Source organism: Nomascus leucogenys, chromosome 17 (assembly GCF_006542625.1).
Source record: "Nomascus leucogenys isolate Asia chromosome 17, Asia_NLE_v1, whole genome shotgun sequence".
In the NCBI taxonomy this organism is placed as follows: domain Eukaryota; kingdom Metazoa; phylum Chordata; class Mammalia; order Primates; family Hylobatidae; genus Nomascus; species Nomascus leucogenys.
The window spans coordinates 87,248,647-87,392,825 of NC_044397.1; the positions used below are offsets into that span (position 1 = coordinate 87,248,647).

Below are 144,179 nucleotides of genomic sequence, written 5' to 3' on the forward strand. Positions count from 1 at the left end.
TTTCCTGGCCCATTTTTCAAGGTCTCAGATTTAGCCTCATACTGTTAGCATCTAGTATATCAGCCTTTCAGCCATCTCCTGACCGCTCCACAGTCACTCCCCGCTAACTCCTTGAAGATTGTATCTCCTTGCTTTATTCCCTTTCAGTAACACTCTTGTCATCATGGGAGGCGTGTAGACTTCAGGAATTCCTGTCTATTCAATATTTTCTCTCGAGGACGCAGGGAGAGGGAAGGACCACTCTCAGGGCCACAGTCCATATTCCTCACCAGGCGCTCGGGTCTATGGGACTCATTCCTCGTGGGTATTGCGGGAAGTGTAGTCAAAGAGCACCGCGGAGTCCCACGCTTCCCGCTGGAGGGTGATACTACTGAAAGTCTCCTTTGGCATTCAAGGAAGTGTAGCGCAGGAGATCTGCTGAATGACGAGCAAGTAGGCTCAGGACGGCGTATCCGGGGAATTCTGGGAAATGTAGTTCACACGCTGAGCCCGGTAGGGGCACTTCCGCTCCCGGGGGGTGAGGTTGCTGCAGTGCTTTCGGTGGTACTTTGGTGTCAGTCCTGTGTCTTGTCTATCCTTCTAAACGTGTCCCCTTACGATGCTGGCTCGCAACCACCTGGAAGTTGACTAAGGGGAGAAGGAGTCTCGTTGGAAAACGGAGGTTTGGAGGGACAACGGCCGCTCTTTTCTTTCTTGTCAGCGGAGCCTTCTTGGTCTTGGGGCTGTCCTCGCGTCCCCGGGGATGAGGCTGGGGGTTGGGATTTGGTCGGGACGCGTCTCGCCTGGTTTGAGGGTTTCTGGGGGCTCTCAGCTCGCTCAGTCCTCCTCCCTCCATCCCACCTGTGAGGCTACTTTCTCACAGTTTAGGGTTGGGATGTTATTAATCTCCCTGTACCTCCCACTGCTGTTCTTTAAAATGGGGACTTTAGGACCATCCTAATGAAATCGTTTTGAAAACTGGAAGAGGTAACACAAATGAAAGCCTTAAAGCAGTCCCTCCCTTAGTGACTGGTAGTCTCTTCTTAGTGTTATTTTCCCACTAAGCCTGTCAGGTCCGCGGGTGGGGTCAGAGCTCCAGCTACAGGGACCCCCGTCCTTGTCTCTGATTCCTGCAGGACGCTGGGTGATCCCGGACGCTTCTGACCTCTTTTTAGGAAGGCGAGGGTTGTTTCCACTTCCACGAAGGGAGAGGAACATTTAACTTTTATGCGGGACGGCAACGCGGTCAGGGTGTTTCACAGCTTTCTCCTTCCCCAGCCTGATTCTCAAAAAGAGCTGCAGGGAGGGACTTCTTGGCTACTGAGGGCAAAGCTCTACGAGAGTGGTCCTTGGCTTTTTTTCGTTCACAGAGATGCTCACCCCAACCAAGAGTGTAGATGTGTCCTCAGGCATGGGTGTTGATAATAATTAAGCCTCAGTTGGTAACTTTATCCCAAGGGCTTTATACAAATAATCACATTTTCGCCACACCGTGGCTCTGTGGAGAGGTACTACTTTTTTCCGTTTTAAAGATGAGTGAGATACAAAGGAGCAGGAGTTATCTGAGAATAGTCACCTAAGTAGTAAGAGGTGGAGCTGCGGTTGAAACCTGGGCATTAGAGGTCAGAGCCTTAGTTGATAATCTTTTGGATACATTCTCATTGAGGCAGAGGAACTAGCGGGAATCTGGTGGGGAAAGCAAGCTAGGACTTGATTGAAGGGACCTTGAGAGCAAGGCTCATGGGCTTGGACTGTTCTGGGACTTTATCAACTATTTCATTCATTAGAACTATTTCATTTATTACAAATATTTCACTTGTTATGCAATGGTATCATTGTGGAGCGTTCAGAAATTGGAGAGATACGAGTAGTACAAGTTTATAATTACCCAGGAATCCGCATATAAAGATAGTAACTGTTAAACTTCGAGTGCATTTTTTTTTTTGAGACGGAGTCTCGCTGTGTTGCCCAGGCTGGAGTGCAGTGGCACGATCTCAGCTCACTGCTAGCTCCGCCTCCCGGGTTCATGCTATTCTCCGGCCTCAGCCTCCTGAGTAGCCGGGACTACAGGCGCCCACCCCCAAGCCCGGCTAATTTTTTTGTATTTTTAGTAGAGATGGGGTTTCACCGTGTTAGCCAGGATGGTATCGATCTCCTGACCTCATGATCCACCCGCCTCGGCCTCCCAAAGTGCTGGGATTACAGGCATGAGCCACCACATCCGGTGCATTTCTTTTTGGTCTTTCTTTTGGTATATTTGCATATTTATTTATAAATATTTAAACAAAATTTTATAACTTAAAAAATGTGTTTTCCCTTTGTGTTTAACTATGGAAATTTGGAAACACTGCCAAGAGGGAAATAACTAGTGAACTGCCATGTTATATCATGCTCATGCTAATTTATCTCATTGTTATCTCATTTTTTTTTTGTAAATGTTTCCTAATATTGGCCGGGCACGGTGGCTCACGCCTGTAATCCCAGCACTTTGGGAGGCCGAGGTGGGCGGATCACCTGAGGTCAGGAGTTTGAGACCAGCCTGACCATCATGGAGAAACCCCATTTCTACTAAAAATACAAAATTAGCCAGGCATGGTCGTGCATGCCTGTAATCCCAGCTACTCAGGAGGCCGAGGCAGGAGAATCGCTTGAACCTGGGAGGTGGAGGTTGTGTTGAGCCAAGATTGTGCCATTACACTCCAGCCTGGGCCACAAGAGCGAAACTGCAGCCTCTGCCTCCCGGTCTCAAAAAAAAAAACAAAAAAAGTTTTTAACATTTTATTTTCATATCATTTGAAAGCTATAGAAAAATTGCAAAAATAGTGTTAGAAGTTCTCATATACTCTTTACCCAAATTTGCCAAATGTTTACATTTTTCCTGTTTGCTTTGTTGTTGCTGATCACCCAGATACCACCATGAACATACCTGTAGCCAGGGACAGTTGCTTGTAGCTTTCTGCAGCCAAGAAGCCCACATTTCAAGATAATTGTGCAGTGTCTTGGTAAGAGGTGTTTAGGAAGGGCTGGTTACAGGGTTTCACATAACATGCTAGATACTATTAGATATTATACTGTCTAGGCGTGGTGGCTCATGTCTGTAATCTTAGCACTTTGGGAGGCCGAGGCAGGTGGATCACTTGAGGCCAGGAGTTCAAGACCAGCCTGGCCAACATGGAGAAACCCCATCTCTACTAAAAATACAAAAATTAGCCGATTTGTCCACCGTGAAGTTACTTTTTTAAAATTTGAGGTGGCGTGTGCCTGTAATCCCAGCTATTAGGGAAGCTGACACATGAGAATCATTTGAACCCAGGAGGCAGAGGCTGCAGTGAGCTGAGATGGCGCCCCTGCACTCTGGTCTGGATAACAGAACGAGACTCTGTCTCAAAAAAATAATTAAATATTATATTAAATAATATTGTTATCTATTACATATCAGATAGAGCTGTTAAAAAGTTACTAATAGTAGTTATAGTGTTGTTTATTAGATGGTGTTGGATACCATATTACATAACATTGTTATCTAATCTGCAGCTTCCATATTTAAATTTGTTCAGTTTTTTATTTTGGTCCTTATAACTATCCCTTGCCCCACTTTTAACCTGTAACCCCATTCAAAGTCCAATTTTATGCATTGTCTTTATTGTCACATTTCTATACTTTTCTTTAATCCAGAAGGATTCCACAGCCTTTGTCTTTTATATGCATGGTTTTTTGAAGAGTATAGGCAAGTTATTTTATAGAAAGACATTCATTTGGGGTTTATCTGATAAATTTCATGTTTAGGTTTAGATTATGCATTGTTGGTAGGGATACCATAGTAGTGGTGAGGTGTCCTTTTCATTGCAACATAACAGTGTCCAAATGATGCTGGTTTGTCCCTTCACTGGTGATCTCAGTTTTGTTCACTTGGCCAAGACAAAGTCTTTCAGATTTGTCCACTGTGAAGTTACTTTTTTTAAATTTTGAAAATTATAATAAAGTTTCTTATGGGGAGATATGTTATTAGTGGACATTCTACCATAAAGATGAGTTTCCATTTCTCCCCCATTTATTCATTCCTTCATTCAACTATAAACTATTGATATGGACTCAGAATTCAGTCTTACTGATTTCAATGACATGTAGATTAACAATTAATTTTTCCAATTCTATCAAGATGTATTTCACATATATCTTTCACCCATTTCAGGCATGGAACTCAATGATTTTTAGGAATTTTGTGAAGTGGAATAACCATGATCATGATTCAGTTTAGATCATTTTCATCTCCCAGTTGTGCCCATTTATAGTTAAACCTCATTCTCACCTCAAATATGAAGCAACCACTAATCTACTTTCTCTACTATACATTCTGAACATTTCATATAAATGCGATCATACAGTCCATGGGTTTTTGTGACTGGCTTCTTTCATTTAACATAATGTTTCCAGGGTTCATGCATGTTGTAGCATGAGTCAATATTTCATTTCTTTAAATTTCCAAGTAAGATTTCATTGTATGGATAGGCGACAATTTGTCCATTTACCCATAGGAAGGCATTTTGGTTGTGTGCAATTTTGGGTTATTATGAATAATGCCGCTGTGAACATTCAAGTGCTAATTCACAACACATGTTCGTATTGTTGGGTGGCATCCCTGACCACCCCTTCATGTCTTTTTTTTGCCTTCCATGGCACGTTCCAGGCACAATTCTGTCTTCTCTTGAACTGCATAACTGAGAACTCTGCAAATTCCCCAAAGGAGGAGGAAAAATGACCATGTTCAGGGTGAGTAAGTCTGGTCTCTTTTGCTGTTCAAATTCTGTTTTGCTACTTAAGATTGTCACGTGTTTTTCTCAGTCTTGGGAAGACCCAAGGAGAACAACAGTTATTTGTGCACCTGTTGTGTGCCAGGTGCTTCCTTGTTTCTTTTGTGTTGAATTTGCGTTTGGATTTGATTTTGTTTACTTTTACCATTATTTATGTTACCAGTAGAAATTTAGTGGGAAGGAACAATTCTTCTGTTTCACTACATCTTTTCTCACTAACTAGACATTTTTATTTTCTCATGCTATTCCTCATGTATATTTAGAACTGTATTTGTATTGATACTTATCTAATTTAAATTGTGTTCTTTTTGTTTAATATTATGTAATGTTCATTATTTATGGTGCATCATGTTCCCATTGAATTGATGCTCCTTTTTTTTTTTTTCCTCGAGACAGAGTCTTGCTCTGTCGCCCAGACTGGAGTGTGGTGGCACAATCTTGGCTCACTGCAACCTCTGCCTCCCGAGTTCAAGCGATTCTCCTGCCTCAGCCTCTCGAGTAGCTAGGATTACAGGCGCCCACCATCGCACTTGGCTAATATTTGTATTTTTAGTAGAGACGGGGTTTCACCATGTTGGCCAGGCTGATCTCGAACTCCTGCCCTCAAGTGATCTGCCTGCCTCAGCCTCCCAAAGTGCTAGGATTACAGGTGTGAGCCACCGCACCCACCGATGTTTCAACTACTTTATACTCACAGGCACTAGGAGCTCAATTTTGAAAGGGTACTTTTGACATGTGCCATGTTGGCTGTTTTGTTGATAAAATATCCATATGTGGCACAGCACAGCAGGCTGTAACTGTGGCTTCACACAAGAATTTCTGGAGATTTTCACATAGGAAGAGCTAGCTTTTGTTTTCCCCATGCTTAAGTCATGCATTGTGTATATTTTATTTACTGGTCTTTTCTTATTCCTTTATGTATTAAGGAGTTTGACCAAATTGATAGGTAACTTTAGTTTCAAATGTGCATGATATCAGAAGATTCTCTAGTCACTGTGTTCTGTTCCTTTGTTTGTTCCTCAGAACAGCTGAATGATGCAATTCTCAGCCTCATCTTCCTCTTAAATATGTGAAATATGAGAAACCTGCTGAGGTTCAGAGAGGAAACCCAGGGTCGGCATGTTAGCTATTTTGCTAAATTGAAAGAGAGAGAGAAGAAGAAAGAGGATTCTCCATTGAAGGACCTGTGCCTTCTGGTATGGGTGTCTGGAGTGTCCTCTTGAGTGATGACAACCACTGGTGACATAGCTCACCCCTGACCCCTCCTTGGGGGACCTCTTCTCTTCCTGTTGTGCCACCTCCTCAGGTGCATCTAGTATTCCAGGAACCAAAGGACAGTGATTGCTATACTCATTATAGAAAATCTTTAAATTCCTAATGGCAAAGATGGCTTACAGAGTGTTACCAGGAAATATAAGAGTCTAAGGTGAAAATATTTACCACTTTGATATCTAAAAAAGACACACTCCAAAATAAGAATCTTATGTACAGAATGGAGAAAAAAAATTCAAAGGAATATGAATAAAGGGCATTAATATGTTAATTGGTAAATTTTAGTTTAGAAATAGAAATGGCCAAAACATATTTGAAAAGGTGATAGTATTATTTATAGTCGAATACATGGGATTAATAAGGTGAATTCTCTCTAATGAGATTATCAAAATCACAGGAAATTTGATAATCTGCCCTTGGCTATTTTAAGAAAAACCAGGGTAATGTATCCCCTTGAAAGATTTTGGAGTTTGATAAAAAATTGAGATCTGACATATATGATCACAATTTTCAACATTCTTATTTTTTGACACTTTAATTTTCATTTGAAATTATTTTATTTTAGTTTATTCTTATTCTTTAGAGACAGAGTTTTGCTCTGTTGCCCAGGATAGAGTACAGTGATGTAAGTGTAGCCCACTGCAGCCTTGAACCCCTGGGGTCCAGATCTTCCTGCCCCAGCCTCCCAAGTAGCTGGGCCTACAGGCACGAACCACCATGCCTGGCTAGTTTTTAAAATTTATAAAGATTGTGTCTTCCTGTGTTGCCTAGGCTAGTCTTGAACCCTTGAATTCAAGCAATGCCCCCACCTTAGCCTCTTAAAGCACTGGGATTACAGGTGTGAATCACAGCACCTGGTGTGAAATTATTAAATTAAATTAAATTAATTATTTTATTTTATTTCTTTTTTGAAACAGAGTCTTGCTCTGTTGCCCAGGCTGGAGTGCAGTGGCGCAATCTTGGCTCACTGCAACCTCCGCCTCCTGGGTTCATATGATTCTTCTGTCTCAGCCTCCCAAGTGTCTGGGATTATAGTCACATGCCACCATGCCCGGCTAATTTTTGTATATTTTGTAGAGACAGAGTTTTGCTATGTTGCCAAGGCTGGTCTCGAACTCCAGAGCTCAAATGATTTGCTTGTCTCGGCCTCCAAAAGTGCTGGGATTACAGGCATGAGCTGCCATCCCTGGCCAAAATTATTTTCAGTGATCAGTCGGGAGAGTAAGGTCCACATAACACGATTTTCTTTGCAGGATTGGTATTAATGAAAACTACATAAAATTAAATATTTATTATTTACAATAAAGATAGATCATCAGTTCCCTGTAATAGTTTGCAGACATGAAATGAAATAGATAACTATAATGAAAGTTATAAAAAAAAATCCAAAGAAATACGAATAAAGGACATTACCAGCCGGGTGTGGTGGCGCATGCCTATATTCCCAGCACATTTTGGGGCCGAGGTGGGCAGATCACCTGAGGTCGGGAGTTCGAGATCAGACTGACAACATGGAGAAACCCCATCTCAGCTGGGCACTGTGGCTCATGCCTGTAATCCCAGCACTTTGGGAGGCTGAGGTGGGCGGATCACGAGGTCAGGAGATCGAGACCATCCTGGCTAACACGGTGAAACCCCGTCTCTACTAAAAATACAAAAAATTAGGCATGGTGGTGGGCACCTGTAGTCCCAGCTACTCGGGAGGCTGAGGCAGGAGAATGGTGTGAACCCGGGAGGCGGAGCTGGTAGTGAGCCCAGATCATGCCACTGCACTCCAGCCTGGGGACAGAGCAAGACTCCGTCTCAAAAATAAAACAAAAAACAACAACAAAAAAAGAGAAACCCCATCTCTACTAAAAATACAAAACTAGCTGGGCATGGTGGAGCATGCCTGTAATCCCAGCTACTCAGCAGGCTGGGGCAGGAGCATTGCTTGAACCGGGGAGGCAGAGGTTGCCGTGAGCTGTTTGCACCATTGCACTCCAGCCTGTGCAACAGGAGCGAAACTCTGTCTCAAAAAAAAGAAAAAAGGTAATAAAATTAACTAATGTTAATTAAATACCTAGTCTGTGCCACAGACTTTCCCCATTTATGTTCTCTTGTTTATTCCTGGAAAAAACTGATGTGACAGTCTTTATACAGAAAGGAAACGAATGCATGTAGGCAAACTTATCCAAGGTCACGTAGATGGGAAGGCAAAAGCACAGAGCCTTGGGATTGAGACTTGTGAGTGAGCACACACACTCAGTGTGATCATAGGCACACTGGCTCCAGATTATGACATTCAGTGCTGCAATTAATATATGTAGTTTGTGTCTTGAATACAGAGGACCCACTCCATAGCTGTCCCACACAGGTCACTGTAAACTTGTTAGTTTGGCAGATATTAAAAAAAAAAATGGGCTGGGTGTGGTGGCTCATGCCTGTAATCCCAGCACTTTGGGAGGCCAAGGCGGGCAAATCGCCTGAGGTTGGGAGTTCGTGACCAGCCTGGCCAACATGGTGAAACCTTGTCTCTACTAAAAATACAAAAATTAGCCGGGTATTGTGGCAGGTGCCTGTAATCCCAGCTATTCAGGAGGCTGAGGCAGGAGAATTGCTTGAATCCAGGAGGCGGAGGTTGCAGTGAGCTGAAATGGCGCCACTGCACTCCAGCCTGGGAGACAGAGTGAGACTCTGTCTCAAAAAAAAAAAAAAAAAAAGAGAAAAGAAAGAAAGACAGACAGAAAGAAAGAAAGAAAGATTCCATCCAGGGTTCAAGTACGAGAACCCTGGGCATTATCAAACAAAGTTGGGACTGAATTGCTAAATGTTGCTGGAGCAACTGGCAAGATTCACGTATGTGCAGCCCAGGATGCTGCATTTAGAGTCCTAGAGGGTTACTCACAAGGAGACTTAATAAGTGCACAAAGTAAACCTATAGGACTTTTTCCGTCATTGCACTTCTGGTGGAGCTCTGGAAAATCAGTGTGTGTCATTGCGAGGATACAGACTGAATGGGGAAGTCTGTAAGTTGACCTACATCTCTCAAGATCCACAGCGATTTCTCACCCATCCCCTTCACCTGCTCATTGCCACCCTTCTCCCAGGAATCACTGGTCATGAGATTGAGATTGCATACATTTGATGTTGTAGGAGGCAGTGACCTTCAAGGATGTGGCTGTGGTCTTCACCAAGGAGGAGCTGGGGCTGCTAGACCTTTCCCAGAGGAAGCTGTACCGAGATGTCATGCTGGAGAACTTCAGAAACCTGCTATCAGTGGGTGAGCACCGGCACCCTCTGTAATGGAACATCAGGCCCCAGGAATGGCTTTGTATCCTAGGGTGTTTGTGTTAGTTTGTTCTTATGCTGCTATGAAGGAATACCCAAGACTGGGTAATTTATAAAGAAAAGACGTTTCATTTACTCACAGTTCTGCATGGCTAGGAAGGCCTCAGGAAACTTACAGTCACGGTGGAAAGCCAATGGGAAGAAAGGCACCTTTTTCACAGTGCAGCAGGAAGAAGTGCCGAGCAAAGGGGGAAAGGCCCCTTATAAAACCATCAGATAGGCCAGGCGCGGTGGCTCACGCTTGTAATCCCAGCACTTTGGGAGGCCGAGGCGGGCGGATCACGAGGTCAGGAGATCGAGACCACGGTGAAACCCCGCCTCTACTAAAAATACAAAAAATTAGCTGGGTGTGGTGGTGGGCGCCTGTAGTCCCAGCTACTCGGAGAGGCTGAGGCAGGAGAATGGCGTGAACCCGGGAGGCTGAGCTTGCAGTGAGCAGAGATTGCGCCACTGCACTCCAGCCTGGGCGACAGAGCGAGACTCCGTCTCAAAAACAAACAAACAAACAAACAAACAAAACCATCAGATAGGGCCGGGTGCAGTGGCTCACGCCTGTAATCCCAGCGCTTTGGGAGGCCAAGGCGGGCGGATCCCGAGGTCGGGAGATCGAGACCATCCCTGCTAACACGGTGAAACCCCGTCTCTACTAAAAATACAAAAAATTAGCCCGGCGTGGTGGCGGGCGTCTGTAGTCCCAGCCACTCGGGAGGCTGAGGCAGGAAAATGGCGTGAACCCGGGAGGTGGAGCTTGCAGTGAGCCGAGCTTACAGTGAGCCGAGATCCCGCCGCTGCACTCCAGCCTGCACTCCAGCCTGGGTGATAGAGCGAGACTCCGTCTCAAAGAAAATAAAAATAAAATAAAACCATCAGATCTCATGAGGACTCATCCACTATCACGAGAACAGCCTGGAGGAAACTGCCCCCATGATTTAATTACCTCCCACCAGGTCCCTCTTAGGACATGTGGGGATTATGGGAACTACCATTCAAGATGAGATTTGGGGACACCGCCAAACCATATCAGCGTTCAAGTTCGAGTGTGCAGTGAGAACCTAAATTTCACCTAAGCTGTATTGGGATTAAGCATGTGACTTTGTTCATAGGGCATCAACCTTCCCACCGAGATACTTTTCACTTCCGAAGAGAAGAAAAGTTTTGGATCATGGAGACAGCAACCCAAACAGAAGGGAATTCAGGTAAGAACCAAGCAACCATGCATCCTTGTATGCGACCCTTCCATCTGTTTTACTACTGTCCATTGCCCAACTCCATTGCCCTGGTGTAAATGGCCAAACCTGTTTCCTGCATTCTTACCTCCTTCCTGCTTGTTGTCCTGCTCCCCCAACCCCTCTTCCCACCCTGACATCTGTTTTCCTCATAGCAGCCAAAGTGATCCTTAGGGAATGTAAGTCAGATTGCCATTCCTCAGCTTAAAAGCCTTTATGGCTTCTTATTTGTATTAATGTTACAACTGCTTTAAGTGCCTTTTAGAGACCCTTGATCTGCTCTTCATCCCCCACTGCCTCTCTGACTACATCTCCATTTTCCAGCCGTGTTGTACTCCCTGCTGTTTCTCCATCCTGCCAAGGACACTGTATTGCCTGTTGCTGTCACCCAGTGACCATACACTTAGCAGATTAAACAACAAACAATTATCTTTCTGTTCGTCAGACCTGAAGTCTGACACATCTCACTGGACAAAAATCAGGGTGTCCCTAGGGCTTTGTTCCTGTCTAGATGTTCTTGTGGAGAAGCCTTCACTTTAGTTTACAAATCCCTAGGCACTGTCCACACTCCTTGGCTCTTGTCTCCCTTCCTCCATCTTCAAAAGCAGCTACATTGCATCTCTAACCATTCTTCCATAGTCATGCTGCCACCCTTCTTAAGCCTCTGTTTTCCACCTTTTGGGTCCCTTGCGATTGGATTGGTCACTCCTGTATAATCTAGAATGACCTTCCTACTCTCTCTTTAGCTGACTAGTGACCTTAATTGCATCTGCAGCCTTAATATCTCTTGCTGTATAACATACCAGGTTCCTAGGTCCTGGGAATTAGATGTGGACATCTTTCAAGGACCATTGTTCTGTCTACTACAGAATCTTCTGTCTTAGAGTTTATACATGCTCTTCTTTCTGATTGGAATACTCTTTCACCTCAAAACCTTCTGACCCTTCCTTTATTTTGGTCTCTGTTCAGTTTTAATATCATGAGAAAGGCCTTCTCTGACCACTCTATTTAAAATACCAGCCGGGCGTGGTGGCTCACGCCCGTAATCCCAGCACTTTGGGAGGCTGAGGCAGGCAGATAGCATGAGGCCAGGAGTTTGAGACCAGCCTGGCCAGCATGGCAAAACCCTGACTCTACTAAAAATACAAAAATTAGCTGGGTGTGTTAGCACAGTCCTGTAATCCCAGCTACTCGGGTGGCTGAGGCACAAGAATCACTTGAACCCCGGAGGCAGAGGTTGTAGTGAGCTGGGATTGTGCCACTACACTCTAGCCTGGGTGACAGAGTGAGACTCTGTCTCAAAAAATAAATAAAGAAATTATATGTATATATAAATAGAATAGAATACCATCCTATCTTTACCCTTCTGGTGTTGTGTTATACTATGTCTTATATATTTCTATTTAGCTGTCATCTCTACCCACTGGAATAGAATGTCTTTAGAGGAGGACTTTTAGCTGTTCAATTTTTATTTTAAGATTCGGGGGGTACATGTGCAGGTTTGTTACCTGGGTATATTGTGTGATGCTGAGGTTTGCATTGCAAATGATCCTGTCACCCAGGTACTGAGCACAGTACCCGATAGTGGTGGCGGGATAACCCTCAGGTTTCAAGGCTATGTGTACTGGTGTTAGAGGTAGTGGTGATAGGCTGGGTGGGCCAGTCCTGAGGCCCCCACATGGTGTGTGCAGGTGAGTGTTAGCGGTGATGGTGGCAGCAGGCTTGTAGGACCTGTCCTCAGGTCACTAGGAGGAGTACACAGATGCCAGTGGTGGTGATCAGGGCAGGGAAATCCTTAGGCCTCTGGACAGCATGCTTGGGCACCTGTGGCAAGGTTCTGGGTCTGTTGTAAAGCTCCCTCCATGGTACATGCTCACACCTGGGGCAACCAACATGGCAGGGTGATCTCAACAGCCCCAAGTGGTATGCTTAGGTAGTGGAGGAATGACTCCAGGCCAGGTGAGCCTGTCCTCAGGCCTTTCAGTGGTGCAGGCAGATGTAGGCTGTGGTGGAAGAGGCGGCATGATCCCTAGGTCCCCAGATGGAATGCTCCAGCACTGGCAGCACACAAGCTGGGTCTTTGTCAGGTCTCCTGTTTGTGCACACATGTGCCTGAGGCAACACAGGGTAGAGCAATCCCCAGGTCCCTCTGTGTCATGCTCTGGCACTGAGATGGGCAGTACCAAGTGAAGTGGGCTTGTCCTGTGCATGGGCACAGGTTGTGGTGGGCAGTGCAAGGGACTCCCCATGCCTTTAGGAGGTGTGCTTGGGTGGCAGTGGCAGAGTGTGCAGAGAACCTTTCCTCAGAATGAGAACACATGTAAGTGTACAGTGGCCCTGCTGCTGGGGGTGAGGTAGCATTGCCGTTAGAGGCAGCAGCCCCAGACTGGCAGCTTTCAAGCTCTGGTGAGTGCACACACTTTGGGTCCCTTTGTACTGTACTTGGGGCAGCCTCCCTGGTGTGCTGCATGGCCCACTCCCCAGAATATGGGACACTATGTGGCCTAGATTGCTGGGGACTCTGCCATACTGCTGGGTCTAACAGTCACTGCACTATTGCAACCCTCCAGGTGGATGTGGGGGCATGTCGATGGGGCTCCAGGGATTTGGAGATGCAAAGGCTGTTGGGCACCAGGGCAAGATGCTGTCTGGTGGGGGTGAGGCTCTCAAAATAGTGCTGTGCCATAGCTGCTTGAGTCTCGGGAAGTGTGAGGGTCCCATCGTGAGCACCCTCTCTGAGTGCCATCGCATGGACTCCAGGCAGCCCCCTATGCTAGTCTCAGGGCCCACAGGGGTCAAGGGCCTCTCTCATGGTTGATTGCTGGAGTCCACAGCAGAAATGTAAACCACTAGGACTCTCTTATTTACCCTTTCCCAGCACTGAGGAGCCTTTCCGGGCTTTCAGGTGATCACGGCCAGAAGGGCTACCTCCCTTCGCTCTTCTTTTGTGCTTCGGGTGTTTCCTGTCACTTCTCTGCTCAATTCCAGTGATCCCTCTTAGATGCTATTTGATGTATGGTTATCTATTTGCTTTTTAAATTTTTTATTAATAAAATATACAGAATACTTCATGAATTTGCATATCGGCCTTGCACAGGGGCTGATCATTCCAGTTTTACCATATGTGCTGCTGAAGTGAGCACTACTCATTATTTTGGCTCTTTGTGGAGGAGGCAAGCTCTGGGTGTCTTTAGTCAGGCATCTTGACGTCTTCCTACCCTTAACGTTCCTTCTGATTCATCATATATATAATTTAGTAGTTATATAATATACCATGCAAGATTTTAGACTAACTAGGAAATTGGTAGAAATAGTAACACGTTAACTGTATTATATTAATATTTTAAATTAAGTCTTTCATTTCTACCACGTATGAGACATTATGTGGTTCAAAATTGGTTTCGTGACAACAAGAGACCGTGGTGCACTTGGAAGACACAAACTGTACCTTCCTCGTATTCAGTAAAGTTTCAGGCCATGTCCTAAGTGAAATCCTGAAAACACTGAACAAAGGTTTCACTTACCCACATCTCTTAATTCTGTGTCCTTATAGGAGGCAAGATCCAAACTGAGTTGGAGTCTGTTCCAGCAACAGGACCACATGAAGAGTGGTCTTGCCAGCAAATCTGGGAACAAACTGCAAGTGAGTTAACTAGACCTCAAGACTCCATAAGTAGCTCTCAGTTCTCCACACAAGGTGATGTCCCCTCCCAGGTTGACGCAGGACTATCTATAATTCACATAGGAGAGACACCTTCTGAGGATGGGAAGTGTAAAAAATTCTTCAGTGATGTCTCCATCCTTGATCTTCATCAACAGTTACACTCAGGAAAGATATCCCATACATGTAATGAGTACAGGAAGAGATTCTGTTATAGCTCAGCTCTTTGTATTCATCAGAAAGTTCACATGGGAGAGAAACTCTATAAGTGTGACGTGTGTAGTAAGGAATTTAGTCAGAACTCACAACTGCAAACTCATCAGAGAATCCACACTGGAGAGAAACCATTCAAATGTGAGCAGTGTGGGAAAAGTTTCAGCCGTAGATCAGGAATGTATGTTCATTGCAAATTACACACAGGAGTGAAACCTCATATTTGTGAGGAATGTGGGAAGGCCTTCATTCACAATTCCCAGCTTCGGGAACATCAAAGAATCCATACTGGGGAGAAGCCATTCAAATGTTACATATGTGGTAAGAGCTTCCATAGTAGATCAAATCTTAATAGGCATTCCATGGTCCACATGCGAGAGAAATCATTTAGATGTGATACCTGTAGTTATAGCTTTGGTCAGAGACCAGCACTTAATAGTCATTGCATGGACCACACAGGAGAGAAACTATACAAATGTGAAGAATGTGGAAGGAGCTTCACTTGTAGGCAAGATCTTTGTAAGCATCAGATGGACCATACAGGAGACAAACCATATAATTGTAACGTATGTGGGAAGGGCTTCAGGTGGTCCTCCTGTCTTTCAAGACATCAGCGGGTCCACAATGGAGAAACAACATTCAAGTGCGACGGATGTGGGAAGAGATTTTATATGAATTCACAGGGCCATTCACATCAGAGAGCCTACAGAGAAGAAGAACTGTATAAATGTCAGAAGTGTGGGAAGGGCTACATTAGTAAGTTTAATCTTGACTTGCATCAGAGGGTCCACACGGGAGAGAGACCTTATAATTGTAAGGAATGTGGAAAGAGCTTCAGGTGGGCCTCAGGTATTTTGAGACATAAGAGACTCCATACTGGAGAAAAACCATTCAAATGTGAAGAGTGTGGGAAGAGGTTTACTGAGAATTCAAAACTTCGTTTCCATCAAAGAATTCACACTGGAGAAAAGCCTTACAAATGTGAGGAGTGTGGAAAGGGATTCAGATGGGCCTCAACTCATCTAACCCATCTAAGACTCCACAGCAGAGAAAAACTATTCCAATGTGAGGATTGTGGGAAGAGCAGTGAGTACAGTTCATGCCTTCAAGACCAACAAAGAGACCACAGTGGAGAAAAAACATCCAAATGTGAGGACTGTGGGAAGCGCTACAAGAGGCGCTTGAATCTAGATATGATTTTATCATTATTTTTAAATGATACATAATTATTGTCCATATTTATGGGTTACAGCATATTTCAATATATATATACAATGTATAATGATCAAATCAGTGTTATTAGCATATCCATCACCTTTATCATTTATTTGTGTTGATCGTTTATCATTTCTTTGTGTTTTGAACCTTCAAAAACTGCTGTTCTAGTTATTTGAAAATAAGTTATTATTAATTATAGTCACCTTTAGTGCTGTGGAACACTAGAACTTGTTCCTTTCATCTTATTGTACTTTCGTATCTGTTAACCAATATTTCATCATCCACCCTCCCTCCTACTTTTCTCTTCTAGTAATTGCTATGCCACGCTGCTTCTGCTTTTTTTTTTTTTTTTTTTTTTTTTTTTTTTTTTTTTTGAGAACAGAGTCTTCCAGGCTTGAGTGTAGTCGCACGATCCTGACTCACTGCAGCCTCCACCTCCTGGGTTCAAGCGATTCTCCTGCCTAAACCTCCTGAGTAGCAGGGATTACAGGCATGCGCCACCACACCCGGCTAATTTTTGTACTTTTTTTTTTTTTTTGAGACGGAGTATCCCTGTCACCCAGTCTGGAGTGCAATGGCCTGATCTCGGCTCACTGCAACCTCTGCCTCCTGGGTTCAAACGATTCTCCCTGCCTCAGCCTACCGAGTAGCTGGGACTATAGGCGACCGCCACCACACCCGACTAATTGTTGTATTTTTAGTAGAGATGGGTTTTTGCCATATTGGCCAACCTGGACTTGAACTCCTGACTTCAGGTGATCCGCCCACCTCGCCCTCCCAAAGTGCTGGGATTACAGGCATGAGCCACCATGCCCACCATGCCTAAAAATTTTTGTATTTTTACTAGAGTTGGGGTTTCACCACATTGGCCAGGCTAGCCTTGAACTCCCAACCTCAAATGGTCCACCTGCCTTGGCCTCCCAAAGTGCTGGGATTACAGGCATGAGCCACCGTGCCCAGCCAATGCTATGCTGCTTCTGTGATGTCAACTTTTTAGGTTCCACATATGTGTGAGAACATGTGGTATTTATCTTTCTGGGCCTGAATTTACATCACTCAACATCATGTTCTCCAAAGCTTATCTTTATCTTGCCATAAATGACAGAATTTTATTATTTTTTATGGTTAAATAGTGTACCTTTATGTATGTATGCCACATTTTCTTTACCATTTTCTGTTGATGAACACTTAGATTGGTTCCATATGTTAGCTATTGCAAATAGTACTATAATAAATATAGGAGTGCACATAGGAGTTCAACACACTGATTTCCTTTCCTTTGGATATACAGCTAGTAGTGGGATTGCTGGATCACTTGAATGTTGATATGCATAAGAGGATCTACACTGGAAAAGAACCGTGGAAGTGTGGAGATTGTGGTACATGCTTCAGTCAGGGCTCACATCTTCAAATTCAGTGTCTGTTCTGTAGAGAAACCTTAATAATGTCATATATGTGACAGCAAAGAGTTATAAGGTATGAATATGTTAATTTTAGTAGATGCTTCCGAAAAGTATTTCAAACTGGTTGTACCACTATAAACTCTGACCATTATTAGGCAAGAATTGGCTTTTTTTTTTTTTTTTCTTTTGAGACAGTCTTGCTGTGTCACCCAGACTGGCATGCAGTGGAATGATCACGGCTCCCTGCAGCCTTGACCTCCCAGGCTCAAGAAATCCTTCTGTCTCAGCCCCTCAAAAGCTGGGACTATAGGCATGCAACAACACGCCTGGCTAAATTTTTGTTGTAGAGATGGGGTCACACTATGTTGCCCAAATTGGTCTCAAACTCCTGGGCTCAAGCGATTCTCCTTCCTCAGCCTCCCAAAGTGCTGGGATTACAGGCCTGAGCCATGCGCCCAGCATTTTGTTTTGTTTTGTTTTTGAGATGGGGTCTCTCGGTGTTGCCCAGGCTGGATTGCTTATTCACAGATGCAGTTACAGTACCCTATAGCCTCGAACTCCTGAGCCTAAGTGATCCTCTTGCTTCAACCCCCTGAGAAGCTGGAACTACAGGCATGGACCACCACCCCTGACTGATCTTCTTTAGCTTCTATCAACAAAATAGTACACTGTTTCCACAAACTTGGGAAGGCTAGTATTTTTTTGGGGGAAAATCACTAAACAACAAAGAAAATCTGATGAATTGGACAGCATAAAAATATTGGCATAAAGATGAACATAATATAAGCAGGAATATTTAAAGCACATACTTTTTATAGAGTGTCTCCCCTGTAATGTCTCTGGTTAAATGAAAGGATTTCAAATGTGAAGACAACCCTAACCATACTCATTACCTGTAAAAGATGTAGCATTGTCATGGACCCCTTAATAAACGTGAAGACTTTAATCCATCTGAAGGTGCATCACATTTCTGAAGTTTCCAACCCTGACAAGGTGATGGGCTTACGGATGAAAACTCATGAATGGGAAAAACTCAGCTATCGCTAAAGCCCAATATATTTTATTAAAGATATTGGGGCTGTCTCCTAAATCTAGTTAGTGATGAATTTCAAGTCTAGAGCCATCACTGAATCCTTGTCCACATTCATTACACATAGGTTTTCTGAGAAAATTGTCTGCTGGTTATGACAGGTCTTCTCCAGTGCCAAAGTGAGTATAATAACCTTACTTTTGGCCAGGCACGGTGGCTCATGCCTGTAATCCCAGCACTTTGGGAGGCTGAGGCAGAAGGATCACCTGAATCTAGGAGTTCGAGACCAGCTTTTTACAGAGTATCTCCCCAATAATGTCTCTGGTTAAATGAAAGATTTTCAACTGTGAAGACAACCCTAACCATACTCATATTCTAATTCCTTTCCCTTTCCATATAAATTTTAGAATAATTTTATATCTACAAAATATCTTTCTGGAATTTTGATAGTAATTATTTTAACCCTGTGTATCAATTTGGGGAGAGTGAACATTTTTGCTATATTGAGTCCCACGATCCTCAAACATACAATGTCTCTCCATTCATTTAATATTGTTGGATTTTCTTCATCAGTGTGTTGTAATTTTCATCTTACAACCCTTGTACATCTTTTGTTGAACTTCCTTCTAGGTATGAACTTTGATTTCCATGTGTTCATTGCTAGTATAATATATATAAATTAATTTTGTTATGCTGATCATGTATCCTATGATCATGCTGAATTCACTTATTGTCTAGGCATTCATGGATTGGAAGACTTGATGTTTTTATGATGACAATACTACCCAAACCAATCTACAGTTTTACTGCAATCACTATCAAAATCCAAACAGCCTTTTTTTTTTTTTGCAGAAATCAATTCATAAATTCATATGTAATTGCAATGGAAGCAAATAGACAAAAAATTTTTTTTAAAGGAACATGATGGATGGCTCCCACTTCCCCATTTTGAAACTTACTACCAAGCTATGGTAATGGAATGGAATTGAGAGTCCATAAAGAAACCCATACATCTAAAGTCACTTGATTTTCAAGAAGGATCCAAGATTGCTTAATGGAGAAAGCATAGTCTCTTCAGCAAATAATGCTGGGCAAATATATATACATATGCAACATAATGAAGTTAGATCCGCACTTCACACTATACTTAAAAATTAACTCAACATGATCAATGACCTAAATATAAGAGCTTAAGCTATACAACCCTTAGAATAAAACATAAAAGTTAATCTTCAAGACTTTTTATTTGGAATGTATTCTTAGATAAGACACCATATGCACACGCTAAAAAAAAACCCACATAAATTGGACTGGAGCAAAAAAATGCTATGCATACAGAGACATTGTCAAGAGCATGAAAACACCATACAGCATGGCTTCTAGTATCAGAATATATAAAGAACTCTTAGACCAGGTGAGGTGGCTCTCACCTATAATCCCAGCATGTTGGAAGGCTGGGATGGGTGGATCGCTTGAGCCCAAGAGTTTGAGGCTTGCCTGGGCAACATGGCGAAAATCATGTCTCTCCAAAAAAAAAAAAAAACAAAGGTAGCCAAGCATAGTGACCCATGCCTGTGGTCCCAGCTACTCGGGAGGCTGAGGCAGAAGGATCGCTTGAGCCTGGGAGGTCAAGGCTGCAGTGGGGCGTGAAGCACCATTGCACTCCAGCCTGGGCAACAAAGAGAGACTCTGTTTCTTAGAAAGAAAAGAAAGAAAGAGAGAGAGAAAGAAAGAAAGAAAAAGAAAGAAAGAGAAAGAAAGAAAGGAAAAGAAGAAAGAAAGAAAGAAAGAAAGAAAGAAAGAAAGAAAGAAAGAGAAGAAAGAAAGAAAGAAAGAACTCTTACAACTCAATAACAAGAGGAGAAACCACCCAATTTTCTAATGGGCAAAGATACAAATAGAAATTTCAGATATGCAAGCTACCAACAATCATGTGAAAAGATGCTCAACTATTTAGTCATTAGGAAAATGCAAATCAAACCAATAATGAGATACCATTTTACAACAGCTATGTTAGCTATCATCTTTAAAAATAGAAAATAGCCGATGTGGTGGCAGGCACCTGCAGTCCCAGCTACTTGGGAGGCTGAAGCAGGAGGATCGCTTGAGCCCAGGAGTTTTGAGGTGTAGTGAGCTATGCCCACTGGGTGTCCACACTAAGTCGACATCAACATGGTGATCTCCCAGGAGCAGAGGACTACCCGGTTGCCTGAGGAGAGGTAAACTGGCCCAGGGTGGAAACACAGCAGGTCAAAACTCCCATGCTGATCAGTAGTGAGATGTTGCCTGTGAATAGCCACTGCAATTCTGCCTGCACAACACAGGGAAACCCCGTTTTCAATTTATACACACACACATATACATATACATATATATTTTATACATACATATATACAAAATAAGTATTGGAGAGGATGTGGAGAAATTACTACCCTCATACACTGAAGGTGGGAATGTAAAAATGGTGCAGTTGCTGTGGAAAATTGTTTCGTGGTTCCCAACATAGAATTACCATATGAATTACTAAATTTCATATCTAGGTATATACCCAAAAGAATTGAAAGTAGGTGATGAAACAAATACTCCTACACCACTGTTTGTAGCAACACTACTGACTACAGCCAAAAGGTGGAAAGAACCCAAATGTCCCGCAGTCAATTAATGGATAAACAAATCGTGGCGCACGCCTGTAATCTCAGCACTTTGGGAGGCTGAGGTGGGCGGATCACCTGAGGTACGGAGTTCGAGACCAGCCTGACTAACCTGGTGAAACCCTGTCTCTACTAAATACAAAAAAATTAGCCGGGTGTGGTGGCGCATGGCTGTCATCCCAGCTACTTGGGAGGCTGAGGCAGGAGAATCGTTTTAACCCGGGAGGCGGAGGTTGCAGTGAGCTGAGATCGTGCCATTGCACTCTAGCCTGGGCATCAAGAGGGAAACCCCATCTCAAAACAAAACAAGACAAAGCAAACAACAACAACAAAAAACAAATCGTAGCATAAACATAAAATATTATGAAGTACTGGTATATGCTGTGATGTGGATGAACTGTAAAAGCAGTATGCTGGCCGGGCGCGGTGGCTCACGCCTGTAATCCCAGCACTTTGGGAGGCCGAGGCGGGAGGATCACGAGGTCAAGAGATCGAGACCATCCTGGCTAACACGGTGAAATCCCGTCTGTATTAAAAATACAGAAAAATTAGCTGGGCGTGGTGGCACGCGCCTGTAGTCCCAGCTACTCAGGAGGCTGAGGCGGGAGAGTTGCTTGAACCTGGGAGGTGGAGGTTGCAGTGAGCTAAGATTGTGCCACTGCAGTCCAGCCTGGCCACAAAGTGAGACTTCGTCTGAAAAAAAAAAAAAAAAGCAGTATGCTAAGTGAAAGGTGTCTCAGAAACAAAAGGTTCCATAGTGTATAATTCCATTTATATGAAATGTCCACAATAGGTAATTCCATAGGACAGAGATTAGTGTTAGACAGTGACTGCTTAGTGGGTATGGGGTCTTTGGAGTGATGAAAGTGTTTCCTAACTTTTTATTTGTACTACATATATCCTAAAATGGTGAATTTCACGTTTTGTGCATTACACCTCAATAGAGAGATGTTTTAAATAATAAAATACATTAAAATGTTTTGCATAGATAAAATAAAGAAAAAAACAAACGTTTTCGTTGAGAAAATATTTGCGAGATAAAATGTTAATATCATGAATATAAAAACAGTGCTTGAAAAGTGAGGGATAAAACCAAAAACTCAATAAGAAAGCGGGCAAAACATCTGGACAATTTACAAAAAATGTAATAATGACACCTGAAAATATGCAAGAATATGCCATTTTTACAAGAGATATAAATTAAAACTACATGCCATTTCTTACCACTGGCAAAACTTATTTGAAGAGTGTATCATCTCGCTTGTTCCCTTGCCAGTAACACTCCTGTCCTCACTAGACGCGTTTAGACTTTAGGAATTCCTTTCTATATGATATTTTCTCTTGGGCACCCAGGGAGAGGGAAGGACGACTCTCAGGGTAGAAGTCCACATTTCCCAACAGGAAATACGAGATTCGTTCCCCATGGGAAGAGTGGTCAAGGGCTTCCCAGTAGTCGTCAACACTTCCCCTTGAGGGTGATGCTGCAGGAGTACAATCCAGACGCTCAGTGGAATCGCGGTCGGTTTAACTCCGGCGGGTGGATCCCCGGGAATTCTGGGAAGTGTAGTCCAGACGCTCAGTGGAGTCGCGGTCACTTTGGCTCCGGCTGGCGGGTCCCGGGGAATTCTGGGAAGTGGAGTCCAAACACGGTGGAGTCGCGGACACTTCCGCTCGGGGACTGAGGTTGCTGCAGTTTTTCCGCGATAGTTTGGGGCAGTTCCGCGCGTTGCGGACCCTTCTGAATTTCCTGGACCTACGCATTGGATCCTCAAAGAACTGGTGATCGAATTAGGGGAAAAGGGGCCTCGTCGGAGAGTAGAGGTTTGGAGGGGCAAGGGCCGCCGTTTGCGTTCTTGTCCGTGGCACCTTCTTGGGCTTGGGTCTGTCCTCGCGTCCCGAGGGCATTGGTACTTAGTTGGGTGGCGTCTCACCTGGTTTCAGGGTTTCCGGGGCTCTGAGCTCGCCCACTCCGCCCCCTGCACCCCACGCGCGTGGCCACTTCTTCGCGATATAACGTTGGGGTGTTAATCTCCTTGGGTTTCCCGTTACTGTTCTTTAAAATGGGGACTTTAGGACCACCCTAATGGAATCGTTTTGGGAACTGGAAGAGGTAACACAAATGAGGGCCTTAAAGCAGTCCCTGTCACTTGGTGACTGGTGGTCTCTTGTTAATTTCCCACGAAGCCTGTCAGGTCCCCGGGTGGGGTCAGAGCTCCAGCTGCAGGGGCCTCGGTCCTTCTCCATGATCCCTGCAGGACGCTGGATGATCCTGGAAACCTTCTGACCTCTTTTTAGGAGAGCGAGGGTTGCGTCCACTTTCATGAAGGGAAAGGAGCATTTAACTTTTATGGGGGACGGCGACGCGGTCAGGGTGTTTCACAGCTTTCTCCTTCCCCAACCCGACCTTTCCAAAAGAGCTGCAGAGAGGGACTTCTTGGCTTCTGAGGGCAAAGCTCTACGTGAGTGGTCCTTGGCTCTTTGACCGAGATGCGCACCCCAACCGAGAATGTATAGGTTGTGTCCTCGGGCATGGGGGTCGATAATAATTAAGTCTTAATTAGTAACTTCATTCTAAGGGCATTATACAAATAAATTTACGCCACACCGTGGCTCTGTGGAGAAGTATTGCTTTTTTCTATTTTAAAAACGAAAGTGAGACACAGAGCGCATAGGCACCCGACTAGTGAGAGGTGGAGCTGGGGTTGGAACCTAAGCAGTCTGGGTCAGAGCCTGATTTGATCTTCTCTTGGGATACGTTGTCATTGAGGCAGAGGAACTAGTTGGACTTAGGTGGGGAAAGCAAGACTTAGGGGCTTGAAATTTTCTGAGTTTCTAAAAATGTCAACTATTTTGTTTCAATCATTACAAATATTTTGTACTCTTATAGAACCATGTCATTGTAGAGCATTCTGTTTTTCTTTATTAAGAACAAAATGGGCCTGGCGCGGTGGCTCATGCCTGTAATCCCAGCGCTTTGGGAGGCCTAGGCGGGCGGATCACGAGGTCAGGGGTTCGAGACCAGCCTGGCCAACATGGTGAAACCCCGTCTTTACTAAAAAAAATTACAAAAATTAGCTGGGCTTGGTGGTGGGCACCTGTAATCCCAGCTACTCAAGAGGCTGAGGCAGGAGAATCGTTTGAATATGGGAGGTGGAGGTTGCAGTGAGCCGAGATCCGCCATTGCACTCCAGCCTGGGCGACAGTGCGAGACTCCGTGTAAAAAAAAAAAAAAAAAAAAAGAACAAAATGTTTTTATTACCCACGAATCCATGATGTAAAGATAGCAACTGTTAAGCTTGTAATGTGTTTCTTTCTTTTTGTATATTTATAGGTTTATTTAGGAACATTTAAAAATTTTTATAATTTTTTTCTTAATATTTCCCCCTTATGTGTTTAACTATGGAAATTTCCAAATACTGACAAAGAGACTAAACTAGTGAATTATCATGTTATATCATACTCATTAATCTCATTATTGTTATCATTTTTCCTACGACTGTTTCCTAAAATTATAAAACTTTTTATTTTCATATCATTTGAAACCTATAGAAAAGTTGCAAAAGTAGCCTAAGAAATTCTTATTTACTCTTTACCCACGTTTGCCAAGTGTTTACATTTTTCCTGTTTGTTTTGTTGATGACCATCAGCTGAATACCACCAGAAACATACCTGTAACCGAGACAGCTGATTATAGCTTTCTGCAGCAAGGAAGCCCACGTACCAGGGGCTGTCTTGGTAAGAGGAGGTTAGGAAGAGCTAGTATATGGTTTCACATAACATATTAGATAATTTTAGATTGTATACCAGGTGTTATTTATTAAATATTAGATATCTATCCAAAGACTGCTAATAGTAGTTTATTGTATTATCTATTATACAGTGCTAGGTAACATATTACTTCATGTTATGTACTCCGTGGTTCTATATTTAAATTTGTTCTGTTTTTCACTTAAGGTTCTTACAAGTGTCCCCTACCCATCTGCCACCACCACCGGTGTTCACAGTCTAATTTTATGCTTTGCCTTTGGTTGTCACATTTCCATAATCTTTAATCTTGAAGATTCTACACCCTTTGTCTTTCTATGCTTGATATTTTTGAAGAGTATAAGCAAGTTATTTTGGAGAAAGGCATTCATTGGGAGTTGTGTCTGATGTAATTCACATGTGGGTTCAGATTATGCATTGTTGGTAGGGATACCACAGAAGTGCTGAAATGTCCTTTTCATTGCAACATAACAGGGTCCAAGTGATGTCAGCTTGTTTCTTCATTGGTGATCTCAACCTTGTCCACTTGGCCGAGATGCTGTCTTTCAGATTTCTCCACTATAAAGTTACTTAAGAAAAATCGAAAAGAATAAAGTTTCTTAGGAATAGATAACATTATTAGTGGGCATTCAGCTGTAAAATGACCTTCTCCTCCATTTATTCTTTGTTCAACTACAAATATTCTATCAATATGGCCTTAGAATTGACTCTTGTTAAGTTAAATGACGTGTACGTTAACAATTATTTTGTCCAACCTATTGTATCGTAGAACTTACTTATATCAGGTGTACATCCAGTGATAATTAGGCAGCTTGCTGAATGGAGTAACCATCACCACAGTTCGGTGATCATTGCATGCTCATATTGATCTCCTCCTGCCTACTTATGGTTAGACTTCATTCTCACTCAGATCTGAAGCAATCACTAATCAGTTTTCTCTCTGTATGCATTTTCCTACCCAGACATTTTATAGAAATGGAATCCTGCAATATGTGGTCCTTTGTAACTGCCTTCTTTCATTTCACAATAATGTTTCAAAGGTTCATGTATGCTGTAGCATGAGTCAGTACTTCATTTCTTTAAATTTCCAAATAAGATTCCATTGTATGGATAGACCATGATTTGTCTATTCATTTACCCACAGGAGGGCATTTTGGTTGTGCTGTTTTGGGTTTTTATGATTAATGCTGCTGTGAACATTCATGTGCCAATTCACAATACACATCCCTGTTGGTGGGTGGCATCCCTGGCCACCTTTTCATGTCTCTTTTTCTGCCTTTCCTGGCACTTTGCAGGCACAATTCTGCTTTCCCAGGAACTGCATCACTCAGGACTCTGCAAGTTTCCAGAAGTAAGAGGGAAAATGACCACGTTCAAGGTGGGTAGGATTTGCTTCTATTACTCTTAAAATTCCCTCTCAGTACTCAGATTGTCACAAGTTTTTCTCTGTCTTGGGAAGACTCAAGGAGAAAAACAGACATTTGGGGATCTCTTGTGTACCATGTACTTCCTTTGTTACTTTTGAGTGGATTTTGCCTTTGTTTTTACTTCTTGTTTTCTTGTATCATTTATTCTATGGAGTAGATAAGATTGTAGGAATGGATATTATTTCATTATACTACTTCTCTGCTCACACACTAGCTATTTTTAATCCTGTGATACTCTTCCTCATGTACATTCATAACTGTATTTGTATTGGTGATATTAATCTAATTCAAATTGCACTCTTTGTATTTAATATTATATAATGTTCATTTTTAATGGTTGCACCCTATTCCCATTTAATCGATGTTCTTTTTTAATTACTTTATACTCCCAGACACCAGGAACTCAGTTTTGAAAGGCTACTTTTGATGTGTGCCACGTTGGCTGTTTTGTAGATAGAGTATCCATATGTGGCACATCACGGCAGGCTCTAACTGTGGCTTCACAAAAGGATTGCTGGAAGTTTCCACACAGGAAGAGTTAGATTCTCTTTCCCCCATGCCTGAGTCATGCCTTCTGTGTCTTTTATATACTGGCCTTTCTTTATTCCTTTATATATTAAGGAATTTGACCAAAGTAATATGTAAGCTATTTTTTTTTTTTTTTTTTTTGAGACAGTTTCACTCTTGTTGCCCAGGCTGGAGTGCAATGGTGCGATCTCGGCTCACTGCAGTCTCCGCCTCCCGGGTTCAAGGGATTCTCCTGCCTCAGCCTCCCGAGTAGCTGGGATTACAGGCATGCATCACCACGCCTAATTTTGTATTTTTAGTGGAGACGGGGTTTCTCCATGTTAGTCAGGCTGGTCTCGAGCTTCTGACGTCAGGTGATCCACCTGCCTTGGCCTCCCAAAGTGCTGGGATTACAGGCGTGAGCCACCGCGCCCAGCCTAACCTAAATTTTTTGTGCATGATAGTAGAAGATTTGCCAGTCATTTGTGTTTATTTCTTCATTTACTCCTCAGAACAGCTGAATGAGGCTATTCTTATCTTCCTCTTAAACACATGAAATATGAGAAACCTGCTCAGGTTCAGACAGGAGACCAAGGGTCCAGAATATTAGCCATTTTCACCTTTTTACTCAGTTGAAAGAGAGAGAAAAAGAAAGAGAGAATTCTCCACTGAGGGGCCTGTGCCCTGTGGTGTGGGTGTCTGGAGTGTCCTGTTGAGTGATGATGTCCACAGGTGGCATTGCTCCTCCCTGGACCTACCTTGGGAGGGGTGGTGTCTTCTCTTCCTATCATGGTACCTCTTCCATGGCTCCCAGCACTTCAGGCACCCAAGGACAGCAATTACCACAGTCGTTATAGAACATTTTAAAATTCATTATGGGAAAAGATGCCTTACACAATGTTACCAGAAAATGTAATAGTCTAAGGAGAAAATATTCACCATTTGGATATCTAAAAAAAGATACAATCCAAAATAAGAATCTTATGCACAGACTAGGGAAGAAAATCCAAAGAAATACGAATAAAGGACATTACCAGGAATGTATAGAAGGAGAAAAACAGATGTCAATAAATATTTGAAAGGATGGTGGTATTCATTTATAATCAAATAAGTGAGAATAATAAAACAAAATCATGGCCAGGCCTGTGACTCACACCTATAATCCTGGCACTTTAGGAGGCTTAGGAAGGAGGATTGTTTGAAACCAGGAGCTCAAGACCATCCTGGCAAACAGCAAGACTCTATCTCTACAAAAAGAAAAAAAAGAAAAAAACAATTTCTTCCTAATCAGATTACCAAAGTAATGGGAAAATTGATAACCTGCTTTTGGCTATGTTAAGAAAAACCAGAATAATGTATCCCCTTGAAAGATTTTGAAGTTAGGTTAAAAAAAAAAAAATTGAGAAAACATGACATAATCATAATTTTAAACATTCTTATTTTCTGACATTTTGTTATTTAAAACTTACTTTAAACAGGAGAGTAAGATCTACCTGAAATGATGTTCTTTATTGGATTGGTAATCATGGAAAAGATATAAAATTAAATATTCATTATTTAGAATAACAATAGATTAGTTCAGGCCGGGCGCGGTGGCTCACGCTTATAATCCCAGCACTTTGGGAGGCCGAGGTGGGCGGATCACAAGGTCAGGAGACCGAGACCACGATGAAACCCCGTCTCTACTAAAAATACAAAAAATTAGCCGGGCGTGGTGGCGGGCGCCTGTAGTCCCAGCTACTGGGAGAGGCTGAGGCAGGAGAATGGCGTGAACCTGGGAGGCGGAACTTGCAGTGAGCCGAGATTGCGCCACTGCACTCCGGCCTGGGTGAGAGACTCTGTTTCAAAAAAAAAAAAAATAATAATAACAATAGATCAGTTCCATGGAACACTATGCAGACATGAGATAAAATCAATAACAATAATTGGCAAAAATAAAAACAGGTAATGTTTATTAAGTATTCAGTCTGTGCTACACACTTTTCCCCAGTACCATATGTATATTCCACTGTTTAATTATTTAAAAACTATATCATGTGACAATCATTATACAGAGAGGAAAGTAATACATTCAGGCCAACTTGTCCAAGGTCACATGACTGGGAAGGGACAGAGCCTTATATACATGCTCTGAGGCACGCTGGCTGCAGATCATGACATTCAATGTTGCGATTAATATATGTAGTTTTTGCCTTGAGAGTACAGAGGACTCACTACATAACTACTCACATGTGTTATCATGAACTTGTCAGTTTGGCAAATGTTAAAGAAAAACAATAATATCCAGCGTTCGAGTTTGAGAGAGGAAGACAATGGGCATTATCAAACAAAGTCAAGACTGAATTGCTAAATGTTGCTGAGGGTGATTGTCAAGATTTATCAAAACATATATATGTGTAGCCCAGGATGCCACATTTAGAGTCCTAGAGGGTTACTTACAAGGAGACTCAATGATTGCACGAAGTAAAAATACAGGAGGTCTTTTTCATCATTGCGTTTCTGGTGGAACTCAGGAAAATCAGTCATTGTCAGGATACAGACAGAATGAGTAGGAAATCTATGAGTTGACCTATGTCTCTCAAGATCCAAAACAACTTCCCACCCCTCCTCTCTGTCTGCTCAGTGCCACGCCTCTCCCAGGAATCTTTGGTGATGAGGTTGAGATTGCATATGTTTGATGCTGTAGGAGGCAATGACCTTCAAGGACGTGGCTGTGGTCTTCACTGAGGAAGAGCTGGGGCTGCTGGACCTTGCTCAGAGGAAGCTGTATCAAGATGTGATGCTGGAGAACTTCAGGAACCTGCTCTCAGTGGGTGAGGACAGGCACCCTTTGTAACAGAAAGTCAGGCCCCAGAAGTGGCTTTGTATCCTAGGGTACAAAGTTTCAAGTCTTAATTAGTGACTTGAACCCTATGGTTCAAGTTTGAGTGTGCAGGGAGAACCTAAATTTCTAGTAAATTTTACCTTGATATTACCTAGAATGTGTTGGGATTAAGCATGTAAGTTTGCCTGTTTGCAGGACATCAAGCATTCCACAGGGATACTTTCCACTTCCTAAGGGAAGAAAAGATTTGGATGATGAAGACAGCAACCCAAAGGGAAGGGAATTCAGGTAAGAATCAAGCAACTATGAATCCCCTGTATGTCTCTTCCACCTGTTTTACTTCTGTCCATGCTCAAATCCATTGCCCTGGCCTAAATGGCAAAACCTCTTTCTTGGATTATTGACAAACATCTTACACCTGGTGACCCTGCTGCCCGCCTTCCCATCCTGACATCTGTTCTCATAGCAGCCAAAGTGATCCTTAGGAAATGTAAGTCAGATTGCCATTCCTCAGCTCAAAAGCCTGTTTGGCTTATTTTTATTAAAGTTACAACCTCTTTAATTGACTTTTAGAGACCCTGTGATCTGCTCCTCATCCCCTCCCTGCCACCTCTGTAACTACATCTCCTGTCCTCTCCTTCTTGCTTTGTCTTTACCAGCCACTTTATTCTCCCTGCTGTTTCTCTGTCCTCCCAAGGACACTCTGTTGCCTTTTGCTGGTACCCAGTGACCACAGACTGAGCAGACTGAGCGACAAACATTTATTATTTCTGTGTTCTTTAGGGATGAAGTCTGATACATCTCACTGGGCAATTATCAAGTTGTCTGTAGGGCTTCATGTTTTCGGGATGCTCTTGGAGAGAAGCCTTTACTTTGGTTTATCAGTGTCTAGGCACTGTCCACACTCCTTGGCTCTTGCTTCCCTTCCTCTGTCTTCAAAGGCAGCAACTTGCATCCCCATAGTCATGCTCCCTCTGCCACTCTTCTTATGCCTTCCTCTTTCACCTTTTGGGTCCCTTGTAATTGTTTCGATCACTCCTGGATAATCCAGGATGATCTTTCTGTTCTCTGGTTAACTGACTAGCAACCTTAATTGCATCTACAACCTCTATTCCCTTGCTGTATAACAACATGATCATAGGTCCTGGGGACTGGATGTGGACATCTTTTAGGAACCATTATTCTGTCTCTACAGAAGCTTCTGTCTCAGCTCCTACTTGCTCATCTCAGTCACTGGGATACTCTGTCACCTCAAAACCTTCTGGCATCTCTTTCAGTTATTCAAGTTTCTTTTCAGTTTTAAAGTCATGAGAGAAGCCATCCCAAACCACTCTCTTTATAATTCCATTCTATTTTGATTCTTCTTGTGCTCTCTTCTACCAAGACTCATATACTTCTGTTTATCTGTCACTTCTACATGCTGGACTGTAATGTCTAAGGAATTTTAACTCTTCATGGCTGTATTTTCAGTGCCTAGAATAGTCCTGGTACATGGCAGGTTTCCAAATTTTTGTTAACCTGATATATGAGCTAATGAATGGGGTGACTTCACTGTCTCCTGGAATTGTGGAGAGAGCTAATAAGTGAAACACAAACTACGGTGAAAGAGAGATATTGCAGAACATGTTTTTTGTCTTCCAATGGCCATGTATTTAATTACAACATTCTTAGATTCCGTTATTTGATTGCATTGTGTGTTTACAGTGGAACCACATCCCATGGAAACTTCTAAGCATTCTTTTTATTACTGTACTGAGCTATATGCCTTCCACGTGACTTATCCTGGAGCTTTTCATAGGAAGCATATTCATTTCTGGAAAGAAATCATTTTTGAATGAGCATTCTGATATCTACTAGTGAGACAGCTCTTCTACAAGGGGAAAAATTTCTCCATTTTGTGATGTGTCAGATAATAACCAACTTCCCAGCTAGCTTTCCTTTGACAGATTTACCCATCTGCAGCCCATTTGCCTTTCCAACGTCTGCATGCACGTCACTGACCCCAGGTTTCTCCTTCTCCTGGATGGGGAAGAATGAGGAAGAGAGCAACACAATTCACGCAGCTGAACATTGCCTATATTTCTGGTCATCTTTGTTCAAAAATATGTATATTTCTGCATCTTCATTGTATACAGATTTAATTGTTAAAAACATAAAAGAATATAGATTTTACAACATAATTTTTTCTTTATTTTTTAGAGACCTAGTGCTCTATTTTCAACTTTATAACTTGGAAGGAATCAGGAAACCGCCCTCTCAAAATATCAACATCCTGAAAGAGACTCTCTCTTCTCCCCCAAAACCTCTTAAGTAACAGTGTGTTAAATATATCCATATTCCAGTGTGTACCATTGGGTACACATTTACCTATTACTGTTTTTCCAAGATTCAACCTTGGAAGTTAACTTTCCATTTGACTGACTTAATTTAGGACTTGGTAATATCCTGACCAAAGTTTTCAACATTTTTATGAGTGTGAGTCATAGTAAGAAACACATCTTTCACCATAACCAGGACAAACATTTTTCATGCATGTAGATGTCTATGGGTTACTTCAGTAGGCATTTCATGAAATGATACCTTTCTTGCTTGTCATGAAGATGTGATCATTTCTTTTCTAGTTCTTTTTTTCTAAATGCTCATTAGAAGGCTTTCAATTTATTTTACATCTCACTTTCTGTCTATATTCTTCCATTTGGAAATAAGTATAAAGGAGTATTTATATCATATATTTTCTGCCCTCTTTTTTCTTCCTTTTTGTTTTTTTGAGACAGGGTCTCACTCTGTCACCCATGCTGGAGAGCATTGGCATGATCTCAGCTCACAGCAACCTCTGCCTCCTGGGTTCACATGATTCTCATACCTCAGCCTCCCACGTAGCTGGGATTATAGGCGTGCACCACCATACCTGGCTAATTTTTGCATTTTTAGTACAGACAGGGTTTCACCATGTTAATCAGGCTGGTCACCAACTCCTGGGCTCAAGTGATCTGCCCGCCTTGGCCTCTCAAAGTGCTCAGATTACAGACGTGAGCCACTGTGCCTAGCGTCTGCTCTTTTTTTTTTTTTTTAAATGAGAGTCTAATATCCCCACATGGAACCAACCAGGGCATGACCCCTCAGGCATTCTTTTTATCCCAAGTGTTCTCACCACCTTTCATTGTCTCATCAGGAGCATCACCCTTTGTATATCCCTGTCAGGTCCAACCTTTCAGATTCCCATCAAAACAGGTTGTCTGTTTCTTACCTATTTCAGTTAACCAAATTATTGTTCACAGCTACAGAAAAGTAAAATTAAAGATACATGTTATGTAAAATTCTTGTGTAGGAATATTATGAATATGTAGATATAAACACTCCTAGGCCTTTGATGTTATTGTGAAGAATTTAACTGGCTACACAGTTTAGAGCAAGAGTTTACAGAAGATCGCTCTCACTTCACAACAACTGCAAGTGTGGGGATTTCCCAAAACTACCTTCACATTCAGTAATTACCTAGAAAGATAAGCAAAACTCACTGAATGCTTTTATACTAAAAGTTACGGATATTTACAGGGTAGAGATGCACATTACCTTTCACCAAGAGAAAAATAAGAAACAGTTCTGGGAAGTACCAAATGAGGATCTTGTATTGTATTCTCCTGATAGAGTAGGATGTGTTACATTCCCAGAATTAAGGTGTGACATAGAGTACAGCGAATCAGGGAAGCTCACCTGAGCTCTGGTTTTTTTTTTTTTTTTTTGAGATGGAGTCTTGCTCTGTCGCCCAGGCTGGAGTGCAGTGGGGCGATCTCAGCTCACTGCAAGCTCTGCCTCCCGGGTTCATGCCATTCTCCTGCCTCAGCATCCTGAGTAGCTGGGACTACAGACACCCGCCACCATGCCCGGCTAATTTTTTTGTATTTTTAGTAGAGACGGGGTTTCACCGTGTTAGCCAGGATGGTCTTGATCTCCTGACCTCGTGATCCGCCCGCCTAGGCCTCCCAAAGTGCTGGGATTACCGACGTGAGCCACTGCGCCCACCGAGCCCTGGTTTTACGAGTAATTTTTGAGGCTCCATTACATAGCCATTATTTGTTGATTGATTCCCATGTGGCTAGGCAGCCTCCTGGGCCACTGATTCCATGTAACCTAAAGCCCCACCTTAAATCACATTGCTCTTTGTGACATGGGGGCACCAACCCCCAAAGGCGTGGCCAGCCACAACCCTAAATCATATTGTTTCACTTTCCAGTGACCTAGTTTTACTCTCAAGCAAACAAAGACACTCTCCTCAGGCATAAACTCCTAGTCATTACCTCTCAGATCCTGAGGAAAACATCCAGACCTCATTTTGAGTAAGGTTAATATCTTTACTTTGTAAGCATACACAATATAAACACAAATGTACCAAGTATTGATTATATTTTCTTTAAAGTTCGTTTTGATTCATATTTTATTATATACATAATTTATTAGTTTCATAATTTACCATGCAAGATTTTAGACTGATTAGGAAATTCACTAGGAAGACTAGCAGGTATAATATTTGTATCATATTAATTTTATTATTGTCTTTTATTTTTATTTTATTAAAAATTTTATTTCAGTAGTCTTTTTATTTTATTAAAATATATAGTGGTTTTTGGTTACATGGATGAATTGTCTAATGGTGAAGTCTGAGATTTTAGTGTACCCATCACCTGAGTAGTGTACATTGTACCCAACTTGTAGCTTTTTATCCCTTACCCTACCTTCCACCCTCCCCATTTTGAGTCTCCATAGTCCATTATATCACTCTGTATGCCTTTGCATACCCATAGCTTAACTCCCACTTATAAGTGAAAACACGGTATTTGGTTTTCCACTCCTGAGTTACTTCACTTAGAATAACGGCCTCCAGCTCCATCCAAGTTGCTGCAAAAGACATTATTTCATTTTTTATGGCTGAATAGTATTCCATGGTGAATATATACCGTATTTTCTTTATCCACTCATTGGTTGATGGGCACTTAGGTTGGTTCCATTATCTTTGAAATTGTGAATTGTGCTGTAATAAATAATAGGCATGCAGGTGTCCTTTTGATGTAATGACTTCTTTTCCTTTGGGTAGACAGTAGTGGGATTGCTGGATCAAATAGTAGGTCCACTTTTAGTTCTTTAGAGAATCTCCATACTGTTTTTCATAGAGGTTGTACTAATTTACATTCACACCAGCAGTGTATAAGCATTTCTTTTCACCACACCCATGTCAACATCTGTTGTTTTTCGTAAGTCTTTTATTTCTACCAAGTATTTTACATATAATACTTGGTTTAGTTTGAAATTGGCCTCATCCAAACCGAAGATTATGGTGCACTTGAAAAATACAAACTGAATGTTGTCTATACTCATGCGAGTTTCATGCCATGGCCTAAGTGAAATTTTGATAACACCGAACAAAGGCTTTACTTGTCCTCATCTTTTAATTCTGTATTCTGATAGGAGACAAGATCCAAACTGAGATGGAGACTGTTTCAGAAGCAGGAACACATCAAGAGTGGTCCTGCCAGCAAATCTGGGAAAAAATTGCAAGCGATTTAACCAGGTCTCAAGACTTGGTGATAAATAGCTCTCAGTTCTCCAAAGAAGGTGATTTCCCTTGCCAAACTGGGGAAGGACTATCTGTAATTCACACAAGACAGAAATCTTCCCAGGGCAATGGATATAAACAGTCCTTCAGTGATGTCTCCCTCTTTGATTTTCATCAACAATTACACTCAGGAGAGAAGTCTCATACATGTGATGAGTGTGGAAAAAGCTTTTGTTACATCTCAGCCCTTCGTATTCATCAGAGAGTCCACATGGGAGAGAAATGCTATAAGTGTGATGTGTGTGGTAAGGAATTCAGTCAGAGCTCACATCTGCAAACTCATCACAGAGTCCACACTGGAGAGAAACCATTCAAATGTGTGGAATGTGGGAAAGGCTTCAGTCGTAGATCAGCACTTAATGTTCATTGCAAATTACACATGGGAGAGAAACCTTATAATTGTGAGGAATGTGGGAAAGCCTTCATTCACGATTCCCAGCTTCAAGAACATCAGAGAATCCATACTGGGGAGAAGCCATTCAAATGTGATATATGTGGTAAGAGCTTCTGTGGTAGATCAAGACTTAATAGGCATTCCATGGTTCACACGGGAGAGAAACCATTCCGATGTGATACGTGTGGTAAGAGCTTTCGTCAGAGATCAGCACTTAATAGTCATCGCATGATCCACACAGGAGAGAAACCATACAAATGTGAGGAGTGTGGAAAAGGCTTTATTTGTAGGCGAGATCTTTATACGCATCACATGGTCCACACGGGAGAGAAGCCATATAATTGTAAAGAGTGTGGGAAGAGCTTCAGATGGGCCTCGTGTCTTTTAAAACATCAGCGAGTCCACAGTGGAGAAAAACCATTCAAATGTGAAGAATGTGGGAAAGGATTTTACACAAATTCACAATGCTATTCCCACCAGAGATCCCATAGTGGAGAAAAACCATACAAATGTGTGGAGTGTGGGAAAGGCTACAAAAGGAGGTTAGATCTTGACTTTCACCAGCGCGTCCATACAGGAGAGAAACTGTATAATTGTAAGGAATGTGGGAAGAGCTTCAGTCGGGCCCCATGTCTTTTGAAACATGAGAGACTCCACAGTGGAGAAAAACCATTCCAATGTGAAGAGTGTGGGAAGAGGTTTACTCAAAATTCACATCTTCATTCCCATCAGAGAGTCCACACTGGAGAAAAGCCATACAAATGTGCGAAGTGTGGAAAGGGCTACAATAGCAAGTTTAATCTTGATATGCACCAGAAGGTCCACACAGGAGAGAGACCGTACAATTGTAAAGAATGTGGGAAGAGTTTTGGCTGGGCCTCGTGTCTTTTGAAACATCAGAGACTGCACAGTGGAGAAAAACCATTCAAATGTGAAGAGTGTGGGAAAAGATTTACCCAGAATTCACAGCTTCATTCTCATCAAAGAGTGCACACTGGAGAAAAGCCATACAAATGTGATGAGTGTGGGAAGGGCTTCAGCTGGTCCTCAACTCGTCTGACCCATCAGAGACGCCACAGCAGAGAAACACCTCTCAAATGTGAGGAGCATGGGAAGAACATTGTACAGAATTCATTCTCTAAAGTGCAAGAAAAAGTTCACAGTCTAGAAAAGCCATACAAATGTGAGGACTGTGGGAAGGGCTACAACAGGTGCTTGAATCTTGATAAGCATCAGAGGGTCCACATGGGAGAGAAAACATGGAAGTGTAGGGAGTGTGATATGTGCTTTAGTCAGGCCTCAAGTCTTCAACTTCATCAGAATGTTCATATTGGAGAAAAACCTTAGTGATGTGATGGTGCAATAAAGTCTTCACTCAGTCTTCATGAATGCAATCTCATCTGAAAGTTCACAAAGGAGAGAAACATTAAAATATGAGGCACATAGTAAGCACTTCCCTTTGAGTACTTTATCTCTGAATCCATGCTGGTGATAAATTTCACCCATTCTTGGAAGAGGGAAAACATTTGTTTAAGATAACATCAGTGCTTCAGCCATAGCTCAGCATGCCCCAGTAGTCTCAGGACCACCATAATGGAGAATCCTTGTAAATGGTGTAATAAAGCTTCATTCAGAAGTTTGGTAATTACAGCTATCATTCAGGAGACAGGCCTTAGAAAGAGTAAGAGTTCATGAATTTACCAGACTCTAATGGTGGACGTGCCAAAATTGATGTCCATTAGAATGTAAGCTACATGTGTCTTTCTTTGCTGCTAAATCATCACAGCCTTAACACTGATTAGCACTTTGTATGTGTTCAGTACTTGTTTGTTAAATCAATGAAAAGATAAAACATATGTATGGGTTTGGATACAATTTTGTGTATCCAAAAAGGGAAGCCTGCAAAAAATAATTCTGGGAAACATGAGTTGAAATGCAGAGTAAACTCAGTACTGCAATCCATAGCAATATTTTGCATATTATTATTTTTTCCTTTTAAGTTTTTTTCTTGATCAGATTTATCATATTCATTGAATATTATTTTATTGCACTTGGCTCCTGGCTTCCCCCCATCATGTGTTCTGAAGTCAGATTATTTGTGGCTCTATCAAATGTTCATTGCTTGTATACAGTATAAATTGAACTATCTTTTGTAGTTTTTCTCACAGTATAGACTGAAAAGGTTTGGTTAATTTCGCAATAGCAGACCACTGCATATTTCACAATTAAGTGTTTTCAACAGTATTAAGGCAAGATTTACGGTAACACTTTTAAAGTGCCAGATGTACATTGACAGAAATTTTCTTTTTTCTTTTTTTTTTTTGAGACGGAGTCTCGCTCTGTCGCCCAGGCTGGAGTGCAGTGGCCAATCTCGGCTCACTGCAAGCTCCGCCTCCCAGGCCATTCTCCTGCCTCAGCCTCTCTGAGTAGCTGGGACTACAGGCGCCCGCCACAGCGCTCGGCTAATTTTTTGTATTTTTAGTAGAGACGAGGTTTCACTGTGGTCTCGATCTCCTGACCTCGCGATCCGCCCACCTTGGCCTCCCAAAGTGCTGGGATTACAAGCGTGAGCCACCGCGCCTGGCCTGACAGAAATTTTCTTAGTCAATCCTAGATTGATCATGATTTCTGATTTCTATGCAGGCCTTGGTATGATTGCCTTTTAATTGCTGTACAATTTCTTTTTTTTTTTTAACTTCTCTGGTATAAAATATTCTAAATTTGAAGGACAGCTTTTGTCAACCTTCTTATCCAATATTTTTCCACCAACACTATGAAACAGGAAGAGAAACTTAATGGAGTTTGGTAATTTCATCAAATATATTAATTATTGGTGGCAGGAGTAACATTTAAATCCTCCTCTTTATTGCTGGCGGTAAAAATATGTCTTTTGGAGAGCAGAACATGTCAGAATGTATAAGGTGCAACTGTTTGATATGAAAACCATAGGATAGGAAATTATGCCTATGACACTAAAACTCCAAAAAGTAGAAGACCACATTGATGATGTCACTCCATTTTAAAATGGAAAAACAAGTGTTCAAGAACAGGAATTTGTGTGAATTGCATTTATTCCTATAATAATATGAAATCAATGAGATGATGACATAGACACAATAACAAAAGGAGAAAAACAATGTGGCTTTTTTTAGCCTTCATAACCTAATCAAATAAATATCTTTGTGTCTTTTATGTTCTTTTGAGTGTTTATATACTGTGTAAATGAATATTTTTACTGATCTTTGCTGGCAATGAGTATTTGCATGCATTTTTCCATTTTATACTTCTATGCATTTTTAATTTTTTTATGCCATGATCTTTTAAACAACTAGCCCTTGTGTGAATGAAGAGTGCAAACTCACTCATCACCATGGTGGGGACACCAGTGTTCATGAAGGATCTGCCTCCATGACCAAGCACCTTCCAATAGTCCCCACCTCCAACACTGGAGGTCATATTTCAACATGAGATTTGGAGGGGATACATATTCAAACTATTGTCAGATGCTAATTCATCAGGTATACACCATAGTAATATCTTAAGTGTGTTAAGTTAAAGTGATATATTTTCTAAGGTATAGAACAAATAGGGCTTATCACCCCCCCTACAATCAAAGAAAATGTCACAATGCTTAGTGTGCCATTTTTGATACTGGATGCAACTTATTGTTTCGATTGTGCAACTCTGACTTTTATGAGTGACCCAAAAACTTTTTGACTTGTCCCAAACAAGAGAAGTTTGTGTAATATGTCTCAGCTTCCACGTAAGCTTCTCTGCCACTAAAACCCTATGATCCTGGAGGTCCAAAAGTGTTTGAAATGTCCGTTTGAAGCCTATGGCTGGACCTAATTGGAGAATCAAAATTCAGATGCTTAGTATTTTGAAGCAAATCTCTGCCATCCTCTGCATATACTTACTCTCCTCTGGAGAAGAAGCTTTTCATTTTGCTAGGGTGGGTTTGTTTTTTTTTTTTTTTTTTGAGATGAGTCTTGCTCTGTGGCCCAAGCTAGAGTGCAGTGGTGCAATCTCGGCTCACTGCAACCTCTGCCTCCCGGGTTCAAGCGATTCTCCTGCCTCAGCCTCCCGAGTAGCTAGGATTACAGGCGCCCACCACTGTGCCCAGCTGATTTTTGTATTTTTAGTAGAGATGGGGTTTCACCATCTTGGCCAGGCTGGTCTCAAACTCCTGACCTCGTGATCCACCCGCCTTGGCCTCCCAAAGTGCTAGGATTACAGGCGTGAGCCACCACGCCCGGCCACTAGGGGTCTTAAAAGGGACAGAACACTTGACCACAGACCACCAAATTAACATGTGACTTATGCTTTCCATCATGAATTGGGTGTTGACCCCTTCAACTCTTTAAGTTACATTTGCAGATTAGTATTCCATTCGGAAGTGGTATATATGAGATTGTGTTTGTGCAGGCTCTGAAGCCACAGGTAAGTGCATCTAATATTCATCTCCCTACTCTTGCTATATTATCTTCAGAATGAGTGAATATAAAGAGAAGTCATCTGAAATTATTGTGTCTCAGCAGCAGAAAGAAGTGGAATACATGGTTGGATGCTGTGGCTCATGCTTGTAATCCCAGCATTTTGGGAGGCCGAGGCGGGCGAATCACCTGAGGTTGGGAGTTTGAGACCAGCCTGACCAATATGGAGAGACCCTGTCTCTACTAAAAATACAAAATTAGCCGGGTGTGGTGGTGCATGCTTGTAATCCCAGCTATGCTGGAGGCTGAGGCAGGAGAATCGCTTGAACGCGGGAGGCGAAACTCCGTCTCAAAAAAACAAAAACAAAAACAAAAAACCTGAAAGCTGGTAATGAAACAAATAAGTGTACACGAACATCCGTAGCAATACTGCTCACTACAGCCAAAAGGTGAAAAGAAGCCAAATGTGCATCAATGTATGAATGGAGAAACAAATTGTAGTATAAACATAAAATACTACTCATCTATGAAAAGGAATGAAGTACTGATAGGTGGTATGATGTGAATCACATTAAAAATATTATGCTAAGCAAAGGGAGTTAGAAACAAAAGGTTTTATTCATTTTTATGATTTGTCCAAAATAGGTAATAGAAAAGAGACAAAGATTAATGTTTCCCCAGGAATGGGATTATGGACAACAGTAGTGATTGCTTAGTGGGCATGGGGTTTTCTTTGGGTGATGAAAATGTTTTGGAATTCAAGAGGTGGTGGTTTCACAATGAAGCAGCTACGTTGTCTGAGATTTAAACCCGGGGTTCTTCGTTAAGCGCCAGGAAAATTTAGGACACGGACACACAAGAGGAGTTTAGCAGCGGAGATTTAACAGGGAGAAGAGAAAGAGACACAGGTTCCTCTATAGAGGAAGAGGTCTCCGAGCGGAAAAGGGTTGGCTGGCAGTGAATGTGCTGAGTTTTACAGACCAGTTTGAGGAGGCAGTTTCTGATTTACATAGGGGTCATAGATTGGTTCGATCAGTTATGACATTTACATAGTGCGTGGGGAAGGCTGGTCTCCCCACTCTAATCTTCTTATGCAAATAGGCTTCCCAGTTGATTGGCCCATCTTGTCAGCTTCTTACTGTGCACGTGGCTGACAAAGAGAAGGGAGGATGGAGCCGCCATCTTGAACATGATTGGCACAACTGCTGGTATCTATGTCTGCGGCAGCTCTATTTTACAGGCTGCTGTTCCTTAGGAAGGGAAATAATTTGGGGCTGCTTTTCATTAAAAAGAAATGCCTTACCGAGGGCTCCCATACGCTATCTGCGTAAGTGATTGCTTCTTAACTCCTATATATCAACAACACTGTATTTGTACTAGATGCCATTGCCATTGAATTATGTGCCTTAAAATAACTTTGTTTTGTGAATTACACCTCAAAAATGTTTTTTAAATAATAAAACGACTACGTTAAAAACGTTTTGCATAGCAAAAAACAAGTCAAAGGAGAAAAGCTTTTTGGTTGAGCAATATTTGATACAATGTTAATATGAATATGTAAATAATACTTAATGGAGGGAAAAAGACTAAACACTCAATAGAAATGTGGGCAAACTATTTAACCAATTCACAAATACTATAATAATGGCAACGGAAAATATGCAAGGATGTTCCACTTTATTTACAAAAGAACAAATACAAATTAAAACTACATTTAGATACCATTTCTTACCATTAGATTAGCAAAACTTAACTCCTCGAAGACTCTGTCCTCTCGCTTGTTCCCTTTCCAATAACACTCCTGTTATCATTGGAGGCGTTTAGACTTCAGGAATTGCTCTCTATTCAGTATTTTCTGTCCTGAACCAGAGAGAGAGAAGGACGACTCTTAGGATAACAGTTCACATTCCCCACCAGGCAGGCGCTCGTGGCTTTGGGATTCGTTCCCAGTGGGCACCCCGGATGGCAACGCTTGCCCCTGAAGAATGAGATTTTGAGCATTTTTCCTGCAGCATTCGGAGGAGTGTAATCCAAATGCTCTGTGGAGTCGCACACACTGGCTCCAGGAGGAGGATACAAGCAATTCTGGGAATGGTAGTCCAGAAGCTCAGCGGAGTAGCGGTCAGCTTGGCTCAGGCAGGCTATTCAGGGGATTTCTGGGAAATGTAGTCCAGACGCTCAGTGGAGTCGCGGTCAATTTGGCTCCGGCAGGTGGATCCCAGGGAATTCTGGGAAGTGTAGTCCAGACGCTCGGGGGTCGTCGCAGTCAGTTTGTCTCAGGAATTCTGGGAAGTGGAGTCCAGACAGTGGAGTAGCGGGCACTTCCGCTCCGTTAATGTGAGGTTGCTGCAGTTTTGTAGTTTGTACTGACCCTGGTAGTTTGGGTCAGTTCCGCGGGACCCTTCTGAATTTCCTGGGCCTACGCATTGGATCCTCAACGAACTGGTGATCGAATTAGGGGAAAAGAAACCTCGTCGGAGAGCAAAGGTTTGGCGGGGCGGGGGCCGCTGTTTTCGTTCTCGTCAGTGGAGCCTTCTTGGGCTTGGGGCTCTGCTCGCGTCCCCGGGGTATTTGGGACTTGGTCGGGTCGCGTCTCGCCTGGTTTCAGGGTCTCCGGGACTCTGAGCTCGCCCACTCTGCCTCCCTGCACCCCACGCGCGTGGCCACTTCCTCTCAATAAAACGTTGGGATGTTACTTAATCTCCTTGGGTCTTCCGTTACTGTTCTTTAAGATGGGGAGTTTAGGACTATCCTAATAGAATCGTTTTGGGAACTGAAAGCGGTAACACAAATGACAGCCTTAAAGCAGCCCCTGTCATTTGGTGACTGGTGGTCTCTTGTTAATTTCCCACGATGCCTGTCAGGTCCCCGGGTGGGGTGAAAGCTCCAGCTGCAGGGGCACCGGCCCTTCTCCCTCATCCCTGCAGGACGCTGGGTGATCCCGGACGCCTTCTGACCTCTCTTTTAGGAAGGCGAGGGTTGCGTCCACTTCCAGGAGGGGAGAGGAGCATTTAACTTTTATGGGGCACGGCGACCACTGTCTGGGTGTTTCACAGCCTTCTCCTTACCCAGCTCGACCTTTCCAAAAGAGCTGCAGGGAGGGACTTCTTGGCTTTTGAGGGCAAAGCTCTACGTGAGTGATTCTTTGACAGAGAGGCTCACCCCAACCGGGAGTGTATAGGATGTGTCTTCGGGCATGGGTGTTGCTTTCAGTTGTCATGTTTTTCTACTCTTTAATCTTGAAAGATAGCATAGCTTTCATCTTTTTTTCTTGATATTTTATCCTTGTTATTTTTGAAGAGTATAGATGAAGTTATTTTGGTCAAAGATGTTCATTTGGAGTTTTTCTGATGTATTTCATGTTTAACTTCAAATTATGCATTTTTTGCTGGAATACCACAGAAGTGGTAAATCTCTCTCTTTTTTTTTTTCTTGAGACGGAGTTTCACTCTTGTCACCCAGGCTGTAGTGCATGGCACGATCTCAGCTCATTGCAACCTCCATCTCTCGGGTTCAAGCAATTCTCCTGCCCCAGCCTCCCAAGTAGCTGGGATTACAGGTGCCTGCCACCACACCCGGCTAATTTTTGTGTTTTTAGTAGAGACGTGGTTTCACCATGTTGGCCAGGCTGGTCTCAGACTCCTGACCTCAGGTGATTCAACCGCCTTGGCCTCCCAAAGTGCTGGGATTACAGGCATGAGCCACCGTGCCCAGCCTGAAGTGGTAAATTTCTCATTGCAACATTACAGGGGCTATATGTCAGTTTGTCACTTCATTGGTGATCTCAACTTCGTTCACTTGGCCAAAGTCATGTTTGTCAAATTTCTGCATTGTAAAGTTATTATTTTGAATTTTTTTTTTACCCCAGGAACACAGATTCAAGTTGCTCTCAATATATACTCCCTATTTTTTTAGTTAAATAAAATTTTTAAGGAGAAATACATTTATTAGTGCTCATTCTACTGTAAAGGTGAACTTCCCCTTCTTCATTTGCTTATTCATTCATTCAACTATAAATATTCTATCAGTGTAGATCCAGAATCCAGTCTTATTAAATGACATGTGGATGAACAATTACCAATGGTTTGTCCAACTTTATTGAGGTGTATTCTACATATCATAGAAACTACCCATTTCGTGTGTACACTTTAATGATTTTTAGGAACTTTGTAGAGTGGAATAAACATCACCATAATTCAGTTTAAATCATTTTCATCCCCCATTAAGACTCCTTGTGTCCACTTATAGTTAATCCTCTTTCTCACCTCAAATATGCAGAGACCACCTACCTACTTTCTCATTGTATACACTTGCCTACTCTGGAATTACATAGAAATAGGATCATGCAATATGTGGGCCTTCCTATGTGACTGGCTTCTTTCACTTAGCATGATGTTTCCAAAGTTCATGCATGTTGTAGCATGAATCAGTACTTCATTCCTTTTAATTTCCAAATAAGATTCCATTGTATGAATAGGCCACAATTTGTCTATCCATGTACGCATAGGAGGGCGTTTGTTGGTGTGCAGTTTTGGGTTACTATGAATGATGCTGTTGTGAACATTCATGTATTAATTTACAATACACATTCGTGTTGGCAAACGGCATCCCTCGCCACACTTTCATGTCTCTTTTTCTGCCTTCTCTGGTACTTTCCGGGCAGGATTCTGCTTTCCCTCAGACTGTATCACTCAGGACTCTGAATATTCCCTGAAATAGGAGGAAAGATGACCACGTTGAAGGTGAGTAGAGCTTGCCTCTCTTGCTGTTAAAATTTCTTTTATGGAGACTTGTTCTGTCGCCAAGGCTGGAGTGCAGTGGCCTGATTTTGGCTCATTGCAACCTCCGCCTCCGGAGTTCAAGTGATTCTCCTGCTTCAGCCTCCCAAGTAGCTAGGACTACAGGCATACACCACCACACCTGGCTAATTTTTGTATTTTTAGTAGAGACGGGGTTTCACCATCTTGGCCAGGCTGGTCTCAAACTCCTGACCTCAGGTGATCCGTCTGCCTTAGCCTCCCAAAATGCTGGAATTGCAGGCGTGAGCCACCGTGCCTGGCTGTATTTCTTCTCATTACTCATATTCTCACAAGTTCTTCTCAGTCTTGGGAAGACTTAGGGAGTACAACAGAGATATAGCATGGGAGAAACAGAATCTAGCTCTTCCTGTGTGAACACCTCCAATAATCCTTGTGTAAAGCAGCAGTTAAGCAGTTATAGCCTGTTGTGTTGTGCCAACCCGAGAGCCAGCGTCCACAGGTGGCACTGCTCCTCCCAGGCACCATTTCGGGGTGATCTTCTTTCTTCCTGACTTGACACCTACTCAGATGCACCCAGTGCTCCAGGCACCCAAGGACAGTGATAACCATAGTCATGATAGAAAATCTTTACTTTCAGTGTGGTAGAGGGTAGTACCTCACACAATGTTACCAGAAAATATAACAGCCTAGAGTGAAAATACTCACTACTTGTATATCTGAAAAAGATAAAATCCAAAATAAGAATCTCGTGTACAGAATAGAAAAGAAAATCCAAAGGAATGTGAATGAAGGACATCAATAGGCAAGTTTAAAAGGAGAAATTGAGATGGCCAATAAATATTTGAAAAGGTGATGGTATTATTTATAATCAAATAAGTGAGACTTAAATTCTTCCTAATATGATTACAAAAATCATGGGAAAATTGATAACCTGCTCTTGGTTATGGTAAGACAAATCAGTGTACATGTATCCTCTTGAAAGATTAGGGTTTGGTAAAAAATTGAGACTTGATATTATATGATCACAATTTTAAATATGCCTATTTATTGACATTTTAATTTTCATTTAAAATTATTTTAAATAAACAGTAGTAAAGTCTATATAAAATGTTTTTTTTTCACACGATTGGTATTAATGAGCATATATAAAATTAAAGATTATTTAGAGTAGATAAAAATAGATGATCAATTCTTTGGAATACTATGCAGACATGAAATGAGATAAAATAGATGGCAACAATGACAATAATAATAAAAAATAATTTTAAAAAGCTAGTGTTTATTAGGTATTTAGTCTGTACTGATCAACTTTCCCAATGCTCCATGTATTTCCTTGTTTAATCATTGAAAAAACTATAATATGAAAATTATTAGAGAGGGAGTAAATAGGTGAACTTGTCCAAGGTCATGTGACCAGGAAGGCACAGAGGCTTGGGATGTACTCTTAGGCACACTGTCTGCAGATCATAGATCAATGCTGCAATTAATGTATGTAGTTTATGCCTTGAGAGTACAGAGGATGTGCTGTATAGCTGTCCCACACAGGTTACCACAAGCTTTGTTGGTTTGGTAGCAGATATTAAAGAAAAATGATAACATTCAGGCTTCAAGTGTGAGAGAGAAAATGGGAATTATCAGACAAGACTGGGACTGAATTGCTAAATGTTACTGGGGCAATTGGCAAGATTCATTGAAACCTATATACATGCAGCCCAGGATGCTGCATTTAGAGTCCTACAGGGTTACCTACAAGAAGACTCAAGAAGTGCACAAAGTAAACCTACAGGAGGTCTTTTCCATCATTGCACTTCTGGTAGAACTCAAGAAAATCCGTCATTGTCAAGGATACAGACAGAATGAATAGGAAATCTATGAGCTGGCTGGGAGCAGTGGCTCATGCCTGTAATCCCAGCACTTTGGGAGGCTGTGGCGGGCGGATCACCTGAGGTCAGGAGTTTGAGACCAGCCTGGCCAATGTGGTGAAACCCCATCTCTACTAAAAATACAAAAATTAGCCAGGCATGGTGGCAGGCACCTGTAATCCCAGCTACTTGGGAGGCTGAGGCAGGACGATCACTTGAACCTGAGAATCAGAGGTTGCAGTGAGCCAAGATCATGCCACTGCACTCCAGCCCAGGCAACAGAGCAAGACTGTCTCAAAATAAGTAAATAAATAAAATAATAAAAAAGGAAGTCTGTGCGTTGACCTATGTCTCTCAAGATCCAAAACAGCTTCTCATCCCTCCCCCCTGTCTGCTCAGTGCCACCCCTCTCTCAGTACTCATTGGTCATGAGACTGAGGTTGCATATGTTTGATGCTGTAGGAGGCAGTGACCTTCAAGGACGTGGCTGTGGTCTTCACTGAGGAAGAGCTGAGGCTGCTGGACTTTGCCCAGAGGAAACTGTACCGAGAAGTGATGCTGGAGAACTTCAGGAACCTGCTCTCAGTGGGTGAGGACAGGCACCCTTTGTAAGGGAACATCAGGACCAGGAGTGGCTTTGTATCCTAGAGCGTTCAAGTTTGAGTATGCATTGGGAACCTATGCATAAGTTTCTAGTAAATTTTACTTAGTTTTTTTCTAGGATGTATTAGCACTAAGCACATGACTTTTCATGTTCACAGGGCATCAACCACTCCACAGAGATACTTTCCACTTCCTAAAGGAAGAAAAGTTTTGGATGATGGAGACAGCAACCCAAAGAGAAGGGAATTTAGGTAAGAAGCAAGCAACTCTGTGTCCTTGTGCATGACTCTCCCGTCTGTTTTACTTCTGTCTGTTGCCCAGCTCTGTCGCCCTGGTCTAAATGGCCAGACCTCTTTCCTGAATTATTACAGCTGACTTTCGGCTGGTTGCCGTGCTCCTACTTTTCCCACCCTGACATCTGTTTTCCTCATGGCAGCCAATGTGTTCCTTAGGAAATGTAAGTCAGACTGCCATTCCTTGGCTCAAAAGCCTTTCTGGCTTCTTATTTATTTATTTATTTTTTTGAGACGGAGTCTCGCTCTGTCTGTCACCCAGGCTGGAGTGCAGTGGCGCAATCTCGGCTCACTGCAAGCTCCGCCTCCCAGGTTCACGCCATTCTCCTGCCTCAGCCTCCTGAGTAGCTGGGACTACAGACACCCGTAACCACACCCGGCTAATTTTTTGTATTTTTAGTAGAGATGAGGTTTCACCATGTTAGCCAGGATGGTCTCGATCTCCTGATCTCGTGATCCGCCCGCCTTGGCCTCCCAAAGTGCTGGGATTACAGGCGTGAGCCACCGCGCCCGGCTGGCTTCTTATGTTTACTTAAGTTACCAGTGTTTTAAGTGCCTTTTAGAGACCATGTGATCTGCTCTTCATCCCCCACCACCTCTCTGACTACATCTCCTGTCCTCTCCCTTTTGCCTTGTCTTTCCAGCCACGTTGTCCTCCCTACCATTTCTCCCACCTGCCAAGGACACTGTATTGCCTGTTGTAGTAACCAATGACCACACATTTAGTTGACTAAACAACAAAAATTTATTATCTTTCTGTTCTTTAGGCCTGAAGTCTGACACATCTCACTGGACAATTACCAAGGTGTCTGTAGGTGTTTGTTTCTTTCTGGATGCTCTTGGGGAGAAGCCTTTATTTTGGTTTACCAGTCTCTAGGCACTCCTTGGCTCTTGTTTCCCTTCCTCCATCTTCAAAGGCAGCTACTTTGCATTTCTGACCCTTCTTCCATAGTCATGCTCACTCTGCCACTCTTCTTATGCCTCCGTCTCCTGCCTTTCAGGTTCGTTGTAATTGTGTTGGTTACCCCTGGATGATTAACAATGACCTCACTTTCTAGTTAGCTGATTAGTGACCTTAATTGCATCTGCAATCCCAGTCCCCCTTGCTGTGTAATATAACATGTTCATATGTCTTGGGTACTGGATGTGGACATCTTTTATGAATCATTGTTCTGTCTACTACTGAAGCTTCTGCCTCAGAGCCCTTACTTGCTTTTCTCTCTGAACTTTTTCACCTCAAAACTTTCTGGCTTCTCCTTTAAGCATATTCAAGTCTCTGTTCAGTTTTAGAGAGGCCATTTTCAACCACCCTATTTAAAATACTATTCTAGGCCAGGCGCGGTAGCTCACGCCTGTAATCCTACTACTTTCGGAGACCAAGGTGGGTGGATCACTGAGGACAGGAGTTCGAGACCAGCCTGGCCAACATGGTGAAATCCCATCTCTACTAAAAATACAGAATTTGCCAGGCGTGGTAGCGTGTGCCTGTAGTCTCAGCTACTTGGGAGGCTGAGGCAGGAGAATCGCTTGAACCCAGGAAGCCGAGGTTGCAGTGAGCCGAGATGGTGCCACCGCACTCCAGCCTTGGTTACAAAGTGAGACTTTGTCTCAAAAAAACAAAGAAAACACTGTTCTATTTTTTTCTTCTTGTGCTGTCTTGCACTGTGTCTTACATATTTCTGTTTACCTGTCACCTTTACCCCCAGGAATGTGATGTCTAAGAGGAGGAATTTTAGCTGTTTTGCTCATGGCTGTCTATTCACAGGATAGAAGGTATTGTTCTGGTACATGGCAGGTATCTAATTATTTGTTATCCTGATAAATAAATTAATGGATGAGGGGAACTTCACTGTCTCCAGGAATCATGGAGATAGATAGCTAATAAGTGATACACAAACTAGAGTGAATGAGAGCTATTGCAGAACATGTTTCTGTCTTTTGATGGCTGCCTATCTAGAACTTTCTTAGGATTCCTTGTTGGGATACTATTTTTAGGTATGTGCGGTTCACCTACATCCCATGGAAACTTCTAAGTGTTCTTTTTATGACCACACTGAGTATTATGCCTTCTCTCTGACTTGTCTTGGAGCTGTATGTTTTTATTTTTATTTTTTAAAAATTTTCCATAAGTTATTGGGGTATAGGTGATATTTGGTTACATAAGTTCTTTAGTAATTTGTGAGAATTTGGTGCACTCATCACCCGAGCAGTATACACTGCACCATATTTGTAGTCTTTTATCTCTCGCCCTCCTCCCACTCTTTCCCGCAAGTCCCCAAAGTCCATTGTCTCTTCTTTTTTTTTTTTTAAACAGACTCTCGCTCTGTTGCCCAGGCTGGAGTGCAGTGGCGCAATCTTGGCTCACTGCAGGCTCCGCCTTCTGGGTTCACGCCATTCTCCTGCCTCAGCCTCCCAAGTAGCTGGGACTACAGGTGCCTGCCACCATACCCTGCTAATTTTTTTTATATTTTTAGTAGATACGGGTTTTACCATGTTAGCCAGGATGGTCTCGATCTCCTGACCTCATGATCCGCCCGCCTCAGCCTCCCAAAGTGCTGGGATTACAGGCCATTGTGTCATTCTTATGCCTTTGTGTCCTCATAGGTTAGCTCCCACATATCAGTGAGAATATATGATATTTGGTCTTCCATTCCTGAGTTACTTCACTTACAATAATAGTCTCCAGTCTCATCCAGGTTGCTGCAAATGCTATTCATTCATTCCTTTTTATGGCTGAGTAGTATTCCATCGTATATAATACCACAGTTTCTTTATTCACTTGTTGATTGATGGGCATTTGTGTTGGTTCCACGATTTTGCAATTTTGAATTGTGCTGCTGTAAACATGCGTGTGCAAGTATCTTTTTTGTGTAATGACTTCTTTTCCTCTGGATAGATACCCAGTAGTGGGATTGCTGGATCAAATAGCAGTTCTACTTTTAGTTCTTTAAGGAATTTCCACATTGTTTTCCATAGTGGCTGTATTAATTTACATTCCCACCAGCTGTGTATAAGTGTTCCCTGAACACCACATCCATGCCAACATCTACTGTTTTTTGATTTTTGATTATGGCCATTCTTGCAGGAGTAAGGTGGTATTGCATTGTGGTTTTGATTTGCATTTCCCTGATCATTAGTGATTTTGAGCTTTTTAAAATATGTTTGTTGGCCATCTATATCTTCTTTTGAAAATTGTCTATTCATGTTCTTAGCCCACTTTTTGATGGGGTTGTTTGTTTTTTTCTTACTGATTTGTTTGAGTTTGTTGTAGATTCTGGATATTAGTCCTTTGTCAGATGTACAGGTTGTAAAGATATTCTCCCACTCTGTGGGTTGTCTGTTTATTCTGGTGACTGTTCCTTTTGCTGTGTAAAAGTGCTTTAGTTTAACTAGGTCCCAATTATTTATATTTGTTTTTATTGCATTTGTTTTCGGGTTTTTGATCATGAAATCCTTGCCTAAGCCAATGTCTAGAAGGATTTTTCCAATGTTATCTTCTAGAATTTTTATAGTTTCAGGTCTTAGATTTGAGTCCTTAATCTATCTTGAATTGATTTTTGTATAAGGTGAGGGATGAAGATCCAGTTTCATTCTCCTACATGTGGCTAGCCAATTATCCCAGCATCATTTGTTGAAAAGGGTGTCCTTTCCCCCACTTTTATGTTTTTGTTTGCTTTGTCAAAGACCAATTGGCTGTAAGGATTTGGGTTTATTTCTGGGTTCTCTATTGTGTTCCTTTGGTCTATGTGCTTATTTTTATACCAGTACCATGCTGTTTTGGTGACTGTGGTCTTATAGTATAGTTTGAAATCAGTTAGTGTGATGCCTCCAGATTTGTTCTTTTTGCTTTAGTCTTGCTTTGGCTCTGCAACCTCTTTTTTGGTTCCGTATGAATTTTAGCATTGTTTTTTCTAATTCTATGAAGAACGATGGTGATGTTTTGATAGGGATTGCATTTAATTTGTAGATTGCTTTAAGCAGTATGGTCATTTTCATAATATTGATTCCACCCATCCATGACCATGAGATGTGTTTCCATTTGTTTGTGTCATCTATGATTTCTTTCAGCAGCATTCTGTAGTTTTCCTTGTAGAGGTCTTTTGACTCCTTGGTTAGGTATATTCCTGAGTATTTTTTTTTTTGCAACTATTATAATAGGGGTTGAATTCTTGATTTGATTCTCTGCTTGGTTGCTGGTGATGTATAGAAGAGCTACTGATTTGTGTACATTAATCTTGTATCCGGAAACTTTGCTGAATTCTTTTATCAGTTCCAGGAGCTTTCTGGAGGAGTCTTTAGGATTTTCATAATGTAGACGATCATATCGTTAGCAAACAGTGACAGTTTGACTTCCTCTTTACCGATTTGGATGCCCCTTATTTCTTTCTCTTGTCTGATTGCTCTGGCTAGGACTTCCAGTACTATGTTGAGGAGTGGTGAGAGTAGATGTTCTTGTCTTGTTCTAGTTCTCAGAGGGAATGCTTTCAACTTTTCCCCATTCAGTGTTATGTTTGCTGTGGGTTTGTCATAGATGGCTTTTATTACATTGAAGTATGTCCCTTGTATGCCGATTTTGCGAGAGTTTTAATCATAAAGGGTTGCTGGATTTTGTCAAATGCTTTTTCTACATCTGTTGAGATGATCAAGTGATTTTTTGTTTTTAATTCTGTTTATGTGGTGTATCACATTTATTGACTTGGGTATATTAAACCATCCCTGCATCCCTGGCATGAAACTCACTTGATCATGATGGATTATCTTTTTGATATGTTGTTAGATTAGGTTACCTAGTATTTTGTTAAGGATTTTAGCATCAATGTTCATCAAGGATATTGGTCTGTAGTTTTCTTTTTTGATTATGTTTTTTCCTGGTTTTGGTATTAGGGTGATGCTGGTTTCCTAGAATGAATTAGGAAGGGTTCCTTCTTTCTCTATCTTGTGAAATAGTGTCAGAAGAATTGGTATCAATTCTTCTTTGAATGTCTGGTGGAATTCTGCTGGGAATCCATCTGGTCCTGGACTTTTTTTGTTTGTAATTTTTAAATTACCATTTCAGTCTCACGGCTTGTTATTGGTCTGTTCAGGGTATCTAATTCTTCCTGTTTTAAGCCAGGAGGGTTGCATTTTTCCAGGAATTTATCCACCTCTTCCAGGTTTTCTAGTTTATGTGTGTAAAGGTGTTCATAGTAGCCTAGAATGATCTTTTGTATTGCAGTGGTGTCACTTGTAATACCTCCTGTTTCATTTCTTAGTGAGGTTATTTGGATTTTCTCACGTATTTTCTTGGGTAATCTTGCTAATAGCCTATCAATTTTATTTATCTTTTCAAAGAACCAGCTTTTTTTTTCATTTATCTTTTGTATTTTTTGTTTTGTTTTGTTTTGTTTCAATTTCATTTAGTCCTGCTCTGATCTTGGTTCTTTCCTTTCTTCTGCTGGGTTTGGGTTTGGTTTGTTCTTGTTTCTCTAGTTCCTTGAGGTGTGATCTTAGAATGTAAGTTTGTGCTCTTTCAGTCTTTTTGATGTAGACATTTAGGGCTATGAACTTTCCTCTTAGCACCATCTTAGCTGTATCGCAGAGGTTTTCATAGGTTGTGTCATTATTGTCTTTCAGTTTGAATAATTTTTAAATTTCTATCTTGATTTCATTTTTGACCCAATGGTCATTCAGGAGCAGATTATTTAATTTCCATGTATTTGCATGGTTTTGAAGGTTCCTCTTGGAGTTGATTTCCAGTTTTATTCCACTGTGGTCTGAAAGAGTGCTTGATATAATTTCAATTTTCTTAAATTAATTGAGGCTCATTTTATGGCCTATCATATGGTCTGTCTTGGAGAAAGTTCCATATGCTGTTGAATAGGATGTGTATTCTGCAGTTGTTGGATGAAATGTTCTGTATATATCTGTTAAGTCTGTTTGTTGCAAGATATAGTTTAAATTCCTTGTTTCTTTGTTGACTTTCTGTCTTGATGACCTGTCTGGTGCTGTCAGTGGGGTATTGAAGTCCCCCACTATTATTGTGTTGCTGTCTACCACATTTCTTAGGTCTATTAGTAATTGTTTTATAAATTTGGGAGTTCCAGTGTTAGGTGCATATATGTTTAGGATTATGATATTTTCCTGTTGGACCAGGCCTTTTACATTATATAATGTCCCTCTTTGTCTCTTTTAACTGCTGTTGCTTTAAAGTTTGTTTTGTCTGATATCAGAATAGCTACCCCTGCTCGTTTTTGGTGTCCATTTGCATGAAATGCCTTTTCTACCCTTTTACTTTAAGTTTATATGACTCCTTACACGTTAGGTGAGTCGCCTGAAGGCAGCAGATGGTTGGTTGGTGAGCTCATATCCATTCTGCAGTTCTGTATCTTTTAAGTGGAGCATTTAGGCCATTTACATTCAATGTTAGTATTGAGATGTGAGGTGCCGTTGCCTTCATCTTGCTATTTGTTGCCTGTGTACTTTGGTTTTTGTATTTTTTGTTTTTGCTTTTTAATATGTGTTTTTGTTTTATAGGTCCTGTATGATTTATGCTTTAAAGAGGTTCTGTTTTGATGTGTTTCCAGGATTTGTTTCAAGATTTAGAGCTCCTTTTAGCAGTTCTTGTAATGGTGGCTTGGTAGTAGCAAATTCTGTCAGCATTTGTCTGAAAAAGACTGTATCTTCCGTTCATATATGATGCTTAGTTTTGGTGGACACAAAATTCTTGGCTGATAATTGTTTTGTTTAAGGAGGCTGAAGATAGGGACCCAATCTCTTCTAGCTTGTAGGGTTTCTGTTGAGGAATCTGCTGTTAATCTGATAGGTTTTCCTTTATAGGTTACCTGGCACTTCCGTCTCACAGCTCTTAAAATTCTTTCCTTCGTCTTAACTTTAGGTAACCTGATGACAATGTGCCTAGGCAATGATCTTTTTGCAATGAATTTCCAAAGTGTTCTTTGTGCTTCTTGTATTTGGATGTCTAGGTGTCTAGTAAGGCTGGGCAAGTTTTCCTCGATTATTTCCCCAAATATGTTTTCCAAGCTTTTAGAATTCTCTTCTTCCTTAGGAACACTGATTATTTTTAGGTTTGGTCATTTAATATAATCCCATACTTCTTTGAGGCTTTGCTCATATTTTCTTATTCTTTTTTCTTTGTCTTTATTGGATTGGGTTAATTGGAAGAACTTGTCTTCAAGCTCTGAATTTCTTTCTTCTACTTGTTCAATTCTATTGCCGAGACTTTCCAGAGCATTTTGCATTTCTGTGTGTCCAGTGTTTCCTGAATTTTTTATTGTTTTTTTATTTAAGCTATCTATTTCCTTGAATATTTCTCCCTTCACTTATTGTATCATTTTTTGGATTTCCTTGTGCTGGCCTTCACCTTTCTGTGGTGCCTCCCTGATTAGCTTAATAACTAACCTCCTGAATTCCTTTTCAGGTAAATCAGGGATTTCTTCTTGGTTTGGATCCATTGCTGGTGAACTAGTGTGATATTTTGGTGGATGTTAAAGTGCCTTGTTTTGTCATATTACCAGAGTTGGTTTTCTGGTTCCTTCTCATTTGGGTAGGCTCTGTCAGAGGGAAGGTCTAGGGCTGAAGGCTGTTGTTCAGATTATTTTGTCCCACAGGGTGTTCCCTTGATGTAGTACTCTCCCCCTTTTCCTATGGATGTGGCCTCCTGTGAGCCACACTGCCGTGATTGTTGTCTCTATTCTGGATCTAGCTACCCAGCAAATCTACCCAGCTCTGGGATGGTACTGGGGGCTGTCTGCACAGAGTCCTGTGATATGAACTGTCTGTGGGTCTCTCAACAATAGATATCAGCACCTGTTCCAGTGGAGGTGGCGGGGGTGTGCAATGGACTCCGTGAGGTTTCTTAGTTTTGGTGGTTTAATGCTTTATTTTTGTGCTGGTTGGTCTCCTGCCAAGAGGTGGCACTTTCCAGAGAGCATCAGCTGTAGTATGGAGAGGAGCCAGCAGTGGATGAGGCCCTAGAACTCCCAAGATTATATGCCCTTTGTCTTCAGCCACCAGGGTGGGTAGGAAAGGACCATCAGGGAGGGGGAGGGCTAGGTGTGTCTGAACTCAGACTCTCCTTGGGTGGGTCTTGCTGCGGCTGCTGTAGGGGATGTGGGTGAGGTTCCCAGGTCACTGGAGTTGTGTACCTAGGAGGATTATGGCTGCCTCTGCTGAGTCATGCAAATTGTCTGGGAAGTAGGGGAAAGCTGGCAGTCACAGGCCTCACCCAGCTCCCATGCAAACCAAAGGGCTGGTCTCACTCCCACTGTGCCCCCACTAACAGCCCTGAGTCTGTTTTCAGGCAGTGGGCAAGCTGGGCTTGAGACCTTGCCCCAGGCTACCCACCTCTCAGCTGCAAAAGAAAAGGGCTTGGGTCTTCCCCTGCCTGTGAGTCTGCACACTAGATTCACGCCCTCCCCCAGGTTCTGGCCAGGAGGCTTCTTGCCCCGTTCAAACTGTACAAAATTCAGCTGGATACTTCCTTCTCCTTGTGGAGTTCCCCACCCCCTGCTCCTCTGGCTGCCTTCCTGATGGATCCCTGTGATGCCAGGCAAGAATGGCCTGCTTAGGGACCCAACGAGGTCCCAAGGCCTTTCTGTTGCTTTGTCTACCCCTGTATCTTACTCAGCTCTCTAAATTGACTCAGCTCCAGGAAAGGTCGGAAACTTCTCCCGCAAACAGACCTTCAGTTTCTCCAGTGAGGGTGTGTGTTCAGGAGAGGAGGCTTTTTCTCACTTCCACAGCTGGGGCACCCACAGTATTTGTGGTATCTCCAGGGTCCTGCAGGAGCAGTCCACTTCCTTCAGAGGGTCTGTGGGTCTTCTCGGGATTGCTAGTTTGTTTTTGCAGTTGATCTGGAGGTAAAATTCACAATGGGAGACTCTGTATGCTGCTCTGTCCGTCGGAGTTGGAGCTGCAATCTAGTCCTGCCTTCCGTCTGCCATGATGATCTTGTCTTGGAGCTTTTTGTAGGGAGAATATTCATCTGTGGAAAGAAACCTTTTATTTTCTTTTTCTTTCTTTATTTTATTTTATTTTATTTTTTGAGACGGAGTCTCCCTCTGTCACACAGACTTGAGTGCAATGATGCCATGTCGGCTCACTGCAGCCTCCGTGTCCCAGGTTCAAGTGATTCTCCTGCCTCAGCCTCCCAAGTAGCTGGAATTACTGGTATATGCCACCTTACCCAGCTATTTTTTTTTGTATTTTTTAGTAGATACAGAGTTTCACCACATTGGCCAGGCTGGTCTCGAATACCTGACCTCAGGTGATCTACCCACCTCGGCCTCCCAAAGTGCTGGGATTGCAGGCATGAGCCACCACCCCTGGCCAAAAGAAACCTTTTCGAAGGAGGATTCTGATGTCTCCTTCTGAAACAGCTCTCCTATACAAGGGGAAAAAACTTTCAATTCTCTGATGTCTCAGAAAATAACCAGCTTGCCAGCTACCTTTCCTTCAAGAGATTTATGCATCTGCAGCCTGTTTGCCTCTTCCAACGTCTACATGCACATCACCAACCCCCGGTTTCTCTTTCCTTCTCCTAGAGAGGGAAGAATGAGGATAAGGGTGACACAAGTCACACATCTGAATGTTGCCTATATTTCTAGTCATCTTTGTTTGATAGCGTGGTATATATTTCTGCATCTGTATTTTTTACAAATTTGTTAAACATGTTAAAGAATACAGATTTTGTACAATCTTCCTTTTCTTTGTATAGAGACATGGTGCTGTATTTTGAACGGGTGAACTTTATATCCTGGAAAGAATCAGGAAGCTGCCCTCTCAAAATGTTAACATCCTGAAAGAGACTCCTCCTTCTTCCCAAAAATTTCTTATTTATAAGGGATGATGTTTTAATTATATGCATGTACTAATGTGCACCAGCAGGTACACACTTACTTACTAATGTTTCCTAAGATTCAGCCATTGAAAATTAACTTTCCATTTGATTGATTTACCTAATTCAGAATGTGGTAATATCCTGACCAAGATTTTCAATGTTTTATGACCATGAGCCATAGTAAGAAATACATCTTTCATCATCACCAGGATGAAAATATTTTGGGCATGTAGATGTGTATGAGTACCTTTAGTAGGCATTTCATATAATGGCACCTTTTCTGTTTGTCACGATGCTATGATAATTTCTATTCTGGTTCTTTTTCCTAAATGCTTTTTAGAAGGTTTCAGATTTATTTTACAGCTCACTAAGAGTCTGTAGTGTTTATTTTGAAAATGGGTATAAAGGTCTATTTCTTTACATCATATTTTTTCTACCATCTGTTTTCAGTGAGACAGTCCAATAACTTCACATGGAACCAACCAGGGCATGACCCCTTAGGCGTTCTTTTCATCCCAGGTGATCTTACCAACTTTCATTGTCTCATCAGGAGCATCCCCCTTTGTGTATTTCTGTCAGGTCCAGCCTTTCAGATTCCCATCAAAACTGAAGGTTTCTGATCCTTTTCTATTTCACGTAATCAAGTTATTGTTCATATCAGTGCAGACAAATGAGATTATACATGTTCTGCAAAAATTCTTGTGCAGGAATACTCTGAAAATGTAGACATAAATACTCCTAGGTATTTGATATTTAGTATTGTGAAGAGCTTAACCAATTACAAAGTTTAAAGTGACAGCTCACAGAAGACTGCTGTCACTCCTTACCAATGACAAATTCAATGGTTTCCCCAAATTACCTTCATGTTCTATATTCTTAAAGTTATGGGCTTTTATAGGGGAAAGATGCATATTACAATTAGGAGAAAAGTCAAGTAAGACAGAGTCCAGGGAAGTATCAAATGAGAACTTTTTATTGTACTCTCCCCATGAAATCAGGATGCCTTACATCCCCAAGATTAAGGTGTGACATTAGATGGGAGGAGAGCCTATCAGGGAAGCTTTCCTGAGCCCTGGTATTCACAGTAATCGTTGTCCGTTAATTACATTGCCATTATTGGTTGATTTCTTTCCCGTATGAGTAGTCTCAGTCTCCTGGTTGACTGATTCCACATGACCTAAAGCCTCACCATAAATCACATGGTTGGTCTTTCTCACATAGTGAGCACCACATTCTCCTCATAGGTGTGGCCACCCATAATCCTAAATCATAGTATTACACTGTCCACAGTGACTTACTAGACCTACTACCTCCAGGCAAACAAAGACACTCTCCTAAGGCATGACATTTTAAGGACCTAGAGATTGCCTCTCAGATGCTGAGGACATCACCCAGGCCTCTTTGTGACTTAGGATAATTTCTTTACTTCATAAGGATATACAATACAAACTAAAATATACAAAGTTTTGATGATGTTATGGCTTCTCCTTGAAGTTCACATTTGATTCATATCTCACTGTTTACATAATTTATTAGTTACATAACTTACCATGCAAGGTTTTATTTCTACCAAGTATTTCACATATGACACTTGGTGTGGTTCTGAATTGGTCTCATGCAAACCAGAGTCCATAGTGTACTTGGAAAACACATTGGCTGGGCACAGTGGCTCAAGCCTGTAATCCCAGCACTTTGGGAGGCCAAAATGGGAGTATCACTTGTGGCCAGGAGTTCAAGACCAGCCTTGGCAACATAGCAAGACCTTGTCTCTACAAAAAATGTAAAAATTAGCTAGTTATGGTGGTATGTGCCTGTAGTCCTAGCTACTCAGGAGGCGGAAGTGGGAGGATCACTTGAGCCCAGGAGGTCAAGGCTGCAGTGAGCCATGATCGTGTCCCTGCACTCCAGCCTGGGTAACAGAGGGACACACTCGCTTAAAAAAAGGAAAATACAGGGCTGGGCACAGTGGCTCACACCTGTAATCCTAGCACTTTGGGAGGCTGAGGAGGGCGGATCAGAAGATCAGGAGATCGAGACCATCCTGGCTAACACAGTGAAACCCCATCTCTACTAAGAATACAAAAAATTAGCTGGGCGTGGTGGCAGGCGCCTGTAGTCCCAGCTACTGAGGAGGCTGAGGCAGGACAATGGTGTGAACAACCCGGGAGGTGGAGCTTGCAGTGAGCGGAGATCACACCACTGCACTCCAGCCTGGGGGACAGAGCGAGACTCCGTCTCAAAAAAAAAAAAAAAAAGGAAAATACAATCTGAACATTCCCTGTATTTATTAAAATTTCAGGCTATGTCCTAAGTATGAAATCTTGATAACACTGAATAAAAGCTTTACTTGCCCACATCTCTTAATTTTGTGTCATTATAGGAGGCAAGATCCAAACGGAGATGGAGACTGTTCCAGAATCAGGAACACTTGAAGGGTTGTTCAGTCATCAAACCTGGGGACAAATTTCAAGTGACTTAACCAGGTTTCAAGACTCCACGGTAAACAGCTTTCAGTTCTCCAAACAAGACGATATGCCCTGCCAGGTTGATGCAGGACTATCTATAATTCACATAAGACAGAAACCTTCTGAGGGTAGGAAGTGTAAAAAGTCCTTTAGTGATGTCTCCGTCCTTGATCTTCATCAACAATTACAGTCAAGAGAGAAGTCTCATACATGTGATGAATGTGGAAAGAGTTTCTGTTATAGCTCAGCTCTTCGTATCCATCAGAGAGTTCACATGGGGGAGAAACTCTATAATTGTGATGTGTGTGGTAAGGAATTCAATCAGAGCTCACATCTGCAAATTCATCAGAGAATCCACACTGGAGAGAAACCATTCAAATGTGAGCAGTGTGGGAAAGGCTTTAGTCGTAGATCAGGACTTTATGTTCATCGTAAATTACACACAGGAGTGAAACCTCATATTTGTGAGAAATGTGGGAAGGCCTTCATTCATGATTCCCAGCTGCAGGAACATCAAAGAATCCATACTGGGGAGAAGCCATTCAAATGTGATATATGTTGTAAGAGCTTCCGTAGTAGAGCAAATCTTAATAGGCATTCCATGGTCCACATGCGAGAGAAACCATTCAGATGTGATACATGTGGTAAGAGCTTTGGTCTGAAATCAGCACTTAATAGTCATCGCATGGTCCACACAGGAGAGAAATGGTACAAATGTGAGGAATGTGGAAAATGCTTCATTTATAGGCAAGATCTTTATAAGCATCAGATAGACCACACAGGGGAGAAGCCATATAATTGTAAAGAATGTGGGAAGAGCTTCAGATGGGCCTCAGGTCTTTCAAGACATGTGCGAGTCCACAGTGGAGAGACACCATTCAAATGTGAAGAATGTGGGAAGGGATTTCATACAAATTCACAACGTTATTCTCACCAGAGAGCCCACAGTGGAGAAAAGCCATATAGATGTGAGGAGTGTGGGAAGGGCTACAAAAGGAGGTTGGATCTTGACTTTCATCAGAGGGTCCACAGAGGAGAGAAACCCTATAATTGTAAGGAATGTGGGAAGAGCTTTGGCTGGGCCTCATGTCTTTTGAATCATCAGAGAATCCACAGTGGAGAAAAACCATTTAAATGTGAAGAATGTGGGAAAAGATTTACTCAGAATTCACAACTTTATACCCATCGTAGAGTCCACAGTGGAGAAAAACCATTCAAATGTGAAGAGTGTGGGAAAAGATTTACTCAGAATTCACAACTTTATTCTCATCGCAGAGTCCACACTGGAGTAAAGCCATACAAATGTGAAGAGTGTGGGAAGGGCTTCAACAGTAAGTTTAATCTTGACATGCACCAGAGGGTCCACACTGGAGAGAGACCTTATAATTGTAAAGAATGTGGGAAGAGCTTTAGCCGGGCCTCAAGTATTTTGAATCATAAGAGACTCCATGGTGATGAAAAGCCATTCAAATGTGAAGAGTGTGGGAAGAGATTTACTGAGAATTCACAGCTTCATTCCCATCAGAGGGTTCACACTGGGGAAAAGCCATACAAATGTGAGAAGTGTGGAAAGAGCTTCAGGTGGGCCTCAACTCATCTAACCCATCAGAGACTCCACAGTAGAGAAAAACTACTTCAATGTGAGGACTGTGGGAAGAGCATTGTGCACAGTTCATGCCTTAAAGACCAACAAAGAGACCAAAGTGGAGAGCAAACATCTAAATGTGAGGACTGTGGGAAGCGCTACAAGAGGCGCCTGAATCTTGATACGCTTTTGTCATTATTTTTAAATGACACATAACTGTTGTACTCTTTTATGGGGTACAGTGTGATAGTTAATACAAGTATACAATGTGTTATGATCAAATCAGTGTAATTAACGTATCCATCACCTCAAACATTTATCATTTATTTGTGTTGGGAACCCTTAAAATTCACTGTCCTAGCTACTTGAAAATAATACGTTGTTAATTACAGTCACCTTGTAGTGGTATAAAACACTAGAACTTATTCCTCCTACTTGCCTGTATTTCTGTATTCATTAACCAACCTTTGGCTACCACCCTGCCTCCTCACCTCTAAGAACTACTATTCTACTCCCTACTTCTATGAAGTTAACTTTTTGAGCCTCCACATATGTGTGAGAACATGTGGTATGCATCTTTCTGTGCCTGGCATATATCACTTAATATAATGCCCTGTAAGGCTCATTCACTTTGCTGTGAGTGATAGAATTTTGTTGTTTTTCATGGCTAATACTCTGATGTGTATATTTGCCCCATTTTCTTTATTCATTCATCCAGTGGACGCTTAGGTTGATTACATATCTTGGCCTATTTCTTGGCTATCGTGAATGGTGCTGCAATAAACATGGGCGGTGGAGATAACACTTTAACATACTGATTTTCTTTTCTTTGGATATGTACCAAGTATCATATAATAGTATGACATGACTCAAAATTAAGGAATAAGATTGTGGAAATTGGTTTTCAAAACAAAAAATTCTCTAGTTTGAATATAGAGAAAAATTGGTGCGTGTCTTCAGCTGTCCTCATACATAATGCATGTGAGCTCGCTTTAAGCATAAGTGAAGGCGTGGAAAAATCCTGGAGATAGAAATCATGGGGTATACATGTGGATGTAAAAAATCAACAAAGATTCTTTTAAGAAAAGGTGTGTGTGGGTAGGGAACAATAGCATGACAGCAGTGGGGCCTCTAAGTCTGGAACCAGTTAGGACAAAGAGCAGGATTGAGCACCATTCCATTCACAGACACCGTGGTGGTATTTTGAGTACATTAGGTTAAAAGGCTGTCTTCAGCAAAATGTCTACTAGAGATAGTTGATTTTTATACTTAATGGTCTAGACTGTATCTTTTCAGGATGCTAGGTACTTTATGAAGAGCCGTGCTGTCTCAATTTGCATAGTGGGTTGGAGGTCCCTAAGACAATCTCTCCAGATTCTATGATTTGCTAAGAGGACTCAGAATATAGTTGTACTCATGACTATATTATAGTGACAGGATATAAATAATCAGTAAAGGGAAAAGGTTCTTGGATAATATCTGGAGGAAATCAGATATAAATTTGTAAAGATCCTTTGTGCATGGAGTAACAGGTCTCAATTCCTCCAGCATTGAATTGTGATCGTACTTGTGAAATGTCTACAATGGAAATTAATTGTCAACCCGTACCGAAGGTTCTTATTGGGACTAATCATGTAGGTACCATCCCACTGGTACATATCAAGATTCTAGACTCCAAGAAGGGGAGCAAGTGTTCAGAATAACTTGAACCATGCCTACCAGTTACAGAATGGTGGCAACCCTCTCAAACTCCGTGTTTCCTAACACCAGCTAAAGGCCAGTCTTGTTAGCAGTCCTTTCTTAAGATTTGCAGTCTCAGGCCTGTTATATTAACTTTTTGTGCACATAGTATTAGAAAACTATTGGCTGCAGTCTTCTTTTTTGTTTTGTGTGTTTTGGTTTTTAACTGTCACCAGATACCAGAATAGCTCATCTCCAAGGTAATTGTAACAGAATACTCAGCAGATTAAACAGAAAATATTTGCCTATTATAATTATTAAAAGTTTGGTAGGGTCTATGTCTGCTCTCTGGTGTGTCCTGGATCATCAGCTTGGTTACAACATGGTGTTAACATGTGGGATTGATTGTGTTTCTTGTTAATATTTCAACCACACTGAATATTAAATACCTAGTTCTGTATCTAGTACCCTGAGCTTATGTGGGGCTAATGTTCTTTGCCATTTTTTACCACAGATTTGATTTCCTTTTTCTTTTGTGGACACTGGTGAGTTCCCTAATACAACTTTGACTTGGGTATATTTTCACAATTGGTGGGGATTATTACAGATTATCATCCTTCCTCTGCGTTTGAAAAAGGAGGGAGGCTTCAAGTCAGGTTAGTTGACCTTCCTTTGTTGGTCTTATTATCCATAACATAATAAATAAATTGATGAGGATGGGCACGGTGGCTCATGCTTGTAATTCCAGCATTTAGGGAGGCTGAGGTGGAGTTTTAGACCAGCCTAGCCAACGTGGTGAAACCTCATCTCTACTAAAAATACAAAAAATACTCCAGGTGTGGTGGTGTGCGCCTACAATCCTAGCTACTCAGGAGGCTGAGGCAGGAGAATCGCTTGAGCCTAGGAGGCGGAGGTTGCAGTGAGCCAAAATCGTGCCACTGCACTCCTGCCTGGGTGATACAGCGTGTCTCCATCTCAAAAAAGTAAATGAAATAAATAAGTTTATGAGAAGTCTATTAAATTGTTACATAATCTATATAGGTAGAAGGTTTCTATTTCAAGTGAACCAAAGTGTAACTTGAATCCTCTAATGCAGACTCACAGCCCAAAAATAAATTCCAAGACATGTCCAGTTTACAAATCCACAATTCCTTTGATGGGATGGGAGGGCAGTTCTGGATAAGGATGGACCTTGCTAGATTGCAAAAAATTTACAGCACTAATTTTTTCCCCAGAGATCTCCATAAGGACCTATGGTCATGAACTTCTGTGACTGTGTACTCAAAAAGAGAAATAATCACACATTTTGGCAGTGACTGAATTCTTGTTTTCAAGTAGGATAAATCCAAAGAGACCCACACTGAGACACATTATAATCAAAAAGACAAAGGAACATCTTGAAAGCAGCAGCATGAAAGTGACTTGTCATGTACAAGAGATCCTCAATAATATCATCAGTGGCTCAAGCCTATAATCGCAGCACTTTGGGAGGCTGAAGCAGGTGGATCGCTTGAGGTCAGGAGTTTGAGACCAGCCTAGCCAACACGGTGAAACCCTGTGTCTACTAAAAATACAAAAATTAGCCAGGTGTGGTGGTGCACACCTGTAGTGCCAGCTACTCGGGAGGCTGAGGCAGGAGAATCACTTGAACCTGGGAGGCAGAGATTGCAGTGGGCCGAGATCATGCCACTGCACTCCAGCCTGGGCGACAGAGGAAGACTGTCTCAAAAAAGAAAAAAAAAAAAAAAAAAAAAAGATCATCAGTGGATTTCTCAGCAAACCTCCAAGGCCAGATGATGTATTAAAGTGCTGGAAAAAAACCTGGTATATTGAGGATTCTATATTCAGCAAAACTATACTTCCAAAATGAGAGATCAATTAATAACTTTTCAGAAAAAAAAAAGCTGAGAGAATTGCCAGTAGACAAGTTATTCAAGAATTGATAAAGGTTGGGAGGCTGAGGCAGGCAGATCATTTGAGGCCAGGAGTTTGAGACCAGCATGGCCAACATGGTGAAACTCTGTCTTTACTAAAAATATAAAAATTAACCAGGCATGTTGGTGAGCACCTGTAATCCCAGCTACACAGGAGGCTGAGGCAGGAGAATTGCTTGAACCTGGGAGGTAGAGGTTGCAGTGAGCCGAGATTGTGCCACTGCACTCCAGCCTGGGCAACACAGCGAGACTCCATCTCAAAAAAAAAAATTGATAAAGGGAATCAATCCTTCAAGTTGAAAGGATTTTAGACAATAACTTGAAATCATATGAAAATATAAAGGTCTATACTAAAGGCAATTACATGAAGCAATACAAACAACATGATAGTAACTTTAGTTTGTAATCCCAGTTATTTTCTACACGACGTAAAAAACAAATGCATAAAAATGACTACCAATCTATGTAAATAAGTACACAATATGTAAAGATGTACTATGAGATCAGTAACAGTGCGGGGAGGAAGGAGCTGTGAAGGAGTAGGGTTTTTATATCTGATTGAAGTTAAGTTGGTATCAATTTAAAAGATTGTTATAACTTTAGGATGTTACATATACTTTTGGTGACTATAAAGAAAATACCAATGAAACACGCACAAAGGAAAATAAGTGATTCAAGGCAAGGCACGGTGGCTCATGCCTGTAATCCCAGCACTTTGGGAGGCCAAGGCGGGCGGATCATGAGGTCAAGAGATCGAGACCATCCTGGCCAATATGGTGAAATCTCATCTCTACTAAAAATACAAAAAAGATTAGCTGGGCATGGTGGCACGCGCCTGTAGTCCCAGCTACTTGGGAGGCTGAGGCAGGAGAATTGCTTGAACCCGGGAGGTGGAGGTCTTGTAGTAAGCTGAGATTGTGCCACTGCACTCCAGCCTGGGCGACACAGTGAGACTCCAACTCAAAAAAAAAAAAAAAAAGTTATTCAAAATGTATCACTACAAAAAAAGAACTCAACACAAAGGACAATAGTAATGAAGGAAAAGAGAGGCAAAAACACAACAGGACATATAGAAAACAAATTTAAAATGGTAGTCCTTACCTATGTATAATTAGTTTAAGTGAAATTAATGAAACTCCCCAATAAAAAGATGTAGTTTGTCAAAATGATTGAAAGACAATATGTAATTATATGCTCTGCACATTAGAACTAATGACATGCATAGGTGAAAGGCAAATGATGGAAAAAGGTATTCCATGTAAAAAAAATAACAGCACAGGTAGCTATACTAACAGATAAATTAGATTTTAAGTCAAAAACTGTTAAATGAGACATTAAATATTGCTAAAAGGTTCATTTCACTAAGATGAAACAGTTATTTATGTACCAAATATCAGAGTTCCAAAATATAAAATGTAAATACTGACAGAATTGAAGGGAGAAATACACAACTCTCCAATAATAGTAAGAGACTCCCTACCTTTCTTTCAAATGCATAGGACACCCAGACAAAAGATAAATAAGGAAACAGATAATTTGAAGAACATTATACACCAAATCAACCTGAGAGACATTTACATAACTCTCCGCCCCCCAACAGAATACACATTTTCTCAATTGCACATGAAACATTCTTCAAGACCATATATTAGGCCACAAAACAAGTCTTGATAAATGTAAAAGTTTGACACCATAAAAATATATTTTCCAATTACAGTCTAGATCATAATAACTAGACATCAATAGCAGCATAAAAAGTGGAAAAAGCCTGAGGCGAGAGGATCACTTGAGTCTAGAAGTTTGAGACCAGCCTGAGCAACATGGTGAGACTCTGTCTCTACCACAAAAAAACAAAAAACAAACAAAAAGCCCGGGCCGAGGTGCGCAGATCACTTGAGGTCAGGAGTTCAAGACCAGCCTGGCCAACATGGTGAAACCTCGTCTCTACTAAAAATATAAAATTAGTCGGGCGTGGTGGTGCATGCCTATAATCCCAGCTACTTGGGAGGCTGAGGTAGGAGAATCTCTTGAACCTGGGAGGCAGAGGTTGCAGTGAGCCGAAATCACGTCATTGCACTCCAGCCTGGGCAACAAGAGGGAAACTCCGTCTCAAAAAAAAAAAAAAAAAGTATATATTTGCTAGTTTTGTCAGCTGAGAGGGTCAAGAATCAATAACACTAAGGTAGCAGCGATCACACCTAGCACTCAGTTCTTTGTTTCTAACTACATTTTCCACAAATAGCAACCAGAAGTCCTAGGAGAAATATCTGATCTCATGGCTAGGGTAGGGAAAATACCCAATGAACGGCCGGGCGCGGTTGCTCACGCTTGTAATCCCAGCACTTTGGGAGGCCGAAGCGGGCGGATCACGAGGTCAGGAGATCGAGACCACGGTGAAACCCTGTCTCTACTAAAAATACAAAAAAATTAGCCGGGCGTGGTGGCGGGCGCCTGTAGTCCCAGCTACTTGGAGAGGCTGAGGCAGGAGAATGGCGTGAACCCAGGAGGCGGAGCTTGCAGTGAGCCGAGATTGCGCCACTGCACTCCAGCCTGGGCGACAGAGCGAGACTCCGTCTCAAAAAAAAAAAAAAAAAAAAAAAAAAAGAAAATACCCAATGAACTTGAAAAATACCTAATGAACTTGGAACACACAGTATCAAAAAGTAAACCAGTGCACAAAGAGCTCATATCGTGATGAACAGAAGGAGCCAGAAGGCAAGAGGGGACTGCTTGAAGACGATTTTACTGGCAAAATCTGAGACAACCAGAGAATCAAAATACATAATAACAGTAGTAGGTGTGAACTCATTAATATAACAAGAATTCACAAATCCACACTGGTATAAACAAATAAATAATATAGATGGAAAGCTTTTTCTTAGAGCATAATGCCAAAAAATCAACATAGAATGAGTTGGAGTATCTCAATTTTTCACCAGATAGTAGTAACTTTTTAGGGGAAAAATAATTTTAGAGTGCAGAATTCTGGAGAGAAACACCTTAATCAACTGTTCAAGTTTAGCAGCACCAGTAATGGATAAAAACTAGTATCTGGTACGTCCTGAGATCATGCACTAAGGACAGGAATTGATCATAATCCAGAAAGACATAATCTTGAATGTTGGAATTGCTGAAGATCAAAATGTTAAAAATATAACCCTGGAAAAAATAATTTTAAATTATTTAGAAGATACTGATGGATTTACATTTCTTTCTTTTCTTCCTTTTTTTTTTTTTTTTTTTTTTTTTTTTCTGAGACAGAGTCTCGCTCTGCCACTCAGCTGGAGTGCATTTCCCTTCCTTCCTCCCTCCCTCCCTTCCATTTTTTTTTTTTTCTGAGACAGTGTCTTGTTCTGTCACCCAGATTAGAGTGCAGTGGTGTGATCTCGGTCTCCCAGGTTCAAGTGGTTCTTGTACCTCAGCCTCCTGAGTAGCTGGGATTACAGGCATATACCACCATGCCACGCCCAGCTAATTTTTTGTATTTTTAGTAGAGACAGCGTTTCACTATGTTGGCCAGGCTGGTCTCAAACTCCTGGCCTCAAGTAATCCACTGGCTTTGGCCTCCCAAAGTACTGGGTTTACAAGCATGAGCCACTGCGCCTGGCCGAGATGGAGCATCTCAATAAATTTTGTCATTTGGAAGGGCAGACTAGAGCAACAATACAGCTGTAACTAGTACAGAAATAGCAGTCAATTTTCAAAGAGGGGAATGTATGACATTGTGTGGTTAGCATACTAACCTTGTTTTTACGTGTAAACAAAATTGTGAAAAGGTCTTTTTTTGTTTATAAAATGAATCTAGAATGTGAGACTTCGTTTTTTAAAAAACAAAAATATAGATTGATAAGTGTATTAGTCCATTCCCGCATTGCTATAAAGAAATACCTGAGTCTGGGTAATTTATAAAGGGGTTTCATCGGCTCACACAGAGTCCTGCAGGCTGTAGAGGAAACATGGCAGCATCAGCTCAGCTTCTGGGGAGGCCTCAGGAAACTTACAACCATGCTGCAAGACGACTAGGGAGCCAGCACTTCACATGGCCAGAGTAGGAGGAAAAGAGCGAGGAGTGAGGTGCTACACAATTTTAAACAAGCAGATCTCATGAGAACTCTATCAGGAGAACAGCACTAGGGGGATGGTGCCCAAAACCATTAGAAACCTCCCCGATGATCCAATAGCCTCCCACCAGGCCCCAACTCCAACACTGGGGATTACATTTCAACATGAGATTTGGGTGGGGACACAGATCTAAACCATATCAATAAGCCAATGTATGTTTATGGGGAGAAAAAAATCTGGTTATCTTTTTTTTTTTTTTTTTTTTCCGAGACAGAGTCTTGCTCTGTTGCCCAGGCTGGAGTGCAGTGGCACGATCTTGGCTCACTGCAACCTCCGCCTCTCAGGTTCAAGCGATTCTCCTACCTCAGTCTCCCGAGTAGCTGGAATTACAGGCACGCACCACCATGCCCGGCTAATTTTTGTATTCTTAGTAGAGATGGGTTTTCACCATGTTCTCCTGGCTGGTCTCGAACTCTTGACCTCATGGTCCGCCCGCCTTGGCCTCCCAAAGTGCTGGGATTACAGGCGTGAGCCACCGCACCGAGCCCCTGGTTATTTTTTAAGAAAGATTTTAGATGGGTTGTTTTCTGATTTTGCTTTATTCTATTATTAATTTGAATCAACCAACGTAAGCCAGATTCCAAATTGCTAACTATAATAACGATATTTTAATCAAAAAATATAAAGGAAGAAAATAAAATATGTTCCTTCGTGTATAGGATCCTCCTTAATGCTACTGCATTAAATAAATCATAGGGATTGGGTGTCTGACATCAATGCCAAGCGCTTCACCAGTTATACTTGCTTTGAAGTATTGGGCAATTTAAGAGCTTCTCTGAAATTTGGTGTTTTTACCTCTTCAGTAGACGTAATACCATGAAAAGTGTAAATGAAAGAAGATAGCTTTTCCATGAGGACAGGGCTTCCCCACTGGCCCTCTCAAATGATGATTGTTTTTCCTGCCAAACCAGTGGTACCACAGAGTCCGGAGTAGAGGCTGGCACCTTATTTGTTCTTCATTGCCTCTCCCAAACCATTGTACTTGCTCACTCTTTAAACTTTTAGTTTTGGCCTCATATTATCAGTTTATAGTAATCAATCATCAATCATCTACTGACCCCTAAAAAGTCATTCCCCGTGTAGTCCTTGAAGATTGTATCTCCTCGCTTGTTCTCTTTCCAATAATCCTCCTGTAGTCCTGGGAGGCGTTTAGACTTCAGGAATTGCTGTCTATTCAATATTTTCGCTCAAGGACTCAGGGAGAGGGAAGGACGACTCTCAGGGTCACAGTCCACATTCCCTACCAGGCGCTCAGCGATATGGGATTCGTTCCCCATGGGCATTGCGGGAATCGTAGTCAAGGAGCACCGCGGAGTCCCAACGCTTTCCCCTGAAGGGTGAGATTCTGAACGTTTTTCCCTCAGCATTCTGAGCGTAATCCAAATGCTCGGTAGAGTCGTGGTCCTTTTGACCCACGCAGGCGGGTCCGGGGAATTCTGGGAAATGTAGTCCCGACAATCAGTGGAGTCGCGGGCACTTCCGCTCCAGGGAAGGGGGAGCGGTTGTCACGGCGCATTCCACGGTAGTTTGTTCCAGTTCCGCGACTTGCGGGCCCTTCCTAATGTCAGGGACTTAAGCTTGTGGCTCGCTAGGACTTAGTGGTCCGGTTATGGGAAAAGAAGCCTCATCGGAGAGCAGAGGTTTGGAGGGGCGAGGGCGGCGGCTTTTGTTGTGTCAGCGGAGCCTTCTTGGGCTTGGGGCTCCCTTCGTGTGCCGGGGCGGGAAGCGGGGGGCATTGGGACCTGGTTGGGTCGCGTCTCGCCTGGTTTGAGGGTTTCTGGGGCTCTGAGCTCGCCCACTCCGCCTCCCTGCACTCCAGGCGCGTAGTCACCCTTTTACAGTGCAAGGTTGGCGTGTTAATCTCCCTGGGCCTCTCCTTGCTGTTCTTTAAAATGGGGACGTTAGGACCATCTTTGTAGAATCGTTTTGGGAACTGGAATAGGTTACACAACACAAGCAGTCCCTGTCACTTGGTGAGTGGTGTTTTCTTGTTAATTTCCCACGAAACCTGTTAGGTACCCCGGTGGGGTCAGAGCTCCAGCAGCAGGGGCCCTAGCCCTTGTCTCTGATCCCTGCAGGACGCTGGACGATCGCGGACGCCTTCTGACCTCTTTTTAGGAAGGCGAGGGTTGCGTCCACTTCCACGAAGGGAGGGGAGCATTTAACTTTTCTCGGGGACAGCGACCCAGTCAGAGTGTTTCACAGCTTTCTCCTTCCCCAGCCTGAAAAAGGACTGCGCGGACTGACTTCTTGGCTACTGAAAGCAAAGCTCCACGTGAGTGTGACTTGTCATTTTTCTTTTACAGAGACTGTATCTTTGTAGCATGTGTAATAGGGCATGGGCATTTATAATAATTAAGCCTTAATTGCTAACTTCAATTCTAGGGGCTTTATACAATTAGATACGTTTAAGCCGCACCGTGACTCTGTGGAGAGGTACTGGTGATCCAGGTAGTAAGAGGTGAAGCTGGGGTTGGAACTTAGGCACTCAGGGTCAGAGCCCGAGTTGATCATCTCTTGAATAGATTCTCATTGAGGCAGAGGAACTAGCTGTACTCAGGTGGGGAAGTTAGAACTTGATTAAAGGACCTTAAGAGCAAGGCTAATTGGCTTGGAGTTTTCTCAGTTTTTAAAAACTGTCAACTATTTTGTTTCATTTATTACAAATATTTCACATTCTAATAGAACCGTATCACTGTGGAGCATTCAGAAATTACAGAAATACGAAGATACAAAAATTTTAATTACCTATGAAATCAGGATGTAAAGATAGTAATGGTTAAATTTCTAATGCATTTTGTTTTAGTGGTTCTATGTTTATATTATAAATGTTTTACAAAATTTTTATTATACATTTCTCAATGTTTTTCTATTTATCTGCTTATCCATGGAAATTTCCAAATAAAGAGATAATAAACTAGTGACCTCCCATTGTCTATCATGCTCATTCTTATTCTCATTATTATTACTCCTATGACTATTTCCCAATTAAAAAAAAACTTTAATACAGTAATTATATAATTTTAAGTCTATAGAAAAGTTGCAAAAATAGTATAAGAGGGCAGGGCACAGTGGGTCATGCCTGAGTCCTGAGTTATGGAACTGAGGCCCTCAGGGTCAGAGCCCGAGTGATCCCAGCACTTTGGGAGGCCAAGGCTGGTGGATCACTTGAGGCCAGGAGTTTGAGACCCGCCTGGCCAACATGGCAAAAGCCCCTGTCTCTACTAAAGATACAAAAATTAGCCCCTTGTGGTAGTGCGCACTTGTAGTCCCAGCTACTCTGGTGGCTGAGGCATGAGAATCGCTTGAACCCAGGAGGAGAAGGTTGCAGTGAGCCGAGATTGTACCACTGCTCTCCAGCCTGGGCAACAAGAGCAAAACTCCGTCTCAAATAAATTAAAATAAAATTAATTTTTATGAGTAGATACACTTGTTAGTGGGCATCATACTGTAAAGACCAGCATCCCCTGTTCCCGTTTGCTTATTCATTCATTCAAAAGTAAATATTCTATCAATATGGACTCAGAACTCAGTCTTGTTAAATTAAATGACATGTAGATTAGTAATTTTTTTCCAACTTATTGAGGTGTATTTTACATATCAGAATTCACCCATTTCAAGTGTACAATTCAGTACACTTTGCTGAGTGTAGTAATCATCATCATCATTTAGTTTAGATCATTTTCATCCCCCAATTGGACTCCTCTTGCCCATTTACATTTAATCCCCATTCTTATCCCAAATCCCCATCAACAAGTAACCTACTTTCTTTTTATATACATTTGTCTGTTCTGGATGTTTCATATACATGAAATCATACAATCTGTGGTTTTGTGTGCCTGGCTTCTTTCACTCAGCATAGTGTTTCCAAGGTTCATGCATGTTGTAGTACGAGTCAGTACTTCATTCCTCTGAATTTCCGAATAAGATTCCATTGTATGGATATGCCAGGATTTGTCTATCCATTTTTCCATAGGAGGGCATTTTGGCTGTGTGCAGTTTGGGATTTTTATGAATAATGCTGCTGTGAACATTCATGTGCTAATTCACAATACACATCTGTGTTGGTGGGGACATCCCTGGCCATGCTTTCATGTCTCTTTTTATGTCTTCCATAGTGTTCCAGGCACAACTCTGCCTTCTCTCAAATGGCATAACTCAGGACTCTGCAAATTCCCAGAAACAGGAAGAAGAATGACCACATTCAAGGTGAATAAGGCTTGCCTCTCTTGCTGTTAAAATTCCATCTCACTATTCACATTGTCATGTTTCCTGAGGAAGACTCAAGAACAACGGGCATATGCTAAGTGCGTCCTTCTGCCTTTTGAGTTGCTTATTTTATTATTTCAGTCGACCTTCTGTATCTGTGGGTTTCACATCTAGGGGTTTTGCATCTTTGAATTTTGCATCTGTAGATTCAACCAACCACAGATTGAAACCTGAGTCTATGTAAGACTGACCATACGTATTTTTGATTGAGTCTGTGGATGTGGAACCCATGGATGTGGAGGGCTGACTGTAGTACAAACACTATTTTAGATAAGGGACTTGAGCATCCACAAATTATGGTATCCTCAGGGGTCCTTGAACCAATTCCCCAAGCATATTGAGGGACAACTGTATTTATTTTATGGAGTAGAAAAATTAGTGGGAATGAGCAGCTCTACTTTACTTCTCTGCTTACATATTAGCTGCTTTTATTTTCTTACAGTCTTTTCCTAATGTGCATTCATAACTATATTGGTATTCATGATATATATCTCATATTTGTTATTTTTTCCTTAAGTACTAAGTAATGTTCATTTTTTGAGGTTATGCCATATTCCCATTTAATTAATGTGCCTTTTTATTTTTGACTACTTCCCACTCATGGACATTTAGGTGATTTAAGAATTTTATTGTTTTAAATAACACTGCAATGACAATTTTCCTACATAACCATTTCCTCAAAAATCAATTCTGAAAACTTTCTGCTGATTTTTTTGTCACCGCAACCTCCACTTCCTGGGTTCAAGCAGTTCTCCTGCCTCAGCCTCCCGAGTAGCTGGGATTACAGGCATGTGCCACCATACCCAGCTAATTTTGTATTTTTAGTAGAGATGGGGTGCCTCCATGTTAGTCAGGCTAGTCTCAAACTCCTAACCTCAGATGATCTGCCCGCCTTGGCCTCCCAAAGTACCGGGATTACAGGCATGAGCCACCGTGCCTGGCTGTAGATAGAATATTCTAACATGGCACAGCACAACAGGCTATAATGCTGCTTCACACAAATAATATTGTTGGAGTTTTCATATAGGAAGAGCTAGATTCTGTGTTCTCTGTGCCTCAATCATACTTCGTGTGTATTTTATTTACTAGTGTCTTAGCCTTTATAAAGTAACCAGTTTAACCAAAATAGTAGGTAATAACCTTCATTTAAAATGTCCAGTGATACGGAAGATTTGCCAGTCACTTGTGTTCTGTTACTGTATTTACTCAGAGCAGCAGAATGAGGAGGTTCCTGGTCTCTTCTTCCTCTTAAACAGGTGAAATATGAGAAACCTTCTCAGATTGGCATAGAAAGTCAGGGGTCAGAAACATTAGCCATTCCATTCAAGTGAAAGTGAGAGACAAAAGGAAACAAATATTTCTCAGTTGAATGACCCGTGGTGTGAGTGTCTGGAGTGCCCTGTTGGGTGATAACGTCCACAGGTAGTGGGGGACCTCTTGTCTTCCTAACGTGGTGGCACCTCAGATGCACTAAGATGCTCAGCACTCCGGGTGCACAAGGACGGTGATTAGCACAGTGGTTATATAAAATCTTTAAATTACTCTGTGACAATACCTTATAGAGTATTAAGAGGAAACATAACAAGTTGGGGCAAAAATATTTACCACACAGGTGCCAAAAAAGATGAAATTCATAATAAACATCGGTATTCATTTATAATCAAGTAAGTAAGAATAATAAAAAGAATTGTTCTTCCTAATTAGATTATCAAAACCATGGGAAAATTTATAACCTGCTTTTGGTCATCATGTAGAGAAACAAGTTGCTTGTATTCTCTCTCTTTTTTTTTTTTTTTTTTTGAGACAGAGTCTGGCTCTGTTGCCCAGGCTGGAGTGCAGTGGTGTGATCTTGGCTCACTGCAACCTATGCCTCCCGGGTTCAAGTGATTCTTCTGCCTCAGCCTCCCAAGTAGCTGGGACTACAGGTGTGCACCACCACACCTGGCTAATTTTTGTATTTTTAGTAGAGATGGGGTTTCACCATATTGGCCAGGCTGGTCTTGAACTCCTGACCTCGTGATCCACCTGCCTCGGCCTCCCAAAGTGCTGGGATTACAAGCATGAGCCACCGCACCCAGCCAAGTGCTTGTATTCTCTTGAAAGATTAGGGAGGCAGGAAAAAAGGAAGAAAATCTGCCATTATGTGATAATTTTTAATGTGCTTATTTTTTTGATGTTTTATTTTTTATTTGCAATTATTTAATTTAATTAATTTTTTGGGGACAGGGTCTCACTCTGTAGCCCAGACTGGAGTGCAGTGGTGTGATCATCGCTCACCACAACCTTGATTTCCTGGGTTCAAGCAATTCTCTCACCTCAGCCTCCTGAGTACCTGGGACCACAGGCACACGCCATCACATGCAGCTAATTTTTTGTAGAGACAGGGTCTCACCATGTTGCCCAGGCTGGTCTTGAACTCCTGGGCTCAAGAAGTCATCCAGTCTTGGCTTCCCAAAGTGCTGAGATTACAGGTGTGAGTGACTGTGCATGGCCTGCAATCATTTTAAACACACATGAAAGTAAGATCTGACAGGCAGGGTGACTCATGCCTGTAATCCCAGAACTTTGGGAGGCCAAGGCAGGCGGATCACCTGAGATCAGGAGTTCGCGACCAGCCTGACCAACATGGTGAAATCCCATCTTTACTAAAAATACAAAATTAGCTGAGCATGGTGGCGCATGCCTATAATCCCAGCTACTCGGGAGGCTGAGGCAGGAGAATCACTTGAACCCAGGAGGCAGAGGTTGCAGTGAGCCAAGATTGTGCCATTGCACTCCAGCCTGGGCAACAAGAGCGAAGCTCCATCTCAAAACAAAAAAAAAAGGAAAGAAAGTAAGATCTACATGAAATGATGTTCTTTGCTGGATTGGTTATAATGAGAACAATATTGAAAATTAAATATTCATTATTTAGAACAGGTAGATGCAGATCATCAGTTCCCTCGAATAATATACAGTCATGAAATGAGGTGAAATAGATGATGATGGTAATAATAAGAAATAATAGCTGATGTTTCTTAGGTACTTGGTCTGTGCCATACACTATTCCAAATGCTATATGCAGTCTCTTGTTCAACGTTTGAAAGAACTCTGTCATGTAAGAACTATCATACCGAGATGAAACTAGGTGAACCTACCCAAGGTCACACAACTTTGAAGGGTACCCTTGTGTGCACTGAGGCATGATGGCTCCAGATCATGACACTAAATGCTGCAGGTAATGCTGGTGCTGTGTGCCCTGGGTGTACAGAAGGAAAACTACATAGCAGTTTTAGATATGTTACCAAAAGCTTGTTAGTTTGGCAGACTTTAATGAAAAGGGATAGCATCCAGGGTTCCTATGTGAGAGAGGAGGAAGGTGGGTGTTATCATGTATGTTGGTTTTGACTTGCTAAATGTTTCTGGGGCAATTGGTAATATTTACCAAAAGGTGAAACCTGTATGGCTCAGGATGCATCATTTACGGTTCTAGATGGTTACTTACAAATAGACTCAGTGAAGCCACAAAGGAAATGTCAAAGGCTATTGTCACTGATGTACTTTTATTGACGCTAAGGAAAATCAAAGTGTGGCATTGGTAAGATGGAAGGAGAAGGGCTGAGAAATCTACACATTAAGTCTCTGAAAATCTGGACCAGCTTCCCCCACATACTCTCCACTTTCTCAGTGCTGTTTCTTTTCAAGAGGTTGTTAATAAGACTGAAGCGAGGTGTATTTGATGTTATAGGAGGGACTGACCTTCAAGGATGTGGCTGTGGTCTTCACTGAGGAGGAGTTGGGGCTGCTGGACCCTGTCCAGAGGAATCTGTACCGAGATGTGATGCTGGAGAACTTCAGGAACCTGCTGTCAGTGGGTGAGGACATGAGCCTTCTGACACTCAATGTCGGTCTCCTGGAGTGATTTTGTGTCTTCAGGGGTTCAACACTTTGGAGGTCTTGGAATTAGTCACCTACATTTGTAGACCTGACTTTCCTATCAGTAGTTTTTAGTGAAATAAAATGAGATAGAAATATCAGAGTTCATTAAAATAAATGGAATACATAGCAAATAAAACTGATAAATTGCATGAGTGGTGTGAGAACCTGTGGGAGGAGATTTAATGAAAATAGACGGGGGCCAGACACAGTGGCTCACACCTGTAATCCCAGCACTTTGGGAGGCTGAGGCGGGTGGATCACCTGAGGTCGGGAGTTCGAGACCAGCCTGGCCAACATGATGAAACTCCACCTTTACCAAAAAATAAAAAATACAAAAATTAACCAGGTGTGGTGGTGCATGCCTGTTATCGCACCTACTTGGGAGGCTGAGGCATGAGAATCGCTTGAACCCAGGAGGCAGAGGTTGTAGTGAGCCTAGATCACGCCACTGCACTCCAGCCTGGGTGACAGAGTGAGACTGTCTCAAAAAAAAAAAAAAAAGACATTGGTTAGAAATGTAATTTTAGTAATGAACCAAGATGTAACAATTCTTCTGTTTGAGATAACACCAAAGTTTTTTGTTTTATTTTAAAGAAAATTAATGAGTGCAGACAGAAAGGTGAGGTTGGAGTGAAAGTTTAATAAGCAAAAGAAGAAAGCTTTTTGCCAGCAGAGAGGGGGACCCAAACGGGGTTCCCCCTATGAGGCAGGGGTTTGGGGTTTTTATGGACTGGGAAGGGGAAGGAATGTGCTTAGTTTGTGGGCTGTTTTGGAGAAAGTGTGACTTACCTTTGCCCGGGACCTTGGCCTGGGACCAATCAGGTTGACGTGAAGATTTATAGAGGCCGGACTTACAGTTTGAAAAGAAGAAAGTAGAGTGCCCACTGGAACCCACTGGAGCCCACTGTACCCATGCCCCACAAAAGGAGAAGAAACTTTTTCCTGGGAGCCCGCTGACTATACAAAGGACAAAGGCATTCTTATGCCAGGCCTTGCTCCTTTATCTGAGTGAGCTGGAGGTTTGTACAAGTTTTTATCCAAATGGGCTGGAGGTTTTTCTATCTGTGCAGCTGTGGGCATGTCTCCAGGCACAACACCCTGTGCTAGTGCCCTTATTGGTGCCTGCAGCTTAAATTTTTTTTCCAGGCTGCTTTTCATGGATATAAAAATAAGGCACTGACCCATGGGTCAGGGGCTTTCCAAAGACCCTTCCCTTGCTGTCTACCTAAGGCAAGTAAACTGACTCCTTTCAGAAATAGGTTTTTATAGCACATATTTATGTATATGTGTCTGGATCTTGAAATACTGATATTCATTAGGTTTTTCTAAAAGTGTTTGAAAACACTACTTTTGATTGATTGATCAGTATACAGTAGTAATTCAAATTGCCAGTAAATTCAGTTGTATCTTTAGTGTGTTTGTTTTAAATATGTGACTTTGCATGTTCTAGGGCATCACCCCTTCAAACATGATGTATTCCCTTTAGAAAAGGAAAAAAAGCTTCATATGATGAAGACAGCAGCTCAAAGAAAAGGGAAATCAGGTAAGAATCAAGCAGCTGAGAGTCCTTCTACGTGATTGTCCATCTGTTGTACTTCTCTCCCCTGCTGTTGCTGCCATCTGGTCCAAATTGCCAAACCTCTGTCCTGTATGATTGCAACAGCCTTCGTACTGGGCACACTGCATCCACCCTTAATAGTATAAAGTATGTTCTCCTACAGGCATTCTCTATGTCACAGCTAAAGTGATCCTTTGGAAATGTTAAGTCAGATTGCCATTCCTCTGCTTAAGACCTTGTACAGGGCTGGGCACGGTGGCTCATGCCTGTAATCCCAGCACTTTGGGGGGCCAAGGCAGGAGGATCACCTGAGGTCAGGAGTTTGAGACCAGCCTGGCCAACATGGCAAAACCTTGTCTCTACTAAAAATACAAAAATTAGCCAGGTGTGGTGGCCAGCGCCTGTAGTCCCAGCTACTCAGGAAGCTTAGGCAGGAGAATCGCTTGAACCCAAGAGGCAGAGGTTGCAGTGAGCCAAGATCGCACTGCTACACTCCAGCCTGGGCAACAGAGCGACACTCCATCTAAAAAAAAAAAGACTCTGAATGGTTTCTTATTTTTCTTAAAGTTGAAGCCTCTTAAAGGAGCTTATAGAGTCCTACATGGTCTGCTGTTCATCCCCCTCTGCCTCTCTGACTACATCTCTTGTATTCTACCTCTTGCTCCATCTTTTCTAGCCACATCACCCTCCCTGCTGTTTCCCAGATCTGGTAAGGACACTGCTCGCTCTGTCGCCCATGCTGGAGTGCAGTGGTGCAATCTCAGCTCACTGCAACCTCCGCATCCCAGGTTCAAGCGATTCTCCTGCCTCAGCCTCCCAAGTAGCTGGGATTACAGGTGCCTGTAACCACGTCCAGCTGATTTTTTTTTTGTAGAGATGGGGTTTCACCATGTTGGCCAGGCTGGTCTCCTTGACCTCAAGTGATCTGCCTACCTCAGCCTCCCAAAGTGCTGGGATTACAGGCATGAACCACTGTGTCCAACCTAGACACTGTATTTCTTACTGCTGCCGTAGCATATTACCCCAAACTGAGTGGATTGAATGATAAAAATGTATTGTCTTTCAGTTTTTGGTTTGAAATCCAACATGGGTCTTACTAGGCTGAAATCAAGCTGTCAGCAGGTCCCTGTTTCTTCCTGGAGGCTCTAGGGAAGGAGAATCTGTATCCTTACCTTATCGGTGTGTAGGGGCTGCCAAATTTCATAGCTTGTGGCCCTCTTCACAGCCAGCAGCACTGCTTCTCTGATCATTCTTCTATAGTTGCATTTCCCTTTTATTCTGTCTTCATTCTTTTTCCACTTTATAAGGACCCTCTAATTGCACTGGGCCCACGTGGATAATGTAGAATTGCCTTCTATTTTTAGTTCAGCTGATTTGCAACCTTAATTACCCTTTGTCATAACCTGACATATTCTTAGGATGAGAATTAGAACATGGATTCTTTGGGGGATGATTATTCTGCCAACTACAGATACTTCTGCCTCAAAGCCCTTATTTGCCCTTGTCTTTGCCTGGAAAAACTCGCCTACAATCCTCTCGGCCCCTCTCTTACTTCATCCTGGTCTCTGCTCAGTTTTAATTTCACAGTGGAGGCCTTTTCTGACATCCTTACTGGAAATGCCGTCCTTTACTCTCTGCCCTGCCTTCTCTTGTGTCTCATAGACTTTGGTTTACTTGCTTGTCCCCTGTTTCTCCCCACTAGAATATAATCTCCAAGAGTGGAGGAATTTTTTTGTTTGTTTGTTTATTACTCTATCATCGGTGCCTAAATAGTCCTGTTACATGGCAGATATCTGTTAATATAAATATTTGTTGGCATAATGAAGGCATTAATGGATGGATGTGACCTCACTCTAGGGGTCTTGCAGCTAGGAGAGGTCATACACAAACCAGAGTGAATGAAGGGGGTTGCAGAACATTATTTGTTTTCTGATGGCTGCACATCCAGTTTCTTCTGCCTTAGGTGCCCTTCATGTGAATGTTTGTGTGTGCACTTGTACCTCATACCGTGAAAACTTACAACCATTGTGGTTGTGGCCACACTGAGTAACAAGCCTTCCCAGTGGCTTTCCTGAAGGCTTCCATCGTATGGAACACATTCATTTCTGGGAAGGAATAATTTTTGAATGAAGATTCTGATGTCTACTTCTGAGACAGCTCCCCCACACAAGAAGATAAGTATTTCCTAAGGTGTCAGATAGTAACTAGGTTGCAAACTGCTTTCTTTTCAGCAGACTGCCCATCTGAACCTCATTTGCTTGTTCCAAAGTGCCCATCCACATCACTGCCCCCAGGTTTTGCCTCCCCTGTGCCAGAGGTGGAAGATTTAAGTTTTGAATGGCAAAGTAACACAACTGAATGTTGCTTGACTCTCTGGTTCAAAAATATGCTGTGCTTTTATTTTCTACAAATGTAGTAACCATTAAGCATATATTAAAGAATATAGATGTCATACAATTTTTCCTTTATTTTTATAAAGACCTGGCTTTTATTTTCAACTAGTTGACATTATAACCTGGGAAAAATGAAGAAACTTCTTGCTCAAAATTGTCACATCATCAGAGAAACTTGTCCCCCTCAAAAAACTATTTTTGAGGGTCAGTTTGTTAAATATAATCATATATTGATCATATATATGATCATATATACATATATATATACACATATATATATACATATACATATATATATATGTGTATATATATATATATATATCAAGAGTTACATACTCTCCTATGAATATTTTTCCAAGGTGTCACAGTTGGAAATTGTTTTTCCATTTGAAGCAGTTTGCTTAATTAAGGACCAGGTAACTTCTAGAACCAAAGTTTTTGAGCTCTTTTAAGCATGAGCCATAGCAAGAAATGCATCTTTCATTGAAACTAGAACAATGAAGCAAACATTTCATGACTGTAAAGATTGACATTATGGCTTTAGTAAGCATTTCACATAAGGACCCCTTTCCTGCTGGTGGTAATACTCTGATAGTTTCTATCCTGATTCTTTTTTTCTGAATGCTTATTACAAGCTTTTAAATTTATTTCACAGCTCACTAAAGGGCTACAGTTTTTCACTTCAAAAAATGTTGTGAAAGGCCCAACTTATCTACATTGAGAACTTCAGAAGAAACCAGTGTATAGGGCTTCCTGCTTTCTTTTCATCCCAAGTGATTCTTGCCACCTTCAAATTTTCTTATTAGCCTCACCCTGGATGTACCTCTCTCTTGTACAGCTTTTCAGCTTCTCTGCAAAATTACAATTTTCTGTTCTTTTCCTATTTCAAATAACTTATTTGGAAAATATGTTTTTCTTCTAGGACTTGGCTTAAATTCTCACACAAAAACAGTCAAGCTGGGGTTCATTTATTCATTTGACATGCATTTATTGAGCATTCACTGTGACAGGCACAGTTCTGGACAATGGTTATAAAGTAGGAAAGTGTAAAATGAGTATTATGTCAAAATTAGAAAATGCTTCCCTCATTGATGCTGCATTGTGGTGGGAAGGACATACATTAAACAACCAGTAACTTAGTGTGTCCAGTGGTTAAAAGTGCTGTGAAGAACATAGACAAATTCAAGTTGCTAGAGGTGAATTGGGTGAAGACAGGATTCATTATTTTTCAATGGGTAACAAAGCAGCCCTCATTGGTGAGCTGACATTGAGCAGAGACCCACAAGAAGTGAGGAATCATCCATCTCGCTATCTGGGAAGAGCTCCTGCTTGAATATAACTCCTGCTGTGGGGGTGGCTTTCAAAGTTTATACTGTGACATCATCTTTTTCTTCTCCCTATCTCCATCTCAGTTGTGAAAGATTGGAGTCTACTTCTTTTTCACTTTTTTTTTTCTTGGAGGTCTGAATTACTGCCAGGTTATAGAATAATATATGTTATCAGTTCAACTTTCTTTCCCTTTAGTCTTCATGTAGGAAACTTGCTGACAGAAGCTAAAGTTTCACCATCTGCTTATCTGCTTATATTTTAGTCAGTATGTAGTTAGATACTTGCTCCCAGCCTGCAAGTCATGTTAACCATTCCAGTCACCTGGACATTGAAGTAACTTGCCAATAAAATGACTCAAGGCAGAGTTATATAGATACCATTTAACAAATGTCTACTGATACAAAGGAGGAGGCAGCTTTTTTTTTCTTTTTCTTTTTTTTTTTTTTTTGAGACAAAGTCTCACTCTGTCCCTCAGGCTGAAGTGCGGTGATAAAATCATGGCTCACTGCAGCTTCTAACTCCTGAGTTCAAGCGGTCCTCCATCTCAGTCTCCCAAATAGTGGGAACTATGGGTACGTGCCACCACATCTGGCCAATTTTTTTAAAAGTTTTTTTGTAGGGACAGAGTCTCGCTATGTTGCCCAGGCTGGTCTTGAACTCCTGGGCTCAAGTGATCCTCCGGCTTCAGCCTCCCAATGTGCTTGGATTACAGGTGTGAGCCACTGCACCCTGCCAAGAGGCAGCTTTTAAATGACTATTCCTGCAGGGAGGGGAATAAGTTTTTCCCCTGTAAAAATTTTCTTAGAGGTACTTAATACCACTAAACTTTTGTGGAAGAGTTCACTTAAAAAATAATTTCCAAATATTTATATCTCTTTGTACAAGATTAAACATTTTGGAATATTATTAAGGATAAACCTTTCAGAAGACATATTTTAAATCTAAGTTATATTAGAAGTGGTCAAGAGTTTAAAATAGTTGCCAGCTCATTTGATGTCTATTAACACAGAAAAATAAGATTAAGTGTATATGTTATGCAGAATATTCAAGAATATGGTTGATCCTTGAACAACATGGGGGTTAGGGACACCAACTCCCCTCACAGTAAAAAATCCAAGTATAACTTTTGACTCCCCTCTAAAACTTTACTCATGGCCTACTTCGACTGAAAGACCTACTGATAACATAGTCAATTAACACATATTTTGTATGTTATAATGTATTATATACTATATTCTTACAATAAAGGAAGAATTCTTTATTCTTACAATAAAGAGAAATTTTATTAAGAAAATTATAAGGAGGAAGAGGAGGGGTTGGTCTTGCTGTCTCAGGGATGGCAGAGATGGAAGAAAATCCATGTGTAAGTGAACACATGCAGTTCAAACCTGTGTTGTTCAAGGGTCAACTGTATTTTGAACACATAAATATAAATATTTCAGGTTATTTAATAATTTGAATATGTAACATGAACCTAAACTGCAAAATATTTGATTATTTTCTTACTTTCCCTTGAAGTTCTTGTTGATTCATATTATATACTTTTTTTTTTAACTTTTAATATTTTTAATAGAGATACACTCTTGCTTTGTTGCCCAGACTGGTCTCAAACCCCTGGCCTCAAACTATCCTTCTGCCCCAGCCTCCCAGATTGGGATATACAGGCATGGCCATGCCCGGCCTATGCTTTTTATATTTAGATGATTTACTATTTATTATTCTACACTGACTTTAAAATTAACAATTTGTATCATATTAATTTTTAAAATTAACTGACTTCTAACTTGTGTCTCACATATGAGACTTGGTATGGTCTAATGCCTGGTAGATAGCAGCCAATTGGACCACCTCTTGATTTATCTAGGCGTGGAAGTCAGAGATCATGATACACAGTGGAAAAGACCATTACACAAACTGGACCTTCTCTGGATTTGTTAAAATCCCATGCTCTCGCCTAAGTATGACATCTTAAAAACTTTTAACATCTCTGAATTCTCTGTCCTTACAGCAGACAAGATCCAAAGTGAGATGGAGACTGTTCCAGGAGCAGGACGACATGAAGAGCTTTACTGGGGGCAAATCTGGAAACAGATTGCAAGTGATTTAATCAAGTATGAAGACTCTATGATAAATATTTCTCGGTTCCCCAGACAAGGTGATTTGTCCTGCCAGGTTAGGGCAGGACTATATACAACTCACACGGGACAGAAACTTCACCAATGTGATGAGTACAAAAAATCCTTCACTGATGTCTGCAACTTTGATCCTCATCAACAGTTACACTCAGGAGAGAAGTCTAATACATGTGATGAGTGTGGAAAAAGCTTCTGTTACATCTCAGCCCTTCATATTCATCAGAGAGTCCACATGGGAGAGAAACGCTATAAGTGTGATGTGTGTGGTAAGGAATTTAGTCAGAGCTCACATCTGCAAACTCATCAGAGAGTCCACACTGTAGAGAAACCATTCAAATGTGTGGAATGTGGGAAAGGCTTCAGTCGTAGATCAACACTTACTGTACATTGCAAATTACACTCAGGAGAGAAACCTTACAATTGTGAGGAATGTGGGAGGGCCTTCCTACATGCTTCCCATCTTCAGGAACATCAGAGAATCCATACTGGGGAGAAACCATTCAAATGTGATACATGTGGTAAGAACTTCCGTCGTAGATCAGCACTTAATAATCATTGCATGGTCCACACAGGAGAGAAACCATACAAATGTGAGGACTGTGGTAAGTGTTTCACTTGTAGCTCAAACCTTCGTATCCATCAAAGGGTCCACACAGGAGAGAAACCTTACAAGTGTGAAGAATGTGGTAAGTGCTTTATTCAGCCTTCACAATTTCAGGCCCATCGGAGAATCCACACTGGAGAGAAACCATATGTATGTAAAGTGTGTGGTAAGGGTTTCATTTACAGTTCAAGTTTTCAGGCCCATCAGGGAGTCCACACTGGAGAGAAGCCATACAAATGCAATGAGTGTGGGAAGAGCTTCAGAATGAAAATTCATTATCAAGTGCATCTGGTAGTCCACACAGGGGAAAAACCCTATAAATGTGAAGTATGTGGTAAAGCCTTCCGTCAGAGTTCATATCTTAAAATCCATCTGAAAGCACATAGTGTACAGAAACCTTTTAAGTGTGAAATGTGTGGGCAGGGCTTCAATCAGAGCTCACGACTTCAGATTCACCAGCTGATCCATACGGGTGAGAAACCATACAAATGTGAAGAGTGTGGAAAGGGATTCAGTCGTAGAGCAGATCTTAAAATTCATTGTAGGATCCACACAGGGGAGAAACCATATAATTGTGAAGAGTGTGGGAAGGTCTTCAGTCAGGCCTCGCATCTTCTAACCCATCAGAGAGTTCACAGTGGGGAAAAACCATTTAAATGTGAAGAGTGTGGGAAGAGCTTCAGTCGGAGTGCACACCTTCAAGCCCATCAAAAAGTCCACACTGGAGAAAAGCCATACAAATGTGGGGAGTGTGGAAAGGGCTTCAAGTGGAGCTTGAACCTTGATATGCATCAGAGGGTGCACACAGGAGAAAAACCCTATACATGTGGGGAGTGTGGGAAGCACTTCAGTCAGGCTTCAAGTCTCCAACTTCATCAGAGTGTCCACACAGGAGAGAAACCATACAAATGTGATGTGTGTGGTAAAGTCTTCAGTCGGTCTTCACAACTACAGTATCATAGGCGAGTTCACACTGGGGAAAAACCTTACAAATGTGAGATATGTGGTAAGAGGTTCAGCTGGCGATCAAATCTTGTAAGTCATCACAAAATTCATGCTGCTGGTACATTTTATGAAAATGATGAGAATAGTAAGAACATCAGAGAGTTGTCAGAGGGAGGAAGTTCTACAAGGTGATTAAAAAAAAAAAAAACAGAACTCATGTACAACCTGAATGCTTGTAATCAGATTTCATAGGAGAGAAAAATTTTCTTTATCAACCTCCTTGAATTTATTTGATTTGTAACGCTCCACATTTCCACCTAGACTTTTTTTTTTTTTTTGAAATGGGGTCTTGCTCTGTTGCCCATGCTGGATGCAGTGGTGCAATCTCAGCTCACTGCAACCTCCACTTCCCGGGTTCAAGCGATTCTCCTGCCTCAGTGGATTACAGGTGCACACCACCACGCCTGGCTAATTTTTGTATTTTTAGTAGAGATGGAGTTTCACCATACTGGCCAGGCTGGTCTCGAACTCCTGACCTCATGTGATCCACCCACCTCGGCCTCCCAAAGTGCTGGGATTACAGGCATGAGCCACCGCCCTGGCCTCCATCTAGACTTTGAAATGATTGCCTTCTAATTACAGTAGCATTCTCTTATTTAAAATATTTGTTTTATTTAAGTCAGTGTTTAAGCAATAGCTCAACATATCCCAGTGGTCCGTGACCACACAGCTGAGAACCCTTGTTAAGTGGTACAGTAAAGCATTCTGTCAAAACTTTGACATTTATGACATGTCACCTAGGAAATAGGACTTAGAAAATGAGTTTGACCTGGGCTTTAAAAAAGTCTGCTGATGAAGGTGCCAGAATTGATGTCCATTAGACTGTAAGCTCCATGGGGGCAGGAACTTTGCTGCTGAATCTATACAACCTTAACATTGACTAGTGCTTGTAGGTGTGCTCAATACTTGTTTGTTAACTGAATCAAAAGGAGTAAATGCACAATATTTGAACATTGTATCCAAAGGAAGAAACCTGCAAAATAAAATTATTTGTGGAAACGAACATTTGTTGAAATGCAGAAAACCACTGGATACTGCAGCCTACAATATTAATATGATATTACTCTTTTACAGTTGACACCTGTCCTCTCTCTAGTCTCTTCTCTCAAATTTGGTTCTTACTGTTTGAAAGCCTGTCTAGTTTCCCAAGGGTTGTATAAAACATAAGTTGTTTTATACAAGTTTATTTTTAATTTTATTTTTGAGACAGGACCTCGCTCTGTCACCGAGGCTGGAGTGCAGTGGCATAATCATGGCTCACTGCAGCCTCATCCTCCCAGGCTCCATCCATCCGCCCATCTCTCCCTCTGAGTAGCTGAGACCACAGGCATGTGCCACCACACCCAGCTGATTTTTGTATGTTTGGTAGAGAAAGGGTTTCACCACGTTGCCCAGGCTGGTCTTGAACACCTGAGCTCAAGCAATCCAACCTCCTTGGCCTCCCAGTGTTAGAATTACAGGCATAAGCCACCACACCTGGCGAAGTTGAAGTATCTTTTGTGATTTTTCTGACAGTGCAGACTGAAAAAAATTTAATTAACCTGACAAGAGTTTACTGAATATTACACAATTGAGTTTTTAATCCATTAATGTTAAGGCAGGGGTTTACTCTAACACTTTTAAAGTGTCAGAAGTAATTGCCAATGCCAAATTTTTATCAACCTCCTTGAATTTATTTGATTTCTGACTTTCCACATTTCCATCCAGACTTTGACATGATTGCCTTCTAATAACTGTAGCATTCTCTTATTAAAACTTCTGGCTGCGTGTGGTGGCTCACGCCTGTAACCCCAGCACTTTGGGAGGCCAAGGCAGGTGGATCACCTGAGGTCAGGACTTAGAGACCAGCCTGACCAACATGGTGAAACCCCGTCTCTACTAAAAACAAAAATTAGCTAGGCATGGTGGCAGGCGCCTGTAATCCCAGCTACTCAGGAGGCTGAGGCAGGAGAATTGCTTGAACCCGGGAGGTGGAAGTTGCAGTAAGCCGAGACCGCGCCATTGCACTCCAGCCTGGGTGACAGAGCAAGACTCCATCTCAAAAAAAAAAAAAAAAAAAACTTCTGAGGCAGGGGCTCTACCATATGTTTACCCCACACCCATTAAACGAATACCAAAAACAACTTGTGGAAATTTGATAATTTTATTAAATGTATTATTTGGGCAGGATTGGCATTTACCATGCTTTTCCCTATTGCTGTCAGTAAAACGTGGGTTTAAGGAAGAGTGTTTTTCATAATTTACACTGTATATCTCTGATTTGGAAGTTATATAATTGGAATTTATGATTATGAGATTAAAATACCAAAAAGACTAACGTATCAATGATGTCAATGAATTGTTTTAAATGGAAGTGTGTGTTCCTCTATAATAATTTGACTTTTGATATTTTCATTCCTGTATTGACCTGAAGTCATTAAAATGGTGGCAGGTATCTGTAATGACAGGATAAAGAAAGAATATGGGCTTTGGAAGATCACAGACTATTGCTTTTGTAGCATAATGAAATCTATACATTTTTGTGAGTGAGTGTGTATGTACATGCATAAGATAATGTGTAAAGGATACTATTTTTAGCAATTTTCTCTTGCAATGAGCATTTTGTGGTATTTTTCCATTTTATAATTCCATAAATTACATTTTAATTTCTTATTGAACATCACTATTACCAAAGCAGTAAATTATGTACATTAGAATTTTGAAAAGTGCTATATGATAATCCCTTCAAAATATGATTGTTCTATATCATAAGATCATAAGTAATAGATTCTGGAAGCCAATTTTTTTTTCTTTTTTTTTTATACTTTAGGTTTTAGGGTACATGTGCACAATGTGCAGGTTTGTTACATATGTATCCATGTGCCATGTTGGTTTGCTGCACCCATTAACTCGTCATTTAGCATTAGGTATATCTCCTAGTGCTGTCCCTCCCCCCTCCCCCCACCCCACAACAGTCCCCGGAGTGTGATGTTCCCCTTCCTGTGTCCATGAGTTCTCATTGTTCAATTCCCACATATGAGTGAGAACATGCGGTGTTTGGTTTTTTGTCCTTGTGATAGTTTACTGAAAATGATGTTTTCCAGTTTCATCCATGTCCCTACAAAGGACATGAACTCATCATTTTTTATGGCTGCATAGTATTCCATGGTGTATATGTGCCGGAAGCCAATTTTAAAAACAAAAAAATTCTCTGAATACATGGATAAGTGGATGAATGTGAACAACTGTATCTTTGCAATTAATGCCTGCTACACTTCTTTTTTTTTTTTTTTGAGACGGAGTCTCTCTCTGTTGCCCAGGCTGGAGTGCAGTGGCGCAATCTTGGCTCACTGCAACCTCTGCCTCGCGAATTCAAATGATTCTCCTGCCTCAGCCTCTCGAGTAGCTGGGATTACAGGGGCATGCCACTACATCCAACTAAGTTTTTTTTTTTGAGACGGAATCTCACTCCGTTGCCAGGCTGGAGTGCAGTGGCGCAATCTCAGCTCACTGCAACCTCTGCCTCCCAGGTTCAAGCAATTCTCCTGCCTCAGCCTCCTGAGTAGCTGGGACTACAGGTGTGCGCCACCATGCCCAGCTAATTTTTGTATTTTCAGTAGAGACGAGGTTTCACCATGTTGGCCAGGATGGTCTCAATCTCTTGACCTTGTGATCCGCCCTCCTTGGCCTCCCAAAGTGCTGGGATTACAGGCGTGAACCACCATGCTCGGCCTAAATTTTGTGTTTTTAGTAGAGACGAGGTTTCACCATGTTGGCCAGGCTGGTCTCGAGCTCCTGACCTCAAGTGATCTGCCTACCTCGGCCTCTCAAAGTGCTGGGATTACAGGCATGATCCACGGCGCCCGGCCTTGCTTGCTACATTTTTTAAAGCATTAATCTGTAACACAGAGAGAATCCTGGAAATGAAAACAAAGTGGTATACATACGTTAGGGAGGTATGTTTAAAAAGGTTCACTGAGGAAAAATTGTGCATAAAAGAATAAAGTGCAATCCACTTACTGGATGTGGAACCAGTAAAGACAAATAGTGGGTTTGAATGCCATTCCATATTCTTTGGACATGATGGTGATATTTTCAGTGTAGTTGATTAAAGCATGGGTCCCTAACCCCTGGGCCACAGACCCTGTTAGGAACAGGGCCAGACAGCAAGAGGTGAGCAGTGGGCAAGTGAGCAAAGCTGAGTTCTGCCTTCTGTCAGATCAGTGGCATGAACCCTACTGTGAACTACGCATGTGAAAGATCTAGGTTGCAGCCAGGCACAGTGGCTCATGCTTTTAATCCCAGCACTTTGGGAGGCTGAGGTGGGTGGATCACCTGAGGTCAGGAGTTGGAAACCAGCCTGGCCAATATAGTGAAACCCCATCTGTACTAAAAATACAAAAATTAGCCAGGCATGGTGGCAGGTGCCTGTAATCCCAGCTACTTGGGAGACTGAGGCAGGAGAATCACTTGAACCCAGGAGATGGAAGTTGCAGTGAGCTGAGGTCGCGCCATTGTACTCCAGCCTGGGCAACAAGAGTGAAACTCTTTTTTTTTTTTTTTTTTTTTTAAAGGATCTAAGTTGCTCGCTCCTTTTGAGAATAAAATGATAAATGTAATGTGCTTGAATCATCCCCAAACCATCCCCATGCCCCCACCTCACCGTGTGGAAAAATATTGTCTTCTGCAAAGCTGGTCCCCTATGCCAAAAAGGTTGTGAACTGCTGGAATAAATTATATCTTAACTGGGGAGACTTTTTTCCACTATTGATTTTCTTCAGTATACCTTCACTGGATGCTGGCTACTCATTAAGGTCCATGCTACCTCAATTTACATGGTATGCTGGGGATTGATAATACCACCTTCGCATTCTTGTAATTCACTAGGAGGACTCAAGACACCCTATGTTATCATAGTCACTATGATTTATTATAGTAAAAGATACAAAGTCAGTTGAGCAACGGGAAAATGTGCATGGGATGAAGTCCAGAAGAAATCAGGTACAAGCTTCCAATAATCCTCTCCCTGCGGAATCATTCATGATGTACTGTTTTTCCAGCATTGAATTGTAACATGTGAAATGTCTACCCAGTAAGCTCAATGGAGACTTAGTGCCCTAGGCACTACATTGTGTTTTGTTTTGGAACTGGTCACACAGGCCAGCTTGGGCCAAAATTCTAGATTCTCAGAAGGAATTCAGCATAAATCACATTATACAAATAGCTGGGGCATGGTGAGCCACTCTTATCAGGGAATTGTGGAAATCCTCCTGAAATTCAAGTTCCCAGACACCAGTCAAGGGCTAACCTTGTATCTTGTGCTGCTATAACAGAATACCACAGATTAGGTAATTTATAAACAATAGAAATTTATCTGTCACAGTGCTTGAGGCTGGGAAGTCCAAGGTCAAGATGCGGGCAGGTTTAACGTCTGGTGAGGGCTGCTGCTGTCTGCTTCCAATATGGCATCTAGTTGCTGCATCCTCTGGAGGAGATAGATGCTATGTCCTCATATGGTGGAAGCGATGAAAAAGCAAGAAGGGATTAAGTTTTAACAAGGGAAAACCATCAAACTATAGCACGTTGCAAGCAGGCCTTTTAAGTATAACAGTCTCAGGCCTATGTTAACTTTTTTCTGAACAGAGGGCTTCAGAAATCCAGTACCTATATTCTTTTCTTTCTTTTTCTTTCTTTGTATCACCAGATACCACATTAGGTCATCTTCCTTCAAGGTAATTTGTAACCAAAACTAGTAGACTAAACCAAATAATTTCTTGCCCCTCCGCCCCATAACTGATAAGACTGTAGGTACAGTCTACATCTACCCTCCTCATGACCAGAGTTTTCAGGTTAGTCACAAGACAGCTGTAGAAGCTGGGAGCTATCTGGCTTTGTTTTTGGTTGGTTGTTGTTTGTTCACAGTCAAGAGGAGAGAACCGTTTCATTTGTAGTATCGTATAGTTCATGTCTCCCAAAATGCATGGCCACTCTAACTCCCATCCACACACAAGATTAATTCCTTAGCTCTTACCTAGTATGCCCAGCCCTTGTGGGATCATTCAGTTTTGCCATCTGTGGGCTTGACTTGCCTGTTCATCTTTGGGCCTTGGGATTTCCCTGTCTTAGCTTTGAGTTTAGCTACATTTTAACGCTTTAGGGGTTATTGTCACATAACATTTTTCTGTCTTTGAAAAGATCCACAATATTATGCAATGATTACCACTATGTAATCCTAGAACTCTTTCATCTGCTCCCAGAAGAAATCCCCTACCTGAGCTGGGTGTGGTGGTGCATGCCTGTAGTCTCAGCTACCCAGGGGGCTGAGGCGGGAGGATCACTTGAGCCCAAGAACTTAAAGCTGCAGTGTGCTACGATCATGCCTGTGAATAGCCACTGTACTCCATTCTGGGAAACATAACAAGACGCTGTCTCTAAAAAAGTAAGGAAAAAAAAGAAACGTACGTATTAACAGTCACTCCCCATTCCCAACTACATCTCCCCAGCCCTGGAAACAACTAATTTACTTTCTGTCTCTATGGATGTGCCTATTCTGCACATTTGATATAAATGGAATCATACCATATATGGTTTCTTGTGTCTGGCTTCTTTCATTTGGCATCATGTTGTCAGAGTTCATCTATGTTGTAACATGAATTAATATTTTGTTCATTCATATTACTAAATACTATTGCATTATATGGATAGACCACATTTTGTTTATCCACTCCTCAGCTGATGGACATTGGGTCTTATCCACTTTTTGACTATTATGACTAATGCTGCTATGAGCTTTTTTAGAACAAGTTTTTGTGTGGATATGTTTCAGTTCTCTTGGGTATTTACTTAGGAGTGAAATTGCTGGCACATAAGCCCCAGATCAGGTGCCAGCAGATTCAGTGTCTGGTGAGGTCCCGCTTTCTAAGTCATACATGGTCCTTCTGGCTGTGTCCTCACATAACTAAAGAGGCAAAAGAACTCCCTCAGGCCACTTACAAGAGAGCATTAATCCTATTCATGAGGGCATTGCCCTCTTGATCTGATCACGTCCCATAGTTTCCACCTCCTAATACCATCATCTTGGGAGTTTGGATTTAAACATATGAATTTGGTGGGGGCCATAAACACTCAGATCATAATAATACCTAAAGAGAAGTGAGGGATTCTGGAAAATGAAAACCAGCAGCTCAAGGTAGTTGGACACTTCCACGTCAGAAGGCTTGGACATTCCGGAAGTGTAGTCCAGGAGGGCGGTACTGTTCTGTTTTTCCCCCAACTCCAGCATTCTGTGATATGTAGTCCGGCACTCCGTGTAGTCGCACATAGCTCAACTGCAGTAAGGCTGTAAATGTTTCCCCTGCGGTATCCTGGGAACTGTAGGTCCAATCGTTCCAGGTAGTTCTAGGCACTTCCGGCTCGAGGAAGGCAGTGCTGTGGAATTCTGGGAAGTGTAGTCCAGGTCTTCCGGTTACTCGCAGGCGCTTCCGCCCAGGAAGACGACGTAGCAGCCATCTTTTCCCTGGCTTTGGTGATTCAGGTCAGCTTCTCAGGAACCTTTCAAACTTCCCCGAAATGCACCGGTGGTCAGCAGCTAGCGGTCTTTTGTTTGGGGAAATAAAGGAGTAGCGGCTAAGCGCGGAGGTTTTAGGGGCCAGGATGCTCTTTTGCTTTTCCCTGGGCGGAGCTTGTTTGCATTGGGGGCGTACTGGCTTGGGGCGGCTGGGATGATGCTTCGTCGGGTTTGAAGGTCTCGGGCTGTTCGCTCTCATTGTGACTCCCCCACCTAATGAGCCAGCCCTACCACTTCATACAGTATCACATTGAGCCAGTTAGTTAATCCCCGTGCCTTCGTTTGCTGTTCTGAAGGAAAATAAAAGCAATAACTTCCTCATAGAATGTTTTGAGAGAAAACGAGGTAATACAAAAAGTGTAAAACTGTCTAGCACGTGAATTACCAATACTACTGTAATTTCCCTAGAAACTCCCATTTTGTAGCGAACTTCTGTGAGTCCATGAAGCTGGATTGTCCCTGACCTCTTTTTAGGAAGGAGAGGGTTGCTTGTAACTGGTACTGGGAGATGCCACTGTGATGTATCGGGGATGGAGACACAATCTGGTTATTTCACAGCTTTTTTTCTTCCCCAGCCCCGACTTCTCAAAAAGCACTGCACAGAGGAGGAGGCAGCAGAACCCCAAGTGAGTAAGACTTGTTGTTATTCTTGTTTTATTCACATAAATCAGAGAATGTGTGGGGTCATGTATTTGGGCATGAGAAGTGATTATAATTTAGCTTTAGTTGCTAAGTTCCATTCTAAGGGGTTTATACAAATGAACACCTTTCTACTATACAGTGGCTCTGTGAAGTGATACTCTTTTTCCGAGGAGACTGAGACATAAGAACATAACTTGTTTGCTCATAGCCACCTAGCTAGTAGGAGGCAGAGCTAGCATTGGAACCGAGGCAGTCTGAGTCTGGACCTGAGTTTTCTTTGGTATATTCTGCATGAGCCATAGGCAGCTGGCTAGTATCATGTGAAAATAGGTTGGGACTTCACTGTGGGGACTTTGCTCAAGGTTTGGGCTATTCTGTGAGTTTTAAAAAATAGTGGCTGTGTGCGGTGGCTGACGCCTGTAATCCCAGCACTTTGGGAGTCTGAGGCAGGCAGATCACTTGAGGCCAGGAGTTTGAGACCAGTCAGGCCAACATGGTGAAACCCCATCTGTACTAAAAATACAAAAATTAGCCAGGCGTGGTGGCGAACACCTGTAATCCCAGGAGTTTGGGAGGCTGGAGCAGGAGAATCGCTTGAACCCAGGAGGCAAGGTTGCAGTGAGCTGAGATCATACCGCTGCACTACAGCCTCGGCAACTGAGCAAGACTCTGTCTCAAAAAAAGAAAAGAGTTTTTTTTAAAAATAGTTTTCTCAATTATTAGTTTTATTTGTTTCAAATAATATAGAGGTAACACATAATCATGGAAAACACAGAAATATATTTAAAAAATGTAAATTCCCCACGACCTTAGGGTATAAAGATAACAACTATAGTTTTAGTGCCTTTCTGTCAAGTTTTTCTTGTATATATTTCTGTTTATTAGGGGCTGTTTTGGGAGAGGAACTGAGTACAGTGCAACACTACTCAAACTGTGGTCCACAAAGCAGCAACATTGGCATCACCCAGGTAGAAAGGCTCATTCTTGAGCCCTACCCAAGACCTTATGATTTAGCATTTTTGCAGATAGGACCCAGAAATTTGCATTTCAACAAGATCCCAAGGTGATTGAGGTGCATGTTAAAGTTTGAGAAGCTCAGGAAAAGGTCTTATCTGGAAACTCAGGACTAGAAAACTGACCCTGCCAGATGTCACAGATAAAACTGAGCTGGCCATACTAGAACCCTACTCAGTCCAGTGATTTTTCTTTCCCATTAAATATTAACTGTCAAGTTTCTTTGCAAAAACCATGATATGAGTAGAAGACAGCTGTCAAGTCTAGAGTCAAAATGGAGGAACTTAGAGTCCTGAAGATCTATTTCTCCCAGGCGTTGGGGAGCAGATTCCTTGCCATCTTTTGTATTGGAGGCCTTCTGCCTGAAGTGGGAAGATCAGCTACCTAGTTATTGTTAATTAATGTTAGATATTATTGCCATAATTGTCATCATCTCATCATCGTTATTGTGATTAATGACTTTCCTAATTTCTTTTTTTTTTTTTTTGAGACAGAGTTTCACTTTTGTTGCCCAGGCTGGAGTGCAATGGCATGATCTCGGCTTGCTGCAGCCTCCGCCTCCCAGGTTCAAACGATTCTCCTGCCTCAGCCTCCCGAACAGCTGAGATTACAGGCACCCGCCACCACACCCGGCTAATTTTTTTGTATTTTTAGTAGCGATGGGGTTTCACCATGTTTGCCAGGCTGGTCTCGAACTCCTGACCTCAGGTGATCCGCCCACCTCGGCCTCCCAAAGTGTTGGGATTATGGGCATGAGCCACCGTGCCCAGCCAACTTTTTTTTAAAATACAATTTCAAACTTGTAGAAAAGCTGCAAAAATAATAGTGTAAGGAAATCTCATATGCTCTTCACCCAGATTCACCAGTTGTTACGTTTGTTTGTTTGTTATGTTGTTATGTTTTCCCTGTTTGCTCTGTTGATGACCATCAGCCATCACCAGGAACATACCTGTAACCAACGACAATTAAGTTTGTTTTAGCTTGCTGCATCCAAGGAGCCCACACATGCATGGGGTGTCTTGGTAAGAGGCAGTTAGGAGGACCCTGGTTATAGGGTTTTGGTTTATGTCAGCTGAGTTGGGGAGAGTTTTAGGCAATGGGTTTGTTCTGGATTGGATGCTGTCAAGAAGCAGTAGTAATTTGATCTGACTATTGTAATTTTTATGTTGGAGGTGGGGAAATAATGAGACTGGAGTTGTCACTGATAACAAAGTGGTCATGTTAGATGGAAGAGGCAATTATTTGGCTATTTTTGTCAATGTAGAATGTATTTCTCTCTGTGTTACAAGATGTTTTATTTTTTTCTTTTTCACCATGATCACTGAGTAGACCTGTCTCATTCTTGTTGATAAATTGAAAACAGCAGGTTCTGGCTGTTGCTGCTGTTAGTTGTCAAAGCAGTTTTGTTTTTTTTTTTGTCTTTTTGCTTTCACAACTTTGTCATATTTTGTTTTTGTCTTTTTGCTGAAGCATTTGAGAGCAAGCTAGAGATAGTGATCAAAATGAAATTAGTTACATTGATAACTTACTGTTATCTTACCCACAGTTTGTATTTAAACTTATTCCATTTTCCCATTAAAGACTTTGAAAGTAATTTCTTCCCCCAGGTGAGTTTCTAGTCTAATTGTATGCATTGCGCTTAGTTTTGGTTTCATTAGTCACCTTTAGTCTAGAATGATTCCTCAGACTTTATTTCTTTTTTGCTCTTGATATCTTTGTAGAGTATTGAGAAATTATTTGTAAAATGTTCTTATTTTTTTGTTTCCTTAATATTTATTCACAATTAAATTCAAGCTATGCATTGTCAGCAGAGATGCCATAAAAGTAGTGAGGCATCCTTCTCAGTGCATCATAGGAGTCAAATGTTGGTTTGTGGATTTGTCCCACTAGTGGTGTCAACTTTGTTTTTTTGGATAAAATGTCTGCCAGGTTACCTTTTTCCTTTTGCACTTAATACTTTGAGACTATGTAGCCATGTTATTCCTCACCAAACTTTCACCAGTTTTTAGCAGCTATTGATGATGTTCTAGTTATCTTTCATTCTACCTTTATTAGTTTATGTGTTCTACTATAGGAGCTTTCTTTTGTCACCCATTTATGTATTACACGTTCTTTTGTTTATAACAATATAGACTCAGGTTCCTCCCTTTTCCTTTTTTTTTTTTTTTTTTTTGAGACAGTCTCACTCAGTCGCCCAGGCTGGAGTGCAGTGGGGCAATCTCAGCTCAATGCAACCTCCGCCTCCTGGGTTCAAACAATTCTTGTGCCTCAGCTTCCCCGGTAGCTGGGATTACAGGTGCCTGCCACTATGTCCAACTAATTTTTGTCTTTTTAGTAAAGACAGGGTTTCATCTTGTTGGCCAGGCTTGTCTTCAACTCCTGACTGTAAGTGATCTGCTTGTCTCGGTTTCCCAAAGTGCTAGCAGGATTACAGGCGTGAGCCACTGTGCCTGGCCAGGTTCTTGCCTTTTTAATTTAAGTTAGGTACGGATTGTCAAACGGTGTTTTTTAATTGCAGTATCTTGGGTTTTATTAGTTCAGTGTTAGCAAATTATTGGAAAGACGACAAGATGTTTTTCACAGTTATAAGACACTTTCACGTGACATAGCAACAACCTGTGAACTCCAACTATCTTACAATATTCTGTTGGTGGAAATTATATTTTTAAGGATAATTTCAAACCATAGACTATCTTCTACTTACTGCAATTGCAAATAAATAAGATACCTGACTATGTTGTAAGAGCTTTCTACCTTCCAGCAATCCGATGAGGTTGGTACTGTTATTCTTTACCATTTGCAGATGACAGAAGTAAGGCAAAGAGATGTTAATAATTTCCCCAAGGTGACACTTTTAGTGAGTACCCTGTCAGGATTTTAACCCATGCATATCAATTCCAGAGCCTACTGTACTTATATTGTCTCAATTTATACCATACTCAGAATAAGAATTACTGGTGTGGAATTACAGGCACATGGGCAGTGAGGCCACTGTGTGGTTAGCCAGGTTCTGAACTACTGCTGAAAGGGGTAGATGGGTATCTGGGATCCATGTCATAATCTGCTTAAAAGCCACATAAAGCTACAGCCACCCCAAGAAGCACACACCTTTGCTAATTCCTAAAGAGCAGCCACGTGGATTAGCAACATATTTGCCCAGTTTTCATTTATTTCTCTCTTCTTTCCTAGTTCAGCTTCTTAGGACTCTGCACTTCCCCAGAAGGAAGAATTAAAAATGAATATGTTCAAGGTGAGTAGAGCTTGCCTTTCCCGTCTGTTAAAAATACCATTTTAGTACTTAGAAATGGGACCAGGTTTTTCTTTTTCAAGTAAGAGTCAAGGCATTTGACGACCTGTTGAATGTGCTAGGTGCTTATTTTGTCCCGTTTAAGTTTAGCTGGTTTTGGTTTTAGTTTTATTTCGTCATTTTTATTTTACAAATAAAGGTAGAAAAATTAATAGAAATGATGGGTGGGTGCAGTGGCTTACACCTGTAATCCCAGCACTTTGGGAGGCCGAGGCAGGGGGTGGGATCACTTGAGGTCAGGAGTTTGAGACCAGCCTGGCCAACATGGTGAAACCCTGTCTTTACTAAAGATACAAAAATTAGGCCGGGTGCAGTGGCTCACACCTGTAATCCCAGCACTTTGGGAGGCCGAGGCGGGTGGATCACGAGGTCAGGGGATCGAGACTATCCTGGCTAACATGGTGAAACCTCGTCTCTACTAAAAATACAAAAAATTAGCTGGGCATGGTTGCAGGCGCCTGTAGTCCCAGCTATTCGGGAGACTGAGGCAGGAGAATGGCCTGAACCCGGGAGGCGGAGCTTGCAGTGAGCAGAGATCGTGCCACTGCACTCCAGCCAGGGTGACAGAGCGAGATTCTGTCTCAAAAAAAAAAAAAAAAAAAAAAAAAAACAAAAATTAGCTGGGTGTAGCGGCACACACTTGTAATCCAAGCTACTCAGTTGGCTGAGGCAGGAGAATCACTTAAATTTGGAAGGCGGAGGTTGCAGTGAGCCGAGATCATGCCACTGTACTCCAGCCGGGGCAATAGAGCGAGACTCTGTCTCAAAAAAAAAAAAAAAAAAAAAATTAATAGAAATGAAAAATATCTTATTTCCATAATCTCTTCATTGTATGTACTCATAATTATATATTGGCATTCATAACATAGATATAATTTTACATTTCTTACGTTTATAATATTTATTTTTGTTGTATTTCTATCAAATTTATGTATCCAGTTTTTAAACTCTTCTCTCTATATATACAGTTAGTGTAGGATTTTTACTGTTTTAGGAACTACAGTGTTAGTTTTCTTGCATTTAACTTTTTCTGAAAAAATCAATTTTGAAAAATACTGCCTTTTAAAATCCGTAACATTAGATAGTCAGAATTGAAAAGGTATGTTTTGTGTGTGGTACTTCAGATGTTTTTTGATAGAATATTCAAATATGGCACAGTGTGTCAGGATTTAACAGCTGCTTCACCCAGAAAAAATATTAGACTTTTTTACTACAAGAGCTACATTCTGTCTTCCCTATGCCTCAGTCATACCTGTGTGTTTACTGGTCTTTTTCCCTTTGAATATTTTTTTTAGTCAAAGTAATATGTGACCTTAATTTAAAATGCCTAGTGGTAGGAAAGGATTTGCCAAGCACTTACACTCTGCTCCTGTATTGATACCTCACAGCAACTATGAAGAGGTTGTTTTGTCTCCATTTTAAACATAAATAGAAAAGGGCTTGTGAAAAATGAGGAACGTGCTCAAGTTCACATGGAAAACTAAAGATCCGGGATCAGTGTATTAATTCAAGTGAAAGACCAAGACAGGAGGACAGAGAGAAAGAGTCCTTCATTCAGAAACCTGACATGCCCTTTAGGTTTATTTCCACGTATAACACTGCTCACTTGGCTCCCACCTCAGTAGGAAGGCAGGTGCTATCAAACACTATGGGACTAAACTGGTAAACCTTTCTGGGGAAATTGGCAATGTTTTAGGTTCAGCAGGTAACAGTTCTAGGAAATTCCCTTGTAAGAGTACTCATTGAAAGCTTCCGGTAAATATACAAAGCTTTCTTTTTCACAGCAGCACTTTTGGTAAGTCAGTGTATGGCACTGGCAAGGCAGGAGAAGGGCTGGGAAATCTACAAACGGCTCAGCATCCAGAACACCTTTCCACCTGTTCTCTTCACCTTCTCAGTGTTACCCATCTTCCAGTGGACATTGGTTGTAAGATTGAGGTTGTGTTTTTGTCGTAGGAAGCAGTGACCTTCAAGGACGTGGCTGTGGCCTTCACGGAGGAGGAGTTGGGGCTGCTGGGCCCTGCCCAGAGGAAGCTGTACCGAGATGTGATGGTGGAGAACTTTAGGAACCTGCTATCAGTGGGTGAGGACAGCCTCCCTCTGGAATATCTTTGTGACCTTGGAGTTTTAAGGCTTTGTGGCCCTTGAAATGGTTTCCTGAGTGTGGGAACCTAACTTTCCTAATTTTTATGGGATGCAGAGACACTGGATGTTTCTGGTCTTTCTGAACAGAATATTTTAGGTCTTTTTCATTTGTGTTTTATAGAAGAACTATAAATGAACAGAATACTGCTATGCCTTGTCTGTTCTTTTTCATATTTTACACCTGTCCCAGTATTGAATTATAAAACCAATTTATTAAATGCCACCAGCAGATTTTAATGAAATAAAATAGGGTAGAAAATACTAGAACACCTTAGGAAGAATGGCACACACTGCAGCAAAAACTCTGGCCAATTGCTTGAGTGATGTGAGAACCAATGGGAGATTTAATGAAAACAGACATGAGTTAAAAATAGGTTATTCAAACTTGGTTTTCATAATATGTATTTACGCATGTGTGTCTGGGTCATGAAATAAATGGTGTTTCTTTACTGAGTCATGATTTAAATAAAAGTTTGAAAAACACTGCTTTCAGTGTCTTGAATGTGCAGTTGCAACTCAGATTTCCAGTGTATTTTAACTCTAATATGGTCATTTTCAACTTGTGATGTGGCATTTTCACAGGGCATCAACCCTTCAAACAAGATGTATCACCTATAGAAAGAAATGAGCAGCTTTGGATAATGACGACAGCAACCCGAAGACAGGGAAATTTAGGTAAAAACCAAACAGTTGTGAGTTCTTATAGTTAACTGTCCATCTGCTTTGCTTCTCGTTAGCCTTGTTGCCATCACCTGGTCCAAATTGCCAACTGTCTTTCCTGGATTATTGCAACACCCTTTGTACTGCTTGCCCTGCTCCCACCCCTCTCTTACATTCTGTTCAAGTGGCAAAGTGAGTTTTTGTTACCTTGTGTCAGACTGTGTTGTTGTTCTGTTCAAAAATCTCTGTGACTTATTTTACATAGAGTAAAATCCACTTAATATGGCTGACAGAGTCTTACACGGTGTGCTTTTCATCCCCCACTACCTCTCTCAATATATCTTCTATACTCTCTTTTTCTGTGAATTCCAGCCACATTGTCCTCCCTCTTGCTTTTCAGACCTATCAAGGATGCTTCTGCCTCACAGCCCTGTGTGTGTTCTTCTCTCTGCCTGAAATAATCTTTCATCTATAATCCTTCTGGTCCCTTCTTCATTCAGTTATTTGCTCAGTTTTAGTATTATAAGAAAGGCCTTGGCCGGGCACGGTGGCTTACACCTGTAATCCCAGCACTTTGCGAGGCCAAGGTGGGCAGATCATGAGGTCAGGAGATCGAGACCAACCTGGCTAACACGGTGAAACCCCGTCTCTGCTAAAAATACAAAAAATTAGCTGGGCGTGGTGGTGGGCGCCTATAGTCCCAGCTACTCGGCAGGCTGAGGCAGGAGAATGGCATGAACCCAGGAGGCAGGAGTTGCAGTGCACTGAGATCGTGCCATTGCACTCCAGCCTGGGCGATAGAGCGAGACTGTCTCAAAAAAAAAAAAAAAAAAAAGGCCTCCTTTGACCACCCTATTAAAAACACAGTCTTTCCATTTACTCTCTGTGCATTGCCTTATATTGTGTGTAAGCACTGATTATTACCTCATATATGTTTTTGTTTAGTGACTTACCACCTTTCTCTCCTCACTGGAGTGTAATCTCCAGGAGTGGAGGAATTTCATCTATTTGTTTCTGTCTCCTCAGTGCTTAGAATAGTCCTGGTATATGGCAGAGACACTATAAATATTAGTTGAATAAATGAGTTAATGGAAATCTGTCTTCCATGGAGGTAACTAATAGGTGGTGAACAAATCAGCATAAATAAGGGATATTGCAAAATATCTTTTGTCTTCCGATGAATTCCTAACATAATTCTAATTTCTCTTTGTGAGTGTGTGTGTGTGTGTGTGTGTGTGTGTGCTTGCATGTGTTTGCCTGTCTGTACAAGTTGACCCATGTCTTAGGGAACCTATAGTGTCATAGTTGTAACCAAACTGAGGAACATGCTTTCCTTATGATTTTCTTTGAGCATTTGTAGCAGAGCATATTCATTCAGGGAGGGAATATTTTACAATAAGGACTTTTATTTCTATTTCTTAGGTATTCCCCCATAGAAGGGAATAAAATTCGATTTCCTTACCCATTATATCAGGAAAGAAAAAGTAAAACTAAAAACCAGGACATGAGCATTAGCCTTTCCCTTAAAAAGTTTGCACAGTTGCATCCCATTTGCTTCTTCCAGAGTCCACATTCATAAAAAGAAATGGATCTTACATTGTTGCCTCTCAAACATTTATATTGTGTAGGCTTATATGTATGTCTTTAGAAGGCCTTTTATGTAATGACACTATTACTGCTTGTGATTATTCTGATATGATACTTTATCTGTTTTTTTTCCCTAAATATCACAAGCTATTAAATTTATTTCACAATTGACTAATAGACCATTTTGTCAATTTGGAAAACATTCTTGTTAAAGACAAACATGTCTACATCCAGAAACTTTCCATACCTTGCTTTCAAAGAGACAGCATGCTTTGCTAGACTTCCAATTTTGACTCAGGTCAAAAGCCTTAGAAGGATCCAGTGCATAGGTCTTCATGCTTTCCTTTCACCCCAAGTGATTATCAACTTTGATTTTTCTCTTCAGCAATAACTCACTTGGTGTACCCCTACCTCAGGTACAGCTTTTCAACTTTGCAGCAAAACCGTACTTTCGAGTTCTTTCTGTATTTCAGATACCTTACTTGTAAAAGCTCTTTTGCTCTATGACCTGGCTCAAATGTCAACTTGGATTTGAAGTTAGAAGAAATGTTGTAAGTCAGACAAGGATTGATACATGCATACATTCCTTGAGTGACTATTAATAACTGCCGGGCAGTAACTTCTGGGCTGTGGTTGTAAACTGTGAGCACTACGAAATGTTTTTCCTTATTGATACCATATTATGGTAGGAAAGACATGGAATAAAAAATTTAGATATTATGTCAATAGTTGTGTTTTTAAATGGGTTTCATTAGTGCATAGCAATTGGGAGCTTGGTGGACCATTTCTTGGTTTCTGTCAATATGTAAACCAGAAACTTCAAATGTGTCACAAAAGATGAGCAGAACTATCCCGAGGCTCATTAAAGTCTTTTACTCTGTCCTCAGTGTGAAATCTTAAATCTTTGAACAAAAAAATTCACTATCGCTCTGAATCCTTTGTCCTTACAGGAGAGAAAAATCAAAGTAAGTTAATTACTGTTCAAGACAGAGAATCAGAAGAAGAGCTTTCTTGTTGGCAAATCTGGCAACAAATTGCAAATGACTTAACCAGGTGTCAAGACTCCATGATCAATAATTCTCAGTTTCACAAACAAGGTGATTTCCCTTGCCAGGTAGGGGCAGAACTGTCTATTCAAATTTCTGAAGATGAGAACTATACAGGAAATAAAACAGATGGTCCCAATAATACTGGGAATCCAGAGTTTCCTATCTTGAGAACCCAGGATTCTTGGAGGAAAACATTCCTGACTGAGTCACAGAGATTGAACAGAGATCAGCAAATTTCCATAAAAAATAAATTATGTCAATGTAAGAAGGGTGTTGATCCCATCAGTTGGATATCACATCATGATGGTCATAGAGTACACAAAAGTGAAAAATCTTACAGACCCAATGATTACGAGAAAGACAACGTGAAGATTTTGACATTTGATCAGAATAGGATGATTCACACGGGACAGAAATCTTACCAGTGTAATGAGTGTAAAAAACCCTTCAGTGATCTCTCCAGCTTTGATCTTCATCAGCAGTTACAGTCAGGAGAGAAGTCTCTTACATGTGTTGAGCTTGGAGAAGGCTTCTGTTACAGCCCAGTTCTTCCTGTTCATCAGAAAGTACATGTGGGAGAAAAACTTAAGTGTGATGAGTGTGGTAAGGAATTCAGTCAGGGCGCTCATCTACAGACCCATCAGAAAGTCCACGTGATAGAGAAACCATACAAATGTAAGCAATGTGGGAAAGGTTTCAGTCGTAGATCAGCACTTAAGGTTCATTGTAAGGTCCATACGGGAGAGAAACCTTATAATTGTGAGGAGTGTGGGAGGGCCTTCAGTCAGGCCTCTCATCTTCAGGACCATCAGAGACTCCACACTGGGGAGAAGCCATTCAAATGTGATGCATGTGGTAAGAGCTTCAGTCGGAATTCACATCTTCAGTCCCATCAAAGAGTTCATACAGGAGAGAAACCATACAAATGTGAGGAGTGTGGTAAGGGCTTCATTTGTAGCTCAAATCTTTACATTCATCAGAGAGTCCACACAGGAGAAAAACCCTATAAATGTGAGGAATGTGGTAAAGGCTTTAGTCGGCCTTCAAGTCTTCAGGCCCATCAGGGAGTCCACACTGGAGAGAAGTCATACATATGTGCTGTATGTGGGAAAGGCTTTACTCTGAGTTCAAATCTTCAAGCCCATCAGAGAGTCCACACTGGAGAGAAGCCATACAAATGCAATGAGTGTGGGAAGAGCTTCAGGAGGAATTCCCATTATCAAGTTCATCTAGTGGTCCACACAGGAGAGAAACCCTATAAATGTGAGATATGTGGGAAGGGCTTCAGTCAAAGTTCATATCTTCAAATCCATCAGAAGGCCCACAGTATAGAGAAACCTTTTAAGTGTGAGGAGTGTGGGCAGGGTTTCAATCAGAGCTCACGACTTCAGATTCACCAGCTGATCCATACGGGTGAGAAACCATACAAATGTGAAGAGTGTGGCAAGGGATTTAGTCGTAGAGCAGATCTTAAAATTCACTGTAGGATCCACACAGGAGAGAAACCATATAATTGTGAGGAGTGTGGGAAGGTCTTCAGGCAGGCCTCAAATCTTTTGGCCCATCAGAGAGTCCACAGTGGAGAAAAACCATTCAAATGTGAAGAATGTGGGAAGAGTTTCGGTCGGAGTGCACATCTTCAAGCCCATCAAAAAGTCCACACTGGAGATAAGCCATACAAATGTGATGAGTGTGGGAAGGGCTTCAAGTGGAGCTTGAATCTTGACATGCATCAGAGGGTGCACACAGGAGAAAAACCATATAAATGTGGGGAGTGTGGTAAGTACTTCAGTCAGGCCTCAAGTCTTCAACTTCATCAGAGTGTCCACACAGGAGAGAAACCATACAAATGTGATGTGTGTGGTAAAGTCTTCAGTCGGTCTTCACAACTACAATCTCATCAGCGAGTTCACACTGGGGAGAAACCTTATAAATGTGAGATATGTGGTAAGAGCTTCAGTTGGCGATCAAATCTTACAATTCATCACAGAATCCATGTTGGTGATAAATCCTATAAAAATAATAGGGGTGGTAAGAACATCAGAGAACCCACACAGGAAAAAAAATCTATAAAATGATTCTTTGTGAAGACTTGTGTCATTTGAATTCTTCCAGTTATCAAGTCTCAAAGTGTTTCAGCCACAGCTCCTCATGTCCCAGTGGTCCAAAGACAACAAAACAATCTTTATGATTAACATAGCAAGGGCTTCTTTAGTTAGAACCTTGACCTTTATAAAATGTTACTTAGAAGACGGGTGTTAGAGTGAAATTTTTCTCAGGCCTTTTATAAAAGTATCATGGTGGACATGCCAAAATTAAGTGTCCACTAGAATGTTAACTCCATAAAGGCAGAGACTTTGTTCACTACTGAATCTACATAATCTTACCATTGCCATATACTTCACAGGTGCTCAATATTTGTTAATAGGAAACATTTTTGAAAATTATGTTGAGATCACCTGCAGAATATCATGAATTTGTAAACAGGAAACCTGAAAGTAGCCTTAATAAGATTAAGTCGGGAGACAATTGAAATGTAGAAAACCACTCAATACTGAACTCTCCAGTGTTAATATGGCATTGTCTTGTGATTAGATCCTGTCCTCCTTTAGCCTCACTAATCAAGTTGTGTCCTATCTTCCCAGACGTCTAGTTTTCTACTGGTTTTATACCATATAGATTCAGTTATCTTTTGTAACAGATAATTTTGTTCATCTTGTAATAACTGGACACTACATACTACACTTATTTTTTCAACACTGTTAAGGCAGGGGTTTAAGTGTCAGTTGCTAATGACAAACATTTTTTAGTAGATGTTGAATTGATCATTGTTTTTTTTCACATTTTCATTCAGGCTTTGACATGATTGCCTTCTAAGGGCTTTAGCATTACTTTAATCAGAACTTAGGTTGCAGCTATTCCAGATTTCTTTTGTCAACTTCTCTCCCCCATATTCTGAGAAAAAGGACAAAATATTTTTTAAAATTTGATAAATTTCATCAAAAATCGATTTCTGGAGCATGACTGACTTTCACCCTTTTTCCTAGTGGTGGCAGTGAAAAACATGTTTTTGGAAGAGAAGTTAATATGTATCAGAATATAGAATGTGCATCTCTTTTTTCTGGAATTCATAGAATAGGAATTTTTGATTAGGAGATTCAAGTAGAAAATGTGAGTATCACATCAGTGTTAATGAATTTTGTAAAAATAGAAATAATTTTTTATATACTACAGTAAAAAGGATCCTTGAAAATGATGACAAAATTTTATGACAGAAGAGTGTAACAGTTTAAGAACATCACAGGCCGGGTGTGATGGCTCACGTCCATAATCCCTGTACTTTGGGAGGCCGAGGTGGGTGGATCACCTAAGGTCAGGAGTTCGAGACCAACCTGGCCAACATGGTGAAACCCTGTCTCTACTAAAAATACAAAAGGTAGCTGGGCGTGGTGGTGCATGCCTGTAATTCCAGCTACTTGGGGTGCTGAGGCAGGAGAATCGCTTGAACCTGGGAGGCAGAAGTTGCAGTGAGTCAAGATGTTGCCACTGCACTGTAGCCTGGGCGATAGAGTGAGACTCAGTCTTAAAAAAAAAAAGCATACCTTAAATTCGTGTGTGTCCATGTGAGTGAATAGTGCATCTAATTGTGACAGTCTATCCTATGCCACCATAGCATCGAAGAGAATGCAGGAATTTTTTTCACATTTAACTTCTATATTTTAATTTTTTAGCTGATCATTGGTTTTATAGTAAAATACTTATTTTACAGTAACATAGTAAAACTAAAATATAATTTAAAAAATTATTAGAAGATATTAATCCCTTAACAATTAAATCTTGTATCATCATATAGCATATAAGGCCAAAATTAAAGGATGGAACTCTGGAAATTAATTATAAGAACTTGTATGGTGGTTCAAAGATATGGATGCCTTGGTGAGAGTGAATATATATTTGCAGTGAATGCATTTGAAGCTTCTTTGGTACAAATCTATGCAATCAATACAGTTTTAATGTAATTCCAGTAGTAGGAATGCTTCTTAGTTCTTGACAGACTTACTGGCTGAATGGATAGATAACTGAGGGCACTGGCTTGTCTTTTCAAGTGCTTGGTCTGATTGGAGGAAATGGCTGGGCCTTTCTAGGTACTGTATGGCAAGGAAAATCGAGCTGTGGAAAAAAGGAATAATAAAATTTGCAGAGGCCAGGTGCAGTTACTCGTGCCTGTAATCCCAGCACTTTGGATGGCTGAGGCAGGCGGATCATCTGAGGTCAGGAGTTTGAGCCCAACCTGGCCAACATGGTGAAACTCCATCATTATTAAAAAAAAAAAAAAGCTAGTCAGGTGAGGTGACGGGCGCCTGTAATTCGAGCTACTCGGGAGTCTGAGCAGAAGAATCATTTGAACCCAGGAGGCGGAGGTTGCAGTGAGCTGAGATCATGCCACTGCACTCTAGCCTGGACTCTGTCTCCAAGAAAAAAAAAAAAAAAAAAAGAAGGTAAGGGCAAATTCTGAAGATATAGAGTGGAAATACATAATTTTTGAGGTAAAATTTAATAACGATTCCCAGAGGAAAAGATGTGCGTAGGGAGAGAGCAGCATGATGCCAGTGAAAACAAACCGTGGGAAGAGGCAGTTAAGCAGGATTGAATACCATTTCTTTCTTAGGCATTTCTGTGGCATTTAAAGCTTACTTGGTTAAAGGTTTTACTCAGCAAAGGATATATCTTTGTGAGGTTTCCACAATTTTCTCTATTTGGATTAAAATTCCTGTTGTTCCTGGACTGCACCTTCACATGCTAAGTATGTAAAGTCCATGATACCTGAAGTTGTGTTAGATATCAGAAATCCTGAGTCTTCAATGTTTAGTTTGCTCTTAGATCAGGATAGCCCACCAACTCTCAGTAGTTTAGTGAGTTAAGTCAGGGGTCAAAAAACTACCCCCTGTGGGCCAAATCCAGCCCACTTCCTTAAAGGTTTATTAGAATATAGCAATGCCTATGTTTTAATGTATTATCTGTGCTTTCTTGCTGCAGTGTCAGAATGTAGTAGTTGTGACAAAAACTATGGACCACAAAATCTAAAATATGTACTTTCTGGCCCTTTACAGAAAAAAATGTACCAAGCCTTATGTTAAACCAAATGATTTGTCTCCCATAACTTAAAAAAGACCCCAGGTAGAGCAGGATTTAGACCTACTTCGGTCAGGATTCCAAAATGGTTCTTTTTGATTCTCATATCTGCCCTTCTGGTTAACCCTGGTCTTTAGGTTCAAGATGGGGCTAGCAACCAGGGAGCACCTATCTTTTCAGTCAGTGGAAGGGAGGTGCTCTTTCATTTGTAGTGTTGGGTAGTTTACTACTCACAGTGTTTGTGGCTCCTCTGGCCTTGATTCTCATCTACACTCAAGATTAGACAGCTAGTTTTGTATCCAGTTCTTTTGGCCTTTGTGAACTATTAAGTTTCAACTCAGCCAGGTGCAGTGGCTCACACCTGTAATCCCAGACCTTTGGGCGGCTGAGGTGGGAGGATCTCTTGAGCTCAGGGGTTCAAGATTAGCCTGGGCAATATAGTGAGACCCTGTCTCTCCAAAAAAAGTTTTAAAAGTTAGCTAGCCATGGAGGCACACGTGTGGTTCCAGGTACTCAGGAAGCTGAGATGGAAGGATCACTTGAGCCCAGGAGGTCAAGGCTGCAGTGAGCCATGGTCCCACCACTGCACTGCAGCCTGGTGACAGAGTGAGACCCTGTCTCAAGAAAAAAATAAGTTTCATCTCTCCCTTGCCACCATGGACCCAACTTCCCTATTTTGAGCCTCCGGGAGATTTTCATATCTTAGCTTTTAGCTTGGCTGCATATTAACATCTGGGAGAATTTGTTATATATTATCAGGATTCCTTTGTTTTTGAGAAAGGGATGCGAAGCCAAAATCAGTGGCTGAATGACAACACATTTAATTCACAACTTCTAGGGTGTCTTATGTCACAAGGCATCAATGGGAAGGAATGGAATCCTGAAAAATTTGGGAACAAATGAGCAGATTCCAACAAAGTTGAGGATTTTGCTCAATCTAGCTGAGCCTCTCTTGCCGTTAGAAGGAGTCCTTCTTCCTCTCTTTGAGGTCAGTCTCCCTTGCCTGAAAAGCCTGTGATGACCTTCCCTGAGATGGTTTCCTTGCAAAAGACTTTAGATCCTCAAGACTTGCTTCCACTACCTCTCATTTTTCTAGACCAATAATGAAACTCGGGTCCTCACAGACAACGGAAGGAGTCACCAAGTAGAAAATATGACCATGAGGAGATACATCGCCAAAATAAGAATTTTTGTAATTTATATCAATAGAAACGTGAGAAATAGATATGGTTGTAGATCTTACCGGTATTGAATCAAGTGGAAATAATGATGGATTAGGCTGGATTTGCTGATATAGGTGCAGTGAACAGTGATTCCAGGCCCACTGTTAGCTTGGGCACCTGGGAATAGTTTCAACAGTTTTCTCAGTTGTATGAAACCTGGATGCAAAAACGTTAGCCTACCCTAAAGTAAAAAAAAAGCCAGAACTTTGTAAGTATGTTAGAATTTCTCGACGTTGGCACAATGGACATTTTGGACTGGATAGCTCTGGTCTTAGGGGATGCTCTATGCATTGTAGGATGTTTAGCAGCATCCTTGGCCTCTAGCCACTAGATGCCAGTAGCGCGCGCGCGCGCGCGCACACACACACACACACACACACACACACACACCTCCGTTATAACAAGCAAAAATGTCTCCAGACACTGCCAGACATCAGTGCAGGGGTTTGGAAATTGTCCCCAACTGAGAACCAGTGTTATAGAACATATACAGAGACATAGGAATGCCAGAATGCTGGAATGGATTTATGTAGAGCCTTCCTCAACCCTTGTACTCTGGAAAGATTCAGAAGACACTCTTTGCCAAGGACTTGAGAAATTCATTGGCGAGAGGAGCATTGGCAGTTTGGGAGAGCTCTGTAGTAACTCTTCTCGGCAGACCAGGAATGAGAGAGGAAAATTATGACATTGAAATGGGCTTTAAAAAAGAATTCAGTGAGGATGATGGGATCCTGGAGCATTAGGGGTCAAGTGGAGGCACTTTATTGGTAGAGACAAAATGAGCATGTTTATCACAATGATCAGCAAAGTCAAAGGGATTATCAGAGATCTTTGCATTTGCTCATAGATTGTGGTGTCCCTCTGGCTGAAATAGACCAGAAGCCTACTGAACCCCTGCTTGATTTGAATAAGTGGAAAGACTCTGGGTCTGGTAAATCAACATGAGAGAGAATTGTGGCCTCTCAGGCAATTACATAATGTGAATGAGTTCTCATTCCCAGAACACCTTGAATGAAGTGTAGGTCAAGTCTCCTTGAGAAAGTACACTGATATGCTGCCGAAACTGACTTATACTGCCATATATAAGTCAGTTTCGGCACTTCTGCAAAGTGACTTGCAACCATATTTAATGGAGCTGTGATTAGGTAATTGGAAACAGCCTGAATATGGAGGGATTGATTACTGGTCACTAGAGCTGAATTGACATTAACTCTGAGAACCCTAAAATGTCACTGTAGCCCACCAGGTAGCAGAAGGGCTTATAGAAGACTAACAATTAATGAATGTTTTTGCTCAGGCCCATTTGTGGTGGTCTGAATGGATCCCGGAACTCATCCTCTGATTATTTCCCAAGTTTCAGAATGCAGAATTGTAACAGCTACATTCAATAGCTGGCAGAATCCTCATACTGAATATTCCCTGATCCGTGGAAAGAGGGCTATTTTTCCAAAGACAAACACTATAAATGCTTTGTATATGCCAAAAAATGATAACCTGAAAGCAAAAACACATTCATGGAGGAATTGCAGAGGTTAGTGCCACTAGCAGTATCTTGAAAGTTGCAAGCGTTATGGTTCTACCACATCCTGATTCAACCCTGGTGATCAATAGGGTGACAGATGTTGCAGCCAGATCACCTTCATGTTCATATGCTGATTCATTCACTCAATTGACCTGTGCAGAGATACTTATATCCTAGAGAAATACATGAAAATTATTTGAAACTTAATTAGAAGTTGACTTCATTTGCAGTTCCAGATGTGGTTTTATTTCTACAGCAAATCCACATGTCTGCTGGCACCTGATATAGAGAGCCACCAAACCAATATATGCCTTTTTCTCTATACCTGCCTATAAATATCATCCACAGAAGTTTAGTTTGGTAGGGCCATCAATACACTTTTAAGGTCCCAGTTCAGTTCTGTATCTACTTTCCGGTATTTGTCACAATTTACCCAGGGATTGGTAAACTATGTTTCATGGACTATATCTCCTGCAACTTGTTTTTATAAATTGTCTCATTGAAGCATAACCATAACCAGTCTTTACATATTACCCAGGAGTGCTTTTGTGCTAAAATGACAGTGTTGAGTAGTTTGGCCACAGAGATCATGTGATCTGCAATGCCTAAAATATTTATTGCCCGGCTCTTTACAGAAATAACTTTCTGGCCCCTGCTCTAGTCTGTAGATAAAATGCCAATTGTACTTTCTAAGCAGAAAGAAGCAATTACAATAGACATTTTGGTTAGAAGATGGATAATGCAAAAATTCAGGAGCTGGCCACGTTCATTAGATTTTTAGAGGACTGGCCGGGCACGGTGGCTCGTGCCTGTAATCCCAGCACTTTGGGAGGCCGAGGCAGGTGGATAATGAGGTCAGGAGTTCAAGACCAGCCTGGCCAGGATGGTGAAACCCTGTCTCTACTAAAAATACAAAAATTAGCCGGGCGTGGTTGTGGGCGCCTATAATCCCAACTGCTTGGGAGGCTGAGGCAGAGAACTGCTTGAATCTGGAAGGCGGTGGAGGTTGCAGTGAGCCGAGATCACGACACCGCACTCCAGCTTGGGTGACAGAGCGAGACCCCATTTCAAAAAAAAAGAAAAGATTTCTAAAGGACCAGTGGTATCAGATATACCAAGATACCTATTCCAAAGTGAAGAACAAATAGCTGCATATGACCCTTCTAAAACCACCAAGGAAGAGATACAATGACTAGTAGGATTCTTAGTGAGTTTTGTATGTGTATGCTTGACTTTAAAAATTTATTATGGTACAAAAACACATAACACTAAATTTACCATCTTAACCATTGTTTATCTTAACATTTTTAAGTGTACAATTCATTAGTGTAAATTGTATTCACATTATGCAACAGATCTATAGAACTTCTCATCTTACAACAGTGAAAATCTATACAAATTTGATACTGTTTCCTCCCCCTTCCTCCCAGCCCCTGGTAACTACCTTTCTAAATTTTGTTCCTATGATTTTGACTACTTTTGATACTTCATGTGAATAGAATCTTACAGTATTTGCCCTTTTGTGATTTGCTTATTTCACTTAGCATAATGTTCTCGAGGTTGATTAATGTCGTGCCATGTGACAGGATTTCCTTCTTTTTAAAGGCTGCATAATATTGCATTGTATGTGTATAGCACATTTTCTTTATCCATTCTTCTGTCAATGGACAGTTGGATTGCTTCTGCATCTTGGCTATAATGCTGTGATGAACATCTATTCCTTTGAGATGCTACTTTGAGTTCTTTTGGATATATACGCAGGAGTGGGATTGCTGGATTATCCAGTAATTCTATTTTTAATGTTTTGAGGAGCCTCCATATTATTTTGCATAATGGCTATACCATTTTACATTTCCACCAACAGTGCACAGGTCTTCCAACGTTACATCCTTGACAACACTTGTTATTTTTCTCTTCTTTTACCAGTGACCACAATAGTGGGTGTGAGGTGATATCTCATTACAGTTTTGATTTGCATTTTCTAAAAGATTAGTGATATTGAACATCTTTTCATGTACTTATTGACAATTTGTATATCTTCTCTGGACATGTTTATTTAAGAAATTTGCCCATTTTTTTCATTGGATTATTTGGGGTTCTTTTGTTATAGAGTTGTAGAAGTTTCTTACATAATCTGGATATTAACCCTTTATCAGATATATAACTTGCAATTTTCCTCCATTCTGTAGGCTACCTTTTCACTCTGTTGGTTGTTTCTTTTGATGCACAGAAGTTTTTGAGTTTGATATAATCCCATTTGTCTTTTTCATTCCATTATCTGTGCTTTTGTTGTGATAGCCAAGAAATCATTGCCAAATCTAATGTTCTGAAGGTTTTCCTTTATATTTTCTTCTAGGATTTTAACAGTTTTAGGTCTTACATTTAGGCCTTTAATCCATTTTGATTTAATTTTTGTATACGATGTGAGGTAAGGGTCTAACTTTATTCTTTTGCATGTGGATATCCAGTTTTCCCAGTACCATTTTTTGAAGAGACTGTCCTTTCCTCATTGTGTAATCTTGGCACTCTTGTCAAAATCATTTGGTTATATATGCAGGAGTTTATTTCTGGGTTCTGTGTTATATTGGTTATATGTCTATATGCCAGTACCACATCCTGTTAATTACTGCTGCTTTGAAATATGTTTTGAAATTAGGGAGTGTGGGGCCTCTGAGATTGCATACAAATTTTAGGATTTTTTTTCCTATTTCTGAAAAAAGTCATTGGGATTTTGATAGTGATTGCATTGATCTGTAAATCACTTTAGATAGCATGGAAAATTTTAACATTATTAAGTCTTCAAACCCCTGAGTACAGGATGAGTTCCCATTTATTTGTATCTTCTTAGATTTCTTCTTTTATTAATAGCAATGTTTTGTAGTTTTCAGTGTAAAAATATTTCAGTTATTTGATTAAGTTCTTTCCTGAGTATTTTACCCTTTTTGATGCTATAGTAAATGAAATTTTCTTTTCACATTGGTGATTGCTAGTATATAGAGATGCAACTGGTTTTTTAGTGCTAACTTTGTATCTTGCAACTTTGCTGAGTTATTAGTTGTAGCTTTTGTGTGTATGTGGGATCTTTCTACATATAAGACCAAGTCATCTACAAACAGAGAAAATTTTAATTCTTCTTTTCCAATTTGGATGCCTTTTTTAAAACTTTCTGATAGACTTGGCTAGAATATCCAGTACTACATTAAATAGTAGTGGTAAGTTGGGGATCCTTGCCTTGTTCCTGATCTTAGAGTAAAAGCTTTCAGTATTTCTCCATTGAGTATTATATTAACTGTGGGCTTTTCATATATGGCTTTCATTATATTTAGTAACTTTCCTTTTGATTTCTAGTTAAATGGTGTTTTTTTAAATCATGAAAGGCCCTTTATTTTGTTATGTGGTGTATTACATTGATTGATTTTTATATGTTGAATTATACCAGGTATAAATCTTGCCTGATCATGACATGTGATTCTTTTAGTGTGCTGTTAAATTAAGTTTGGTATTGTTTTGTTTAGGATTTTTGCATCAATATTTATCAGAGATATTGGTCTACAGTTTATTTTCTTGTGTGTCTTTGCTTTTGGTATCAGGTTAATGCTGACCTCATGGAGTGTTCCTTCCTCTTCAGTTCTTTGGAAGAGTTTAAGAAGAATTTGTATGTTAATTCTTCTTTAAATATTTGGTAGAATTCTGCAGTGAATCCATCAGGTCCTAGAGTTTTCTTTCCTGGGAGGCTTTTGATGACTACATCCAACGCCTCACTAGTTATACACCTGTTCAGTTGTTTTCTTAAAATTTCTTCATGATTAAGTCTTGATAGGTTGCATATTCCCAGTTTATCCATTTCTTCTAGGTTATCCAATCTGTTGGTGTATTCTTCACAGTAATCTCTCATAATTTTTTATTTCTGTGACATCAATCATAATGTCTCCTCTTTCATTTCTAATTTTAAATATTTGAGTCTGCTCTTTTTCTTAATCTAGCTAAGAAATTAATTTTAATTATTTTTAGTAATTAATTTGTCAATTGTATTAATCTTTTCAAAACAGACCCTTAGTTTCCTTTTTAAAGGTTATTTTCTTTTCTCTATTTTCTGCTCTAATCTTTACTATTTTATTCCTTCTGCTGATTTTTTTCCTATTTCCTTAAAGTATTAGGTTAGATTGTCAATTTGAGGTATTTCTTGTTTTTAAAGGTAAGTGTTTACCACTATAAACTTCCCTATTTGGATTGCTTTCACTGCATCTCATAAGTTTTGAAATGTTTTATCTCTGTTTTATTTGTCTCCTGATGTTTTCTAAATTCCTTTATGATTTATTCTTTGGCCCATTGGTTGTTTAAGCATGCATTGTTTAATTTCCACATATTTGTGGAATTTCTTGTTTTTCTTCTACTATTAATTTGTAGTTTTATTCCAGTATGGTCAGAGAAGATACTTTGTATAATTTCAGTCTTCCTAAATTTATTAAGACTTGTAGCCTAATGTGGTCTATCTTGGAGAATGTTTCATGTGCACTTGAAAAGAATGTGCATTTTGCTGTTGTTAGGTGAAGTGTTCTGTATATATCTGTTAGATCCAATTGGTCTGTAGTGTTGTTCAAGTCCTCCGTTTCCTCATTGATCTTCTGTCTGTTTCTATCCATAATTGAAAGTGGGATATTAAAGTATCCTACTATTACCGTGTTGCTGTTTATGCCCCATTCAGTTCTGTCAATGTTTTATATATTTGGGCACTCTAATGTTAGGTGCATATATATTTACATAGCCCTCTGTATCCGCAGGTTCTGCATCCACAGATTCAACTAATCTTGGATCAAAAATATTTGAAAAAAAATGGACCGTTGCATTTGTACTTAATATGTACCAACTTTTTTGGGTGATCATTCCCTAAACAATACAATATAATGACTATTTGCATGGTATTGACATTTTATTAGGAATTATAAATAGCCCAGAAATGATTTAAAGTATATGAGAGGATGTGCATAGGTTATACGCAAATATTGTGCCATTTTATGTAAAGGACTTGAGTATCCATGGATTTTGGTATCCACAGAGTGTCCTGGAACTAATCCCCTGTGAATACTGAGGAACAACTGTCATTGTTGTATCTTCCTAGTGAGTTGAACTTTTCATCATTATATGATATCCTTCTTTGTCTCTTGTGACAGTTTTTGTCTTAAGTCTATTTTGTCTGATATAAATGTCAATCTAAGCAAAGGAGAAAGAAGCTCTCTAAAATAAAATTACATTTATTCAGGAATGAGCATTTCAATGGGAATACAGTGGATATATTCAGGGAGGTACATGAAGACAGGAGTTTTATAAGTAAAAATGAAAAAGGCCACGTAAGTTGTTTTGAAACAATTTTTCTTGACCACAGGGATCAATAAAAACAGTGGTATCAGTCCAAGGTTGGACAGCCAGTTGCTGGGCAGATGTCTTCATGGAAGTAGTTTTGTTTGTGTAAGGTCATGACATTTGAGCAACAGTGGAGGTTTGGAGGGCGTGGCTCGTAGGCTAGGTCTATCTGGAGTCCATTGTTAAGTTCAATTTTGTTTGTTCTGTAGGTGTGGGCTATTATTTCAAAGCTGTAGGCCAGCATTATTGTGTTAGGAGTTGTACTTCCACAGAAATTTGACAGGCAACAGGTACAAAGTTTAAAAATAAAGACACAAAGTAAAATTTATACTAATATCATCATCCCAGTTTCCATAATGGTTTCGAGCCATGAACCTGGGCTTAAAGGCAAGCAACTGAATCAATCAAATGATCATTGGAAATTAGGTGAGACCTAATGTAACTATGTGCCTGTTTTCTTATTTTGTGTATTTGGGTCTCAACTTCCCCAGAGGAATTTATCCAGGTACAGCATGTAGTCCTAGCAATAGCATAGACACTACCTTATTTATTTATTTATTTATTTTTTATTATTTTACTTTAGGTTTTAGGGTACATGTGCACAATGTGCAGGTTTATTACATATGTATCCATGTGCCGTGTTGTTTTGCTGCACCCATTAACTCATCATTTAGCATTAGGTATATCTCCTAATGCTGTCCCTCCCCCCTCCCCCCACCCCACAACAGTCCCCGGAGTGTGATGTTCCCCTTCCTGTGTCCATGAGTTCTCATTGTTCAATTCCCACCTATAAGTGAGAACATGCACTACCTTATTTAACCAATAGATAATATAGAAAAATTTTGTCTTCTGATATCTCATGACTGGGTTGAATTAAAAGCATAGAGTGAGTGACAGTTGTATTAGGAATATTTTAAAAGTTGGACTAAAGGATTCTTTGGTCATGTAAAGATCTAAGTTTGGCGTAACAGATCTAACATTTTGTCAAGTTGTCCACATAAGCTACTAATTGTAAAATTTTAACTACACCATTATCCTGCTCAGTGAAAAAGGCGTAGGCGAGGACAAACTAAGAGGTGCGGCCAGGGTGGCTCACGCCTGTAATCCCAGCACTTTGGGAGGCCGAGGCAGGTGTATCATGCGGTCAGGAGATCGAGACCATCCTGGCTAACACGGTGAAACCCCATCTCTACTAAAAATACAAAACATTAGCTGGGCATGGTGGTGGGTGCCTGTAGTCCCAGGTACTCGGGAGACTGAGGCAAGAGAATGGCATGAACCTGGGAAGTGGAGCTTGCAGTGAGCCGAGATCACGCCACTGCACTCCAGCCTGGGCAACATAGAGAGACTCCGTCTCAAAAAAAGAAAAAAAAACACTAAGAGGGGCAACAGTCTCATTATGATAAAGATTGTTCTGACATCTTGAGAAAGCTGTCCACAGCATAAAGACATCAACTTCTCATCCTGGTTTGTAGTTTGAATGACTCTGGTTATAGCATTGAGTGGTTTGGTGAACTTTCTGCATGACCCACAAATCAGGCATGAGGCTTGTCTCTTAAAATTTACATCAAGTTTTCTAGCTTCAGCTTACAGGACTTTAGGAAAGAGTAGTTCCCATTCTTAGTAGTAACATTGGAGAAAATTGGATTAGGGAACCTAGAATAACTTAGGATCCAGTCTGGTCTACAGTAGATAATAAAAACTCAAAGACAATGCACAGAACTACAATCTAATAACAGATGTATTATAGTCCTTTTCTAGAAACATAATTTTGTCTCTAGTTATCCTAATTTCTACCAAAGATAATTACAGTAAGACTGATTTGTTTGTAAATAAGTTTAGTTTTATTATTATTTTAGTTTCTAGTATAATTTTATTAGTTTTATTATTTCAGTTTAAGTTTATTACTTAACCTAATATTTTACATAAGAGCAGCAAGAGTGGTAAATTGACCACATAAGAATCTCAGATTTTATTATATTTTATTTATTTGTTTTTTTGAGACGGACTCTCGCTCTGTCACCCAGGCTGGAGTGCAGTGGCGCGATCTCGGCTCACTGCAAGCTCCGCCTCCCGGGTTCCCGCCATTCTCCTGCCTCAGCCTCCCGAGTAGCTGGGACTACAGGCGCCCGCCACTACGCCCGGCTAATTTTCTTTGTATTTTTAGTAGAGACGGGGTTTCACCGTGTTGGCCACGATGGTCTTCATTTCCTGACCTCTTGATCTGCCCGCCTCGGCCTCCCCAAGTGCTGGGATTACCGTGCCTGGCCAAGAATCTCTGATTTTAAAACCCCTTGAGTCTAGAAAGCCAAACAAAGGCAGACTTCAGACTTTGTTTGCAGTACAAATAAAAATTTAAATATGGCATTCCAGTTAAAACCTTGGTAATACAACCAATGTTTTTAATTGTATCATGTCACAAGGAGGTACAGATTCATACTGAATGTATGCAAATAATTATGTTGTCATTTAAGAAACACTCACAAATCGTTTCCAAATTTTGAAGGGACCAAATAGAAAAAAATAATATTTCCACCTTTGTTCACAAAAGTATATTTTACCAAATTGTTGTAAACTATAGATAGCTTAAGAGAAAATGTTTCCTTAAACTTGGAAGACAAAACATTTCAGTAAAAAACCAACAATGTTTAAATTAAAAGTTATAAAAACATTACCAGTTATTCAATTTCATGTAATTAGTTTTTGTTATGCTTGATCTTGATTCGCAGTTTCCCAAATTCATCAATTTCTTCATTGCAGTTGTGAAAAGTTTTTAGTTCATTAATCTTGAAGTTATTAGAAACTTGTATTTAAGAGTGCTTATTAGAGTCTTTTCCATGAATCTGATTGCAGATACCTTGAGAGAAAAATCATAAATGTGGATGTCAAAGACTTAGAATTACCATCATTAAAAATCTGATGGGAGTTCAGCAATTGAGAAGGAAATTCAATTATTTCTATTGTATTTAGCATTTTAAGGTAACAGCCAGAATCGTGGTTGACAGCATTACATCAGGACCATCAGAACTTTTTAAATTTCACATAATATTTAATATACATCAATAACATATCCATGTAACTTAAAGAAAATATAGCATCACTTTATTATTTGACATTGATTCCCATACAATTAATCAAATAAGCCAAATTAGTTTAACATCTCTACAAGATGATACCTCCTTTAAGGTTCTCCAGGGGCCCAACTGGAAAATCTCTCAGTTAATTATAGGTCAAAAAGACTTAATTTAGAACTTTGATCCTGGAGAGACCTGCCAAAAATGTCAAAATGGTTAAAACATTTAATTAAAACAGAATCACAGATTATTGTGGAATAATAGTCATTCACTTAATCAGAGTGAAAAGAGATTCCAAAAGCAAATACAAAACATTACATGGATTTAAAAAAAAACCTTAATTCTTTCAAAGCTCCTAAGTAATAAAAAACCTAATAAAGACAACATGAAGCATGAGAAATTATTTTGATAAAACAAAAAATCTTTGTTTCCTAGGCCAGTTATCAAAAGATAACAACCTTCTACATATTTAAAAACCCCTTGTGATTGCTTCTCCCTATGGGAAACCCATTTCAATAACCTGGAAGTTGAGCCTGATGAAAAGGTACATGAATTCAACTAAACACTGGAAGAGTGTGTATCCAAGGTTATGAGTGTACCATATTATAGAAAAGATAAACAAGAAAACAAGTACCTTGAGCAGTGGGATATGTGGCTCTTAGAAAAAGTAAAAGAATGTGGAATTTATTGGTTAGAGCAATTCAGACACATCAAGAAAAGACAAAATTACAGACTCAAATTATACTGGAAGAAAATATTATTCCCCTAGATTCTCCTAGGCCTTAAAGACAAACATTTTTAGTGTTAGGCCACAATAGCAGAGTCAGAACTGGAGAGAGAGCCAGAGAGAGAGAGAGAGAGAGAGAGAGAGCAAGAGAGCGAGAGGAGAGAGAGGACAGAGAGGAGAGAGAGGAGAAAGAGAGAGAGTTACAAGAGCTGACACCAAAGTTGAGGGAGAGGGTTATCATCCCTAAGGAGACAAGGAAGAGCTGAAGGCAATGATGCATGATTTTAGTGGTTCACTTAATCAGAGTGAAAAAAGCTTCCAAAAACAAATGCAGAACTTTACATAGATGTAAAAAAAACAAACCTTAATTCTTTCAAAGCACCTAAGTAATCAAAAACCTAATAAAGACAACATGAAGCATGTTTCTCATCAAATGATGTGCAATGAGATACAGCAAAGTCGAACTGAGATATGAATTTGAAAAGCTTCAAAAGGAAAGTTCTTTTGAGAAACTGAATTACTATTTTTAAATGAAGGAGATAGTATTTTAAAGCTGGAATAAGGGAAATTAAGTGGAAAGTGTAAAACAGGAAAAAGCTGCAGTTCAGAAGATGGTTGAAAATTTAAACGGATTTCAGATTATCAAAATCTCTTGCAGATATTTTTTTTAACTAAAATCAGATAAATACTTCAAGAAAACCTTGTTGCTTTAAACATAGGTGAATGGATTCTGGTTTTGTATCACTGTATTAATACTCAATTTTTGATAAAACCTGTGAATAATTCCCTTTTAACTATAGGCAACTTGATTAAACACAAATTTTTTTCCATAAGATTCATCTTACATAGAAAGAAAATTGTCTGACAAATATATCCAGGCAAAATGTATGCTAGCAATTCTGAAGACCTCACTATTTTACCAACAATTTTAAAATCAGTTTATTTACCAAAGATTTACCTAAGTCACACAAATTTTAAAAAGTTGGGTTTATTACTATTTTTAGTAAATAGTTATTTACTATTTTTTCTGATAAATTGTTTAATTTTTTTCTTTACATCAATTTCATAGAGCTCTTTTATATATTTTTGTAGAAAAATATTATGTATGTGTAACACAGACCCAGAAACATACAGAAACACAAAAAGATCTTATAGCTTATCACTCCAAAATTGTAGTCAAGAAACAGTAAAATATACTAATATAAACTTACTAGTGTATAAAAAAAGACAGTTGGATCCAAATTATAGTTCTGAAAAAAATGGGACAAGTTAAGATCAGTTGTTCATATTGCTAATCTTTTTTTTTTTTGCCTTTGATAGGAAATCTTATGAGGGAAGTGGACCAAATTTTGGGTAAAGCTGTTTTTATAGCGTTTTAGTTTTTGAAAAATCTTTTACCCTTTTTCCCTCTTCAATTTTAAATGAGTTGTTTTAGTTAACTTCTGGATATTTACATTTCAGTTAGGATTGGCTAGAAAAATAAACTTCCAAGAATCCTTGAATTTATTAACAAATTTAATACAAGCAAACAAGTCAGCAGATTCAGAGCAAGCAGAGAAAAAAGAGAGCTAGCTTAGAAGCCCCTACATGTTAATCCTACAGTCGCAGTATCCTAATTCAGCTCTAAGGAAACAAGCTTAGAGAGTTTAAATAATTCCCATAATGGCCGTACATTATCCTTAGTGTAATTTGCCAATTATTTTTTAAATGTGCTTGAGAAAGGATCATAAATTTCAAATGTATAGCTGCCTCAAGTGCCAGAGGGCTTGGCATTCTTTAGAAGTTGAAGATCCCATTGCATTTCTTATCAGTCTCTCAAGAGCAAAGAAAAGCCCATAAATTTTGTCAAAAGCATTGACCAAGCTGTTTTGTTTTAACAAGTGTACCTGACACAGAATTCATCTTTTTATACTTGGCAGATGGCCTTTGTCCTAGTGGTCTAACCTATGACCAAGTTTTCCCTGGTTGCATAGAAATTTTCTTGAGACTGGTAGGTGCCTCAGTGGTAATCTTCCTTGTCTGTGACCATTTTATCCTTACATGGGAGATGTTTTCTTTGGAGACTGGAGTCCCTCATTGATGGCAGTGACCTTCCTAGTGGCATTTATTATTATTCTTATTTTGTTGTTATTGTTGTTGTTTAGATACAAGGTCTCACTCTGTTGCCCAGGCTGGAGTGCAGTGGTACAATCATAGCTCACTACAGCCTTGAACTCCTGGGCAAAGTGATCCTGTTGTCACAGCCTCCTGAGTAGCTGGGGAGACACGCGTGCATCACCACACCTGGCTAATTTCTAAAGAAATATTTTTAGAGACAGGGTCTTGTTATGTTGCCCAGGCTGGTATGGAAGTCCTGGTTTCATGTATTTCTCTCATCTCAGCCTCCCAACTGGCTGGGATTACAGGCACAAGCCACCATGCCTGGTCTTAGTGGCTTTAATTGTCCACTAAAATCAGTTTATTTACCAAAGATTTACCCAAGTCATGTGAACTTAAAAAAATGTGAGTTAACTACTCTTTTTCTGATAAATTACTTAAGTGCTTAATTTTTTTCTTTAAGTCAATTAAATAGAGCTCTTTCATATATTTTGGTAGAAAATATTACATACATATAATACATAGACACGAGAACATACAGACAACACAAAAAGATATTTTCCCTTTTCCCTTTAAAATTTTAGTCATGATACATTAAAACAGTAATATACTGTGCCATTTAGAATGTTTATTTTTGCTCTTGGAAGATGTTCAGAAACAAGCAGGGAAAACAAATAAAAGAGCCAAATTATTTACAGTTGCATGTAACCGAACTGACATGAAACCAAATGAAGCATGCTCACAAAAATTTTAAGTCAGGCTTGCAGAGCAAACAAAATATAAAACCATGTTTGCAGAAAAACCAAAGCAAATTCACTAGAAAATACATGCCTCACAGAACGTAAGTTCTGTAGGAACCAGAGTACTCTCCAAAAGAACACTTGGCCTTATACCAGAAGAGGCTTTCCAGAAAAGACAAAAAGGCTTTTGTAGTCCCACCAGGGTTGCCAGGTCCTTAATTTAAGGTGGCCTTATAGCCAAATCCAGATCCTGAATAAAGTCAAAAGAGCTTACCAAACGAAGGACATCTGAGAATCTAAGCGAAGATTCACCAGAGCAGAAAAGGAAGGCCATAGAAGCAGAGGGCACAAAAGGGGTCAATGTTGGTACCTCACTAGATTCCAGGGGATGCTGGCCCATTTGAGGTCAGCTGACTTCAGTCTCACTTCTTGACACAAACTTTATGTCAACCTAAATAGCAGACACAGAGAGAAGATGTCTAAAAGAAATTGTATTTGTTCAGGAATGAGTATTGCAATGGGAATATAGTGGGTGTATTCAGGGAGGTAAAGAAAGACAAGGGCTTTTAAAGGAGAAATGAGGAGGGTTACATGAGTTGTTTGAAACAATTACCTTTGTCTACAAGGATCAATAACAAAGGTGGTAGTAGTTCAAGGTTGGATAGCCAGTTGCTGGGCAGCTGTCCTAACCAAAGTATTTTTGTGTGTGTAAGGTTGTGGTGGCCTTTGTGCAAGGTTGTGATTTTTGCAGTCTTTTGTGATAGTTCCTCTTATCAGGTATATGTGCATGAGAACCTTCTTTTCATGACCTTCTCTGGCTCCATTTGTCCTGCTACGGTGACACCAGTCTTTTAGTCCATACATTTGACTTCATGAGGAGTTTGCTATAATCAGTTGAATGAAGAATAAACATGTGGACCTGGTTTATAGGTAATTCTGCATAATGTTCTAGCATCACCTAAAACTGGACAGCTGGCACACTACAGCCTCATGCTGCGGTGGCCCCAAAGGAGAGTGGTAAAAGAAAATATTCCCATTTGTTAGAATTTTGAGTAGTGTACTTCATAGTTTTTTTTTCCCCAGAAGGAATGATGCCAGGGGGATGAATAGTTTTGCTGGATGGTCATGGACTTCAAAGAAGCATGATTGGTAATTGGTTGACAAGGCAAATTGACAATGAGGTATGTGAGTGGACTACTTTTAATGAGCAGAATATAAAATTACTTGCGACCTATTTAATTGTCAATAATGAGCAACCTCACCAGAAGATGAGCTTAATAATCAGGTGATCAAGATGGTGCATTCTGTGAATGTTCTTCAAGATTTTTCTCTAGCCAACCATGTCCATTCCCAGTGGGTGCATGAACAGTGTAGTCATGGTGGAAGAAATGGAGCTTATTAGTTCAGTACTATGAAATTCCATTCACTAAATCCAATCTGGCTACAACCACATTTATATGGCCAAGCTATCAAAAATATGGACTAACACTGGACCTCAGATAGGCACTGTTCATCAAAGGGGACTACCAACCTCCTGCTGGAATTTGATTACACTGGACCACTTTCATCATGGAGGAGACAGCACTTTGTTTTCAATGGAAAAGACAATTACTCTAGATATGAATTTGCCTTTCCTGTTCCAATGCTTCTGATAAAAGCATCACATGTGGACTTTACAAAATGTTTTATTCTCTGCCATGGAATTCCACCCAGCATTTCTTGTGACCAGGGCAGTCATTTTTCAAAAAATGAATTGTGTTCACTGGGCTAGTGTTCATAGAATTCACTAAACTTAACATGATTCCTGTTAACAGTTCCATTTCAGTAGTGGGACATGCCTCAATTCTCGGAAGTCCTGCCATCTCTGATTTGTCTTCCTATGTTTGTTTACCTAATTCCTACTTTAAAATGTCTTTGTCCCTAAAATCCTAGTGATTCTGCTTTCCTGATTGAACCCTGACTGATATTGAACGATTTCTGCTCCTTTTCAGACACTACCCCTCTCTCTCAACTATAATCACTTTCCTAACTTCTATCACCATTGACTACTTCTTTTGTATATCTTTATATATATGAAATCATATTGTATATATCCTTTTGTGTCTCTGTTTTGCTCAACACTATGTTTGTGAGATTGAACTATGCTGCTGTTTTATAGCAATTGTTTACTTATTTTGTTACTGTAGAGCAAATGTAGGCACACTACATCCCATGGGTGAAATCTTATATATATTTCGGGGTGTGCATGTGTGTGTGTTTCTGCTTGCTAGAAGTGGAATTTCTGTGTCATGGAGAATACATAAATTTAACTTTAGCAGATACTGTGAATCATTTTCCAAAGTGATTGTACCAATTTATACTCTTACAAGGACCGTGGTAGAGTTCCATCTGCTCCATGTGCTTGCCAATGCTTGGTGTTGTCAGACTTAAATTATTTTTTAAATTCATCATTCTAATTTTTTAAAAGAAGTAGAGTATAATGCTGGTTACCAGGGGTTGGAGTGGAGGGATTGGGACATATTGGTCAAAAGATATAACACATCAGTTAGACGCGAGTAATTTTTTAAAAATCAGTCATTCTGGTATGGCGATAGAGTTGTCTCATTGAGGGTTTAATTTATACTGCTGTAATGACTAATGAAGTTGAGCAAACAGAGCATGTATCTGAAGCCTTGTACATTTGTATATTCTTCTTCATATAGTGCTTACTCAAGTGATTTATTTGTCTATTTGGTTGTCAGCCTTATTCTGGTATTTATAGGATTTCTTTATATTCTGCCTATAAGCCTTTTGACATACGTGTGTATTGTGATTATCTTTTCAACTGTGGCCAGCATTTTCACTTTCCTTATGGTACATTGGATAAACAACCATTCTCATTTTGAGTTTTTTAATTTTACTTTTCAGTTGGTACTTAAAAAAATCGTTGCCAACATTAGAGAAGGTCATAAAGATATTTTAATAGCTATTTAAAAAAATCTTTTAATTTTAAGATCCATATTCCATATCATATTGATATTTACATATGGGATGTGATAAAGGTCAAGACTAATTATTTTTCCAGGCCGGGCGCCGTGGCTCACGCCTGTAATCCCAGCACTTTGAGAGGCCAAGGCGTGCGGATCACGAGGTCAGGAGATCGAGACCACGGTGAAACCCTGTCTCTACTAAAAATACAAAAAAATTAGCCGGGCACGGTGGCGGGTGCCTGTAGTCCCAGCTACTTGTGAGGCTGAGGCAGGAGAATGGCATGAACCCGGGAGGCGGAGCTTGCAGTGAGCTCAGATCGTGCCACTGCACTCCAGCCTGAGTGACAGAGCAAGACTCCGTCTCAAAAAAATAAAAAATAAAATTATTTTTCCATGTGAAGAATATACAATATCCTCACTTCTTAAGAGATTTCTCCATTTTAGTTATTATCTTTGTCAAATATCAAATGACTAGATATATGTAAATCTGTTTCTGAACTTTCTATTATCTTCCATTAGTCTATTCATATTTGCATATATAGCATACTGTTTTAATTACTGCAAATACATAAAAAGTATTGATGTCTTATCGCATAAACCCACCTCTTTCTATTTTCTTTTGATGTTTTGGTTATTCTTGACTGTTGCTTTTCTTTACAAATTTTAGACTCAGCTTGTTAGTTTCCACCAAAAAAACTGCTGAGAATTTTATTAAACATATAGATTATTCAAAGGAACACTGATAGCTTTACAACATTGAATTGTCCAGCATATGAATAGCACCACATATTTTAAATTTTCATCGAAGTATAAATATATGTAGAAAAATGAATATGTCATATGTGTCGTGATTGTTTAATTTTCAACACCCTCAAAATACCAGCATCTGTATCAAGAAACTGCACATAACCAGCATGTGGTAGCCATGAAAATGTACTTCACAAATATTTTAATGCAAGTAACCAAAGACCCCTATTGTTGTGTTTTAAGGTCAATCCTGTGTTTGTATCAAGGCCAGATTTTCTGAGGGCTGCTGCTCCCAGTCAATATCTGAGAGCAGTAAGGATTCTAAGGTAGACCTGTTCAGGGAGACATGGATCTTCTCTGTTGGGTAGATAAGATTGTGAATACCTGACTTTAATTGCTTTTTCTTTAATATAACTTTTCTTTCTTTCTTTTTTTTGAGATTTAGTCTCGCTGTGTCACACAGGCTGGAGTGCAGTGGTGCGATCTCAGCTCACTGCAACCTCCGCCTCCAGGGTTCAAAGGATTCTCCTGCCTCAGCCTCTCAAATAGCTGGGGTTACAGACATGCTACCATACCCAGCTAATCTTTGTATTTTTAGTAGAGACGGGGTTTCACCATGTTGGCCAGGTGGGTCTTGAACTCCTGAACTCAGGTGATCCGCCTGCCTTGGCCTCCCAAAGTGCTGGGGTTACAGGTGTAAGCCACTGCATCTGGCCTAGTGTAACTTTTCTTAAGCTGCATGGAAGTCCAGAATGATTTTATCCAATCTTCCTTTGTTGTTGTTGTTGTTGTTGTTGTTGTTGTTGAGACAGGGTCTTACTCTGTCACCCAGGCTGAAGTGCAGTGGCAAAATCTTGGCTCACTGCAACCTCTGCCTCCCCAGCTCAAGTGATCCTCCAGCCTCTGCCTCCCAAGTAGCAGGGACTACAGGCACGTGCCACCACACCCAGTTAGTTTTTGTATTTTTTTGTAGAGACAGAGTCTCACTTTGTTCCCTTGGCTGCCTTTTGTTCTTTACTCAGTGTTAGATTTACATCGTAGTGTAGCTTCTCTCTTGTTTTCTCTCACAATAATTTCCCCTAATAAAATTCTTACACAACTAATTCTGCCTTTGCATTTTTTTTCTTTCTTTCTTTTCTTCTTATTTTTCTTATTTATTTATTTATTTATTTTGAGACAGAGTTTCACTCTTGTTGCCCAGGCTAGAGGGCAATGGCGAGATCTCGGCTCACCGCAAACTCCGCCTCCCGTGTTCAAGCGATTCTCCTGCCTCTGCCTCCTGAGTAGCTGGGATTACACGCATGCGCCACCACGCCCGGCTAATTTTGTATTTTTTGTAGAGGTGGGTTTCTCCATGTTGGTCAGGCTGGTTTTGAACTCCCAACCTCAGGTGATCCTGCCCACCTTGGCCTCCCAAAGTGCTTGGATTACAGGCATGAGCCACTTCGCCTGGCTGCATTTTTATTTCTAAGAGGACCTGCATTAGCACATCGCCCTAAAAACATTCATGCCCAATTCAAATCCCTACTTTTCTCTCAAGGTAGGCACTATTCTGATTTATAATAGCATAGATTTGCTTTGCTATTTTTTATACTTCATATAAATAGAATAATAAAATACATACAATTTTGTGTTTTCTTTGTCCACATTATGTCCATGACATTTATCCATGCTGTTGAAAGTGAATATAACTGGTTTACTCTCATTAATATGTATTATTTTAATGTATAAATATCACATAACTTATTAATTCATTTAATCGTTGATAGATTTTGTGTAGTTTCTTGTCCTTGGTTATTAAAATCAGTGCTTGTAGGCTGGGTGTGGTGGCTCACGCCTGTAATTCCAGAGCTTTGGGAGGCTGAGGTGGGCGGATCACAAGTTCAGGAGTTCTGGATCATCCTGGCCAACATGGTGAAACCCCATCTCTACTAAAAATACAAAAATTAGCTTGACTTGGTGGCATGTGCCTATAATCCCAGCTACTCAGGAGGCTGAGGCAGGAGAATCGCTTGAACCCGGGAGACAGAAGTTGCAGTGAGCTGAGATCGCAGCACTGCCCTCTAGCCTGGGCGACAGGGCAAGATTTCATCTCAAAAAAAAAATACATAAATAAAAAATGAATAAAATAAAATAAAATTAGTGTTTGTATAAACATAAAAAGACATGTCTTTTGCTGAACATATGAATCTCCTTCTACTGATAATATATATATAAGCATGGATATAAGGGTTATACGAGAGTTTTAGTAATAGCACTGAAAGTTTTAGTGGTAGCACTAAAACTACTCAGCTTCAGTAATTACTGCAAAACTTTATTGCAAAGTGGTTGTATAAAACTACACTCCTACACGATGCAAGTATTTGCATTTTTGTCAACGTTGCTTTGACTAATTCTTAATTTTAACCTTTCTGGTTGGAATGTAGTGGAGTTCTCATAATATTTTGAGTTTCTTTGGTGACTCAAGAACTTGAATATCTTTTTATTTGATTATTGAGTATTTATGTCATCTTTTCTGAACTGTCTGTTCAGTTATTTTTACATTTTTCTTATTTGTTTGCCTGACTTTTTTCTTACAGATTTTAGGATTTACGTATTCTTATATGCTCAGGATATGAATCTTTTGTCACATATATGGTTTACAAATTTTCTCAATTTGAGAATTACCTTTTCATTTTCTTATTGGTGCCTTAATTAAGAGAAGTTCTTCATTTGTAAAATAATCTAAGTCACTTAATTTTTTAAAAATTGTGAATTATTTTGGTCTCATATTTTTTTCCACTTCAAGGCAACAAACAGGTTCTTTTGTTTCCCTAAGTGTCATTGCTTTACTTTCCAAAATTAGATCTACAGTTTTTCTGAAAGTTATATTTGTGAATTCCGTGAAGTACAGACGAATATATATTTTTCCATGTGGATATCTAATTGGTGAAGAAGCACATATTAAAAAGAACTTTTATAATCTGTACAGCAGCATATCCTTTTCACAAATGAAAGACAGTATTTACTTTGATCTACACTCTATTCTCTTCCTTTATCTATATATCTTTAAGCAAATGCCACACTGATATTGTAGCTTTATAATATGATTAGATATCTCATAAAGTAAGTCTTCCATTTTGTTATTCTTTCACATTATCTTGACTATTCTTAGCTCTCAGATTTTACTCCAAATTTTTGTAATATTTGTATCAATTTCCAGAAAAAGTTCTAGTATTTTTATTGGGTTTGCATTGATATGATGGATTACTTTGGTGGAGAATATTGAGATGTTTAAAATATTAAATTGTCTGTCCATAAATATTATTTATTATAATTATTTTAAAGTTTTTTGTATATGCAGGAAAATAAAAGCAGATCCTTACCTAATAATATTTACATAGATTTCAAAAGGATTAAAGGGCCTAAATGGGAAAGGTAAATTTAGAAAGTTAATTTTTTTAATGTAGGAGAATATTCTTGAAACCTAGGACTTTCAAAAGCACAGCAATTAAGGAAAATGCTTATTACATTTCTCTCCTCAAAATTAAGGATGCTTATTCAATGTGAGACACAGTATATGAATATTAAAATCAAGTACAGGTGCCAAGACAATTCAATGAAAAAAGAACAGTCTGTTCAACAAATGGTGAATGGTGCTAAGAAAACTGGATGTGCACATGAAAAAGAATGAAGTTGGACCCCCTACTTTACCCCATATACAAAAATTAACTTATAGTGGGTAGAAAGCCTAAATGTAAGAGCTAAAACTATAAACAACTAGATGAAATCATAGATATAAATCTTCATGACCTTGAAATAGGCAACGGTTTCTTAGATATGACATCAAAAGCACAAGAAACAACAAAAAATAAATGAATGAATTGGAACTCATCAAAATGAAAAACTTTTATGCATCAATGGATACCATCGAGAAAGTGAAGACACCAACATAATGGGTGAACATATTTGTAAATCATATATCTGATAAGAGACTTGTAGCTAGAATACATAAAGAACTCTTACAATTCAACACTTTAGAAAGACAAATATCCCAATTAAAAAATGGGCCAAAGTATCTGAATAGACGTTTTTCAAAAGAAGACATATAAATGCCCAATAGGCACATAAAAAGATGGTCAATGTCATAAGTCATTAGGGAAATGGAAATCAAAACCCCAATGAGATATTACTTAGCCATCAGATTGGCCACAGTAAAAAAGACAGATAATAAAACGGTTGCCAAGAGAGTGGAGAAATTGGAACCCTCATACATTGTTGGTGGGAATGTAAAATGGTGCAATTTATTTGGCAAACAGTCTGGCAGTTTCCCAAGGGTTTTTTTTGTTGTTGTTGTTATTTTTACAATACTTTATTTTTCCTGAAGACATAAATGTGCATGTTTAGATATTTACTTCTTTGCCTCAAGCAATACTGTCATCAACCTCCTGGTAGCAGCATTTTTTTTTAAATTTTATTATTATTATACTTTAAGTTTTAGGGTACATGTGCACAAAGTGCAGGTTTGTTACATATGTATCCATGTGCCATGTTGGTGTGCTGCACCCATTAACTCGTCATTTAGCATTAGGCATATCTCCTAATGCTATCCCTCCCCCCTCCCCCCACCCCACAACAGTCCCCGGAGTGTGATGTTCCCCTTCCTGTGTCCATGTGTTCTCATTGTTCAATTCCCACCTATGAGTGAGAACATGCGGTGTTTGGTTTCTTATCCTTGCGATAGTTTACTGAGAATGATGATTTCCAGTTTCATCCATGTCCCTACAAAGGACATGAACTCATCATTTTTATGGCTGCATAGTATTCCATGGTGTATATGTGCCTCATTTTCTTAATCCAGTCTATTGTTGTTGGACATTTGGGTTGGTTCCAAGTCTTCGCTATTGTGAATAGTGCCGCAATAAACATACGTGTGCATGTGTCTTTATAACAGCATGATTTATAGTCCTTTGGGTATATACCCAGTAATGGGATGGCTGGGTCAAATGGTATTTCTAGTTCTAGATCCCTGAGGAATCGCCACACTGACTTCCACAATGGTTGAACTAGTTTACAGTCTCACCAACAGTGTAAAAGTGTTCCTATTTCTCCACATCCTCTCCAGCACCTGTTGTTTCCTGACTTTTTAATGATCGCCATTCTAACTGGTGTGAGATGGTATCTCATTGTGGTTTTGATTTGCATTTCTGTGATGGCCAGTGATGAAGAGCATTTTTTCATGTGTTTTTTGGCTGCATAAATGTCTTCTTTTGAGAAGTGTCTGTTCATGTCCTTCACCCACTTTTTGATGGGGTTGTTTTTTTCTTGTAAATTTGTTTGAGTTCATTGTAGATACTGGATATTAGCCCTTTGTCAGATGAGTAGGTTGTGAAAATTTTCTCCCATTTGTAGGTTGCCTGTTCACTCTGATGGTAGTTTCTTTTGCTGTGCAGAAGCTCTTTAGTTTAATTAGATCCCATTTGTCAATTTTGGCTTTTGTTGCCATTGCTTTTGGTGTTTTAGACATGAAGTCCTTGCCCATGCCTGTGTCCTGAATGGTATTGCCTAGCTTTTCTTCTAGGGTTTTTATGGTTTTAGGTCTAACATGTAAGTCTTTAATCCATCTTGAATTAATTTTTGTATAACGTGTAAGGAAGGGATCCAGTTCCAGCTTTCTACATATGGCTAGCCAGTTTTCCCAGCACCATTTATTAAATAGGGAATCCTTTTCCCATTGCTTGTTTTTGTCAGGTTTGTCAAAGATCAGATAGTTGTAGATATGTGGCGTTATTTCTGAGGGCTCTGTTCTGTTCCATTGATCGATATCTCTGTTTTGGTACCAAGGGTTTAAACACAGAGTTATTATATGACTCAGCATTCCACTTCTAGATATACAACGAAGAGGAATTAAAACATATGCCTACACATAAGCTTGTAAATAAATGTTCAAAGCAACATTATTCATAATAGCCAAAAGTGGAAACAATCCAAAATAGCCATTAGTGAATAAATAAGATGTGGTATATTCATCCAATGGCACATTATATAGCCATGAACAGAAATGAATAACTGGCTCATGCACCAACATAGATGATCCTTCAACATGTTATGCTAAGTAAAGAAAGTTTGTTTCAAAAGACCACATATTGTGTGAGTACACTGACAGAAAATGTTCAAAATATGTACATCTACAGAAAGTAGATTAGTGATTGCCTAGGGCTGAGGAGTTTGGGAAAAATCGGAAGTGACTGTTAATGGGTATTAGGTATCTTTTTGCGATTATGTAAATGTCCTAAAAATAGATTGCAGTGATAGTTGCAGAACTCTGTGGATATAATAAAATTCATTTAATTGTGCTCTTTAAATGGGTAAACTGTATAGTATTTCAATTATATCTCAATAAAGTTTCTATAAGAAATATCAAAAAATACCAAGTAGTAGGTATTGCTATGTCTCAAATGCATAAGGTATTGATATTCGTGGTATATAATCCAAGTAAACAAGGAAAATATAGCACCCGTAACAGAAGAAAAGGGCATAAATATACAGTTTACAGAATAGGCTGTAAAGTATTTTGAAGAAATGCTCAAACTTATTACAAATGAGAGAAATTTAATTAAAACAGTGAAACACCAGTGTGTGTTTAATGGAGTGGCAAGACATAGGATGACTGACCATGGCAAATGATGGTATGGAAATGGGTGGTTATACAACAAACTGTATTCAGTGCTCATGAGAATGTGGAATGGTTTAACGATTCAGAAGAGCAATATAGCTATTAATATTATTTGTAAATGTGTAAGTATATGACTCTGCTATGAACCAACAGCTACACTTGTGGATATGTGTCCTAAATAAATTGTCACACATTTCTATGAAGATGTATAGTGATGTTCCTAGCATTGTTACTGCCAATGGCAATCCAGGTTTCTGTCATGGAATAGTAAATAGATAAAATATTTTGGGTGTAGACAATTAGTTCTATAAAATAGGTTAATGTATGCTAGAAACATGGATGAATCTTTAAAACATACTGCTGAGTTTCAAAAGTCTTAACATTTATTTTTATGACATAATACCACTTATATAAACTAAAAACATGCACACACAACCACATCACATGCACTTTGCACAAAACACACACAAAGAGAAACACAACAAACAAAATATGGGGCTGGGGGAGGAAATGAGAGTGTTCCATAGGGAAAAGAAATGAATAAATAAATAATAAACTTATTTTGACCAAGTTGCTAGATATAAGGTTCAGTACAATTTGATTAGAATTGGTGATATTCAGCATTCTCTTCCCATTCTCATTCTCAGAGATAAATTTTCAACATTTTGTTAATTGTTGTGTATGTTTATTTTAGTTTTAAGTGGGAATTTATATTTCTTAAATATATCATCATAATGTTCCTCATAATATTCTCTTAATATATTTAGTGATGTTCCCTTTTACTTCTGAAATTGGTAATATGTCATTTCTGTCTTTTTTGTTTACTGTCACTGGACTTTGTCAATCTTACTGTTCTATTTATAGAGTGATCATTTTGCTTTTTAAGATCCACTCCATTTCGTTTTCTATTTGATGTATTTCCTATTATCTTGATCATTTATTTCCATCTACCCTCTGTGGTTTTGGTATTTGTTTATTGAATTCCTGAGATAAGTGTTTTTATTTTTTTGTTCAGCTTTTCTCCTGTTTTAGGACAGATGCTTCTCAACTTACAATGGGCTCACATTCTGATGAACTTACCTACTGTAAGTTGAAAGTATCCTAAGTCAAAAATGCATTTGATACACCCAATCTACCAAACATCATAGCTTAGGCTAGCCTACCTTAAAGGTGCTCATGACGTTTATATTAGCCCCCAGTTGGGCAAGGTGTTTTGTTTTGTTTTGTTTTGTTTTGTTTTGAGAGGGAGTCTCACTCTCTCGCCCAGGCTGGAGTGCGATGGCTCGATCTTGGCTCACTGCAACCGCCGCCTTGCAGGTTCAGGCGATTCTCCTGCCTCAGCCTCCGGAGTAGCTGGGACTACAGGTGCACGCCACCACGCCCAACTAATTTTCACAGTTTTAGTAGAGACAGGGTTTTGCCATATCGTCCAGGGTGGTCTCAAACTCCTGACCTCAGGTGATCCAAGGGCAACGTTATCTAACAAATAGAAGCTTATTTCATAATAAAGTGTTGAATATCATATAATTTATTGAATAGGTATTGAAAGGGAAAAACAGAAGGGTTGTATAGGTACTGTACTGAATGTGTATTGCTTTCACACCATCATGAAGTCAAAAAATCTTAAGTGAACCATTGTTAACTCCAAGACCTGTATATGATTTCAATGCTTTCTGTGTTTCCTTCTAATTATGTATTAAAAGCTCTCCTGTTTATCAGTGTTTTTCTCCTTATGAGTCTGTCAATCAATTTTTCTTTATAAAGTTTGCTTTGTATTATGTAAGGCTGTTATAGTTGATAGAAAATTTTCATTACTATGAAATGTTTCTTTGTATATCTTAACATGTTCTTTTCTTCAAGGACTATTGTACTTTGTCCAATATTAATATATTTTAAAATTAGAGAAAGAATATGAGGCCTAGGACGACAGTCTCTTTCTCTATTAGAATATTTTTGTTTGTTTATGTCAGGTACCTGCAAACACTAACAGAAAAGGTTTACTTTAATCTATTTTCAGGTACTAATGTGATTTCAAGTTTTGCTTCAGTCCCCTAGTGAAGACGATCTATTTGCCCTTTATCTTTACTTCTGTAGTGCAGCTCTTTGGGTTTTACTAGGTACCCTTCTCCCGATCCCCAACTTCTTCCCCGAGGCCCTTGAACAACAGAATCGGTAGACACCACCAAGACAGACACTTCCACCCTAAAATTGCAAAACTTGGCTAAGATTCGCCTTGGTTTTCTAGGATACCCGGAAGCTCAGGTTACTCAGAAATATTTCCGCTCCAAGGGGCGGAACTATGGCCGTTTCCCCCCTGGGGCATTCTGGGAAGTGTAGTCAGGGGTCCGCGTAGCCTGGGGAACTTCCGCTTTTGGATGGCCGAGCTAGGGAATTGTGGGAAGTGATCCAGGGTTTCTCTTTAGTTGCTGGAAGGCTCTTTCGCTCTAGGAGGGCTCAAGGAGACAAGTGTTTGGATCTGCTGGGGCCCTCCAAGTTTTCTCAGCCTCGTCAGGGAGCAAGCGGGGCCCTGGCCCTCGTCTGGAAGAGGGCTAGAGAAGCTGTGGCCAGCTGGGAGGCTGGAGTTGGGAGCAGTTTGTAATCTTTCCTCTCGGCTGAGTCTCACGTTTGGAGCAGTTCGTGAGTCCCCGGGTTGGGAGCGTCCTGGATCGGTTGTCCCTTGGTTAGAGGGTCTTCTGGCTTTCCCCAGCCAGCCTCTCCTACCTGCATGCCAGCTCTACCACTTACTAGTGTTATAACGTTTTGTGAGTTAATCTTAATCTTTTTCTATCCGATTCTCCTCATTTCTGAAGTAGAGTCATTAGTAGGAGGTCCTTATACTTTTATACGAATTATTCATTAAATGTCCAAAATAGCGTTATGTGGTAGGTACCACTATGTTCTAACAGAGACACGAATAGACTTCTCTACACAACGTAGAAAAGAAAGCTGTCTTATTACTGAATAAGGACAACCACTGTATAGTATGTAGGCAATCTAAAGAAAAATATTATTAAAAAATTCCGCCCTATGTGTACAGTCAAGCAGTTTTAAACTTTTTATACAATTCTACTTTAGACCACTATGTACATCAGTTCTCAAGATTAATGATTTTTCAATAAGAGGACTTGGTCTCATCATTTACTGCTAATTCTTTTATGAATTTATTCTAACTTTACTTGAGAATCCAGTCTTAGTTAACTAACTTTATCCAAAGTAATAAAACTTCTTACCTCATCTGCTAGCCGATTTACAGTTTAAAGAGAGGCACCTTGGTTAAACGCTTATAGTGATAGGGACAGTGAGTTGTTATTTTCTCAGATGTTTATATTCAAAAGGGACAAATCTCAGAACTTTCACAAATACTTCTAGGTTGTAAACCTGGCTAGAGGCTTACATAGCCTCTAACGAAATTTACATGCATATCAAAAGGTTAGAGAAAGGATTCAGAAGCACTAGGTTTCTTATGGAAATGCTCTAAGAAGAGGGAAGATGAACCCTAAAATGTACAGTTAGTAAGAGGCAGAACGTCCATATGAACCCAAGAAGTTGGAGCCTCAAGTCTGTGTTCATATTCTCCACGCTGTACATTTTTCTTAGAACCATATGAAATAATCGTGTATATGGTTTGTGGAAGTCTTTTTCTATCAGGTTTGGAAGGTGATCTGGGGCTTTAGAGTCTATATTCTCCTTAACAGAAATAATGCATGACCATTATAGAGAGATTAGAAAATACAGAAATGTATAAAAGGAAATGAAAGTTACCCGTATTCACTGCTGTATATTTAAATAATTAGCTGGGTGTGGTGGCGCATACCGATAGTCCCAGCTACTTGGGAGGCTGAGGTGGGAGGATCCCTTGAGCTCAGGAGTTTGAAGCTGCAGTGAGCTATGACCACGGCACTGCATTCCAGCTTGGATGACAGTGAGACCCCCTCCCTTTAACCCATAATCTCAGGATTTAGAGATAACCACTAACATTTTAAATGCATTTATGCATTGGTGCCATACCACCCACATGGTATTTCTCTAATTTTTCTTACAGAAATTCGCAAACATGCACATACAGAAAATAGTGTTAATGACCCCCACCCCGCCATCATTTGTCTTTAACTCTTGTAAACATTTTGTCTATCTTATTGCATCTATTACTCTTCTCCCACATATGTTTTTGATGGGAAGAGGAGGAATTTGACTATTTAAAATCAAAACCAAATCCTAGTCAGTCGGTATAAATGAAAAGTAATTAACATAAAGTAATTATGAATGAAGAGCAAAGGAAAGCAAATAACGTCAGGGTTTTCTTTCCTGGCAACTAGGAGGAAGGTAGTTATGTGAAAAACCTAAGAGAGAGGGAATCATTGAGATTTGGAAAGGAATAGTTATGAATTTGGCTTCTTTATTTGGAATGTTTTACTCAGGGTCTTTATTTATTTATTTTTGTGGCGGAGTCTCGCTCTGTCGCCCAGGCTGGAGTGCAGTGGCGCGATCTCGGCTCACTGCAAGCTCCACCTCCCGGGTTCACGCCATTCTCCTGCCTCAGCCTCCTGAGTAGCTGGGACTACAGGCATCCACCACCATGCCTGGCTAATTTTTTGTATTTTTAGTAGAGACGGGGTTTCACCGTGTTAGCCAGGATGGTCTCGATCTCCTGATCTCGTGATCCGCCCGCCTTGGCCTCCCAAAGTGCTGGGATTACAGCACTTTGTAATCCCAGCCACCGTGCCTGGCCTACTCAGGGTCTTTTAGATCTGATCTGTTTCTCCCTTAGGCTGCATGTTACTTTGTTGCAGGGACTATGTCCCATTCTTTACCATGTGCTTAGCACCCAGCACAAGACTGGCAAGGAGGGGTTTAGTGTTTGTGGTTTGTGGAGCTGCCCAGTGTCTTGAAACAGAAACCTGCAGATCATTTAGATTGTATTCAGAATTCCCAAAATGGATTTAGGAAAAAATAAAAGGAAATAATGTCAATATTAGTGACCCTTTATCTCACTTTTGGTGGGATGTATTTGCATATTCTTCTAGTTTTTTTTCCCAGTAATCAAAAGTTGATGTGTGGTTATTGATAATATTTTAATGATCAAAGCAACTTTTTGTAGAAACCTTCCATCCATAATTTATGCGTCCTTTGTTTATCACCTGAGGTTAACATTTGCTAACTTTTTATAGGGTAGTCATGAATCAGGCAGAATTTCCAGTGTTTTATGTGTACTTATTCATTTGTACTTGATATCAACCCTATTATAGTCTCCATTTTACAAATGAAGAAAAAGGGGACAGAAGAAATGGAAGCACTAGTATTTTAATCTAGGCAGCTTTATACTAAGTCTGTAATATTGGCTACTTCACACTACTTTTATTAGTCTACAAGGCAAGAACCCATAGTAAGTCTTACTAGAGCAGGGAATATTTAAGCTATGGATGAAGACTGTCACCCAGGAGGGAAAAGAGTAGCAGGTTATGACAGAAGGGACAGCAAATACAAAGAATTAGAGGCTTTTTGTAGGAGTACAAGTAATCCACTATGGCTGGACATGTAGAGTGGAAAGCAGATTCGAAGAGAGAAACAGCATCTGGAAAATTCCTGTTTGTGTGACTTGTTAAAGCATTTGAACCTTCTCTTAAGGGCACTGGATAGACACGCAGGTGAAAATAATCAAATTTCCATCTTAGGAGATACACTTAACCTCTCTCTGCCTCTGGATCCCAAAGAGTAAACTAGAGGACATTACATTATTTGTCTTAAAAAAGTTGTGAAAATGGGCTAAGTGCGGTGGCTCATGCCTGTAATGCTAGCACTTTGGGAGGCCAGGGCGGGTGGATCACCTGAGGTCAGGAATTCGAGACTAGCCTGGCCAAGATGGCAAAACCCTGTCTCTACTAAAAATACAAAAATTAGCTGGGCGTGGTGGGGAGGGGGGTGCCTATAACTCCAGCGACTTGGGAGGCTGAGGCAGGAGACTCGCTTGAACCCTGAGTGAGGGCGGAGGTTGCAGTGAACCAAGATGACGCCACTTCACTCCAGCCTGGGCAAAAGAGCCAAAGTCCATCTAACAACAACAACAACAACAACAACAACAACAAAACAAAACAAAAAGAAAAAAGAAAAAAGTTGTGAAAGTGTAGTGAGGGTCCCAGAGTCGGAATAGTTTGGACTAGTTCCTGGCACATACTTGGTTCTTTATAAGAGATAGTTGTATATAACAGAATAAAGAATATATATTTAGTAAATGAGAACTACAAACATGTACTGTAGTGGATATGTGAATATTTTTAGGTATTGCTCTCTTCTTTCAACCCTCAATTCTTGGAAACATCAATTCTGTTATACATTTAAGCAAATAAAGATCATGGTTTAAACACTGAAGTAATAAACTTGTCCCTCTTTCAAATTCAGAAACTCCTTGAGGAATGATTACAGTGGCCCCAGTTGCTTTGAGTTGATCTACCATATGCCAAAGCTTGTGTTTTCTGTGTCTAGCTATCCTCAGCAAGCAAATTGTTCTGAATTATATGACTGTGCTATTAACAAAAGTGGAAATCCACAGTATATTCTGCCTTCATTGCATTTTTTGATTGCTCTTTCATTCTTTTTGTATCTAAAGAGTAGTTTTTCTATTAGTTGATCCTGTTAAATGTAAAAACTTAAAGGGTTTCCTCTGCCTTTTTTTTTTTTTTTTTTTGGAAGTGGTGGGTATAATTCTGTTATTACAGGATCACATGATGTTTCTTATAATCTTTTTTTTTTTTTTTTTTTTTTTTTTTTTTTTTTTTTTTTTTTTTGAGACAGTCTCACTCTGTCGCCCAGGCTGGAGTGCAGTGGCACAATCTTGGCTCACTGAAACCTCCGCCTCCCGGGTTCAAGCGATTCTTCTGCCTCAGCCTCCCAAGTAGCTGGGACTCCAGGCGCGCGCCACCACGCCCGGCTAATTTTTATATTTTTAGTAGAGACGGGGGTTTCATCATATTGGCCAGGCTGGTCTCGAACTCCTGACCTCGTGATCCGCCCGCCTCGGCCTCCCAAAGTGCTGGGATTACAGGTGTGAGTCACCGCGCCCGGCCTATAATCTTTTTTTATTTTAGGGCTCCAATTCTTCACATATTTGCTGTTACTTTTTGTTAATAAGAAAAACCTAAATTCCACTGATATCAGAGAACTGCTTCAGCCTGGCTAAACAGCAAGAAGCCAAGAAGAGGATTCCCGAGTCCGGGAGCTCCGAGAATTTGGAGATTCTTTTGTCACACTCTCGGTAACCCTCTCTCACTCGCTCTTTCTTTTCTTTTCTTTTTTTTTTCTTTTTTTCTTTTTTCTTTCTTTTTTTTTTTTAGCGCAAAGAGGGCGGCAGCTGGGAGTTCTGGGAAACGTATTCCAGAACTCTGTCCGGAAACAATTGGGCCGCAGGAGCGCGGGCCTTCTGGGAAGGGTAGTTCAGGAGCTCTGGGCAGGCAGAGCCACTTCCGCCCCGGAGAGCGAGGCCGCCACCATCTTTTGGGTCCGGGAGGTGAGTGAGCCCTGCACCCCTACGACCCCTCTTGCAACTTTTCAGCCTGTGCTTGGGAATTGGCGCTCCCCAGCCATCAGTCTTAGGATGGAGAAGTCGCGGCCGCGGCGGAGGCCGAGAGGCCGAGGGTGCAAGTTTGCTCTCCTCCCGCACTTGGCAAGCAGCGCCGCTACTTCTGTGGGTATAATAAACAGCGAGTTACCTACGATCCGCGCTCCTGTTTCCTCATCTTTAAAATAGCAAGAAAGGTAGTAGTTACTGGGTAGGGTTGTAATTAGAATTAAACAAGATAATACGGGTCAAACCTTAGAACAGTGGTGTCACCTGATACCGGGTTGGCTTCTGCTATTGATACAGTGATTCCCTCACAAGCGCCGTTTTTACTGGAAGCTCCAGTGAAGAGAGAAGAAAGGTCAGGGCTTTATGCCGTGGCCTTTCTGTAGTATCCTTCAGGAGACTGAGTTCTTCCCGAACTTCTAGTGATCTATTTTTTTTAGGAAGGATTGAGTCATGGGGCTCCAGTGCGTGGGGATGTTTACTGCCGTTTATCCGGGATAGAGACTCCATCGTGCTAACTGACAGCATCCTTTTATTCATCGCCTCCGAATTCGCAGAGGAGGAAGGAGGGACTTCTTGGCTTCTACCAGAACGCACTTTGTTGTTCCATTTTCTGTCGTTTCAGTTAGTCAAGTTTCCTTCACTCAGTAAGTTACTACTGAAAAATGATGAAATATTTGTTGAATAAATGTGAGAGTGAGTAGGAAAGCTACTTGGAAGTGAGTATATTACCAATAACATCTTACCACTTTGATTTTAAGGCATTCGTCTGTGGACCATAGCTATTGATGAAGTAGGTCTTGTTATTATGTTATGAGGAAATTAGGCAGAGCTTATGTTATTAAATACTTTCCCGAAGTTATTCAACTGATAGTAAGAGGTGGATTTGGGATTGAACCCAAGCATTCCTTTTCAGACTGTGTGATCTTTTTTGTTTGTTTTTGTTTCTTTGGTTTTTGTTGTTGTTTATTTTCTATTCCTTTTTCAGAGTTTGTAATCTTAATCTAAATGATATAGTCATCTTCAGTTATCTTAAATAGTAATCCATATGGCCACAGGTGACCCATTGGAAATCAGCCTTGGGAATGTAGGTATGGATTTTACTGTGGAAGACCTCAAAAATTGCACTGATGAATTTTGAATTTTTAAGAAAAATCTTACAACATCTCACTTACTTAATTTGATTCCATGTCAAAATATGTCATATTCTGGTTATAGAAGTAATGAATGCTCATTATAGAGATGCACTATCCAATCCAGTAGCTATAAGCCATATGTGCCCTAGGAACGCTTGAAATGTGTCTAGTCCAAATTGAGATGTGCTGTAAGTGTTAAATACACACTGGATTTCAAAAACTTTGTACAAAAAATGTAAGATGGCTCATTGATAATTTTTTGTATTATATGAAAATGGTAATATTTTGGATACACTGGCTTAAATAATGTTGTTAGAATTGACTTCACCTATTTTTGTTTTTTTTACCTTTTTTATATGTCACTGCCTAGCAAATTTAAAATTACGTATGTGTCTCAGTATATTTCTATTGGACAGTGATGTTATATTCCAAAAACTTAAAAATAAAAAATTACTTATAATAAAACTGCTAACACTTTAATGTGTTTCCCTTTAGTATTTGCTATGGATGTTTCTCAAAATAGGTTTGGTATTCTGTGTAGTAGTTTTTTTCTTAATATATTATGAAAATTTTCTTTTCTTTTTTTTTTGTTTTTTTTGTTTTTTTTGGTGAGACAGAGATTCACTCTTGTTGCCCAGGCTGGAATACAATGGCGTGATCTCAGCTCACTGCAACCTCCACCTCCCAGGTGCAAGTGATTCTCCTGCATCAACCTCCCGAGTAACTGGGATTACAGGTGTGCGTCATCACTCCCAGCTAATTTTTCTATTTTTAGTAGAGACGGGGTTTCACCGTGTTACCCAGGCTAATCTTGAACTCTTGACCTCAGGTGATCCGCCCACCTCGGCCTCCCAAGGTGCTGGAATTACCGGCGTGAGCCACTGCACCTGGCCGAAAAATTTCAAGCATTCAACTGTCAAAAGAGTGGTGCAGTGAATTCCACGTAACCAACACTTAGATTCAACATTTGCTGCAGACCATCTCCTCCTCCTTCCACCCCACTTTTTTTTTTTTTAAATTAGAGTGTCTTAAAGCAGGAGTCCCCAACTCCTGGGCAGCGGACCTGGTACTAGTCTGTGGCCTGTTAGGAACCTGACGGCACAGAAGGAGGTGATTGGAGTGGTACTTCCTAAGCTCTGCCTCCTGCCAGATCAGCAGGGGCATTAGATTCTCATAGGA

At 40.6% G+C, this 144,179-nt stretch overlaps 5 protein-coding genes across 13 annotated transcripts; all 5 read left to right on the top strand.

Moving 5' to 3' along the window:
- Positions 1-513: 513 nt before the first annotated feature.
- ZNF284 (zinc finger protein 284) lies at positions 514-18,063 on the top strand. Of its 2 annotated transcripts, none has more exons than XM_003281223.2 (5): positions 514-661; positions 4,667-4,749; positions 9,198-9,324; positions 10,496-10,588; positions 14,172-18,063. In XM_003281223.2, exons 2-5 carry the CDS (start codon positions 4,735-4,737, stop codon positions 15,716-15,718), a joined length of 1,782 nt encoding a protein of 593 aa, XP_003281271.1. In that variant the 5' UTR covers positions 514-661; positions 4,667-4,734; the 3' UTR covers positions 15,719-18,063. The 2 variants fall into 2 exon arrangements, with proteins under 2 accessions (XP_003281271.1, XP_030653440.1); XM_030797580.1 differs by having other exon boundaries at positions 533-695; positions 14,172-16,194.
- Positions 18,064-22,506: 4,443 nt separating this feature from the next.
- ZNF224 (zinc finger protein 224) lies at positions 22,507-36,711 on the top strand. Of its 4 annotated transcripts, none has more exons than XM_030797583.1 (5): positions 22,507-22,573; positions 25,855-25,937; positions 29,180-29,306; positions 29,513-29,605; positions 34,781-36,711. In XM_030797583.1, exons 2-5 carry the CDS (start codon positions 25,923-25,925, stop codon positions 36,667-36,669), a joined length of 2,124 nt encoding a protein of 707 aa, XP_030653443.1. In that variant the 5' UTR covers positions 22,507-22,573; positions 25,855-25,922; the 3' UTR covers positions 36,670-36,711. The 4 variants fall into 4 exon arrangements, with proteins under 4 accessions (XP_030653443.1, XP_030653446.1, XP_030653445.1 ...); XM_030797586.1 differs by having other exon boundaries at positions 29,117-29,306; positions 34,781-36,707; XM_030797585.1 differs by having other exon boundaries at positions 22,569-22,615.
- Positions 36,712-44,199: 7,488 nt separating this feature from the next.
- Positions 44,200-63,308, top strand: ZNF225 (zinc finger protein 225). The gene is made up of 4 exons (XM_003281220.4): positions 44,200-44,497; positions 46,840-46,966; positions 47,139-47,231; positions 59,492-63,308. Exons 1-4 carry the CDS (start codon positions 44,483-44,485, stop codon positions 61,375-61,377), a joined length of 2,121 nt encoding a protein of 706 aa, XP_003281268.2. The 5' UTR covers positions 44,200-44,482; the 3' UTR covers positions 61,378-63,308.
- A 7,049-nt stretch (positions 63,309-70,357) lies between these two features.
- ZNF234 (zinc finger protein 234) lies at positions 70,358-87,107 on the top strand. The gene is made up of 6 exons (XM_030797373.1): positions 70,358-70,537; positions 71,119-71,172; positions 73,016-73,106; positions 76,894-77,020; positions 78,535-78,627; positions 84,373-87,107. The coding sequence occupies exons 3-6, from the start codon at positions 73,092-73,094 to the stop codon at positions 86,238-86,240; spliced, it is 2,103 nt and encodes a 700-aa protein (XP_030653233.1). The 5' UTR covers positions 70,358-70,537; positions 71,119-71,172; positions 73,016-73,091; the 3' UTR covers positions 86,241-87,107.
- Positions 87,108-93,540: 6,433 nt separating this feature from the next.
- Positions 93,541-106,147, top strand: LOC100583370 (zinc finger protein 226). Of its 5 annotated transcripts, XM_030797378.1 has the most exons (8): positions 93,541-93,621; positions 94,230-94,280; positions 98,500-98,560; positions 100,574-100,700; positions 101,345-101,437; positions 103,960-104,861; positions 105,114-105,149; positions 105,318-106,147. In XM_030797378.1, the coding sequence occupies exons 3-8, from the start codon at positions 98,546-98,548 to the stop codon at positions 106,134-106,136; spliced, it is 1,992 nt and encodes a 663-aa protein (XP_030653238.1). In that variant the 5' UTR covers positions 93,541-93,621; positions 94,230-94,280; positions 98,500-98,545; the 3' UTR covers positions 106,137-106,147. The 5 variants fall into 5 exon arrangements, with proteins under 5 accessions (XP_030653238.1, XP_030653236.1, XP_030653237.1 ...); XM_030797376.1 differs by having other exon boundaries at positions 103,960-105,149; XM_030797377.1 differs by having other exon boundaries at positions 105,114-106,147.
- Positions 106,148-144,179: the final 38,032 nt, after the last annotated feature.

Bases quoted from the DNA above. Each gene is read 5' to 3' on its own strand.
- LOC100583370 (XM_003281203.4), top strand. The intron at 100,701-101,344 runs GTGAGGACAGCC...GCATTTTCACAG, and splicing joins TAGGAACCTGCTATCAGTGG to GGCATCAACCCTTCAAACAA. The intron at 101,438-103,959 runs GTAAAAACCAAA...TTGTCCTTACAG, and splicing joins CCGAAGACAGGGAAATTTAG to GAGAGAAAAATCAAAGTAAG.
- ZNF224 (XM_012496873.2), top strand. From the start codon at position 25,677: ATGATTTGTCTATTCATTTACCCACAGGAGGGCATTTTGGTTGTGCTG. The intron at 25,938-29,179 runs GTGGGTAGGATT...TTGATGCTGTAG, and splicing joins GGAAAATGACCACGTTCAAG to GAGGCAATGACCTTCAAGGA. The intron at 29,307-29,512 runs GTGAGGACAGGC...GCCTGTTTGCAG, and splicing joins CAGGAACCTGCTCTCAGTGG to GACATCAAGCATTCCACAGG.
- ZNF225 (XM_003281220.4), top strand. The intron at 46,967-47,138 runs GTGAGGACAGGC...TCATGTTCACAG, and splicing joins CAGGAACCTGCTCTCAGTGG to GGCATCAACCACTCCACAGA. The intron at 47,232-59,491 runs GTAAGAAGCAAG...GTGTCATTATAG, and splicing joins CCAAAGAGAAGGGAATTTAG to GAGGCAAGATCCAAACGGAG.
- ZNF284 (XM_003281223.2), top strand. The intron at 9,325-10,495 runs GTGAGCACCGGC...CTTTGTTCATAG, and splicing joins CAGAAACCTGCTATCAGTGG to GGCATCAACCTTCCCACCGA. The intron at 10,589-14,171 runs GTAAGAACCAAG...GTGTCCTTATAG, and splicing joins CCAAACAGAAGGGAATTCAG to GAGGCAAGATCCAAACTGAG.
- ZNF234 (XM_030797373.1), top strand. The intron at 77,021-78,534 runs GTGAGGACATGA...TGCATGTTCTAG, and splicing joins CAGGAACCTGCTGTCAGTGG to GGCATCACCCCTTCAAACAT. The intron at 78,628-84,372 runs GTAAGAATCAAG...CTGTCCTTACAG, and splicing joins TCAAAGAAAAGGGAAATCAG to CAGACAAGATCCAAAGTGAG.